Source organism: Manis pentadactyla, chromosome 15, assembly GCF_030020395.1.
Source record: "Manis pentadactyla isolate mManPen7 chromosome 15, mManPen7.hap1, whole genome shotgun sequence".
Taxonomy (NCBI): domain Eukaryota; kingdom Metazoa; phylum Chordata; class Mammalia; order Pholidota; family Manidae; genus Manis; species Manis pentadactyla.
Genome location: NC_080033.1, coordinates 6,443,143 through 6,563,671, shown reverse-complemented (window position 1 = coordinate 6,563,671; position 120,529 = coordinate 6,443,143). Strand labels below are relative to the sequence as shown.

Genomic DNA, 120,529 nt, shown 5'->3' with positions numbered 1-120,529 from the left:
CTAATCCAATCCACTCAGAGCGAGTCTGCATGCAACAAACCAGTCTCTGCCTCTCGGCCCCTCGGCCCGCACAGTCGTCCTCTGGGACTCTGTCCTCGGCGCTGCCACCACTCCAGCCTCTCTTCTCTGCTCTCCTGCAGCCTTGCAGTCGTGCCATGATGTCCTGCACACACCACTGGGCGGAGCTCTTTAATACAGAGTCAATAGCAACACATTGCCCACACGTGTGTAGTGAGCTAGCCAATCAGGGCCACGTGAGAATCCTGGCCACAGGACCTTTCATTTTATGCACATAGGGAAAGCAAAAGGTAGGCTAAAAACGGGAAACATCAAAGTGCTTAGGCTGAGCTGCCTAATGCAGAATTCAATGAACAGTGGATCTCAGATGTGTTTCAAACGCCAGCTTCCCAAATATCACCAGTAGGAACTGTTGACAAGACAAAAGCAGAATTTATCGCGGTAAGGGAGAACACCGCCTCCCAGACCTCTGGCACCTTGATAGGGCCTGGAAGCTGGAATTTACTGAGAATTGAAAGCTTGGTTTAAGACCCGTCTTTCACTGCCAGGAATTGATTAGGACTGCGTAACTATCTTACATACTATTGTTCAGGATTGATTGGACCAGCAAGGGTTTTTATAAGAATATAGTAATTTATTCTCTCTCTCTCTCTCTCTCTCTCTCTCTCTCTCTCCCGTCCCCTTTCCATATACGGCACGGACTTTGGGGTCTGGTCTGTTCTCCCCCTATGGCATCTCTCTGTTCTGTTTGCATGTCCTTGTTTTTCCTTTCTCCAGCAACAAGGGGAAAATTTCATAGCTTTTTATTATGAAAGTATTAGAACATATACAAGAGTAGAATAGTAAAATGGACTCCATACACTCATATCCCAAACTCAAGTTAGGACTGTTTAACCATTTTTTTCTTTAAGTTACAGTAGAGTTTTAAAACAAATCCATCATGTTTTTCACCCATAAATCCTTTGCTACTTTTAAAAATATTTTCTTTCAAAACATGACACCATTATCACACCAAATTACCAATAATTCCTTAATATTTCCTAATACCTGTGCTATTAAACTAAAGTTTAATTCAACTAAAGTTTATGTCAAGGACAAAATGGAAACAGTCAACAAAGGTGCATAAATGAAACTTAACCTTACAGAAATTTACCACTCCTCTCAGATACTAGCAGAGGATACCAGCCAATTCCCAAATGCCGAGACTGCTCATGGCCATCTTTGGACTTCCTTGTTTCCCTGACTCAGCTACACTGATCCAAATAAGAAGACCGCTAGGCAACCAATCAGCTAAAAAGGCCAAATCACTTTCATAGTTATTCCATAAAAATTCCTCGGCTTGTGGGCAACTTGGAACTCATTGCTCCTGTAGCTTTGAGTTTCCTAGTTTGCAGTTTGAAAGCTGTGCAATAAACTCATCCTTCTGTTTTTTATTCAATAGGCAGTTTGGTTTTTAAAATACCCACTGACATAGGCAGTGTAGTTCAGGAAGAGCCAGGCCCTGGGTGAATCAAGAAAAGCCTGAGGCCAGTTCATGTGGCCAGCTGGCAAAACAGGTTAAGTGAAAACAAACCAACTACGTTCTAGGAAAATAACTGATGGCAAAACAGAATGTGGTTTCTCCCTTGTTCAAACCAACTAGATTCAGGGTGGGGAACAAAGGCAACCTAGAGTTACCACAAAGCTCATTATACATTCGTTAGATACTAAACATCAAACCCCTTGGTGCCATGACATTTCCATATCAGGACAAAAAAAGGATATGGCCCTGTGGGTAAAATTGCAACACTTCCAGAATTTCTCACCTGGCCTTAGTTCATCTCCATATCAATAGTTGTTTCCAAAGGGTGGAGAGAAGCCTATCTCCATATTAATAGGTAATTACATGGGGGAGGGAGGGCATGTCTGGAATGGAGAGATTGCATGGGGTCCCTTTTTGCAGCCCAGTCGCAAGAGACATGGAAGAGCAGAAGTGGATGATTGCTTGTAAGAAATAAATGGGTTTCTCCCACTTTATTTCTCCCTTTGACTGATTTTCCCCCCAAGAGTTACATCTGGTGGTAGCCGGCAGGATCTCTGAACCTGAAATCTGCATTCATGGGTGTCACCCTTGGGTGGGCCATCCCTAGAGATGGTGGGGAGATGCCCAGGACCCCCCTGTGGATGGTGGGGAGGCCCTATTGGCTGCAGCGGTGGAGGGGGCAGCTTCACCTGGAAGCCCCCTACCTGTGGGGCTTCCAATCGGGGAGCCCCTAGTGGGGAATTGGTCTGTAGTAAGGCACCTCTAGAGGGGTGGGGCCTCCCCAGAATTAGGGAAGGGTGGAGACACCAGAAGTTGTGGAATTAGCCTTCTGTGAGATAGAAGACTGCTTAGAGGCCCTGAGTGGCAGCGTAGCAGCCAGGATTGTGGGATGTCTGTTACTTGAGATAGTGGAAAGGGTTATCGAGGAGAGAGAGTGCTTATCCTGCGCTTGGCACGAATTCTGAAGCCTTTATACTGGTTGGTAGGAAAGGGCATCAGGTGGGACTGAAACATGTGCAGCTGCTTTTACTGCTGCCAAGGGAGCAGTCAAGGCTGTACAGGCCTCAAGTGTAACATCAAGGCCCTGTGAGCTGGATGTTCATGTAACTGAGGATGGTTTTGGGTGGAGCCTTTGGCAGCAGCTTGAATGGACATGACAACCCACTGGATTCTGGTCACAACTATGGAAAGGAGCTGAGGTCTCGTACACCCTGATAGAGAGGCAACTGGCTGCTGTGTACCATGCCTTGCTGGCTATGGAGCCCATCACCAGGACAGCTCCAGTGAAGGTAATAACCACCTATCCCATTGTGGGGTGGGTGCAAGACTGGACTCAAGGGCCATGGAGTAGTGTAGCACAGAGGCCTACACTGGCCAAACAGGGTGCATATTTACAGCAGTGTAGTGCCCTTTCTACTAGTCCCTTAAGTGGAGAACTCCAATGGTTACTGATGCCAGTGACATATACCAGTGTAAAGCAGGAAGTACTTGCTTTTGAGCCACTGGTAGCTGAGAATCCTTATCAGGAGGAAAAAGCACCTATACCTGAAGATTCTTGTTATACAGACAGCTCCAGTCATGGGCAGCCCCCACAGTGGAGGCTGTGGCTTTCCATCCTAAGACTGAGACAATATGGATGGAGGATGGAGAGGGGAAGAGCAGGCAATGGGCCGTGTTGCAAGCAGTATGGCTCGTGATCAGCCAGGAGCCCTGAGCCCTGTGGACATGCTAACACACCTTGCTGCCTCTCCTATACAACTGTATGTGCAAACCAAAGAGGAGTTATTGAAGTCAGGATATGGAGGGCAAAGCAACATCCTGCTGCCAGCCCTACTGCATTAAGCCCTGGAGACTCTGTTGAATGGACATGGCCCTGGACATTTCAACACGTGGACCAGTGATGGCTGGCCCCTCTGGCATCTTGGAGAAAAGGCCTGGAAGCTGACCTCATGTGTATTCCTGGAGAAACAGCAGAGTGGCTCCCAAAGATCACGGTAGTGTACCCACACATCCAGGAGGTAAGAGCATCTTATGGAGAAGTTTTCTCTTTATGGCCAGTGTATGTACCTTTTGTAGCCCTATATACTGACCCATCTATAACTCCCACAGGGAGGGAGGTGAAAGTCTGGTGTACTAGACCAGGATGAGATCCCACTCCTGCCACTGTCCTATCATAGGACCACTCTCTTGCATGTATCCTACCTGACAGACAAAATTTGCTTATGCTGGTGTCATTAAAACATGTATCTTATCACCCTTATTTTCTTCTACAGTCCCTGTGTCCTGGGTGGGCCCCTGGCTGCAGCTGCCATGTGACGATTGCTCTGAACTCCCTATCTGTTCAGCTATTAACTGCCTGTGGAAAGGGAAAGCTATGAAGTTAATCTGCCTGGGACTTTAAACCTAGCTGAAGCCTCCCACTTGAGGATTATCATGATTACTTCTGTTGCTATTTTATATTAGCCTGGTTACAATGATCCAGTTTTCTCACACAGGGGCCATTGCAGGAGGTGGGGTATGTGTAGATTGTGAGGCAAGATTTCCGGAGGGGTGGGCTGTGGGTAAAACTGCAATATTTACAGAACCTCTTGCCTGGCTTTAGTGCATCTGCATATCAATAGGTGTTTCCAGGGGGTGGAGATGATTAGTCATCTACATATCAGTAGGTAATTACAAGGGCATGTGAGGGTTTATCTGGACCAGAAAGGTTGGGTGGAGTTCTCTTTCTCTTCTGCTGCAGCAGAGTCAGGAGATAGTCAGGGACAACTGCTTGTAAGAAATAAAGGGTTTCTTAACTTTATTTCTCCCTCTGACTGATTTTGGTTTTAGAGGTATTTTGCCCTGGGATTTTACCCCCGTTATACTCCTCCCTATCCAAGAAGACCCCACCCACCCAACGGGTATTCCACCCTCGCTTAAACTCCAGCTGTAAGACCACCCAACCCAAACCTTGCCATGCCACTCACCTCTCAAGCATGCCTGCATTCCCTTTCTGAGTGTGTGCTTTTCACTTTCATTGAACCACTCCTTGGTTACACCTGCTCAAACTGATCATGAATTCTTTCTCAGTTGGAGTAAAGAATCCTCTCCTGGGCTGAGTTCTCATCTAGTGCTTAGGGAGAACTCCCCAAACTGGACTTCCTTACAACAAATCCTTATTCAAATTTTTCTGATTACCTCAAAAATTTCTCATAACTGATTCGCTCAATTCAATAACCAAACAGTCCATTCATTTTCTTTGTTTATCTACTCAAGTGCATTTATTCTTGACTTCTACACCTTAATTCCTTTTTCCAGACCTTTGACCTGTTGAGGAATCAGGTCAGTTGTTGCAATATAATGAATTATAAGAAACACATATTTGGTCATTCATATGGCAAAATATATATTTCTCAGGTATATTTTGTCTTCATCCACAGTTCCTAAAAACACTTCAGTCTTAAAGGTGAAATGGGTGTTTTTGTCTCGCTAATGACAGACTTTTGGAGCCCCACCCACTTGTGCGGGCTGGAGGTTAAATCAGCCTACAGCCAATAATTTAGTCAATTATGACTATGCAATGAAGCCCTCACAAAAAAACCCGAGAAGAGCTACTGTGTTCGGCTCAGTTGGCTCCTGCTTCTCAGGCAGGATTTCTATGCCTGGGGAACCGGAACACCTCCGTGTGCCGCTGAGCCAGGCCCCAAGCTCTGTGAGGAGAGAAGCTCCTTTACTCGGGATCTTGCCCTATGTCTCCTTTCAGCTGGCTGTGAATTTTTATCCCTTACAGTATCCTTTATTAAACTGGTTAATGTGTTTTCCTGAGTTCTGTGAGCCGCTCTAGCAAATTAACTGAACCTAAGGGGGAGGCCATTGGAACCTCCAATCTGTAGCCAGTAGGTCAGAAGCACAGGTTAACTGACTGGGGCTTGTGACCAGCCCCTGGGGTGGGGGGTGGAGGGCTGTCTTCTAAGACAGAGCCCTTAACCTGGGAATCTGGTGCTTCCTCCAGGAAGACAGCATCAGAATTTCTTTCTCAATGCCCTGCTGGTATTCACGAACTACTTGGTGTTACGTTTGGGAAGAGCCCCTCCCACATACCTACAGACATTGGAATCAGATCTGGGAACCTGACACTACCATTACTGCTGTGTATAACATATATACATATTAAGAAAACACCAGTTGTCATGATGTCTTATACTCTGGATCTCTGATTACTTTTTGTATCATAATAATTTCTTTTTCTATGTGTTTCCTATAAAGAAAAATTAAATCTAAACGTCTGATTAAACTTCATCTCTTTTGACAAAAACACCATAAGTGGTATTGGAACTATATTAACAAAGGCCAACTGAAACCAATTCAAATACTAAGTAGGAAAAAAAAAAAACAGTAAGAATGTGAAAAATTATGGTTTGAATGAAAATAACCATTTTAAGGTATCAAAGGATTCTCCCCAGAAGTAAAAGCTTTCAGTAATATTTTAGTTTCATATAATAAAATAGGATTAATCTGATAATAAGAAAGATAATTTTCAGGTATAAATGACTGCCAAATTAAAAATATATATATAATGGATGCCTCTACTTTGAGTAATATCAAAATAGTTAATTCCCATTAACTAGACACACACATACACAAAGTATACAGCTGACCCTTAAACAACTCAGGGGTTAGAGGCACTGACCCTCCCATGTGGTGGAAAATCCACATATAACTTTTGACTCCCCAAAAACTTAACTAGTAATAACCTACTGTTGAGTGGAAGTCTTGTCAATAACAGTAAATTAACCCATATTTTGTTATATGTATCATGTACTGTATTCTTATAATAAAGTAAGCTGGAGAAAAGAGTATGTTTTCAAATTGTTTTAAATTTCAAAATATTTTTTCACTATATTGGAAAAAAATCCATGTATAAGTGAACCTGCACAGTTCAAAACCTTGTTGTTCAAGAGCCAACTGTACACACACACACGTGTAAAGTCTGTGGGTGAGCATCAGTACGATAGCGATGACAGAGGTTTAGAGAATGAATAAGCAGTCCAAAATTCAGAATAGGGAGCCCCAGAGAGGGGAGTCAATTACTTGGAGCTACTTTACCCCTGAGGGGCATAGACCAATTCTAGAAACTTTAAGGCTGGGAAGAAAGGCACTTACTGACACCATCATGATTCTAGGGTTATAAACGTTAGAGCCCAGCGTCTACTTGCCAAGAGTAGGTAACTGATAAAACTCCTATGTTTTGTGTTGGACACCAGCAACCACTGCACTCGAGAGGTAATGGAGAATTAGACATAGGGCTGCCCTGACAGGGCCTGAGGCCCAAATGCACATCAGATGCTTCCTTGAAACTGGGTAAAAGTGACCCTGAATTGCTGATGCCCTCAGGCATATGGCAAAGTCAAATGAAAGTCCTCTTTGGAAAAAAAGATAGTATCACCTTAAGCTTATTATTTTGACATATTTGCAAATGTACTAATAATCAGACAAAATATATTTTAAGGCAAGAAGCATTGCTAAACCATACAAAAACTTGCACATGAATGTTCACAGTCCATTATGTATAATAGCCCCAAAGTGGAAACTACCCAAGGGTCCGTCAGCTGATGAATGGGGAAGCAAAATGAGGCATATCCACAATGGGATTCGGTTTGGCCATAAAAAGGAAATGAAATACGGGACTATAGATGAACCTTGAAAATATGTTAAGTAAGAGCAGCCAGCCCAAAGGCCACAGTGTATTCCACCTATATGAATCCCATTTATGTGAAATGTCCAGAATAAGCAAACCCAGATGGGAGAGTGACTGTGAATGGGTGCAGGGTTTCATTTTGGGGGGATGAAAGTGTTCTCGGATTAGATCATGGTGATGGTTGCACAACTCTGTGAATATAATAAAATCCTTCATATGTTTAAAAGGATAAATTTTATTATATGTGAATTATATGTCAGTAAAACTGTTTTGAAAGCATTGCTAGAGATACCTTTCATAAAATTCATCGAGAATATGTAACAATTCTAAATTTGTATGTAGCTGTGTAACAAATCTGGCTGGAGTTTGTGCCCCGTTCCTGAAGGTAGCCTCTAAACCCTTACAACCTGCTGAGTGATAGGAGTCTTCGTTCTTCATGGTGGGCTCCTCAGACTACATCTGCTGGTTTATTCTAGAGAGATGATTTATTAGGCCCCTAGATAGTTTCTACCAATGAGATGACTCAGGACAGGGTCTGCTCACACTACAAAGACCAACCATATGATTCAAGAATTGGGACTTTGAAGCAGGTGATGGAGGCTATAGATTGAGTCACATGACCACTCAGTCATGCCTACATAATAAAGCCCCAGTAAAGTCTACAGACACTGAAGATTGGGTGAGCTTCCCTAGTTAGCAGTACTGTGTGTAGTCACACATCTGTGCACTGGGAAGGTAACACGTCCTGACTCCAGTGAGAGAAAAGGACAATGGGAGCTTTTTATTTAGAATCCTCCCAGGCCTCAACCTGTGCTTATTCCTCTGGCTGGTTCTGATTTATATCCTTTTGCTACAATAAAACTGAAATCATAAATATAGTGCTTTCTGAGTTCTATGAGTTGTTATAGTGAATTACTGAACCTGAGGGTTTAGTAGTCAGCAGTGACAAGCTGGTCAGAAGTGAGGGTGGCAGTGGAAATCAAGAACTTGCAGCTTAGTCTTTATACTTTAAGAATTTGCATAAAGTCTTATAAGGATTGTGCCCTTGTACTGTTAAATTTGACCTAACTTTGGGGAATTGGAATCACAAGTCATTGGACCACCTGATAATACGGGAGAGTACTTTATGATCTCAGGGTAGTTTTCTTAATAAGTACTTAAAATCCACTAATCATAAAGGGAGATTATATATTAAGCCCTATTAAGAATACATCTGTTTGCATCATTATGAGATCTCATTTTAATAGTGAACAAAAATATTTTTAAAATCTCATTTCTAAGACAGTTGGAAAAACATGAATCCTAACTGGATATCTGATGATGTTAAGGAATATTTTGTGTGTTGGGGTAAGGGAAAGGGAGAAGGGGAAGGAGAGGAGGAGGGTGGAGAATGTATTGTGGTTATTTAAATTTTTTAATTCATCTCTTAGGGATATATACAGATGAAATGTTTGGAAGTTGCTTCAAAATAAAATAGGCTGGGAAAACAGGAGACACAGACAAAAAAAGACTGACCACGAGTAAATTGTTGGAACACACTGGTAAGCATATGACGGTTCATCATATTATTCTGTCTACTTTTACATGGGTTTGAAATTTTATTTAAAAAACAAGTCAAAAGACCATGAACAGGTAAGTCAGCATGGGAGAAGATATTTACAATATATATATATATATATACACTTGACAGGGGGCTTATATTCAATTACAAAAAGAAGTCTTACAAATCAATATGAGAAAGAGGCACAAGCCAACAGAGAAACTATCAAAATGCTTGGAAGGCAGATGGCAGGAACAGGACGACCTGAACGAGCCTCCCTTCTTCTCCACTCCTGGTCCCCGGTCACCTGTGCCTTTTGAGGCAGCCCACAGTTGCTGGCACCTGTGGGTGAATAAAACCCTGGGCTCCCATGTGGCCCAGGCAAGGGAACCAGAATGGGGCTTTCATCCTCTTCGTGGATACAGTCCTCGGAGCTGGAGTCTAAAGAGGAGAAAGGGAGGACGGCGGTTTCTAATCTGATTTCAAGGAGAGGAGTTTTGCGGTACCGAAGAGGTATGCACACCCCAGTTATAACTGTGGTCATTCAGTAATTAAATTTGAATCAATTGTTTGAAAGGAAGACATTTTTTAGAAATCAAACAAACATCTGGAATGATTAACTCTGGTGAGAAGAATTACAAACTCAAGGCACTAAGATACTTTACTTTTTCCCATTCATTCCTTCATTCAAGTGTTTTTCAATCTCTGCCCTCGTGGAGCTTGTATCTTAGTGGAAACGGATATTGGTATTTCCATCATTGTGCTTTTGTTAAAGAGCTGATCATGGTCTTACCCTTTTAAGGCCTCTGTCCTGAATAAGGTCTGATAAATGTCAGGTGCGACTTCTGTCCTTGGTGCCCCACTCACGAGGGTTCTCTGCTGTCGGGCTCTGGACCACTGGGATACTGAGCTGTGCCTGCAGCACCGACTGGGATGGAAATACTTTATCTCCTACTTGACCAAGTGATTAGATGAATTTAGATCTCATTTAAATCTTTTTTAAAAACATTGGTTTACAGAACCGTTTGCCTATGTGAATCCTCTGGTCCAGTTCCTACCACTCCCTTCACGTCTTCAAAATTTACCTTGGATAAATGTGACGACTTACAAAATTTGATCTCAAACTGAAGCTCTTACTACCTTTCTCATGATTTTAAGGTTTCTCTCCTGCATGAAACTTCTGGTGATACTGAAGTCAAGAAGACCATCCGAAAACCATTCTACACATACTGTAATGTTTGTATCTCTCTAGAATGGACATTATGGTGCAGCTGAGGCACTTAGCACGCTCCACCATGTATACATACTGTTTCTCTTCCACATGGACACTCCAATTAATGAAGACTTTTCCACTCCTCACAAAAAAACTCCTTTTATGTATTTTTTTCCTCAGTGTGGGCTCTCTGGTATGCTTGAAGCTGTGAATTCCGACAAAAACGATATCCACACTTCTCCTACTTGAACGGTTTCTCCTCATTGTGGTCTTTCTCATGGGCCAGAATGGCTTCAAGCCCTTTCCACACTCTTTAGTTTTATTGTTTCTCACCAGGAAGGAAGTGGTGAATCTCTAATTGTGAACTCTTGCCTGTAATTCCACCTACTTATAAAGTTTCCCTCAATTGTGGGCCTTCTGATGAATACTAAAATATGAATTTTTGATAGAAGTTTTTCCCACACACCTCACATTTATAGGGATTCTCTCATTTGGACCAAATATGGACTTGATAATGGGAGCGTCTCCTGAAGTTCTTCCCACACTCTCACATTTATCTTATTTCTCCCCAGTGTGGACACCTTGATAGACCTCAAGACTTGAAGACTGAACCCCTTACCACGCACTTTGCATATGCATGGTTACTCTCCAGTGTGGACTTCATGACGGGCCTGAAAGTGTGAAAGCTGAATGAAGCCCTTACCGTATTCCACAGATCTGCAGGGTTTCTATCCCATGTGGGTCATCTGATAGAATTTAAAGATTTAAGCTTTCAATCTTGTCACATTCCTCATATGTGTACTGTTTCTCGGAAGTTACAGTTAAGCCTTTTGTGCTGCTGTACAATGGACACTCTTATCACATGCATCACAGTTGAATGCTTTCCCCTCACTATGGATTCTCTAATGGTCCTGAAGGTCTAAGATATGAAAAAATGCCCTTCCACACAACCTAAAATTATAAGGTTTCTTTCCTATGTAGACTTCTCAATGAATATTAAGTGCTAATTCATAACTGAATCCTTTTCCATGTTCCTCACATTTATATGGTTTTTCTACAGTGTGGATTTTCTCATGAATCTGCAGATGTAAACACTGAATGAAGCCACTATCACACTTACAGCATTTTTCTCCCATAATAAATATGAAGAACTGAGTTATAACAGAAACCTTTTCCACATTCACTACAGGTACAGGCCTTCTTTCTGACGTGAAATTGCTGATGAAGCTCAAAGTCAGAGACATTCCTGAAGGTCTTAACATACACTAGTAGTTGTTTTGTGTTTTTTTTGGTATCATTAATCTACAATTACATGAGGAACATTATGTTTACTAGACTCCCCCCATCACGAAGTCCCCTCCACAAATCCCATTAAAGTCACTGTCCATCAGCATAGTAAGATGCTATAGAATCACTACTTGTCTTCTCTGTGTTGTACAGCCCTCCCCATGCACCCCCTACATTATATCTGCTAATAGTAATATCTCCTTTATTTTTCCCCCTTATCCCTCCCTTCCCTCCCACCCTTCTCAGTCCCTTTCCCTTTGGTAACTGTTAGTCCATTCTTGGAGTCTGTGATTCTGCTGCTGTTTTGTTCCTTCAGTTTTTCTCTTTGTACTTATACCCCACAGATGAGTGAAATCATTTGATACTTGTCTTTTCCCACGTGGCTTATGTCACTGAGCATAATACCCTCTAGCTCCATCCATGTTGTTGCAAATGGTAGGATTTGTTTTCTTCTTATAGCTGAATAATATTCCATTGTGTATATGTACCACATCTTCTTTATCCATTTATCTACTGATGAACACTTAGGTTGCTTCCATTTCTTGGCTATTGTAAATAGTGCTGCAATCAACATAGGGGTGCATCTGTCTTTTTCAAACTGGGCTCCTGCATTCTTAGGGTAAATTCCTACACTAGCAGCTTTTTATCCTGTGTGAATTATTCTATGTTGGTCATAGGTTAACGCTTTATTCTGTCTTTTCCAGTCATTGTGGTTATAAAAATTTTCTCTTTTGTGAACTCTATGAATAACACACCAATCATACTTTATTGTCCATTTTTCATGGGGATTTGCTGACATCTTCTCTGATTATTCTGTGGTTCATTCACGTTTTCCTCCAAGAATCCTAGGCTTACAAGGTGGAAAATTCTGAATCTGTTGTACTATTGGAACCATCCCTTTGATGGTTCAAGATATAATCTTCATCTTTAAAATTTTGTGTCCCCGTCCATACTTAGCAAGAGGGATCACCCCATTTATGCAAATGAGAACAATTTATCAGAGGTTCTTGGCTCCTGGTTAAATAACTTGCAATTTGTTGCCAGATTTGCTAGCAGGGAAAGCTCTTAGGTTCCATTTCACTTTCTTCATTGCTTCTTATGAAGAACAGAGAATTCAGAAATGGAGACAGGGGAACACATTGTTCAGAGATTTTAAGGTCTGACACTTGGAACATAGCATGAAACTTTAATAAACTTCAGGAAGCTTCAGCTTACATTTTCATCATGATCTACAGGTTTTCCAGAAGCCAATAGGTGGTCCACTAGGTCCCAATCCACCAAGCATTCGTGAGACCCATTTATAACCAAGTCTCATATGTGAGCTAAAAATTGGAAATCAGTTGTCTGCAAAGCGATAAAAAGATAAAATAACTACTAAAAATAAGAACAAAACACAAATTGTGGGAGGAGTTGGGGTGTGTGTGTGGGGAGGTTGAGGGGGATAAAGGAGCACAAAAACTCAGTCATAATGGAAGTTGGTCATGGGGACAGTAGGACATGGAGAATATAATCAATGATTCTGTAACATCTTCCTATGTTGACAGATGACAACTGTACCAGTGGGGGTGAGGATTTAATATGGTAACTGTTGAACCACTATGTTGCATACTTGAAACTAATATAAGATTGTGTATCAATGATACTTCAATTTCACAAAAAGAACAAAACATGAAAAACCAAAAACCTCTACTTCAATTAAAATTGAAATGTCACAAGTCTAGGAATAGAACTCACTCCAGATGGTAATGGAATGATAATGAGAAAGTAAATGGAAATGCCATGTGTTTAGAGGTTGTGCTCCTTCATGGAGCACATTTTGAGAGAATTTAGAATGATTTCTGGCACAGACAAATCAAGCACAAGAGGAAATTAAGTGTTTCATGCATCAACTTTAGACTAAGAGAAGTTTTTGGGTATGACACAAACCTATTGTTTTTTTCTATTGAATAAAATCAGTGTCGAATCACATAATAAATTATGTTGTTATATGAAGTGGAAACGTTAAGGAAAACCAATAACGTAATCAACAGTTTAGCACATTTGGGTTTATTTTACATATCTTAAATATTAAATATTAAAAACTATAAGTGCTTAACCCAGATATTCAAAATATGTCTGGAAATTTCTGCACAACATATATACCTAATCTTATTTTTCTAGACTGACACCAACTATAAGTTAACAACTACTGTGAACTCTTGCTAAGCTCCAAAATAATTTTAGGCTTAGAAATTTATTTTCTAAAATATTTATCTTTACTATTATTCCAAACTTTCTAAATTTATATAGACATCTAAATGTTTGAGGTTTTTCTCAGCAAACTTGTCAACTCAGTGTTAAATGACCTGGAGCAAATGTAAGAATAGTCAATTAAAAGTCATCTCTTCTATTGCCATGGCAGGTGCCTGATAAACAGCCTCTCAATAACTGCCAGATTTGCTAGCAGGGAAAGCAAACCTGAAGGTTTCAGTCAGGGCCACACTACACAACCTGTTCATCTGGACATCAGGGTCCTGCTCAAAATGTTTAGTAAAATGTTTACAGATGGATTATCAGAGATGTTTTCAGACAGATTTTAATGTCTTTAATATCATATTGGAAAGTTATGCCAGTGTCTAGATGACTGTCAGGCCCGGAAATGGCTGCAATGACTGGCAAGTCCAGGAGAAAATACCTCATCACCCGGTGCCAGAAATGCAGTATGCCAGAAGAGTGGCCCTTCAGCTCCCGCTGGGATGTCTTTTCCATGAGGATGAAAGTGGTGTAACTCCGGGGCGGGGGGAATCTTTCTCCCAGCCTGGAGCAAATCACCTTTGAAACCAAAATCAGTCGGAGGGAGAAATAAAGTGGGAGAAACCCATTTACTGCTTATAAGCAGTCATCCACTTCCGCTCGCAATTCTTATCACCGACCAACCCCAAGGGAATTTCTCAATTCAAATGATCAAGAAATCATATAAAATGGATATTTAAAAAGTAGTCTTCTGAACTTCATACAGAATGTTTATGTGTATTCAAAGGTAAGGTAGCATTCCTCAAAAAACTAAAAGTAGAAATACCATACAGCCCAGCAATTCCACTTCTGGGAATTTACCTAAAGAGGGCAAAATCACTAATTCAAAAAGATATATGTACACCTATGTTTACTGCAGCTTTATATTTATAACAGCCAAGATATGGAAGCAACCCAAGTGTCCACTGATAGATGAGTGGATAAAGATGCGGTGCATGTACACAAAGGAGTGACTCCACCATATAAAAGGGAATCTTGCAGAGTGTGACAATGTGATTGGATCTCAAGGGTCCACGCTAAGTGAAGTAAGTCACAGAAAGACAAATACCATATGATTTCCCTTATATGTGGTATCTAAAAACAAAACAAAGAAACAGACTCATAATATTGATAACAAGCTGTGGGTTACCATAGGGGAAGGGACTTAGTTGGGGAATGAGGGAAATTAAGTGAAGGGGATAAAGAGGTACAAACTTAGAATTATAAAATAAATTAGTCATAGGAATGGAAATACAGCATGAAGAATATAACCAATATTACTGCAGTATTCTGGTATGGTAGGTGGTAACTACACTTACCATGGTGAGCATTTAGTAATGATTATAATTATCAAATAACTATGTTATATATCTGAAACCAATATAAGAATGTATATCAACTATATTCCAATAAAAAAAAGGTAAGGGAGCACTGACGTTTCAGATTATAAGCAAAGGAGGTGAGAGAGAAGTGAATACTTTAAAATATCTATATGTGCTCCATATATTCCTATAGCTTCTTGCTTTTTTCATGGGCTACACTACAGTAGAAGGTCTGCTTCATTATGGCCACACACTAGGATTTAAGTACAATCCAATCACTTGTATATAGCCTCTATTAACCCATATAATATAGTACTTATTTCACATCTTTGAACCTAAGGCATAGAGATACTAAATAACTGGCTCAAGGTTACTTAGTGTTAGAGCTCAAGTTCAAAGCTAGCAGGTCTGGATCCAGAGCAGGAGCTGTAACTGCTCAGAATATTTATCCCTGAGCAGTTAACTTCCCTTCCTGTTCTAACTGTTCTACCTAAGATGGAAATGTGGTTATGTTCCTGCGTGACGTATGTCCAGGGCTCCCTGTGCCTTTAGAATAAACACACAATCAACTTTTCAGGTCAGAACCTTTTCCCACCTTTTCTAAACCATCTCACTGCAATAAAATTCCAGTCTTAGTGCATCACTTGCCTTCCCACAAAAGCCTCCAGGCCTTTGCTCGTGCTGTTCTTTCTCTTTGATCATGCCCCCCTTCCCTGCTCATCTAGCATTTCGACTTTAATTATTCTCAGTTTCAATGTCCTCTGCTTCAAGATGCTTTCTCCTGGGTTTGGCCTTGTTCTCATAAACTTCCAAGTCTTTTCTACGTGAGAGCAGAGTGTAGCAGCCAAAAGCACATGGAACTGAACCAGGCCACTGAGGTTTATCCCTGGCTGTGCCACTTACTGGCTGTGTGACCATCAACATAAGTCATTGTTAACGTCATCTGTGCCTCTGTTCTCTCAACAGCAAAATAAGAACAGGTTCACACAAGGAATACACGAATAAATACATGCAAAACATTAGAGTATCTGTTAAGATGCTAATAATCATCATAATTATTAACATCACTCAATAGATGCTAATAATTATCATGATTATTAAAGTCATCATGTGGTACATATGGAACCACACATTAGTGATTTTTTTCTAAAGAAATGTGTTTTCGATCATGAAAGTATTATTAATAATTATAGGTCAACTTTCGAAGATTCTGCAGAAGTTGGCAGATTCTCCAAGAAATAAAGCAACAGTCCTCAAGGTATAGCCTGTGTACTCCTGGGGGTCTCTGAGAGCTTCAGAGAATCTATAAGGTCAAAACTTTGTCTATAATAACACTAAGGCACTGGGTTTTCCCCCCCGACTATGTTTACAATTGCAGCAATGGTGCAAAAGAATGTTGGTTAGAATTGCTGGCGCCTTGACAGAAATCAAAGCAGTGATAACAAACATGCAAATAGTCACTGTACTCTTTATTGCCAGGTGCTCACAGTAAAACTAGTGAGAGTTTCACTTTCAACTGTACTTGGTGAAACAGTAGAAATTATTATTTTTTGCATCTTAACCCTTGAGTGTAAGTCCCTGTGACATTCTGTGATAAAATTTGTTTTGTTTACTAGTCAAATAAGCATAAACCACTGCTGCATACAATCATGGCCATAAAATAGCAGTTGTCCATTCTTTGAGTTATGGGGTGAACTAGGCTTTTTTTTTTCTCATAGGAAACCCCTTTCTTGAAAGAACAGCTGACAAATTACAGATGCTTAGACCTAGGTATTTGGCAGAACCTTTAGAAATGAGAAAAATACGCCTATAACTTCAAAGAAATTACTGGCAGCATTTGTTGTCAATGATAAAATAAATGCCTTCAAGCAGATAATCAGGATTTTGGAAAATCTGTATCACTGAGAACTTGACAGGTTCCCAGTAGTTAAAGACTTAAGGTCCTTACAGAATCAACTTTTCTGATGAGATGGATGATACTGATGAAAACAATTTTTTAAAATATTCTAAAATCAAATGTGTCAGTGTTTGAAAGATCTGCAAAACTCAGTTATTTCATATTTTCCAAATGAACAACACGTCACAAAACCATGATGGGTAAAAAAACTCAAAAGTACAAGATAGACTGAGGATTTGAATTAACAGAGTGCAAAAAGTACTCTGATTCAGTTTTAGATTCTACATTGCAATAACCTTTGCCAACTACCACTTGTTGAACTTTGGTGCAGTATTAAAGGAGAATATTATCTGTAAAGTCTATTAAAGTTGTCCTTTTCCAACTTCTGTGGGAGGTTAGATTTTCTTAAGTACTTCAACCAAAACAATATACCAGAACACAGAGAATCCAGAAGGTATGAAAATTTAGCTGCTTTTCTTAGAAAAAGTCAAGAATTAAAGATTTGCAAAAAACTAAAACATAGCCCTTTTCTTGGTAAATTTATTTTTGGAAATATAGCTTTCTCATGAAAGCTGTTATTTATATTACCATGTTACAGGTTTATTCCAAAAATAAACCATTAGAGATGGTTACTACACTTAGCCTGGTGAGCATTTAGTAATGTATATGATTGTCAAATCACTACGTTGTACAGCTGAAAACACTGTAATATTGTATATCAACTATAGGTCAATACAAAAATTCTTAAGTATTGTGGGTAAAATTCTAACATTTCCAGAATATTTCGTCTGGCTTTAGTATATCTGCATATCAATAGGCATTCAGAGGTGGAAAGAAGTATGGCTTTAGTGTATTTGCATTTTTCCTCAGGGGCAAAGTTCATCTCTATATCAATGTGTAACTACCTGGGCAACGGAGGGCTTATCTGTACCTAACAGGTGAGCAGGAGGGCTGGTTTTGCTGTTGCTTGAGCAGGAGAGATGGGCCGGACTGCAGTTTTTTAAGCAAAAAACGGATCTTAAACTTTATTTCTCCCTTTGACTGATTTCTGTTTTTAGAGGTATTTTGCCCCGGGATTTCCTCTTCCCGGACTTACAAATATTAATTCCTAAATAGGAAATATATTCTTTCATAGAGCCACTCTAATTTGTATAAATCTATTAGATTGGAACTTAAAAAAAAAGAATGTTTAATTACTGGCATTACGAACACGTACACGTCCCACATGTTCTCCGTTTATGAAAATAACCTTTGTAGGAAAAGAATGCCAAGTCCTCACGAGGGGCCCTGCTGCTAAGAGCCGAGGGATCTCTCATCCGTCCACCTCTGTGAGGTCTTTCTTGATAAGTGAGACCTGGGGAAGGAAAGCAGGCTATGAAGTATCACCCACTGCCCGAAAAACAGTGGGCAGTCCAACGCTATTAGATACTACTATCAACCTACTTTACGTATGAGCAAATAAACACAAAGAGAGAAGTGGCTGCTGGAGGGCGGGATATGCTGGGGGAGCCAAGCGCCCAAGAGGCTGGAACCCGGGCCCGCACCCAACCCGGGACGCGATAATCTCCCCAAACACGAGCGGACTCTGCCTCAATGAACTAAACCTGCCGTCTCACACCTCAAACATCCACTGTTTTCCCCTCAGATGGGTTACTGTCGACTCAAAGAGCAGGTGGAAGGAGTCCCGAAAGGTTGCGAGACACGTACCTGCCAGCCACCAGCAAGGTAAATGCGGGAATAATCTCGAGCCCTGGGCCGGAAGTCCCGGCTACTACCTGGAGCTCCAGATCAACATTTCCCAGAATTCCCCAGCACAGCTCTTTGGAAACGGAAGTGCCTGGGACTACTAGGAGTTCCTGAACTACACTTCCCAGAATGCCTGAGGTCCACAATGCACAGCCCCGCTCCTCAGGATAGACGCGCCCGCCACTTCTCAGAGATCCGGAACTGGGTTTCCCAGAATGCTCCAGGGGAACAACGCCCGGGATCCTGCCTCCCTGGGCTAAAGTGCCTATGTGGCCTGGGGGGCTCCCTGCCTACCTTTGCTGCAAATTCCTAGGGCGAGAGTGACAATGGGCAGCAATGTGAATTACTACACTGAGAACTGGATTAAATTTCCCAGAATACTGGAGGGGAAAATACTACATAGGCACGTTGTTCTGGAACTGCCTACAAAAAAACAGGTCCAGTGGATTGAATGCCACTGACATACTTGCCTGGTGCTCAAGTTTCTTCCACTACACGATCTTCTCGACTATTTGTCAGAGTACGCTGCCTGGTAGCACTTCCTGCCAGTCAGCGGTCCTTTGGTGTTTTGACTACAGTTACTCCTGTTTTCCGAAAGCTCGAATTAGGTCACTAGGCTTTTAAGAAAGACGTGCAATAGTACCTGTTTTGGTAACTGGAAAAAATCCGTACAGGATTTTCACTTTTACTAAATAAGCCATTATCATACTAATTAATGTAGGTCTTTCCTAAAAGTGAAGTGGCCTCATTCAAGTGTTCAGAAAGCAGGCATACTGTTCTGCTTTATGCCATTTTTGCTTCAGAAAGACGTCATAGGAAGGCTCTACTTTCGGACAGAGGGGGATATCTGTAATGGGGTTCATTTTGGATGAATGCTGTTGGTCAAGCCCAGTCTTCCCTCCCCTTTTTTTTCTTACACATGTAACTGTTGCAGGCGTTGAGTTTGTTTTCCTCAGTTCTTGTCCCCACCACAGCAAAGAGTTGAAGGGCAGAGACACAGTAGTGTTAAAGGTTTTATTCGAATGCACTCCAAGAGAGGAGTGGGCTGGAATCAAGGTAGATAAAGGCATCTTTGTTTGATTATATTCCAAGGGAAGGTGGGACCAGAGTCAAGAAAGACAAAGGCAGGTTTACTTGAATAAAACAAAGAAAGGAGGAAAGGGAAGCTCACTGAACTGCTGTTTCACATAGGGCACATCCCTTCCAACTCCTTAAGCCAGTGTCACCTGGTGTCTCCAGTGCCTGCTTGGATCTGCATGGCATGGGAACTAAGTCCCTACCACCCCAGGATTTGGGGGAGCTGCAGAGCACTGGATGCAGTGAGATTGTGTTCTGAGAAATTCCCAAGGGCAAAGGAAGGAGACTTTCAGGCAGGCTACTAAGGAACATGACTGTACAGCTGCAGTCCTGTCCAGGTCACCCAGGTGACAGGAATTTGCAAGCCCAAATCAGAGCTCTCAGTGGCCCCTCCCTCCTTATCTGAAATAGGACCTTGTGACACACTTGAAGAAAGGGGAGTATAGGCAACCTCAGAGAGGAAGCGTGCTTAAGGGTTTGGGGCCTGGGGTTTTATGGGCTTTTTTTGGGTAAAGGTCAGCATAAGGCATGATGTATATAGGTGATTCATAATTCCTTTGAAGTTTTATTTTAAGAATAGGATTATTTAGGTGACTGTGTTGGTTTGGAACGTCAGCATTCTTTGTCCGCATAGATTGATTTACACTTTTGAGGTCTGTTTCCCGCCCTGGTTACAAAGTTACTTGATTATGGTCTGGAGGAAGAGGGAAAAAACAGCATATAGGTTAAGTTGAAGAATAAGCTGGGCCTTTTAGCAGGCAAGGAGATTTTACAGTGGCATGATCTAATTGATACAATAAAGACATGGGCTGTGCTTGAACACTTTTCTTTATCTGGGGAATATCTGGACATTCCAAGTTGCTCCTGTCCTTTGGAACTTCAACTAATTAACTCATTAACTGTAAGTTGTTTTCTGGCTCTCTAGTTTTATCTGGTTAACTCTTTTGAGTCCCTTTTAGTGGGTTTTACTGGCCTTATTCTCCCTCCACCCATTCATATCTATTTTTCTGCCTAACATAACTATACTATACTAATAAGCAATTGTCAAGAAAATATCTGGTGTAAGAGAGAAAAGTGAAGCTTGAAATACAGAAAGAAAATAAAAACTATCAAAGAATGGAAGGGATGAGTAGGTCAAAAATGAATCTTGAAAGAGGATTGGCCTGAACTGCATTAAACAAATTTAAGGAACAGAAGATCTCAATCTCACCTTGGCTGGATCACCTTCTTTGTGTCATGTGTACCTGAATGCATCTAGAACTCTAACACTTGTAGCTGGCATGTGCCATTGATTCCAAGGTACCAAGAAATCACAAAAAGGCAAGTGTTGTGACAACCTGATGGTCTTAATGCAGAGGCAGCGATAATGTACTCCATTTCCTTGGCTGTAATTGCTATTGTAAAAGAAATGTAGTCTAAGAACAAAAACTGCAATGGCAGTGATGCTGGGGTTCTTTTTCACGAAGCCGAAGAATGAGCTTCACAGTCAAGGTAGGAGAGGAAGGTACAGGCTTTTATTTAGAGATAAAGTGAAAGAAGAGAGCTCCTGGCTTATGCCAGGAGGGGACAAGAGAGTCCGTGGTGGTGCGTTGTCTAGGGGGTTTATAGGCAGTTGAGAGACCAAGAGTTAGGGAGGTGGATCCACCAGATGGTCTCTAAGTGTTTATTTTTAAAGAGATATTAAGTTTCTTACCAGTTTTCTAGACTATTTTGTGGAGTTAACATAAGAAATTTACTGTTTTGATCCTTTCTCAGAGTAGCAGTTTCTTGGTTTGGGAGCATATCAGTCAAGGCCGTTTGTTCTGCTTTCAAGGTGAGCTGAGTTACTGACTTGATTAGGGCTGGAGGAGGAAAAGCAGCATCTGGGTAAAGTTAAAGATAAACTGGGCCTCTTGGCAGGCTAAAGTAAATTTTACAATAGCTTCATTTAATTGGCACAAACAAGACATGGGCCATGCTGAGGTATTTTCTTATTTGGGGAATGTTCAAACATTCCAGGCCAGGTTATTCCTGGCTTTTTAGTTTTAACTAATCTTCACTGAAGAATGCTTATATTCCTAGTTTGATATTTTATTTTAGAGAATTAATGTGACTCTGTCTTGGTTTAATTGTTTAATATGGAGGTTTGGTAGGGGTCTTTTTCCAGAGGCCGTCACCCTACTCTGACTACACCCACCGTCCCTGTCTCAGCAGGAAACTGGAGAAAACATTGCAGTATTGAAAAGGGCCAATTGTATAAAATCTTGAAACTGTTTCTTGAGTTCATCTTCAGATAGCACATCACCAACTTTCAAATTGCTTTTGATAGTAAATCCAATTAATCAATAGCCTTACTATTCCATAAACTAGGTTAAATCAGAGGCCATAATGTACTCTGTGAGACAGGACCTCAAGTCCAGAAAACCTGTAGAACCACTGATGCCGGGGTTCTTGTTCACGGAGTCGCTAAGAATGAACCTCACAAACACTCAAGGTAGGAGAGCAAGTGAGAGGCTTTTATTTACAGGTAAAATGAGAGGACAGAGCTCCTGGCTCACACCAGGAGATGACAAGAGAGTTCCTGCGTGGTGCATTGTCCAGGGGATTTATAGGTGGTTGAGAGACAAAGGGCTAGGGATGCAGACCTGCTAAGTGGTCCAAAAATGTTTATCTTTGAAGAGACAGTAAGTTTCTTATTGGTCTTCTGGGTTATTTACAAGAAATTTACTGCTCTGATTTCCTCCTAGGATAGCAGCTTCCTGGTCTGGGGGCATATCACTCAAGACTGCCTGCTTTGCTCCCAAGGTGGGCTGAGTTACTATCTGTTAAACAGTATGTTAAGAAACTTACTTTTTAACTAATTGGGTTTTAAAATGCAATCTTATCTTGAAGATGGAATCCTTCCTGTTTTTACTACTTTGTTTTGGGCTTGCTTATTAAATTGCCCAGGTAGCAAATCACTTGATTAGGGCTAGAGGAGGAAAAGCAGCACCTGGATAAAGTAAGAAAAAAAAAAAGCTGCCCCCCGCCCCGCACCCCCCAGCAGGCCAAAGCAAATCCCATAATGCATTATCCTGCCTTGTTTTTTCCTCAGGCCCTCACCCTACTCCATCTAAGCCCACAGTCCCTGTCTCACCACCACCACTGTCACCAAAAAACCAAAACCAAACAAAACCCCATAAAACCCAGAAAGGTTGTCCTATCTACTTTCCTCTTGGGCAAGAATGAAATATTCTTCTATTATGAAAGCTTTAAAAAAAACACACGCACTAGAGAAAAGAGTTAAATTTTCATAAAAACATCTTCCAGATTCAATGATTATCAACATGTTGCCCCACTTGTTTCATTTAACTTTATTTTCTTCCTTTCTTATTACTGAAATAAATTAAATACAAATCCATGGCATCTTGTCCTTTCTCCCCCAAAATATTTTCATACAGATCTCAAAACACAGGGACATCTACTGGTATAATATCGTTATCACACTGAACAGAATTAACAATACCTCCTTAATATTAATTTACTCTATCCTTCTTTGAAGTTCCAAATTCTCTCAAAAGTCTTTATACTTGGTTTGTTTGAATCAATATCAAAACACGTCCACTTGCGTGAGTCTGTTGTAATCCAGAGCTGACCTTTTCCCTGTGTGTTGTCATCCCCTTGATCTGCTGAAGGAAACTATACCAGTTGTCGTGTAGGACTCCCACACACTAGATTCATCTGACAGATCTGTCATTTCACTTTTTCCTCAATTGTTTTATGTAGAGGACTCCAAAGCAATGTACACTGAGAGTAAGAGTGGACAGGGAAGTTGACCTTCGGCCCAGCTCCAAGTCCCTTTTATCCCTGAGGGTGTGTTAAGGTGATTCTGGACTGCTGATGTCCTCACAGCTAACTGGCAGAAGGAAAGAAAATTTTCTGTGGAAGAAAGATATTATCCTTTTGGCTCCAAAGTATTATTACATTTAAAAGTACAACATAAATAATTGGTAAGCTTTAAGGCAAAAAAAAAAAAAAAAAACTACGCTGGGATACAGCGCAATGATAAAAACATTAAGTTCTCCAAGAACATAACATAAATATATACTTCTACTTCTATGTGTGTAATATTTATCCTCAAATATATTCTTAAAAAATTGGCAGAACAACAAGGGAAAATACCGATTACCTAGCAGAATACCTACACACAGTAAAAGTAGTACAAGAAAGATTTTACACTATCAGTAAATTTTATCTAATAATTATATGGATAAAACACATCTATTTGAGTACATGAAGCATGTTTACAAAATTTACTGTATGCTGGACCATAAAGCAGTAACAGCAAATTCCAAAACACTTTAATAAAACACTTGAATAATATCAAATATATTCTCTGGCCAAAATGCAATAAAGCTAGAAATCAATCATGAAATCCTGATGACAAATGCAGTGTCTCCAAGTCAGGAAACTCAGTCTTAACCATGGATTCTTGGATCCGTGAGAGCTCAATGGATGGGCTCCGAAGAATCTTGAACATATTTTAAAATGAATGGTCATAAAAATAATACGTATCAACATTTATGAATTGAACCCGTTGCCAAAATAAGAGAAATAGAAATCATTCAATACATATATTGGAAAAGAATAAATGCTGAAGGCCAATAAGAGACCTACTCATCTCAAGTTTAAAAAGGAGAGCAATGGACTTTTAGTTCCAAACGAGATGGACTAAACACATTCCACTCTTTTCCTCCTGCACCCCCTACAAACAAAAACATAGGGAAGTTAACATAACTCTGAAAAGTGGAAAGACGATAGCAGTCCGGGTAGAGACATCAGAATGGGAGGAATAGTGTGTGCGTGTGTGTGTGTGTGCGCGCAGCTCGCAGAGAATCCTCCTTCAGGTAATAACAGAAAAAAGCCACACTCCTTTCCCTCCTCACTCAGCCCTGCTGTCCTGGAGACTGTGGGCTGAGCCTGTTGTCCATTCCTGCCCTGCACTAATGAGGAGCCACGCGCCCCCACCAGGGGCTTTGAAAATTATGAGGCGGAGCCCTGCTGACCATCCGGGCACGGCCCTTGCACTGAATGAATCTCAACAAAGGGGCAGCAGCCCACCCCATCCCGACAGAAGCGTTGGAGAAGGATTTCAGAGACGAGGGAGCTGAAAACGGGGACTTCTCCGCAAAAATAAAAAAATTAAAAGCTTACGGGATAAGTTAAGCAAATGTGGCAAAATATTGTGGGATCCAATGGGAACAGGAATCCATTTTACTACTCGTTTTGAGTGTTCGCAAAACTTACAGCAAAAATCCAAAGCAACCACAGTCCAATCAGTTCGAATTCTATTTTTGTGAAACAAAGTAGTCATCTTAACCTCCTGAGCCTGTTTTGTCAATAATTTGCAATCAGACTGTCTACGAGAGTAGAAACACTAATTTTAGGGAAATTAAAGAAATCTCAAATAACCTGGAACTTGGTAACATATCCTATTTTTGAAGAAAAGTGGTGTAATAAGAAGGTATAGCCGAGGGAGAAGGAAAAACCCGTAACATTATTGTTTGACCCACCCAGTTAGGCGTGGCTTCCTTGGGTAGGAAGAGCACATTGACCTAACTGAGACTCTTGGGTCTCTCTCACCTGTATGATTTCTCACCTTCCCAAGTTACTCTTTCCTCTTTTCTCACCTTCCAACCACCTCATGCCCCTATCCTGCACTCTTTCATAATTCCCACTTGCTTCCCAGGACTTTGAGTCTGTTCTTTCCCTATTCTCAATTTCCTGAAAGCAATGGCATCACTTAGGTCCTAAATAGCTTGAATAGAAGGCTACGAAATTGCTTCTTTGGCAATATCACAGGGGAAAATTCTTGTTAAGGAAAGGGGTTATTTCCTGTTTTCATTTCCTAGAGCTCTACTCGTGTTCTGGTAGTCCTAGAGCCTGAGGAGAAGCTTTAAGTTAGCTGAAATCTTAACTTTGGATTTTAAAGCTTTTCTCCACCAAAAATTCAATAGGTTGTCCATTTGTTCTGAAAACACTGACTACACAGATACTGCATTTGAGGCACATTCTCTATGCTGGAGAAGCAACTCAATCTACTGAGCTAATATCTAAAATGTGAATCGCAGAGACCAGAGAGTGTAAACTGTATTTAATCTGATATTAAGTGAACCTACTTTCCTTTTTAAAAAAAAAGCCAGGTGTAGCAGAGATTGACTAGCTGCTCTATAAAACCACTTCTTTTGGGGCCGCACCACATCTCCCAGCTTCCCTTATAGTTAGGGGTGGCCACAGGACTGGAGTCAAGCCTGTGGGATGTGAAAGGAAGCCTTAGGCACTATTTGCAAGCCTGGGCCAAGAAAACCTCCAATGTTTGATCCTCCTTGCTCTTCCCTATTTGGCAACGGAATGGAAAGGCCACTGAGGCCAGAACCACAAAGACAGAGAGTCTGGGTCCCTGATCATATGGAAGCTGCCCATTAACCCAAGATCCCCATTGGGCAATGAGTCAGAAATGAAGTTCTATTGTGTTAAGCTGAAATGTGGAGGATGAAACAGCTGTTGGCTTATCCTAATACAGTGGGCAAAAAAGGCAGATGGCTTTTTGTTTTTTTATTTTCAGAAGATGGCCAGAAGTAGGAACAGGCTAGATCCTGAATGTGGCAGATGCCATGGTAAGAAAGCAAGGACTTCCAGTGATTGTTAACCTTTTGAGGAATTTGCAGTTGAGACCCTTTTCTATCAGCTGACGAAAGTTATAAACCTCCCCCCAAACTGACACTCAAACTAACTTTACAGATACTTTCAGAAAATTCTCTCTCTGAAGCCCATACATGAAGTCCTAGATGGCCCATGGGCTCCAGATTAAGAAATGCTTCAGGTGATGAGGAGCCACTTTAATAAAAAGTTGAGGTGTAATATACATACAACATATTAGTTTCAGGTTATACGACATAATGATTTGGCATTTGCAAAATGATCACAGTAAGTCTAGTTAACATTTGTTAATTTTACTTGCACTTTTTGGTTCTAGGGTATCTGTATGAATCCAAATTCTCTAGTGAAAATTCCCATCTTTTCATCTATTTTCTTGAATGTTTCAATTAATATTATTCTAAAGTCTGTCAGATAATGCTTGTATCTAAATCATCCAAGTTGTTTTTGTTCATTTGGTCCTGATTCCTAGCAAACCTGATTTTTTGAATGTCAGGTATTATGTATGAAAAATTGTGAAGGTTCTGGGGGATTTTATCATGTTCTATAAAGGATTTAACTTTCTGGGGGCAGGCAGGTGAAGTAAGGCAGATCACCTTTTTTTGATGGAGGACAGACATCCATTGTTGGGGCTGTGAATGTTCATGTAGTTTTTCAGAAGGAAGGCGTTTAGTAAATGTCAAATTTAAAATATCTTTACATGTAACAATCTTTATTTGAAAAATTTCTCCTGGAAATGGGAAGAAAATAATTAGTATCAGCCCTGTAACTCACCCACCTCCCTCCCTGGAGATATTTAAGGAATGCTGACATCAATCGGACCACCACATACACATGCTAATAGTTTGCTGGTATGAAGACAACCAAGAAATTCTAATTCCAAAATTAGCTTCTAACTGGGTATATCTGCTCTGTCCAAACTGCCTACTGCAAATAAACTTAGGTTTTATGTATACATGGAATATGGTTTGCTAGAGAAACTCATGCAATCTCTTGATCCTTACATGAATGACTAACCAAATATAAAATCTAAGAGTTCCCAACCAACCAGTTTCCTCAGAGCTGACATGCACCACACATACTATATTGATGTTTTCTCTCTTACATCAAAGCCAAAATGCTTCCCGTTACATAATTACAAAGCTGTGCTTCATTGTTTCAGGCTTCTCAAAAAAGGGATGTGACAGCTAGCCCTGGTTTGGATAGTGACACACATTTTTAATGTTCTTCTGTTATTCCCCAAAATGTATTCCAGCGCAGAAGATAAGACAGTGAGGAAGATGTATTTTTAATGGTTTTGAGGCCCTCCTGAAAGGAAAGCTACATCTGTGGATGACTTTTACTTATAACCTTTGAATCATTAATATTTGTTGTGTAAGAACTATGATTCATGTGAGTCTGCTATGCAACTGATTACTCTTGTGTAACCATAGGAGTTATAACAGAACTGAAAGAATGTAAACTTTGTGGTTCTCAATTTTTCATTGACTTTTTAGGAGTGTAAAACAGTAGGAAGTAAATAACACATAAACATAGAATACTGTGCAGTCATTAAAAGGATGTAGTACTTGAATTTGTTGATAGGTAAATGTTTTCAATGTACTGATGAGTAAAAAAACCAACCAGGTTAGAAAAAGTATGCATAGTATAATCCTAGTTCTGAAAAATATTAGTTATCTGACTCTGTAATATGAAGTATGGTAGACTGAAGTATTCACAGTATGTATCTAAGTGGTAAGTTCGAATTTTCAAATATTTTTCACTTACACATTGGGTTTTCTGTATAATTTTATTTTCAATGTTCAGGCATTAATTTGAAGTCAGTCTGTTGAAATGTAATATACATATGATATTTATTTTTTATTGTACAGGTCTATGAACTTTGACTAACATATATACCACCAAAATAAAGACATGAAATACATGAAATATTTCCATCACTCCAAAAAGTTACCTCGTGACTTTTGTGACCACCTCCTCCCCTATCCCCAGGCAAATATCGATTTACCTGTCCCTGTAATTTTGCCTTTTCCAGAATGTCATATAAATGGAATCACACAGTCTTCTGAGTCTGGATTCTTAACATAATGCATTTGAGATTCATCCATGTGGTTGGATTAGTAGTTTGTTCTTTTTATTGATGGGTTTGTTTTTCCATTCTCCAGTTACAGGACACGTGGGTTGCTCTGACGTTTTGCAGCTATAATAATGCTGCTTGTTATAACTTATATATACATAGCATGCATACAGGTCTTTACTGAACCTGTTTCACGGGATTGCTGTAATGCATGCTATGTGTATGTTCCTCATACGAAACTTCTGCTTCTAAGTGGCTGTACCATTTTGCATTTCTACAGCAATGTCTAAGAGCTCAGTTGCTCTGCATCCTTTTCTGCACTTGGTATTGTCTACTTTTTTTCATTTGGCCACTCCAATAGGATCTGTAGTTCTACCTCACTACGGTTTTAACTTGAATTTTCCTAATGACTAGTGATGTTGATAATATGCACTTATCTGACATCCATATATGTTCTTTGGCGAAGTGACTGTTCAAAACTTCTATCTTTTTAGAAATTGGGTTGTTTTCCTGGTATTCAAAGTTCTTTATATATTTTGAATGCAAGTCCTTTTTAACATGTTTTGCAAATATTTTCTTCCCCCAATCTGTGGCTTCTTTCTTTTTTCAAAAGTGTCTTTTGAAAAGCAGAGGTTTTCATTTTGATGAAGTCCAATAATTTATCCAATTTTCTTATATGGATCATACTAAGAACTCCTTGAGTAACTCAAGGTGACAAAAAAAAAACCACCTCTCCCATGTTTTCTTCTAGACCTTTGTTAAGGATTTACATTTAGGTCTAAGATCCATTTTAAGTTAATTATTATATGGTGTGATGTATAGGTTGAGATTCATTCTTTTGCACATGAATGTTTAATTACTCTTTTGCACATTTTGTTGAAGGATTATTTCTTTCATTGAATTGTTATGGCACCTTTGCCAAAAATCAATTGACCACATATATATGGGTCCTTTCTGTACTCTGTTCTACTGTATGTTCAGTGTGTCTATCCTTTCACCAATACCACACTGTCTTGATTACAGTAGGTTTATAGTAAGTTTTGAGTCAGATAGTGTTATTTTTGTTATTTTTAGATCATTCTTGCTTTATGCATAGATTTTAGAATTAGCTTAACTTCTGCAAAAAAATTCTGGGCTATTGAGTAGGAGTATGTGCATTTATAGTCAATTTAGGATAAATGCTTAACAGTAAGTCTTCCATTCCATGAATAGGTCATCTCCCTATTGGCATGAGTGGTCTTTTAAATCTCTCATCAACATTTTCTAGTTTGCAGCATAGAGATCACACACTCACCCCCTCTCACACACATATTATATATTTGGTGCTCTTGTAAAAAGTACCACTTTTTTCTTTCTTCATGTCAATTTCCAAACTGTTCAGAACTAGTATAATGATTCTAGGATATTGACTTTGTATCCTGTGACTTTGCTAAACTCACTTATTAGTTCTACTAGCTTTCTTTGTTGATTCTTTGGGCTTCTCTACACAATTTGTCTTCTGCAATTAGAGTTTATTTCTTCTTTCCTATCTCTATGTATTTTACCACATTAATGCACTGGCTCGTACCTCCCATGTGACATTGATATGAGGTGGTGAGAGCAGAAGTCCCTGCCTTGTTTCCAAACTTTAGGTGAAAGCATCCAATCTTTCATCATTAAAAGTATTGGCCTTTTGTTAACATCCTTTATCAGACTGAGGAAGGGTCCCTTTAATTCTTAGGTTTTGGATTTTTTTAGTCATGAATTGAGGTTCACTTTTTGTCAAGTGCTTTTTCTGCATTCATTTTTTTTTCTGTAGATACAATGAATAGGACAGTTTGACTTTTGTACATTGAAATAATCTGCATTTCCAGAAACTAGACCCCATTATAATGCTGCGATATCCTTTTTTTTCCTGATTTCACCATTAAGTTTATTGAGCATGAATTTTCTTTTTTGAGGAACATTATGTTTACTAGACTCCCCCCATTACCAAGTCCCCCCCCACATACCCCATAAGTCACTGTCCATCAGCGTAAGATGTTGTAGAATCACTACGTGTCTTCTCTGTGTTGTACAGCCCTCCCTGCGCACACACCCCCATCATACATGCTAATCGTAATGCCCTCTTTCTTCCCCACCCCCCTTATCCCTCCCTTCCATCCCATCCTCCCCAGTCCCTTTCCCTTTGGTAACAGTCCATTCTTGGGTTCTGTGATTCTGCTGTTTTGTTCCTTCAGTTTTTGCTTTGTTCTTATACTCCACAGATGAGTGAAATCATTTGATACTTGTCTTTCTCTGCCTGACTTATTTCACTGAGCATAATACCCTCTAGCTCCATCCATGTTGTTGCAAATGGTAGGATGTTTACTTCTTATGGCTGAATAATACTCCATTGTGTATATGTACCACATCTTCTTTATCCATTCATCTATTGATGGACACTTAGGTTGCTTCCATTTCTTGGCTATTGTAAACAGTGCTGCGATAAACATAGGGGTGCATCTGTCTTTTTCAAACTGGGCTGCTGCACTCTTGGGTAAATTCCTAGGAGTGGAATTCCTGGGTCAAATGGTATTTCTATTTTGAGCTTTTTGAGGAACCTCCATAATGCTTTCCACAATGGTTTAACTAATTTACATTCCAACCAGCAGTGTAGGAGGGTTCCCCTTTCTCCACATCCTTGCCAACATTTGTTGTTGTCTGTCTTTTGGATGGTGGCCATCCTTACTGGTTTGAGGTGGTATCTCATTGTGGTTTTAATTTGCATTTCTCTGATGACTAGTGATGTGGAGCATCTTTTCATGTGTCTGTTGGCCATCTGGATTTCTTCTTTGGAGAACTGTCTGTTCAGCTCCTCTGACCATGTTTTGATCGGATTATTTGCTTGTTTGTGGAGATGTGTGAACTCTTTATTTTGGATGTCAACCCTTTATCGGATGTCATTTATGAATATATTCTCCCATACTGTAGGATGCCTTTTTGTTCTACTGGTGGTGTCCTTTGCTGTACAGAAGCTTTTCAGTTTGATGTAGTCCCACTTATTCATTTTTGCTTTTGTTTCCCTTGCCCGGGGAGATATGTTCATGAAGAAGTCGCTCATGTTTATGTCTAAGAGATTTTTGCCTATGTTTTTTTATAAGTTTTATGGTTTCATGACTTACATTCAGGTCTTTGATCCATTTCGAATTTACTTTTGTGTATGGTGTTAGCCAATCATCCAGTTTCATTCTCTTACAGGTAGCTGTTCAGTTTTGCCAACAGCAGCTGCATTATCCTTTTTAAAATATGCTGAATATATTTTAATGAGGATTTTGTCTGTTCATGAAGCGTATTAGTCAATAGTTTCTTTTAATGTCACTGTTGGATTTTGTTATTAGGGTAATGCTAGTTTCACAAAATGACTCAGAAAGGTTTCCCTTCTACTTAAGTTTGTGTGTAGCATTAGATATTATTCTCCTTAAAGGTTTGGCTAGAATTTGCCAGTAAAGCCATTAGGAGGTTTTTATCTATGAAATCAACTTCTTTAGGAGATAATAGGACTTTTCAGGTTGTCTACTTCTTGTGTGTGCTTTGGTAATTTGTCTTTCAAGGAATTTATGCATTTTGTTTAAGTTGTCAAGTTTATCAGCATAAAGTGTTTCTTACATTTATAGGAACCTCAACACCTGCAAACCATGCAGTGGGTTGGTATTCTGGGATCGCTGGTCCTGGCGGTAGGCAACAGGTACCACTTCCTTGACACAGAGAACATATGCTTCATGACCTTTGTCTTTTAAACTTGCTATGGTTTGTCTTACAGCCCAGACAATTTATCTTGGTGAATGTTCCCAGTACACTTGAAAGTCACTGTTGGATGAGGTATTCTCTAAGGGGCATACAGTCAGATTGGGTCACAGTGTTGCTCATGTCTCTATATCCTTACTGATTTTCTGTCATCTCATTTTATGAATTACTAAGAGAACCATAGAGTTCTCTAAATACACTTGTGGATTTCTATCAGTTTTTCATGAATCCCAAAGCTCTGTTAGCTGCACATTTAGAATTACATGTCTTTCTGTTGGGCCCCTGATAATATTCCTTTTATGAGTTGTTTATTAATATAGCTAGCCCAGCTTTCTTTTGACTAGTTTTACCATGGCATACTTTTTTCCATTCTTAGTCTTTTAACTTTCTCTAATTTAAAAAGGGTTTCTTGTAGAAAATGTATAGCATATGTTTTAAGGGATCTGCTCAGAACATTTATACTTAATGTAATTGCTGACATCACTGGATTTGAACCTCTTACCATGCTGTTTCCTATTTGTACTATTTGTGATTTGTTCAATTTTCCTATCTGCTTTTGGATTTTTATGATCCCATTTTATCTCCACTACTGGTTTATTAGTTATATACCACCTAAAAAATTTTTTTTTAATCATTGCTCTAGGGTTTATAATAGATCTGTAAATTTTCCGTCTACCTTCTAATATTATGCCAACTCAGTATGACAGCTTACTTCCAATTTCTCTGTTTTGTGGTATTGTTACATTTTACTTGTAAATATGTGGTAAACTACTTTTGCTTTAGTGAATTTTATTTTTAAATGACTAAAAACAAGGAAAATTAATTTATATTAACCTCAATTTTAGCCACTTTCAAAATTCTTTACTTCGGTAGATCCGGTCTATTTCTGGTATGATGTTTTTCCTGCCTGAGGAAATTCCTTTAAAAATTTTGTAGTACAGATCTGCTGGTAGTAAATTCGATTTGCTTTTGTTCAAAAAAGTCTTTATTTTGCCTATTTTTTGAAACTTTTTTTTCATTTGACTTGAAATGTTTTAACAATATTTTGTTTCAAAATGTTAAAGATGTAAATCCATTACCTTCTGGCTTGCATTGTTTTTGATGTCTGTTTTTAAAAAAATCTCTGCTCCTTGTATATAGTGTGTCCTTTTCTTAAATGTCTGCCATCAATATTTCCTCTGCACTATTAATTTTCAGCTGTTGGCAGTAATGTGCCTGGCTTATTTTTGTTTTGTTTTTAATCCTGCTTGGGTGTTCTGAGGTTCTTGCATCTGGATGACGTCTTTTCTTATTTTTTGGAAAATTGTCAGCCATTATCACTTCAAATATTTTTCTTCTCATTCTCAAATCTTCCTGGATTTCCAATTTTACATATATTAGACCATAGAAAGTTTTCCCACACTTCTTGGGTACACCTTTTTTTAAAAATTTGGTTGATTTCAATTGACATGTCAGCTGACATTTTTGTCTGTTCTGTTGAGCCTGCTCAAAAGCAACCTTTGTGATGTTTTCTAGCATTTCCTGTTTGATTCTTTAATTTCCACTGAAACCCCACTTGTTTATATATATTGTCTGCCCTTTTTATGAGAGCATTTCACACATCAACCAGTTATATAAAATTCTTTGTCTGACATTTCCAAAATATGGTTATCTCTAAGTGTGATTTTAATGATTAGTCTGCTGTCTTTGGCAGAGTTTTTTTTTTTTTTTTTTTTGGCATTTTTGAATACCAGTTAACTTGTATCAAACAGGAGAGACTTAAGTAAATAGTATATATTTTTTTTGCCTGGAATAAGGTGCACCTAGTCTGCTAGGATGGGATGCTAAACAGATTTGGTCAGGAATTAAGCTGGAGTTGGATTTTGCTGTTCCAACAGTTATCTTCACTACACCACTCCAAAATTTTCTAATGTTACCTTGTGTTTGGGGAGGGGGGCTGATGTGTGGACAATTTTACCCTGTGTTCCTGCTCTACCCTCAGCTTTTGGTTATCCTTATGCTCCTGTGCCACAGAAGAGTTCTCTGTCCATGTTCTTGCCATTTCCCAATGTAGCCTGCTATTGCTTGTCACTAGAAACAAGCTAACCTACTTATGAGGACCAGGGATATTCTTTAATGTCCTCAGTATCAGTCTTGAGTAGAGATTAGAGAGGTCAGACATCTTACACATTTTGGGGAGCTAGGACTACATAACATGAAAAATGAGACAGAAGCTTTCTTTCCTCAGCTGTGAACAAAAAGGTGGATGATAATACCATCTTGTGAGCAATCTGAAGAGCTCACACAAAAAGTCAAAGTAAGAGAATTAAAGAAAAGCAGCACAAAGCCTCCTTAACTGACCAGACCAAGTCTTACCCTAACTTTATATTTTCATTTATATGCATTTGGAAATATTTTTGATTAAGCAACTCTGAGTTGTTTTCTGTTACTTGCAACTAAAAGCCTCTCGATAAAACTATGAGCTCTCATGATTTTCCCTTGTAAGTGATGACAGTAAAGAAATACCTTAGAAGCCCTAGATTTATGGTGACACTGTGCAACTTGATTCAGCACCTTGGAGACTGAGTTAAGTCAGTGTGTTGGTCTCCCCATTCATCCAATGGAGGGAAATCTGACAGAAAACTGTGATGTATCACTTTATAATAATACTGAATTGCACTGGGACATTCTAGGCTGCATGGCTTCTGAGACTTAAAGTTTTTTCACAGAAAGATAAAGTTGCTGACACCTAATTTATCTGTATCCTCAAAAAATCTAGAGAAGTTTGAAAAATAACTTCCAGGTTTTCATTCTTTAGTTTTGGCACTAATGCCATAATTAAATAGTACAATCACATCGTGAGTTCTTAATTATAACATCTCAGTAGTTAAATTGGTAAATGTTGATTAAAAATGTTTTTTTAATGAAGTACAAATAAAAAGACTAAGCCAAAATTTTGCTTGCCAGAGAAAAACCACTGTATACATGATGGTGGATAATCTTTCATACATTACCTACTCAGCATGCATTTGAACATATATGTTTATAGACTTAAATTAATTAGACATTACAAAGGTAAAATTTGTATTTTCACTAAACAATATACATGATCCTTCCTATCATTTTAGATCAATTCCATACTTTCTGTAGCTCCATATTATAGGAACATAGAGAAATCTAAACTATTTATTTCTAGTTTTAAAAAGTACCCTTATTGTACACATTCTCTCACTGCTAAAACTGCTTTAGAAATTTTTCTGATTTCCACATAGGCGTGTATATTTAACATTTTGATATATGTTGTGTGACTTCTTTAATAAGCTTGTACTTTTCACTCCCACCAACAAAATGCATTGTTCTTGAATATGGAGACTAGCAAATAAAAGGCAATCTTATCTTATGATCAACTTGTTTGATAAAATGTTAACAAAAATTCAAGATTTTTCCTTTCCTTGCATGAGTAGGAGGAGGGGGATGGAGAACCTGACAAAATTAAAATCCTCTAAATTCATCACAGAACCTGCCTAAGGAGGTTTGAACTGGACAAAGGCTGTAATTCTTAGAAATTGATCATATCAAAAGGACTTTGATGGAAATATGGAGACTAAGACCCAAATATTGTAGTTTTGACATTTATTAAGAAAGCATTTTGTATTGGTAACCATTTCTGACACTTTCCAAATATTATAGTAAAACTCTGTCTTAAACACGCAAGGCAGGAATAAAAATTCAATTATGTAAAATGCAGTATTTCCATTTTTGGAAAGTTAACCAGAAACCTTATTCATCAGTTTGTGCCATTTAAAGTGCATACACGTACACACACACACACATACACACACACAAAGCTAAACTTAAGCTGATGGTATATTATATGAAGGAGACCAAATGGTAAGAAATTCAGCTCATCTCTGCGATAAAGGTGGGAGAAAAGATGGGAGCAAATCCCAACAGGGTTAAAACCAAATTCATGTAATTTCAGGCTGCAATATTGCTTGATGTTCTTTCTATATTTCAAATGACATTTCTCTATCTGAAGTGATTATATTAAGGATATTTTCGGGATTCCTCTTCCAAATACATTTCTAAATGATTTATTTTGGGAAATAAGCTGAAGAAAAATTTGAAATATACCTTTACACACTTTAAGTCATTTAGTAAAAGGTGCTGAGGCAGGTGCCTGGGATATGCAATATCACGGTCTTGTAGACTTAGCAATGAGTGAAACCCCTTCTCCTTAGCAGACTGGGTCTAGACATGCTCTTCATTGTACAGTTGTTAAATTCCTGACCATACTCTTATCTTTTATAAGCCCTAGTGCAATGACCAAAAAAAGTCATGTGCAATGACTGCTGTTAAGACTTCTGACAAAATCCCTTAGGGAATCCCTTAGTAGGTATTCCCTCTGCATGGTCTCTTGCCTATTGTGAATGTTGAGGTTGGGCAGAGAGATTGTATTTTCATTAAAAAAACTTTTTTCTGCTATAAGAATTTCAGTGAACGGAAAATTTCAGCTCCCATTTGAGGACTTCAAAACAAAATAGAACACCATTTCACACAAGCTCATTTCTGTATGGATTCTCTGATGAAGGGTAATCCTTACCATACTCTTCACTTTTATAGAATTTATCACCACTATGGACTCTCTGATGAATCAGAAGACCGGAGCTCCAACGGAAACCCTTACCACATGCATCACATTTGTATGGTTTCTCTCCTGTGTGGACTCTCTGATGAGCCTGAAGGTTTGATCTCTGACTGAAGCCCTTCCCACACACCTCACATTTGTATGGTTTTTCCCCAGTGTGGACTCTGTGATGGGCTTGAAGACTGGAAAACCCACTGAACCCCTTACCACACTGTTCACATTTATAGGGCCTCCCTTCTGTGTGGACCCTCTGATGTGCTTGAAGGCGTGAACTCTCACTGAAGCCCTTCGTGCACACCTCGCATTTGTATGGTTTCCCTCCTATGTGGGCCCTCCGATGTGCTTCAAGGCGTGAGCCTTGACTAAAGCCCTTCCCACACATCTCACATTTATATGGTTTCACTCTAGTGTGGACTCTCTGGTGACCTTGAAGGTAGGCTCTCTGACTGAAGCCCTTCCCACACACCTCACATATATATGGTCTCTCTCCAGTGTGAACACTCTGATGGCTTTGAAGGTATGATCTCTGACTGAAGCTCTTACCGCACTCATCACACTGGTATGGCTTCTCTCCTGTGTGGACTCGTTGATGGGCCAGAAGAGTTGAGGCCTTACTGAAGCCCTTACTACATTCTCCACATTTATAGGGTTTCTCTCCTGTGTGAACCCTTTGGTGAATTTGAAGATTAAAGCTCCAACTGAAGCCCTTCCCACACTCCTCACATTTGAATGGTTTTTCTCCAGTGTGGACTCTCTGATGACCTTGAAGGTGCGAACTCCGACTGAATCTCTTACCACACTCTTCACACTTGTATGGTTTTTCTCCAGTGTGAACTCTTTGATGGCCTTGAAGGTATGAATTGCGACTGAAGCCTTTCCCACACTCCTCACATTTGTATGGTTTTTCTCCAGTGTGGACTCTCTGATGGGCTTGAAGGTATGAACTCCGACTGAAGCCCTTATCACACTCTTCACATTTATAAGGCTTCTCTCCTGTGTGGACTCTCTGATGAACGTTGAGAACTGATCTATGACTGAAGCCTTTACCACATGCATTGCATTTGTATGGCTTCTCTCCAGTGTGGACTCTCGGATGATCTTTAAGTTTTGAACTCCAACTGAAGCCATTCCCACACTCCTTATAAGGTTTCTCTCCAATGTGAATTTTCTGATGGCTTTGAAGATGTGAATTTTGGCTGAAGCTGCTACCACATGCATAGTGTTTACATGGTTGTTCCCTAGTGTGGACTATCTGAGGGTCCTGAATATGTGAGGCCAGACTAAAGCCATTACCACATTCCTCAGAATTACAGGGAATCTCTTCCATGTGAACCCCATGCCGAATGTTAAGATTTGAGCTACAGATGAAACCCTTCTCACACTCCACATCTGTGTACAGTTTCTCTTCAGTGTGGATTTTCTGATGGACTTCAAGATAAGACCTCTGATTAAAGACATTCCCATTCTTCTCATATTCATGGGGTTCCTTGCCAGTATGGACCCTAAAAATACCATTAAGGTCTAAGCTATGACCAAATGCTTTCTCATAAATGCTGTTTTTATAGGACATCCCTTCTGCATGAATAAGTTCATAAGTATTAAGAGAAGAGCACTGACTAAAGTTCTCACCGTATCTCCACCTACATGGCTTCTTCTCAGTACGCACTTTCTGATGGGACTGCAGATGTGAACGTTCAAAAACACAATCATCTCCCCTATGATGAACACTTTGATTAATATGGAGAACTGAGGTATAACTGCAGCCCTTTCCACATGGACTGTATGCATGGGGCTTTCCTGCTAAGTTTAACTGCTGATGAACTTCAGAGCTAGAGTCATCACTGAAAGTTTTTCTGTATTTAGCATAGAGGTAGGGCTTTTGCCCCAGTTGAATTAAGTTTTGATTATGCAATGCAACCTTCACAATGTCTTCTCCACAGTCATGGCAGCTGGAGTTTTTTTCTCCTCTGTGTACTCCCAGATTATCATTGTGATGTGAGATCCAACTAAAGCTGTCACACTTAGAGAAATTATTTTTCATGGAAATTTGCTGACATCTACACTGATAATTATGTAATTTGGTCAGATAAGTTTTCCTCCAAGAATGCTGGGCTCTCCAAGACGGATATTCTTGATTGTTCAGGGAATTGGAACCATCTCCTATATGAGTCAATATATAGTGCTCATCTTCAGAAATCTGAATTGGTATTCCTGTCCAAACCTGGCAGGTGGAACCACCTTGCTTTTGCAACCGAGAAATAGTCCCTTGGTAACTTTTCATGGAATCTTGACACCTTGTTAAACCGCCTGCACCTTGTTGCCAGGTCTGCCAGGAAGAAAGCTCTTTGGGGAAAAGATAGTTTAATCCCACTTCTTGGGTATTCTCCATATTATATTGACTCTTGGTTCCTATAAGGATAAAGAAAATTTAGACATGTACACAAGTGAATGCTTTTATTTAGGGATTTCAAGATTTTGCACTTAGGTCATGACATGAAACTTCAATGAACTAGAGGAAGATTCATGTTACTACTTCTAAGAATACTTAGAAAACGGCTCTTCTCTGATGACACCAGGAATGTAAGTAGGATCCACATAATTCAGGCTATATATATGCCTCAAAATCAGGGCTTTCCAATACAACCCAGACATCGAACATGGTGGCTCTGCTCAGAAGGCTAGCAAAACCACACACATATTATCATTATCACAGGTTTATCATGGGTTGCCTGGAGATCCCAAAGAGAAAAGAGAAGGGGATATTTTTCAAATTGGAAAGAATATAGTTTCAAGTAGATAAATGCATTCTGTCTTGATAACTTTTTGTTTCTGGCATATGGGTATGATAACGCTTTTGTTTGTTTGTAAGAAGACTGGGTATTAAATGCTGCGGAGATGAAGGTGATTAGAGACCTTTACTCTCTGCTTGAGGCTTCATATGGTCTACCTCTAATGAGCTATATTTATCATCATGAGAATAAAACGCTCTCCTAAATCACTGTAAGCCATAAACAATTTCCAACTCTTTCCAGAAGATATTTTATGATTACTAAGGGTGAGGGTACAGGTAGAACATGAAACCCTGTAACAGAATTCAACTCCGGAGAAGACATCGGAAAAAAATAGGGGCTGAGGGAGGTAAGCACGGCCAACTTTCTTGCCACCTGTAGGCGTCTTTTGTGGCAACTCATCAAACAGAACTCAGTGAACACTGGGTTTGGCTTGTGTCATTTTACTGGAAAATTAATGTTTACAGAATGAGGCACCAGAAGAGCTGAAGAAAGGCACATTTGGGTGGAAATGTCTGTCACTTTGTTATTAAAGCTCAGAGTATAAGCAGACGGCGACTTTCACATCCCAGTAAGGAATATCCTCCCTGAGGATAACTGGTTCAATAGGGTTGAAGAAATAACGTGTACTCTTCTAACACCTGGCAGTATGCTAATTCTCTATAGCATCCAGGAAAGAAAAAAACAGTTGAAAGAGGGTGTTTTTCTTGTTAACCTGAACACTGTCCTCAAACATAATCACTCCTTATCTAATCGGGTCTGTCCCTCCACACTCAAATATATTACCCACAAGGACAACCCTTTGTTTTGCGCACGGCACTGCCCTCACTGCCTACAACGCTCCCAGTAAATAGTTGCTTAATTAGCATATCAGGTACAGATCAGTTTGAGTCATCTGTACTTACAGAACAAAAAGGGCATGTATATGTAAGTTTATTTTTCATGGGAAAGGAGCTAGTGGTGGCAACTTTGCTGCAAAGCTGAAAGGCTGTATGAGAGGTACGACTGACTACATGCGGGGAATCAACGCTGAAGTGAGAAGCAAAGGCCAGAGGAATCTCTTATGACTGAATCTTTAACTTTTGAAGTAATCTTTTAAATGGCATGTTTCTTCTTGTACAAAATCATACCTGTAGCCCCACCTCATCCTTAACTTTAAAAAAGAAGGAAAATAAAGTGCCACACTGTTGACTGCAGGGCATGAAGCTCTAGGGCAGCATGCTGACTGCAGGCTAACATTTTATGGCATATCCGTATGTATACATCCTAGTGCTCTAAAAACAAATGCTTACTGATGTCTCCGGCTTCTCAGAATCAAAGCTTTCCTTTATTACATTAATATTTTATCACTTAAAAGGTGAAATGAAGGGACATATATGGGAGACTTGTCAGATAAAGCAAATAGTTTATACCTGAGAAATTGTGTTCACCCAAATTTATAAATGAACTTGACGAGAAGACATGCACTGCAAAAGAGCATAAAAGCACTTCATTGGAAGTTAGAAATCTGGGAATTATTTCATCTTCTAATGCATAATCCTGCATTAGAGTTCGAGAAAGTCAGTCACTCCAGAATTCCCTATCAATCAATTCAGTAACAAAGATGTTATATGTATTATAAATACCAAATAATTCCTTTAAATTTGCTAGCCATAATAAAGATAAAGAAACCTGTTTATATTTTCTCTTCTCTTCTCTACCAGAAGCTACTCAGTATCAACTCAGACAACCCAGGTTGACATTACCCTGCATTTTTACTTTGTTTTTAGACAGTAAGAGAAACTAAGGCACTCTGTGGGCAGTAGAATTACAGTAACAATAATGTTTTAATTGCAGACTAATGCTTAAACTGCTGACCCAGATATTCTCTTAACCCCCCCTGAGGCTTAGCTCTCTTTAAGAGAGTAATTTAACTGTTAGAGGATTTCCTGTCTCCACTTCTTTTCCTTATAATCGAATGAACTATCTTTTTGTTTTGGAAGGTTGTTAATTACTGATTAAATTTCTTCAAAAGATGTGGGCTTATTGAGATTGTCTACTTCTTACTGTATGAGTTTTGGTAAAGTGTGTCTTTCAGAGAGTTGGTCCATTTCACCTAGGTCATCAAATTTGTGAGCAAAGAACTTGTTCATAGTATTCCTTTATTATTCTTTAAATGCCCATTGCATCTATGGTGATGTCCCCTTTCATTTCTGATATTCGTAATTAGTGTCCTCTTTCTTCTTAAACCTGGCTAGCAGCTTATCTATTTTATTCATCTTTTCAAAGAACAAGCTTTTGTTTTCATGTATTTTCTCCATTGGTTTCCTATTTTCAAAATAGAAAATTTCAGTGAAATTACTTATTTCTGTTCTAATTCTTACTACTCCTTTTCTTCTGCTTGCTTTGGGTTTAATTTGCTCTTCTTTTAAGATGGAAGCTTACGTAACTGACTTTAGATCTTCTCTTCTAATCTAATGTATGTCATCAATACTACAAATTTCCCTCTTTGCTGCATCCCACAAATTTTGTTGTGTTTTCATTTTCATTTAGTTTGAAATATTTTTAAATTTCTCTTGAGATTCTTCTTTGACTCATGTTATTTAGAAATGTGTTGTTGAATCTCCACATATCTTGAGATTTCGCAGTTACTTAATTTATTGATTTCTGCTTTAATTCCATTATGGTCTGAGAACAGGTAGATGATTTTTATTTTAAATTTGTTAAGGTATGAACGAAGCAAAACTGAAGGAACAAAACAGCAGCAGACTCACAGACTCCAAGAAGGGACTAGTGGTTACCAAAAAAGAGGGGTGGGGGAGGGCAGGTGGGGAGTGAGTGAGAAGGGGATTGAGGGGTATTATGTTTAGTACACATGGTGTGGGGGTCACGGGGTAGACAGTGTAGCACAGAGAAGGCAAATAGTGAATCTGTGGCATCTTGCTGCACTGACGGACAGTGACTGCACTGGGGTATGGGGGGGGACTTGATAATATGGGTAAATGTAGTAACCACATTGTTTTTTCATGTGAAACCTTCATAAGAGTGTATATCAATATCTTAATAAAAAATTTTTTTGTTAAAGTATGTCTTATGGCCCAAAATGTGGTCTATCTTAGTGAATGTTCCATTTGAGCTTGAGAAGTATTCTATCTTTCTAATCATCTACATTAACAATGGTTCTGACATACAACTCTGTGCCACAAAACTGTCATTTTGGAATCATGGTTTTGAGTTAGTCCACAGGGAGAAACACGTAACATATGAAAACAAGAACAGGTTATGTGGAGTAGGGGCAGAGGGAGTAAAATGCAGAAAACAAAGATGCCCCTTATAGCATAAAGCTGGCCAGTCTATCACAGCCTGAGATCAGATATCAGAACCACTATTAATGATCAAAAAAAGCTACCTAAAAATTAATAAAAAGTGAGTAAACATATGCATAATTTTAAAAAGATTTCTCATATTAACAACATGGCATATATCCTTATCTTCTTTATGTCTGAAGTTAGTTACAGCAAATGTAGTAACTTTTCTATTAACAAATTTTGGCACGGAATAGTAATGCTAGATCAACATCTGACTGGCACATGTATGACAACAGAAAACACTTATGAAAGGTTGCACTAAAACTTCAGGTTCGGTTAACATACATTAAAGTTGTTATAATTTTAGCAATTATTAACCCAGTGACGTTTGATATTCTAATTAAGCCATAAAGAAATTAAAGTTATCAAAGGAAACAGCTGAGAACAGCTATCTGAGACCTCCTGATGGGAATGGGAAGTTTCTTTGTTCAGTGCCAGGTAATTATACCCTGAAGAAGAAGAATTAAAGATGAGGAATTTTTATGGACTGGCTCAGAAAAACGCCTACTTCTCAGCTGCTCCTTTTTTTTCACTACGGGGAGAGACATTCAACTTGGGACAGAGAAGGAGATCAGAGTGCAAGAAAATATCTGTGAGAGATTATTTAAAGATAATGCTGGAGAAATGTGGCCTACCAGTAGACTTGCGGCATTTCTAAAAAAATGGATTAGTGCTATGAAGCCAAGGAAGCTTCAATACTGAAAGGGCTTAATACATGTTCTGGAAATACTGGTCTTAACTGAAGGGAAAATTCCTCTTCTGGGTTTCCTAAAGGTGCCCAAATGGTGGTACCAGGCAGGGTCCCTCAGGACACCAGGCTAGTCATAATCAGATGAGCTGTGCCACTCTGGGGGTGGTGTGTGTGTGTGTGTGTGTGTGTGTGTGTGTGTCTGTGTGTGTGTCTGTGTGTGTGTGTGTGTGTCTGTGTGTGTGTGTCTGTGTACGTGCTCATGCCCGCATGTGCACGCACACTCGTGTCCAAGGTGCTCCTACTGATGATGAGTTTATACTTTCTCAGTTTGTATTTTCTCTTTCTCTTCTCCTCTACCGCAAGCTACTCAGTATCAACTCAGACAACCCAGGTAGACAACCTAGGTGTGGAAGTAGTTCTCTCTAGTAGCTGAGGGGTGTAAAAATCTCACAACACTCCTCCTGGTGGAGTTGAAGTCTCAGGTCATGACCTTGCCATCTGCTTTGGAGTCTGTCTTTCTGGCCCCAGATTTTCTAAGAGCCTGGGACAGAACAGAGGAGTATAAACTGGGAAGGACTGAGACATGCTGAGCGCCTCTTCAGAAAGAAGAAAACTTGGGCCATAACGATTTGCTAACAAACATGAAAACCTTTCCCTGATGAGAGGCAGCACTCCCTCTCTGTGGATTTGGTGTGGCATCTTGCCAAATATTGTACTCACTGAGGCTGCTTTCTACTCTTTTCCTGGAGAAAATAAAAATTGCCAGATACTTTCCTGAAAGGTACAGTGGAATCAGATCTATCTGGAACCAGCAAATTACCAAAAGGAGATAGAAGAGCAAGATAACTTGCAGGGAGCACCTTATTCCCTGGAAGATGGACATTACTAAAAGGATCTCCTGAAGAATAAAGCAGATGATTTTATTATAATTAGAGATGACACTGGAAATGAAAAACAGAAACAATGGGAAAAAAGGAAAAGCCCAGAAGCCCTTGGTTTGTAGAGCAATGATACCTGCATGACGCTACAGACCAGTAGCTTCCCTTTCCGTCCCTGTTGGCGGTTTCAGATCGCATCAGTAGCAACCAGCAGTGTTACGGCATAGTGCCGGTGAGGGATCATCTTTCAGAGCCACCGGGGACCATGCTACCTTATGTCAGTAGCAGCTGGTGGTGACTCTAATAGCTGGCTGACTCTGTACCTCTGATAAAGAATTAACCAGGCAATTCCATGAAAGAAAAACTAACTCAAAATAAATTAAAGAGTTAAACAAGACCTGAAGCCATAAAACTCTCATAAGTAAACATAAGCAATAAGCTCCTTGGCATAGGTTTTGGTGATGATTTTTTTAATCTGAGACACCAAAAGCAAAAATAAATAAATGGGACTACATTGAACTAAAAAGCTTCTGCACAGCAAAGGAAACCATCAACAGAATAAAAGGCAATCTATTGAATGGGAGAAAATAATTGTAAATCATGTATCTGATAAGAGGCTAATATCCCAAACATATAAATAACTCATACAGCTCAACAGCAAAAAAAAAAATAGGGTAGACGATGTCAGTAGACATTTTTCCAAACACACACAGATGGCCAACGGGTACGTGATACCATTAAGTATCAGGGGAATGCAAACTAAAACCACAATGAGGTATCACCTCACACCTGTTACAATGGCTCAAGACAAGAAATAACAAGTGTTGGTGCAGATGTGGAGAGAAGGGAACAATTATACACTAGGAATGTAAACTGGTGCAGCCACTATGGAAAATAGTATGGAGGCTTCTCAATATATTAAAAAGAGAACTACCATATGGTCCAGCAATTCCATCTCGAGGTATATATTCAAAGAAAGTGAAAAGACTAATTCAAAAAGATACATGCACCCCCATGTTCACTGCAGCATTATTTATTAATAGCTATGATATGAAAACAACCTAAATATCCATCAATGGGGGAATGGATAAGAAACTGTGGTGTGTGTACTTATTTATATATATAGTGGAATATGATTCAGCCATAAAAAGGAATGAAATCTTGTTATTTACGAAAAACATGGATTGGCCTTAAGGGCATTATGCTAAGTGAAGTAAGTCAGACAGAGACAAATGCCATATGATCTCTCTTATATATGGAATCTAAAACCAACAAAAAAAACAAGTTCCCAGATAAGATGAACAGATTGGTAGGGGCAAGAGGTGGGGACGTGGAGTGGGAGAAACGGGTGAACTGGTTTGTTTTTTTTTTTAGTTTAAATAAACTGAATAGAATTAAAAAAAATAAAAACTATAGCTAGATCAAGGGACAGTTTAGCTGTTAGAGGATGGAAGAGTGAAAACAGAGGACAAAATGGGAAGACACAGAGCTGGACCCTGAATGAGGAAGTTAATGCAAGAGCGTCTTAGTTGAAACTGCTGCATGGGAAGGGTCAGTTATAACGCTGGAACTGATCATTTTTGATACTTACTTTAGCTGACTGGCTATCCTTCATATTTTAAGAGTAATGGCTATCTATGAATACTCAAGGACCCCTCAACAGTTAGAAATTAGGACAGGCGACATTCTGGAGCATCCTTCAATTACACCAATTTATTCTATTTTTATTTTCTGGCTTGAGGACTGAAGATAGTGAAGGCCATGTACCTATTAACCAATTCATTCATTCATGGGAAAGGGAAAAGCAAGTCAGCCAAGCATCCTGAAGCAGAAGCATAATTTGACGGGTGTACTGGGCAGCAATGGGACAGTGAGGCCAGAACAGAATGAGCACAAATAAACAACAGTAAGTGAATATGGAAAAAGCTGAAGGGGGTTAAGGGGACAACACCTTAGGGCCTGTCATGTTCTGACTCGTGTCCTAGGAGGGGCTTTCTGGTCACTGGATCACTGCTGGGCAGTTCTCACCTGAACACTCATCTCTCTGGGCTTCTGTCTCCAGCATTAAAAGCTTTTCTTCTCTCTCCAGCTGGAATATAAGCTCTGGTTTGAAGGGCTGATTCCCTGTAAAAGGAGAGCAAAAGTTTTAAATTTTGACTAAGTCCAACTTACTTTTTTTCCTTTTCTGAATCATGCTTTTGGTGTTACGTCTAAGAACTCTTTGCGTAAGCCAAGATCATGAAGATTTTCCCATGTTTCCTTCTAGAAGTTTCATACTTAGACGTTTTACATTAGGTCTCTTACCCATTTGAGTTCATTTTTTTGTGAGGTGCGAGGCATGCGTATGGAAGTCCAAATGTTTCAGCATCACCTGTTGAAAAGACTGTAATTCCTCCACTGAATTGCCCCGGCACTTACATCTATAATAGTTTTAGAATTGCTTCTTCCGTGTCACAATGAACAACCCGCTAAAAAGTGTTTAGTCTTGCAATTCATTCTGATTCCCCTCCCACTGTACCTAAAACTACGGGTTTATAGTTACATATTGTATTTCTTAACTACTTCCAAGAATGGTTTTCTCTCTTCAATGTGGTTATGGTATTAATTTCAAATAACAACTGAGTTCATTTGTTTTATTATTTTTTTCAGTTTTAGATTACTATTCCTTCGCACTCATATTTAATTTTTATAATGTGTTGAACTAATGTATTTTCAAAAGTCCAAACTTGACAAAGAAGGTATACTCAGATGAGTGTGACTGTCACACGTCCCTTGCACACTATTACCTCCTAACTACTATAAGGAACTAACTTCATGCTTTCCGATTGATTCTTGTGTTCCTTCTTATAAAGATAAGCAGATATACTTATATTTCCTTATTTCCCCTTCTTTCTTACACATAATGTATATACAATTAATGCTCCTTTGCACTTTGCTATATTTTGGGAAAATGCTTAGAAGTGAATTGCTGGGAAAGGGTAAATCTACAGTTTTGCTTGTCAAATTGCTCTCCTCAGGGGTTTTATCATTTTATATTTCTATTTTTAGTGCATGAAGGTGCTTTAGTCCCCACAGCTTTGCCCCCCCAAAAAAGGAGTGTTAAGTCTTTAATTTTTGCTAATCTCATGGGTGAGAAATAGTATTTCAGAGTAATTTTAATTAACATCTCTTATTTTTAATGAAACTGCACATCTACTCATATGTATATATATTTATATGTGTATGTGTGTATATACATATATGTAATAATACACATGTACAAACGCACACACCCCTACCTCCTAGCTCTAGCCCCTGAGACCAAGACACAAAGATACCACAATAACAATGACGACACCGAGTCGGTGTTAATGGGACCTTGGTGTTAAGTACCATTCCCCAATAAAAGAAATGGATGTTTCCAGAACTGGGGCAAAGTAAAAGATGAACACACAAATGCATACAATGCTACAGGGTAAGAGAGCACTCCAAAAAATGGTGGGGGGCATATTACAAGGGCACAGGATTCAGATTATAGGGGCCAAATTTGGGAAACTTTAGCATCAAAATAATTATAGTGTTAAATTATAAAATATTTTTTAAAAGACAATTCACAAGTCCCTACAAATAAAAAATAAATAAATGATTAAGTGGGGGAGGGGCTCTTGCTTACTATAGAATGGTAAGTGCTGACCGCTTAGTTAAAGAAAGTACTGAGTCAGAAAATCATCGTTTTGGAACCATAATGGTAAAGACTGGATATGGCAAAAATCATTATTGAATGCTAAATCTAAAGGGAAATATCTGTGTGGTCTTAAAAAGTGTTGTCCTGTCACACAGAAAACAAAGCTGTACTGGTATAGTGGAGAAACTGGACATTTTGACTGGTGATTAAAATGAGGGACAGATGGTGCGCCTCGAGATGCGATGTCCTCAAAAGCCTGACTGACGCAGAGTGCCAGCCAAAATACATCATCTGAATCTAATTATGAGGAAATTGGGAGGAATGTTATATCAAAAATGGGTGCAGAGAGTAACAGCATTCTTCAAAAATGTCACTGTCATAAAAGATAAAGAAATGCTGTGGAAATATTCCAAATCAAAGGAGGCGAAAGGGACGTGACAGCTCGACTAGACTCGACTCCAGCCTACTCTTGCTCTGGAAGAAGACAGGTATGCTTCTAGGAATATAATTGGCTTTATCAATAAAATCAGAACATAAATGAAAGACGGATCAAAGTTATCTTATCTTTTATACATGAGGCCTTGAGCTACACCAGGTAGTTTAACAATGTGATTTATCTTCAGTGGGGATATGTAACAGAATGTTCCTATTTCTGCAAAATACCCTGTTCAGTGAAGAACTGGCCTTGCCCACTGAGAGGTCTGGCCCTTGCCCTCAGCTCTTGGGAGGTGATTCTCTAAGGCCTTGGGATGTCCTGCCTGGTAAGAGTGCCTTTTATACATGAGGCCTTGACCTACACCAGGTAGTTTAACAATGTGGTTGATGGTGGGGCCTTCGGGCCATGTGCTATTAGCTTGATTTCCAGAGGGGCTGAAAACTAGGGTCCGCCACCCACATGTCCAACCACATCTACAAGACCAAGCTGCAATAAGAACTCTGGACACCAAGGCCTGTGTGAGCCTCTGGTTGGCAGTACACTGTGCGTAGAGTCCATCACTGCCACGAAGAGTTAGCGCTGTTTATGACCCCACTGGGAGAAGAAACCGGAAGTCTGTGCGGGAAATTCCCTCCCCTGGACTCTGTCCCAGGTGCCTCCTCTGTTGGATGATTTTAATCTGTTTCCTTTCCATGTTATAAAGTGTAACCACAAGTATAACAGCTCTAGTGAGTTCTGAGAGTCCTTCTAGCAAATTATCAAGGCTGAGGTTCATCTTGGGGACCCCCAAGCTTACAACTGGTGTCAGAGTGAGGATGGTCCTGGGGACTCCTGAACTCTGCATATACATTGATGTACTTAGAGATAAAGGACCATGGTGTATGTAAATTACCCTCAGATGGTTCAGAAAAATATTATGAATATACATACATCTTCATATACACACATATATATATATACACACACACACATAAATATACATGGAGAGAGAAAGAACATGCACATACATGATAAAATAAATGGGGTAAAATGTTATTATAAGTAAATTTAGGTAAAAGCTATATGGGGAGGGGGCGGAAGATGGCGGCGTGAGTAGAGCAGCGGAAATCTCCTCCCAAAACAACATATATCTATGAAAATATAACAAAGACAACCCTTCCTAGAATAAAGACCAGAGGACACAGGACAATATCCAGACCACATCCACACCTGAGAGAACCCAGCGCCTCGCGAAGGGGGTAAGATACAAGCCCCGGCCCCGCGGGAGCCGAGCGCCCCTCCCCCCAGCCCCCGGCAGGAGAAGAGCAGGCAGAGCGGGAGGGAGACGGAGCCCAGGGCTGCCGAACACCCAGCCCCAGCCATCCGGGCCAGAGTGCAGGGCCCTCGATACTGGGAAAACAGGGCAGCAAGAACAGTGAGCAGGCACTGGAGGCTGGGCGACAGAGGACATAAGAAAAGCGCGCGACCATTTTTTTTTTTTGCTTTTTTGCTGCTTTGTTTTGGCGAGCGCTTTTTGGAAGTCTTAAAGGGACAGGGACCCCAATATTAGGGAAACAGGGCAGAAAGACCGGTGAGCAGAGGCCTGAGGCTGGCACCGGAGAATAAAGAAAAACGAACGACCACCTTTTTTTTTTAATTAAAATTTTTTTTTTTTTTAATTAAAAAAATTTTTTTTCTTGTTTTTTTTTGTGGTCGTTGTTTTGTTTTGGCGGGTGCTTTTTGGAAGTCTTAAAGGGGCAGGGCGGGCCACTTAATCCAGAGGTAGGGAATCCGGGATCTCTGGGCACCCTAACCACTGGGCTGCAGGGAGCAGGGAGGCCCCTTACGGAGATAAATAGCCTCCCAGCAGCTCCTGCTCCAACGCGACTCCACCATTTTGGAGTAGCTGCCCGAGCCAGGCCACGCCCACAGCAACAGCGGAGATTAACTCCATAGCAGCCGGGCAGGAAGCAGAAACCCTGTCTGCGCGCAGCTGCGCAGCACAAGCCACTAGAGGCCGCTGTTCTCCCAGGAGAGGAGGGCCACAAACCAACAAGAAAGGAAGTCCTTCCAGCCGTCACTCGTCCCAGTTCTGCAAACTATTCCTATCACCATGAAAAGGCAAAGCTACAGGCAGACAAAGATCACAGAGACAACACCAGAGAAGGAGACAGACCTAACCAGTCTTCCTGACAAAGAATTCAAAATAAGAATCATAAACATGCTGACAGAGATGCAGAGAAACACGCAAGAAAAATGGGATGAAGTCCGGAAAGAGATCACAGATGCCAGAAAGGAGATCGCAGAAATGAAACAAACTCTGGAAGGGTTTATAAGCAGAATGGATAGAATGCAAGAGGCCATTGATGGAATTGAAATCAGAGAACAGGAACGCATAGAAGCTGACATAGAGAGAGACAAAAGGATCTCCAGGAATGAAACAATATTAAGAGAACTGTGTGACCAATCTAAAAGGAGCAATATCCGTATTATAGGGGTCCCAGAAGAAGAAGAGAGAGGCAAAGAGATGGAAAGTATCTTAGAAGAAATAATTGCTGAAAACTTCCCCACACTGGGGGAGGAAGTAATCAAACAGACCACAGAAATACACAGAACCCCCAACAGAAAGGATCCAAGAAGGGCAACACCAAGACACATAATAATTAAAATGGCAAAGATCAAGGACAAGGAAAGAGTGTTAAAGGCAGCTAGAGAGAAAAAGGTCACCTATAAAGGGAAACCCATCAGGCTAACGTCAGATTTCTCAACAGAAACCCTACAGGCCAGAAGAGAATGGCATGATATATTTAATACAATGAAACAGAAGGGCCTTGAACCAAGGATACTGTATCCAGCACGACTATCATTCAAATATGATGGTGGGATTAAACAATTCCCAGACAAACAAAAGCTGAGGGAATTTGCTTTCCACAAACCACCTCTACAGAACATCTTACAGGGACTGCTCTAGATGGGAGCACTCCTAGAAAGAGCACAGCACAAAACACCCAACATATGAAGAATCGAGGAGGAGGAACAAGAAGGGAGAGAAGAAAAGAATCTCCAGACAGTGTATATAACAGCTCAATAAGCGAGCTAAGTTAGGCAGTAAGATACTAAAGAGGCTAACCTTGAACCTTTGGTAACCACGAATTTAAAGCCTGCAATGGCAATAAGTACATATCTTTCAATAGTCACCCTAAATGTTAATGGGTTGAATGCACCAATGAAAAGACACAGAGTAACAGAATGGATAAAAAAGCAAGACCCATCTATATGCTGCTTACAAGAAACTCACCTCAAACCCAAAGACATGTACAGACTAAAAGTCAAGGGATGGAAAAACATATTTCAAGCAAACAACAGTGAGAAGAAAGCAGGGGTTGCAGTACTAATATCAGACAAAATAGACTTCAAAACAAAGAAAGTAACAAGAGATAAAGAAGGACACTACATAATGATAAAGGGCTCAGTCAAACAAGAGGATATAACCATTCTAAATATATATGCACCCAACACAGGAGCACCAGCATATGTGAAACAAATACTAACAGAACTAAAGGGGGATATAGACTGCAATGCATTCATTCTAGGAGACTTCAACACACCACTCACCCCAAAGGATAGATCCACTGGGCAGAAAATAAGTAAGGACACGGAAGCACTGAACAACACAGTAGAGCAGATGGACCTAATAGACATCTATAGAACTCTACATCCAAAAGCAGCGGGATATACATTCTTCTCAAGTGCACATGGAACATTCTCCAGAATAGACCACATACTAGGCCACAAAAAGAGCCTCAGAAAATTCCAAAAGATTGAAATCCTACCAACCAACTTTTCAGACCACAAAGGCATAAAACTAGAAATAAACTGTACAAAGAAAGCAAAGAGGCTCACGAACACATGGAGGCTTAACAACACGCTCCTAAATAATCAATGGATCAATGACCAAATCAAAATGGAGATCCAGCAATATATGGAAACAAATGACAACAACAACACTAAGCCCCAACTTCTGTGGGACACAGCAAAAGCAGTCTTAAGAGGAAAGTATATAGCAATCCAAGCATATTTAAAAAAGGAAGAGCAATCCCAAATGAATGGTCTAATGTCACAATTATCGAAATTGGAAAAAGAAGAACAGATGAGGCCTAAGGTCAGCAGAAGGAGGGACATAATAAAGATCAGAGAAGAAATAAATAAAATTGAGAAGAATAAAACAATAGCAAAAATCAATGAAACCAAGAGCTGGTTCTTCGAGAAAATAAACAAAATAGATAAGCCTCTAGCCAGACTTATTAAGAAGAAAAGAGAGTCAACACAAATCAACAGTATCAGAAACGAGAAAGGAAAAATCACGACGGACCCCACGGAAATGCAAAGAATTATTGGAGAATACTATGAAAACCTATATGCTAACAAGCTGGGAAACCTAGGAGAAATGGACAACTTCCTAGAAAAATATAACCTTCCAAGATTGACCCAGGAAGAAACAGAAAATCTAAACAGACCAATTACCAGCAACGAAATTGAAGAGGTAATCAAAAAACTACCAAAGAACAAAACCCCCGGGCCAGATGGATTTACCTCGGAATTTTATCAGACATACAGGGAAGACATAATACCCATTCTCCTTAAAGTTTTCCAAAAAATAGAGGAGGAGGGGATACTCCCAAACTCATTCTATGAAGCTAACATCACCCTAATACCAAAACCAGGCAAAGACCCCACCAAAAAAGAAAACTACAGACCAATATCCCTGATGAACGTAGATGCAAAAATACTCAACAAAATATTAGCAAACCGAATTCAAAAATACATCAAAAGGATCATACACCATGACCAAGTGGGATTCATCCCAGGGATGCAAGGATGGTACAACATTCGAAAGTCCATCAACATCATCCACCACATCAACAAAAAGAAAGACAAAAACCACATGATCATCTCCATAGATGCTGAAAAAGCATTTGACAAAGTTCAACATCCATTCATGTTAAAAACTCTCAGCAAAATGGGAATAGAGGGCAAGTACCTCAACATAATAAAGGCCATCTATGATAAACCCACAGCCAACATTATATTGAACAGCGAGAAGCTGAAAGCATTTCCTCTGAGATCGGGAACTAGACAGGGATGCCCACTCTCTCCACTGTTATTTAACATAGTACTGGAGGTCCTAGCCACGGCAATCAGACAAAATAAAGAAATACAAGGAATCCAGATTGGTAAAGAAGAAGTTAAACTGTCACTATTTGCAGATGACATGATACTGTACATAAAAAACCCTAAAGACTCCACCCCAAAACTACTAGAACTGATATCGGAATACGGCAAAGTTGCAGGATACAAAATCAACACACAGAAATCTGTGGCTTTCCTATATACTAACAATGAACCAACAGAGAGAGAAATCAGGAAAACAACTCCATTCACAATTGCATCAAAAAAAATAAAATACCTAGGAATAAACCTAACCAAAGAAGTGAAAGACTTATACTCTGAAAACTACAAGTCACTCTTAAGAGAAATTAAAGGGGACACTAACAGATGGAAACTCATCCCATGCTCGTGGCTAGGAAGAATTAATATCGTTAAAATGGCCATCCTGCCCAAAGCAATATACAGATTTGATGCAATCCCTATGAAACTACCAGCAACATTCTTCAATGAACTGGAACAAATAATTCAAAAATTCATATGGAAACACCAAAGACCCCGAATAGCCAAAGCAATCCTGAGAAAGAAGAATAAAGTAGGGGGGATCTCACTCCCCAACTTCAAGCTCTACTATAAAGCCATAGTAATCAAGACAATTTGGTACTGGCACAAGAGCAGAGCCACAGACCAATGGAACAGACTAGAGAATCCAGACATTAACCCAGACATATATGGTCAATTAATATTTGATAAAGGAGCCATGGACATACAATGGCGAAATGACAGTCTCTTCAACAGGTGGTGCTGGCAAAACTGGACAGCTACATGTAGGAGAATGAAACTGGACCATTGTCTAACCCCATATACAAAAGTAAACTCAAAATGGATCAAAGACCTGAATGTAAGCCATGAAACCATTAAACTCTTGGAAGAAAACATAGGCGAAAACCTCTTAGACATAAACATGAGTGACCTCTTCTTGAACATATCTCCCCGGGCAAGGAAAACAACAGCAAAAATGAGTAAGTGGGACTATATTAAGCTGAAAAGCTTCTGTACAGCAAAAGACACCATCAATAGAACAAGAAGGATCCCTACAGTATGGGAGAATATATTTGAAAATGACACATCCGATAAAGGCTTGACGTCCAGAATATATAAGGAGCTCTCACGCCTCAACAAACAAAAAACAAATAACCCAATTAAAAAATGGGCAGAGGAACTGAACAGACAGTTCTCCAAAAAAGAAATACAGATGGCCAACAGACACATGAAAAGATGCTCCACATCGCTAATTATCAGAGAAATGCAAATTAAAACTACAATGAGGTATCACCTCACACCAGTAAGGATGGCTGCCATCCAAAAGACAAACAACAACAAATGTTGGCGAGGCTGTGGAGAAAGGGGAACCCTCCTACACTGCTGGTGGGAATGTAAGTTAGTTCAACCATTGTGGAAAGCAGTATGGAGGTACATCAAAATGCTCAAAACAGACTTACCATTTGACCCAGGAATTCCACTCCTAGGAATTTACCCTAAGAATGCAGCAATCAAGTATGAGAAAGATCAGTGCACCCCTATGTTTATCGCAGCACTATTTACAATAGCCAAGAATTGGAAGCAACCTAAATGTCCATCGATAGATGAATGGATAAAGAAGATGTGGTACATATACACAATGGAATACTACTCAGCCATAAGAAAAGGGCAAATCCTACCATTTGCAGCAACATGGATGGAGCTGGAGGGTATTATGCTCAGTGAAACAAGCCAAGTGGAGAAAGAGAAATACCAAATGATTTCACTTATCTGTGGAATATAAGAACAAAGGAAAAACTGAAGGAACAAAACAGCACCAGAATCACAGAACTCAAGAATGGACTAACAGGTACCAAAGGGAAAGGGACTGGGGAGGATGGGTGGGTAGGGAGGAATAACGGGGGGGAGAAGTAAGGGGGTATTAAGATTAACATGCATGGGGGGGTAGGAGAAAAGGGAGGGCTGTACAACACAGAGAAGGCAAGTAGTGATTCTACAACATTTTGCTATGCTGATGGACAGTGACTGTAAAGGGGTTTATAGGGGAGACCTGGTATAGGGGAGAGCCTAGTAAACATAATATTCGTCATGTAAGTGTAGATTAGTGATAGCAAAAAAAAAAAAAAAAAAAAAAGGTCAGTTCCTGTGTGGTAACCTCCAACGAGTTCTACACAAGGGTATAAAGGGCATATAAAAGTGTAGGCAAAGGGTCTGTTTGTGTTTATACAGAGGATCAAAGCCTAATTGGGCTACCCCGAAAATGAACTAAGATACGATATGAAAAAGAACTTCCAACATCTGCACCCTCTGGAAGACTCATGCCAGAAGATGATCATCAAAAAACCCCAACAAAGATCCACGCACTGCTACAGCTGTAGATGCACTCATCCCACCAGTTCCTGGACCTGCCATGGGAATGAGGAAGGAGATATCTAAGCTGGCCTGTGCATACAGTAAAACAACAAAATTGGACTGGATCTATACTGTTGGAACTCAACCAAGAATTTGGAGAAGTGCAAATTGTAGCGCTCCAAAGTCTTACAACTACAGACTATTTACTGTTAAAAGAACATATGGCATGTGAACAGTCCCCAGGAATGGGTTGTTTTAATTTGTCTGATTTCTCTCAGACTGTTCAAGTTCATTTGGACAATATCCACCATATCATAGATAAGTTTTCACAAATGCCTAAGGTGCCTAACTGGTTTTCTTGGTTTCACTGCAGATGGCTGGTAATTACAGATATGCTTTGGTTATGTAACTATACTCCTATTATGTTAATGTGTGTGTGCAATTTAAGTAGTAGCTTAAAACCTATACATGCTGAAGTTACTCTACAAGAAGATATATCAAAGAAATAATCAATCTTCCCATGTTTTCTTCCGCCTGCTACTTCTATAGCTTTTGTTCTTCCTTCCTAATTACAACCCTTAAATAGAATTCGTGCCTCATATCAAATTTACCGAGTATCATAATTCTTCCAAGTGGTAAAGATACCTCAAGACAAATGCTGGGCATAGAAGCCACAGGGCATAAATATGCAAAGAAGTAAAAAGCTAACTTTTTCAAACAATAAGGCTTCTCTCTCACTTATCAACTTCACATTTCCCTGTATGGCCCCGGAAGATGACTGGTTAGCCAGAGACAGGTAAGATTCCTCAAGGGAGGAACAACCTAAGACAGGCACAGTCGCAGGGGGACCATCAGGTGAGAAATTGGGGATCAACAGAGGTGAGGCTTAGAACCTCACCCCCCCGTTCTGAGAGAAATCTTCTGCATACGTGGATGTTTTATTGCCCTTGTCTAGCTTGGATTAACACATAGTCTACAGGCACACACCTGATCATCTACATGTGCTCTCTTACAACACTAAACTATGTTTTCTACCTTTATCTTGTATCTACCTACCACTTCAGCATTTTATTAAAAATAATAATAATAAAGAGAGAAATGTGGTATCCACATATAAATCAAGTATAAAAACCAAATGAGTATTCATATTTGAACTGACTGTTTATAGTTCATAATGCATGAGCAAAACCGAAAGTTTCTGTGATGACTGCCCTTGTACTGTTCACTATGTAACTTATTCATTATGTAAGAATTTGTTCTACATGTAAAAACTTGTTTGTTATGCCTCAGAAGATTGGAGACTGACAAAATTTAGGCTTGGGGTGGAATAATGATTGTGCATTGAGCATTGACTCCCCTATACAGAATTTTATTGTCATTAACAACCATTTGATCAATAAATATGAGAGATGCCCTCACAAAAAAAAAAAAAAAAAAAAAGGACAGACTTCCAATGGTAAAATAAATTAGTAACCGGGATGTAAGGTATAGCATAAGGAATATAGTCAAGATATTGTAACAGCCTGGTAGGGTGATAGCTGGAACCTAGAATTATGTATATAAATGTTCTACCACTGTGTTGTACACTTGAAACTCATGTAATGTAATACTGTGTGTCAACTACCCTTCAATAAAAAATAATTATTAAAAAAAAAAAAAAAAAAAAAAAGCTATATGGGTATGCTTGTTCTTTTATTTTTCCAGATTTTCTATAAGTTTGAAGTTATGTACAAATACACTGTTAAAGCAAAAAACAAAATACCTCCAAAAGATCAAGTTAACAAACAAAGCTCCTGAAACTGTGCAAACAAAAATGCTGAAGCAACTCACTCCACTGGTTTCATCACAAACCAATGGGATGGGGCTACAATTTGCCCAGTCTTAGTTCAGAGGACAGATTTTTGTCTTGACAAAAACATCAGAAACATTTTGTCTGTGTTGCACAGGGATTGTTAGGACTCTTACGTGACCAAACTCAGAGTATGATTCCAAGAGTCCCAGAGCTTCAAACACTTGAACACACAAGAGATGCCTAGGAGGCTGCCAATCGGTCAGGAAGGCGCCCGTCCTCACCCACTGACAGCAGGTTCCGGAAGTTCTCCAGCATCACGTCTCGGTAGAGCTGCCTCTGGGGGGCGTCCAGCAGCCGGAGCTCCTCCTCGCTGAAGACCACAGCCACGTCCGTGAACATCACTGGCTCCTAAACTCCAAACACACACAAACTATGTTTACAGAAGATGGACAGCACTGAGAAAGTGTCAAGGATGGGCAGCTGTTCTGGATTCTGAGGGACCCGAGGCAAATTTAGAAGCTGTCTTCTGTTTGCCTTCCACATCGCTAATTCCATCACCAAAAGGGCTGTAAGAAAAGAAATCCTTGTACTTAAAATTACCACCTTTTGTTAGCACTCATCTGGATGGGCCCCTGGAACTCTCCTGCATCATGAACTACAGATATTTTAAATTTTATTAATAATGCCATTTGCCCCCCAAAACCCTTTGTTCCGACAGTGTGTGATGGAGTCTGTTTTCCCTCTTTTACAAACACACCACTTACCTAATTTGCCCGACTCACAGACTATCGATCACACTTAGTGTTTAAGTATGTAGGTCATCCTCGGCGCCCCAAATAGAGTGTGCGGCATTTACAGCGTTTCGGTATGGGCTCCGGGGCCTGCCTGCCCATGTTCACACTGGAATGCTCTGCCCCAGCTAGCTGGGTGGCCTCGGACAAGTTGGTCATGTTCTCCACCTCTCCACATTTATGCCTGTACCACTGGGTACTGGCAATAAAATAAATGAGTGACTACAGGTAAAGCACATGGGAACAGCACTGGGTACACAGTAAGCACCCAGTAAGTGTTAGCTATTATTATGATCATTATCATCATCACCTCCGTCATCTTATTCCAGGGCTGCAGAGTAATTCAAGGAATTAATGATCTAGAGTACAAGAAACTCATTGAAACAATGCACACTTAGTTTTAAATTATCTACTATAAACAACGTTGCAAGAAAAAAAGAAATTCTTTCACATAGACCTTAGTCCCTGGAACTCTGTTGCTCATCTCCTTAAAATAAGTTCCAAAAAGTACAAGTGGTAATGTCGAAGAGTAACAGCCTTTGGGGTTTTGAAATCAGAATGATAGGGGTTTCCTCCAAAAAGATTATCTTATTCTTCTTTCAAGAAAGTATAAATCCCTAAGCCTTCATACACTGGCCAACACTGGACATGAATACTTTAAAAAAATCTTTGATAATCTCAGAAGTAAACTTGCCAAATAAAAACCAATTATTAAAAAAAATTTTTACAAAGCTGATTAGTAACAAAGATCACTCTTTTTATATATTTTTGCCAGTTATCTCTTGTTTTGTAATAATATTCATTTTGGGGACATTAAGGCCTTTCCCTCCATGTAAATATTTGTTTGTTGTAAATATTTTTCATTCTACTTTGCTATTTGGCTTGTAACTTTTTGCTGTAGGGAATTTTAAATTCGTTACATGAAGGTAAACACTGCATTTGTTCTGGCTGGAGTTCCAAACACCACACCGTGAGGTCTTGGTCTCTGCATGGGAACCCTGGTTTGGTTTGGGAGTCATTTTTAGCCTCTCTTTCTTTTCCACCCAAATGATGTGCCTAATAATCTTAATCCAGAAGGGACAGGCTTTGGAGCTGGCCCAACATTTGTCTTATGTAGGAACTTGAGTAGGACTTGAGTTGACACGAACCTCTTATCTTCATGTTAATAGTGCAGATGGTTCTAAGTCCCCCTCAGAGCAGTGAATAACGGCCCATGTGAAAAGTGCCTGTATGTCCAACAATATGACTAAAACTTTTAAATGAAGTGCTATATTGCTCTAGTAAAATAAATAAATGGTGAAACACACAAAGGTACCCAAACACACACACATACACACACACACACACAAAGAAAGAAAGACTCATGTCCTTGGAAAATTTGGCTCTTTGTATATGAAAACATCTAACACTATTTTTTTCTTGAGTTCAACTTCAGTATAATCAATCCAGTTTGACAAAACCTCATTTTAGGTATTCTTTTTATGAAGGTGCCTGAGACACCACTTAGGAAAATAATTTTTTTTTTTAGTTTTGAGTCCCTAGAATGTAAGGACAAATTATACTTTAGTTCTCTCAGAATTTCTTTTTGAGTAAAAATTACATGTAGGAAAACTGACACTGCTGTGTAAAACTGCAAGAATTCTCAAGAACTTAAAAGCTATTCAATGAATAGTGAAAAGGGGGGAGGTAAAACAGTTCACTAAAATAGTATTAGATGACAAAAATTAAGTGCTATAATATTATGTGGAAAAATTCAAAACTGTATCTCTTTTTGCAAGTCTATTTTTGAATGCATTTAAACAGGTGATTTGGAAGCAAGGGAATAAATGTGTGGGTTTTTTCATTTTAAAAAATTTTGTTCTCTTTAGACTATTATTTGTAAAATAAAATAAAAACTGAAAGGAAATTAGTTCTTAAAGACACAAAAGAACACAGCACATAAATGGTGTTAAATATCCTGTAACTGTTTACTCGTGGCAAGGAAGAGAAAAAAATGCATCCACATACTGAGCAATGAAATAACACATTAAGTGACAGAAATAAAAATCCAACTCACCTGGAACTTGATCATTTTCTCCTCCTTTTCCTAGGGAAAGGCAGAGACCTGAGAAGGCAGAACAGGTGATTAAGAAAGAAACCATGGAAGAAAAGGAAATATAACTGTGCAAATTAGAAGAAAGTGTCCCCTCCCCCAGGCGGATGCTGCCACACAGCCCTCAGCAGGCAGAGCACAGGCCGGACTCCTTCTACCTCTAGGCTATCCTGGCAGCTGCCCTCATGCATGTGACAGTCTGCACAGCTCTTCCTGGTCATCCTCACGCACCTCTCTGCTCCTAAGTCCTTGTTCTGATCCTGGCAAACATGGGAAAGACGAGGCAGTGCAATGTACTGGTTTAAAGTGGACTCTGGGACAACGTTTGTTTTCAAAACCTGGCCTTGCTATATATTTGCTGTACATCTGTGAAATACCGGCACTGCAACATATATATTTAACCATGACTAAATTCATTAACCTCTCTATACCTAATTTCTGCAACCTTGGACATGAGGATTATAGAACCAACATTATAAGATTGCTCTTAGGATTATGTGTGAACGGCAGAAAACGGTTGTAACTATATCACTGTTTTCTATCTTGTCACAGAAAAGCAGATAACTATTCCACATCATAAAACTCTCCTTGCAAATGTGTCTTATAAGACATCTGGGTGGCAAAGATAATGGCTTCTTAATAATTTGTTGCTTTCGTAATCATGTTGGTTGACACACTGAGATCACCCTTCTGAAAAGTTCAATTGCTGGCGAATATTCTTCCTGAAGGAGGCTCACATGGTACATCCCTCTTCCTACATGCATTTAATGAAAGATTTAAAGAAGGCTGTGATGTTACTGTATTTCTCCTATCTATGTAAGTGTTGGCTCAGTGCTTGACTGCTGGGAGGACTTGGAGACCAGGAGTTTAATTTCTGGGGTTCTCCTCCAAGGTTATTTATTTTATATTACTGTTCTCAAGGTTATTTACCTTAGTTACTGTTCTCAAGCAACTTCAAGATCATTTGTAGAAGAGAAAGAACTCAAAAAAGGGCTAATCATGGGCTGTGAATAAGGCAGCGCCTTTTAGCACCACCCTAGGGAGGTTTTCTGTTACTCCAGAATCCGTAGATAATTGAATCATTGCTGCACACATATAATTAGTCATTTTCTCTAAGTATATTAAAAAACTGTTATCTTTAATTTTCAAAACTCTGATTATGACATATCCAGAAGTCATCTTCTTTCAGTTTATTATATTTTGTATTCGGTGAGCTTCTCAAATAAGTCAATGTATGCATCTCACCAAACCTGGGAGTGTTCAGCCAGTTCTTCCACTCAAATGTTCCTCTCTTCTCCTTCTGAGACTCCAGTGACATGAACATTAGACTTTGCTAATTGTCCCACATGTCCCTAAGACTGCTCATATTTTCAATGTCCCATTTTTTTCTCTCTGCTGCTCACACTGAAATATTCATATCCATCTATGTCAGATTCATTCTTTGTCATCTCCAGTTTGCTACTTAGCCCATCAAATGAATATTTTATTTCCGATACTGCATTTTTCATAGCACAAACATTAATTCTGTAAGAATTTTAAGCCCCATAAAGCTTTTTCTCTAACTGTAATAGAATCAAACTAGAAATGAACAGCAAAAAGATACCTGGACCATCTCCAAACATTTGGAAGTTAACCAACATCTTCCAAGCCACCAATGGGCCAACGTCACAAAAGAAACTACAGCATATTTTGAATGGAATCAAAATGAAGACACAATGAATCAAAATGTATGAGATGCAGCTACAGGTATTACAGAGAAATGCATCCAATGACACATGTGCTAGAAAAGAAGAGTCTTAAATCAATTATTTAAGCTAAGAATCAGGAAAGAAAGGGTAAATAAATTAAACCTAAAGCAAATGGAAAAAAGGAAATAATATAAGACAGAAATTAATAAATCCAAAACAAACATAATACATTAATCAATGTGACTGAAAACACAAAAACACTAGACAAAACCAGGGACTGGCAACATACGGCCATTATACAGGCCCAGTTTTTTTGTTTAGGTTTGAACTCACAATAGTTTTTACCATTCTTAGTAATGGACTAACACTGATTTTTTAAACGGTTGGGGCGAAAAGTTTTTTAAGAGTATTATTTTATGATATGTGAAAATTACATGAAATCCACATTGCAGTGTCCAGAAGGTATTACTGGAATATATCCATGCTCATTTATTCAAGTACTGCTTACGGATGCTTTTATACTCCAGCCGCAGATTTCTGTAGCTGCAACCGAGACTGTAGGTGCCCCTCTCATTTCTCGGTACTGCTGCTGAGCACAGTTCCCACTTCTAACTCAACAGCGCTTCAAGTACCGCATGTACTGCTGCACCACAATATTTAAATTTTTAAATTACCAGTACTTACTCATCACGTCAAAACAAGAAGAGAAAAACAGACTTAAATGTCACACTTTTTAAAGGCACAATGGAAGTGAAATGTTTTGTTACTGAATTCGGTGGCAAAGCATTTCACTTATTATGCAGAAACAACGTGGTTATGCTAAAAGAATACAATATATGCCAACATTGTCAGACCGAGCACTCATCACAAATACCCGCAATTCACAGTAAAGCAGTGGCCAGAAAATTTAGAAAATTTAAAATAAGATGTCTCATCAGACATTATCCAAAGCAAGTTTTAGCTATTCAAACATTTAAAATGCTTCCATTTCTGACCCAAGCAAAGAAAGTAATTCACTAATGATGAGTTAACTAACTCGTGGCTGATGATAGCAGCCAAAGAAATGTGTCCAGAGAAAATAAATTTGTGTAAGATTATTAGACTTGGGGTAAGAATAACTGCTTGAAGGATTGAAGACAACGGGAACATTACAGCCAATTAAAACATATGGGAGATTATTCTAATAAATTTTATTTGGCTCCTGATAATTCATGTTACTGATGTTGCTCAGCAGATGTTTATTTAAGGAATGAATGCCAAGTTTGAAGTGACTAAATAATTAGCCTCAAGGAATATAGTCTGCATGGAACAAACGCAGGCGAAAATATTTTCAAAGTTGAAAAGATACAAATTCACTACAACCTTAAGTATAATCTGCTAGGATGTATTAAAACCGACTACAAATTTACAAAGCTTAAAAAAATGTGTTTAAAGCCTACGTTGTCTTATTCACAGCATGCACTCTGCAGAAAATACTTCCTCTATCATGTGCCGTTGAACCAGCACTGCTAACAATGAACTTCATTCACTCTCATGGACTTCACCATCAGCAGTTTCAAGAATTTTGTCAGAAATAGAAGCTGAATGTTCTGACTTGTCTTACCATACAGCAAATCAGTGGCGGAGCAGCTGTGAAGTTTTACTGTGATTTTTTTTTTCTTTTTAAATTTCACGACTGACACTGGAATAGTTCTGCACGAGAAAATTGACCTCAACCACACTGAAAGGCTTTGGTAATTAGCTTTAGCTGCAGATTTGATGATGTTTCTTAATGAATTCAACCTATAAGTAGAAGGCAGAACAGCACTTATACTGCAGAAAAGTTATTTCAGTGACAACTGATGTTGTTAAAATCACAAGTAATGCCAAAGTACTTTATCACTGTCAGTGCTGTCAACGTTAAAAACAAGCAAGATCTTCATTTCCACACAAATTTGTAGTGTCTGTATTTTCTGAGCTTAAACGACACAATTCCAGCAATGTTTTCAGACCTTGACACAAGTGCAGAGAAACTTCCACAGTTCAAAACTGATTTAATTATAATTGAGGGGCTTCCTTTTAACCTTCCCCTGGAAATAATTAAGCTGCAGTGTAATGACATACTAAAAGGCAAATATCAAAAGATCACAGACAATTCTATAAATGTATTCTGTATTAGTTTCCTTTTACTGCTACAAGAAATTATGACAAACTTGTTATGCTACAAACCTTTCACTACCTTTATGCTACCTTTTACTGCTACAAACAAATTACAACTTAAAATGGCACAATTTATTCCTTTTTTGTATGGAGGTCAGAAATGGGAGATTAGTTTTACTGGGCTAAGGTCAAGGTGTCAGCAGGGCTGGTCCGTGCTGAGGGCGAATCCATTCCCTTGCCTTTCCCAACTTCTAAAGCTACTAGCATCCCTTGGCTCATGGCTACATCACTCCAGTCTTTGCTTCTATCATCCCAGTGCCTCCTTCTAACCTTGAGCGTCCTGCCTTCCTCTTGTAAGGACCCATGCTATGATACTCTGCCCACCGGAATAATTTCCCCAGCTCAAGAGCCATAACATAATCACATCTTCAAGGTCTTTTTTACAATGTAAGAAGGTAACATCCACAGGTACTGGGAAGTAGGATGTGGACATCTTTGGGGAGCCACTATACAGCCTATTACATCCTCCAACTTATTAATATGCATAATTAAAATCACTGCCTGTGGACTGATAATATCTTGTAGTACCTATTTGTTTAAAGTAATTTTCTAAGAGAAAATACACAAAATCTCATTACAAAACAGCATGAACAGATGAACATTTGCAGTCCATTTTGACGATAGGGAATACCAATCTGGAAGGTTGATTAAGTGAAATGTTATTTTTATTAGTAATCCTGTATTACAAAAAACTGTATTCAATTATTATATTTTGGAATTTTTCAATAACAAATTTTGTGGATATTTGGTTTCTCTCTTGTTATATACATAACTAAATAAAATCTTTGATCTTCTTGCTTGACTGTAAAAGCTGAAAATGTTAACAATCTGGACCTTTAAAAAAAAGGTTTGCCAACCCCTGGACAAAAGCGATTGAACCCACAGGGAGTTTCTTTGAAAAAATGAAGAAATTAAACTTGTAGCCAGATTGATGAGGAACAAGAGAAAAGACACAAATTACCAAAATCAAGAATGAAAGAAGGAATATCATTATAGACTCAACAAACATGAGAAGAAGAATAAGGGAAAAGGGAATGTTACAAGAAACTTTCTTTACATTCATGAATTCAATATGGTAGATGAAATAATTTAATTCCTTGAAACACACAAAGTACAAAATATTGATGAGAGAAATCAAAATTAAAGACTTGTGCTCTCCATAAGTCACTGAAAAAACAAGCAACAGGCTAAAGAGAAGTATTTGCAAATCACACATCGAACAAAGGACTCATATCCAGACTACACGAATAACTCTAAAAGATCAACAATTAGGAAAACACAGCCCAATTACCCAATTTAAAACAGGACAAAACATATAAATGAACACTTCACCAGAGAAGATTTAAAGAGAGCAAATAAGGTGGAAAAAAGATTTACCTGCTGAACATCATTAGTCAATTAGGAAAATGTCAAATTAAAGTCACAATGAGATTCCAATACACACTTATTAGAATGGCTAAATTTAAAAAAACTACTAAATGCTGACAAGGATGGGGAGCAGCTAGAACTCTCACACACCATTTGCGGAAATGCAAAAAGGCAGATACTCTGGGAGTGCAGTTCGGCACTTTCTTACAATGTTAAACATACACTTTCCATATGACCCAACAATTCCATTCCTGTGTATGTACCCTAGAAAAAGAAGCACAAAAACCTGTACACACATTGGCAGCAGCTTTTTCGTAACTGCCAAGAACTGGAAGCAACACAAATAACCTACGACAGATGAATGGATAAACCACGGCATGTCCATAAATGTAATATTAACCAGAAATAAACACAAATGAAGTATTAATACATACAACTTGATGAATGTCAGAGGCATTATGCTGAGTGAAAGAACCTAGCCTCAAAAGGTTATATATGGTATGAGCTCATTTATATGATATTCTCAAAAAGATAAAACTATAGGGTTACAGTAGTTATAGATGTGGTGAGGGGTTCACATAGGGGAAACAAGAGGGGAGTTTTTTGGGGTGATGGGATTGCTCTGCACCTGATAATGGTTGTAATTATACAAATCTATACCTGTGCTAAAATAGAATTGTACCCCAAAAAGAAAAAAAGGGTGAATTTTACTATATAACTGTTAAAAAAAATTCCTCATCTGTAAAAGAAAGGTAAGAATAGGTTTGTTATGAGAAATGTTAGTATGTATAAACCATTGGAAACACTGCCTCCCAGTCATAAATATTAGCTATTATCATTTCTACCAAGTGTTTCTCAGGAAATTTGTTTTAGAACATCAAAATAATTGCTTGTCAACTTTTCAATACTATGAAATGGTGGATTCTATAGCTCACAAATATTAAGTGAGATTAAGGACTATCCCCCATGCGTTATTTCTATCCCATTTTGCAACCTAATCCCAATTTCAGGAACTCTGCACTGCAAACCCTTGATGTCAAGCTGTCTGTTAAATAGCTACTCTAACCACAGACTGTTGTCAACTTTATACTGCATGCTGGGCATAGAGAGAAAAATATGATAAGGTCACAGCAACACAAGAACTTCCAGTGATAAGGAACAAAGAACGACAAAACAGGTAAATCAGACTCTATATGGGAAAACAAAATTTATCACCATCTCTGTCCAAAGTGCAATGCTTTTGTGCCTCCTAGCTTTCTCAAGTACCACTCTACAAGCTGAAAAGCGTGTAAAACCTACAATACCCCTTTTCTTGGTCTTGGATATAAACAATATATGATAATCAAATTTTGGCAATTATGACAAGCAATCACTATTATACAGACTCAATATTAGGGACTTGCTTTAAAATACTGAAACCAACAAAATTGGAGAGGGGATTGATACCACCAAATGTTAACAAGGGTTAAGTTTGGGTAATGGTTCCACAGGGGTTAATTATTTTATTTCTGTTACATTTGGGTACATTTATGAATTTCCACAGCAAAAACTTAAGGGGAAAATAGAATCTATGGTACTTGTTTTGTAAAACTTAAGTAAAATATCCAAAAGTAAATCTATGGACCAGGAAAACATTACAATATCAATACTGTTATCTCTACAGCCTGTGGCTATAGGTAATTAAATATTTTTGCATTTTGTATATTATCATAATTCTCTTCAATATACAAGAACATGAACCATATACATTCAGTGATACATACAATATACATGCTGTATATATCCAATATACATACAAATATTACTTCAAATGAAACACAACCAAAATTGCCGATGACTAAAAATATCTCATCAAAAACTCAAAGCTCACTGATGTAGCTTTCATGGTCTTCTACAAAAATCCAGAACATGGCTTCTCAACCTGATACTAAACACATTAAGAATGAAGGCAACAGATTGTACTTAAATTCAAATCCCAGCTCAGCCTCTTACTAGCTGTGTGATCTAGGAAAACAACTATGCTCTTTGTCTCCGTTTTCACATCTTCAATATGAGAATAACAGTATCCCAGGGTCCAAGAGGGCTTTGTGAGGATTAAATGTGTTAGTTCATATACAACCCCTAGAATATTATTTAGCACTAAAAGTTAAACATCGTCTTTTTACTCATGCCCAATTACTCCCCCATCCCTTCCTGCATTTGTTCAACAAAAAACCGGGCATCTTCATAGACGACTCTGCGCATGAATGAAGAAAATATCCTTTTCCCCGAGAAGAGAGAACGTAAGTGGAAGAAGAATGCTAAGTCCTATTCCGGGGAGGTTCTGCTCCCAGGTACCAGAGCGTCATTCTCTCCTCCCAACAACCTTTTTCAAGAAACCGAGGCTGAGAGAAATCAGAACTTCATCGAAACTCCCACATAAATTACACAGGACATCCCAGACAGCTGCGAGGAATGACCCTTTCCAAAGATTTAAGTTAAAAACATAATCAGGAATCTGGATACAGACCCGCTGCCTTCAGGGATCAGAGAAAGGCCAGGGACACTGGAGCAGGACCTCTGATCTCATCCCGGGTTCACAGGGGCTTTCCGGGAACTGAGCGCTTCCCCGGAAATTAAAAAGTACTCGTAAGAAGAGACCTATTTTTTCCACAAGCCAGGCTCTGAGTCTTTTACTTCTACGTCTTCATTTAACTCTCAAAATAAATCTAGCAGATAGTAATACCAACTTAAAGGAGAGGAAACAGAGGCAGAGACATTAAGATACTCGCCGAATATTGCACTGCTAGGAGGTGGCAGCTCTGGCGGTGGTCAGGAAAAGGGCTGGGAAAGGACGGAACCCAGGAGAGCCTCAATCCCAGCGACGCAGGACCGCGGCCCTGGCCCCGCACCGGGGATGCACCAGCTGCCCCACACTCCGTAAAGCTCATTCAAAGTGAGCATAAACCGCACCCTTCCACGGTGGTCAGGCGGTGTGGCCGCGGAGAGGGGACCCGCGGAGGGACAGCTCACCTTTACGAGAGGAACGAAGGCCACGGCCTCGCGTGCCTGTAGCGGAAGTGACTCTACCTACGGGACCTCCTGGACTACGCTTCCCAGAATTCCCACCGGGAGCGGCGTCTCAGCCTCATCCTCCGCAGCGGAACTTATCCCACTATACCGTGGTTCCCAGACTACACTTCCCAAAATTCCCAGGTCATTTGGTCGCCTTTCTTGGGTGGAGTGCTGGCAGCTTGGATAGTATCTATTCGCAGTCTACAGGTCCGGACCAAGTGACGTAACTCCGCCTACCTGGAGCCAAACGCTTCCAAAAGTGGAGAGCTCTGTAAGATACCTGTTTTCTCCAGCGGACCTTTAATTAAATGCGCCTTTTTGAGAGCGTAATTGTCTCTTGACCTTGTGGGTGTTCTGGGCTACAATCCCGGAATCTCCCGCGGAGCAGCCCTTTCCTCAAGGCCGCCGTTTGACTTTTGGAGAATCAGTATTTGAATAGTCGGTATTCTTTGGATAGTCAGTTTGAACAACTGACTTGCATTTATTAAACAAAAAAAGATTATTCTTTCATAGAAGAATCTGCCCATGAATGATGAAATATCTTCTCTCCCGAGAAGAGATAACTTAACTGGAAGAAGGATACTAAGGAGGTCCTTGCCTGCCTTGTCCTCCGTCGTTTTCTTTAGTTTTTTCTTTCAAACATGACAAAAACTCAAAGCGAACTGTCGTTTATCTACCACCCTAAACAAAGAAACTACCTCATAGAGAACGCGGAAGAGAGACATAAAGACAAAAGGAAGGATGAAAGAAAAGGAAGAAGGAAAGGAAGCAAGACGGAGATAACAGAAAGGCGGCTATGTGTAGGCAAAAAAAAAAGATACTAAAATTGTAGCAGCCTGCACTTGAATTGAAAGAATGCAGGGTCTCAACCTTTCTTGAGATTACCGTTTTATTTTGTGTGTGTTACAAGTGCATCTAGAACTGACGGTGCCACCTACCTTAAGCTGTTTTTCCCAAAACCCACAAGAACGGACATGGATGCCAAGAATCCACAAGAAAGGGATGCGACTACTGATCAAGCCATAAAGCAGAAGCAGCAACTATTTTCCACGTTTCCTTGGCTTTAATTGCTGGTTACGAAACGTGGGTTATAAGGCAAATGAAAGGAGTTGTATTGATACAGACAAAACATTATAATATGGGAAGAGATAAATCCTTTTTAAAATCTTGAGATTTTTTCATCTTTGAGTTTCTAGTATCATCGCCTATTTCATTCTGCTCTTGGTATCATAAATAGTATAAGCTGTTTTAGAGAAGACATGGTGATTCAGGTAGGATGGGGGATGACGTAATTAATCCAGAAAACCAGCAGGAAGAAAAAGAGACGAAAGCAAAGAGAAAGCTTAACTGATTTTTTTTCCTGGGAAAGAAATATAGTGTTTTCCTTTTTGCTGATACATTAAACATATTTGATGTTATGTCACTTGAACCTCTTATAATCAAGAGCCACCCTAGTTCTCCTTTTTGTATGCCATTGACCTACTGAAGTAAGTAGCTCGGTTGTTGTGAAAGATTACTCACATTCTGGAATTGTCTCATGGCTTTCTTGATCTGGCATTTATTGTCCTAAAACTTCAATATTTTTTATAAACTAGAAGTTAAAGTCTAGATTTTTTGCAAGTATAAGGAAAATACAGTGCTGAAAATAGCTGAACAAGGTCCTGTGCAATGTCCAACTTGGAAACCATCTCAAATGCTGGGCAAGCACTCTCACTCTGATAATAGTAAAGTTTTTTGGGTAAAATGACAAGAAAACTTAGAAGTACAATAGACAAAGAATGTTGTATATATCCACTTCCAGTGATAATAAAAATGGGTAATTTGAAACAAACATCCGATGGATGAAAGGTGGACACATTTTTTAAAGGTGTTGGGAGGCACCAAAGGACAAGATAATGGAGAATTAGTGGACTAAAATTCAGGAAAAGTTGGGGATGCTGCACATTTGGGGCTTTCCTCCAGGAGTGATGGTCTAGTCACAGAGCTGAAAAGCCTAGAAGCTCTGCAGCATTTTTGACACCCATTTGAGAATGAATAAATTTGTGTATGTGTGTACTCTATAATGGAACAGAACACAGCAGGGATGCTGCACACACTTTAGTTGTATGTAACTCTCTGGATGACTTGCATATGATGGCAGAAGATGATAGGGAAGGAAGCACCACCACACTGTGGGTGAGTGTGGATACTTTACAATTTCAGTGTGCTTTTCTTGATGTGGGTGTTGGTTACATAGCTATTTTCTCTTTATACTTTGTTGACCTTAAAAATAAGTCAGTTATTTTAAAAAATGGGTTTATTCAGGAATAGCAGAGAATTGCAATCCAGGACAAACTAGCTATGGCAAAAACCAGGGACTAGTCCAACAAAGGAGAGGAATGTAGTTTTATGGAAAAGGAGGAAACTGGAAGGGGTTGTTTTGAACAAAAATCTATTGAAGAAAAGCAAGAGTTCAGGGTGATGATGGTTTCTCATTGGATGAGTCGCTAGAGGTAGTCAGTTTCTAGTAGGAGAGGTAATGTACAGTGATGATTCATGTTGAGGATTCTGTTGGGGTCTGTAATTGACAATTCTTCCTGTGATTGACTTGAGTGGTACCTTGTGAGAGCTCCTCTTTCTGGCCTCTGACTCCATTTTAGTGAGGTTTCCCTTTATTAATTTTTACAGTTTTCACATGTTTATGACTGGAGCATTATTCTGAATGAGTCATTTTTCACATCCATACAAATTAAGGATATATATATATGCTCAACAAACCGTACACCCATACAATGGAGCATATATAAAAGAAATGACAAAATTACCTCCCCCCAAATCACTATCAAATTATAAAAGATATGGAAGAACATTACATGCATATTGCTAAGTGAAAGAAACCAGTCTGAAAGAACTACATACCATACGATTGCAACTATGTGACATTCTGGAAGAGGCAAAACTATAGAGACAGTGAAAAGACTAGTAGTTGCCAAGGGTTTGGGGGGGCGGGGTGAAAAGGATTAAGTGGAACAGTGTATTTGTAGGGCAATGAAACTACTCTGTATGATACCATATGGTAGATACAGACATTATACATTTTTTTAAAGACCACAGAACTGTACAACATGAAGAGTTAACCCTAATTAAAACATGAACTTTAGTTAACAACAATGTATCAGTATTCATCAGTTGGAAGGAATATACCACACTAATGCCAGGTGTTAAAAATAGGTGAAACGTGATGGGGGCGGGAGGCATAATGGAAATCTTTGTACTTGCTCGTTTTTCTGTAACCTAAAACTGCTCTGAAAAATATTTTTTAAAAGCAATGATATGCTTCAAAGGAAACTGAATATATGCTATCAAGACATTTTATAACTTTTCAGAACTCAAAGTGGAAGGCTGAAGATAATGAGAAAATCTATAATGAGTATGAACACACCAAACAGGTATATCTTAGAAGCTAATTAGAAGAAACCTTTAGAGAAAGAAGCAGTTTGTAATAAATAATTAAGAATGAACAAAATTTCTCCATGTGAGCAATGTTAAATACTGGAGGAGAAATAGAAAGGGGAGGAGGGAAGGTGAAGTAGGAAGAGGATGAGCAGAGCAGAGAAGCCATTGCACACATTTGGGAAAAATTTTAAATATAACGGTAAGGATGAAAATTGAGTCATTTTCAAAGGGATAAAAAATAAGCTATGAATTTGAATTCTCTTCTGCAACATTAAAAGCTTTTAGAAAATGTAACAATATCTACAGAACTTTGGAATAAAAAGATTGTGCAATATTCTTGGCACACAAGACACAGGTGTGACTCACTTCCAAACTCTCCTTGGAAAAATTTCTCCAAGAAATACTACAGGCTTCTGTCAACAATGCAGACAGCTTTCACAGACCCTCTTCCTACTTTAACCACCCAGAGGGTAACGCAAATGCCTCTACCCCTTGTGCTTCTTCCTCACTGTTCCCCCTCAGGCAAAGGGTAGGGCCATAGTTGTTCCTCGCCTAGACTAAGGAACCGTGGAGTCAGTGCTGTAACTTAAGTCTCACCTCCGCAGGGGAAATGACAGCTGTTACCTGCCCTGAGCGGAAGTTCCTGCCACCTACCTCCCAGAATCCCAAGCCACACGAGGATCATCTCCCCACTCCGGAAGAGGAATTGTTTGCACGGAACTTCTGGACTACACTTCCTAGAATCCCAAAGAGTTATCGGACTAGAGACCCGCCCACCTGGGGGTGGAAGTGCTTCCCACTGCACCTCCCAGAATCCTCTGCGTGGTGGCGCTTCCCTCTTCCAAACGCTATTTCTCTTGGTTAATAAATTCAACCTGAACCATTTCTCCAGCGCAAATGTGAATAGTTAGGGGGGGAAACTGAAGCTTTTCCTATGAAAAGAAAACACATTTTAGCAGAAAGCGATGCATATGACAAAAAATAAAGCTAAAAAACGAACTTGGTTTATGCTGCACTGGACATCAACTTTAAGGAATGTGGGATCTCAGACTTGGTTTGACTCGATTTTCTCTTAGAATATATTATGTTCCTGTATTCCTCTACCTCTGACTCGGCAATCTGGCATGAACTATTTATTCCAAGATGCCAAGAATCCACAAGGAGTTCCAAGCACAGATCAGGACATAAAACAGGAACAGCAAGTTGTTCCTGACAAATGAAATCTGTTGCATTGCCAAGGAATTGGAGAAAATACTGTATTAAGAAAAAGGGCTCTTGAAATTTTTTTAGTTCAAACTCAGGCTTCCCTATGATACTCCTGTTTGCTCTTTGACATATATTTGCTATGACTGTTTCTTTTCTACACATCAGTTTAAACAAGGTGAGGGCATGGTTATTGGGGGGGGGTGTAGGTTGACGGGAAGATGGAGCCCAGTTGACTGTGACAAGTGCAACTACAGGAAGTATGTACTTACCATTTTCCTTCTGGGCAGAAAATAATTTTTAAAGTGAAACTTCTAAAAATAATACAAAAGTATTGAGAATACTAACATGAAACATCAAACACATATACCTTAAATTCAACACTTACCAACATTTTCCTACACTAATTCATCATTTTCAAATTTTGTTACTGAAGTATTTTAAAGTAACTCCTTAATATTGCCATTTCCTTCCAAATACTACACATATCACTTAAATATACTTTCTTACATAACCACAAAAATCATTACATCATAAAACAACATTAACAATTCTTAATTATTATCCAATCTATATCCCATTTGAATTCCTGTTTATTGAAAAAGTACTTTTTTTAGCTGGTTTATTCCAATCAATATCCAAACATCATTCATTTTGATTGTTATCTCACCTGAAGCTCATTTATTCTAGAACTATATCACACACACACACGCACACCACCACCACTTTTTTCCATATCTTTGAACTGCTGGAGAAACCAAGATGTCAAATTAGGTCAAATTCTGCATTTGTTTAATGGCCTCCTCACACTTTCTCTCCCAGTCTTCTGAATTTCCTACAAAATAGAGTTATGACTTATAAACTAGGTTAGATACAGGCTTCTCCCCCACCCCCCCAAGAATACTTCATAGGAGGGGTGGGAAATATTTGAACAAGAAACCATATTCCTTCAACTAAAGCCACTGAAAATTCTGGGCAAATTTCCCTCTGAAGAGAATAACAAAAAGAAATAATAGTAAATATGTAAAAAGAGACAGGGCTTATAACAAGGGAAATATAATAATAAATTTGTGATTCCACTATATAAGAGATTCCATCTCCAAGAAAGGACAAAGAATATTTGGTGACCAAAAGCAAAGAGTTTTCAGATGAAAAGAATGTTTAAATGCAGTGGAAGACAGTGAAGGGTCTATGGTAGCCATCCAGCCCAGAGTTCATGTAGTAAGTACAGACGGTCCCTGACTTACGATGGTTTGACTTTATGATGGTGCAAAAGTGATATGCATTCAGTAGAAACCATACTTCAAAATTTGAATTTTGATCTTTCCCAGGCTGGTGATATGCAACACAATACTCCCATGATGCTGGGCAGAGAGTGAGCCGCAGCTTCCAGTAAGCCACGTGATCACAAGGATAAACAGCTGATACACTTACAACCGTTCAGAACCCATACAACCATTTTGTTTTTCTGTTTCAGTACAGTACTCAATAAATTACACGGGATACTTCACATTTCTTTATAAAACATGCTGTGAGCCAATCCACAGGTGAGATGGAAGTTACCAGTGGCTTGTGGGCAGGCTTCCTGCTGGGGTCTGCAAAATGGTTAGTGGGATGAGCTGTAAGGTGGCTTGTAGCATTTTTTTGATGGGTTCTTAGCCTTGGTTGCTGTGCTCCCAGACTCTCCCAACCTCCTCTTCACATGGATCACCTCAGTGTCCTGGTGAGGAGAGAAAGAGGTGGGCCTCTTGGGCAGCGTCCCACACAGCTTGGGAAGCTCACTGATACCTCTCAATTTCCCCCATGGGAGAGTCACTGGCCAAGGGGATTTCTCTTGCCACTAAGCTGTGCTGCCTTGTGGGGAGGGGTGATATGAGTAAAGCAAAACTGTTCTTACCCTGTTCGATGTGTCTATGTTTTCTCCAAAGGTGCTGTAACTTTACTGGATTCCTGGACTTCCACAAAAGTACTCTTCTTTGTGGGTGATTGTCAAAATCAATGTTTTAAGAGGGATGATGGTAGAAAACTCCTGGGCCACCATCTTGCTGATGTCACTTTCTTTCAGAATGACACATTCTAAAGGTTAAATGTGCAAAGGGCAGAATTTTCCTTCCTTTTAAGGATGAGTAATATTCTATTGTATATTGTATATTTTCTTTATCCATGTATTTGTCAATGGATATTGGCTATTGGAAATAGTGCTGCAATGAACATAGGAGGGCAGATATTTCATCCTGATTTCAGATCTTTGGGGATATATACCCAGAAATGGGATCATATGGTACTTGCATTTTTTATTTTTTGAGGAACCTCCATACTGTTTCCATTGAGGCTGCACCATTTTACATTTCCACCAGCAGTGTAGCAGAGCCCAATTTCTCCACACCCTTTCCAATACTTGTGATCTTTTGTCTTTGTTTCATTTCTTTTTTGAAGAATAGCCATCCTAACTGGTGTGAGGTGTTATCTCATTGTGGTTTTGATTGTATTTGCCGACATTAGTGATGTTGAGCATCTTTTCATATACTTGTTGAGCATTTGTACATCTTTTTTGGTGAAGTGTCTGTTCAAGTCCTTTGCCCATTTAAAAATCAGGTTGTTGTGTTTGTTTTTGCTATTGAACTTCAGGGGTTCCTAATACATTTCATATATTAACCTCTCATCAGATATGTTTTGTATATGTTTTCTCTCAATCCATAGGTTGCTTTCATTCTGTTGACTGTTTCCTTTGCTGTGCAGAAGCTTTGTAGTTTGATGTGGTCCTACTTGCCTACTTTCACTTTTGTTGGTGATTTTGGTGCCATATCCAAGAAATCATAGCCAAGATGAAAGTAAAGTTTTTCCTCTATGTTTTCTTCTAGGAGTTTTACAGTTTCAGGCCTTAATATTTAGGTCTTCAATCCATTTTGAGTTTACTTTTGTTAAGTGGTATAAGATAGGGGTCAAATTTCATTCTTTTGCATATGGAAGATATTATGCTAAGTGAAATAAGCCAGTCACAGACAGATACTGCATGACCCTACTTAAGTGAGGTACCTAAAATTGTCAAATTCATAGGAGCAGAAAATAGAATGGTGGTAACCAGGGGCCAAGGGCAGGGGAAAATGGGGAGTTGTTCTTCAGCTGAAACAAAGTCTCAGTTATTCAAGGTAAATTATTTCTAGAGATCTGCTGTACAGGACAGTGTCTAAAGTCAACAATAGTGTATTATACACTTGAAAAATTGCTAAGAGGGTTGATCTCACATTAAGTGTTCTTACCACAAATAATAATAATAATAATAATAACAATAAAAACAAAGGGATGGAATGAAATGTTTGGAGGTCACTACCTTGATTGTTGTGATGGTTTCACAGCTGTATGCACATGTCCAAACTCATCCAACTGTATACATTCAATATGTGCATGTTTTTTAGATCAATTATACCTCAGTCAAACTAAAAAGAATGAAAATAAAAAGGAAAGGGAAAGAAAGCTAAATGTGATATGAAGGGCTTCTCCTGGCCAAATAGGAGTATTGTCACAAAAGTATCTGTGACACCCGCACCAAGGCTGAGGGCTGATCTCTGTCCTGAGAAAAGGGAGCCTCTTCCTAAAGCAAAACCTCACAATTTTCCACCATTACTTGCTTTCTCCAAACAACCTACCCTCTCTGCCATGAACTCTATTCATAACTCATTATGGAAAAATGTTATATAAGAGTTGGTGAATGTATGATGACAAAATTGTTACCTCAAGCACCTGAATATGGAGGAGGGAAAATGACTTTGGGAAATCATTTCCTACTTTATGCATACTCTCATCTGGGTTCAATACTCCAATCCATCCTTGAAACAACACTGAGAAGTAAAATGTAGATGGTGGTGGGGGATGGTTCCCAGGGCTACTCTGCCCTCTAAAAAGTCTAGCATATTGGTCAGGAACCATATTATAATGATCTTTTGCAACTTGATTTTTTTTTCTCCAAACAATGGTGTGGAAAATTTTATATATCCAGATCATTTTTAATGGTGCTATTTTATTCCATTATTAGGTACACCACAATTTACTCAATCTCTTACTCAAGGATCTTTAAGTTGTTTGCAATTTTTATTACTGTAAATTTTCTTGAAACATGTTCCCTTCTGAAACCATATTTTCACATTTGTGTGATTACACCCTAAATATAAATTCTGAGAAGTGGGATGACTGGTTCAAAGACAATGCACATAATACACTTTGATACATATAGACAAAATCCTCTCTAGAAATGTACTTTTTTCCCCACCAATTTATGTAAAAATGTTGATTTTTCCACTTCTTACTGACATTGAGTTTTGTTAATCTCTCATTGTTGCTCACCTGGATCAGTAAGAAAGTGACACATTAGGGATGGTTTTATTTGCATTTGAATGGCTGTTCCATATACAAGCCATAACTAGTAGAAAATTGTAAGAAAAACTAGGAATAAAAGGTGACCCAAATGAAGAAACCTATACATCAACTAAGATACAAAAAAAGACCATAATTGTTATTGAAGATGTAGAAAGATGTGAATATATCTCCTCCTCCTAAATCCACCTATAGTCCTAAACTAAATGACAGTTTTGGAAGGAACTTGATAAAATGTGCACCTTCTAAAAACCCATTATCAGACAAGACTGTTGAGAAGCAGTGGTGCTGCCTGCTTCACACTACGAACACTCTTGGCCTTCTCTAAGTTGTTCACTTCAGTAAATGTTAGTTCTATTTAATTTTATTGAGACTATTTGCAGAACACCTATTCTAGTTAATTTTTTAATGCATTTAAGGTGTGAGCTGACAACCTTTTTCTGCCATGACATATTAGAGTTTCTCTACTGCTTGGGCTTTCCCACATCTACAGACTGCACCCTTGGTAAAGCTTCACCACATGCACGTCATCTGGAGCATTTCTCTTTTACAGAAATGAATGAAGATTCTCACTGAAGAAGCCTAATCAATGCCCTGACTTGCCACATTGAGCCTTCAAGATTTAAGTTTCAAACTCTGGATTAGAAGGTTGTTTCCTTAGGTGGACTTCAATGACCATGAAATATGTTGCTGTTAAATCCCTCTACCAGTCAGGATAGCTAGGCAATGCTAGCAACAAATAAGCTGCCAAAATATTAGTCGTATAACACAACAGATGTTTATTTCTTGCTAAAAAAAAAAAAAGTGCAACACACGTCAGATAGCCGCCTTCCACCAGTCCAGTCTGGAACCGCGTCTAAGATCACCGTGACAGGAAAGAGAAGCCTGAAGGACATCACAAGATGTCTGTAAGGGCCAGGTCTGCAAGTAGCTTCTATCACTTTGGCTCTCGCTCCACTGGTTGGAACTCAATACAAGGGCCCCTTCTTAACTGCAAGGGTTGCTGGGAAATGGAGTTTCCCTGTGTGCCCAGGAAATGGAACGAGTGTGATGAACACATAGCACATTCCCATAAAATATCACTTCCATAGAGCTTCTCCCTGTGTAGAGAATCTAATGGATTTAAGAACCTGAGTGTGGACTAATATTCTTACTACACTAATAACAGGTTTCATTCCTGAGCACTCTCTTGAATGTTCTTTATACGGGGAGTACCTTTCCAGTGGGTACTCTTTAAAATAATCTAAAGATTTTGGCTGGACTGAAGTCCTTGTACTCACCTCGATTGTAATTTCCTCACACCATGAATGGAAATTTGACCTCTTAACTATTGTTATTGCCAGAAGGCATCCATTTGTCAGGAAGCACTTACTTTGCCACTGTAGTGACAGCTGATGGGGACTGTGCGGAAGTTCTTGAGACCCACAGCAGTGTCCTGGAATGCTCTTAAGAACCACCTGCTTCAGTGCTGCAGGCTGCCATCATGGGGGGCAGTGTCCTTGTCCTTTGCTGGCCCAGCCCTCCCAGTGGCTGAGTCAGCCTCTATCACCTGGAATACACAGATTGGCCTCTGTTTTCTTGCTGAACCCTGATTTACTACATTTATAATGTTTCTGTCCTCTTATACAGTCTTTGATGAGTAAGGTCTGAGCTATAACTGAAACCCTTGCCATGCTCATAACACGTATGTTGCATTTCATCTGTATGTGCTCTCTGATGAGAAGATACGAGTTACAACTGAAGCTCCAACCACATTCTCTACACTTACAGGGCCTCTCTCCTGGGTGGACTTTCAATGAAGATTCTCACTGAAGAAGCCCAATCCGCCCCCTGACTTGCCACACTAAGCCTTCAAAATTTAAGTTTCAAACTCTGGATTATAATGTTGTTTTCTTAGGAATATGAAGATCTGAATTCCGACTGAAGCCCTTACCACACTCGTCACACTTATATGGCTTCTCTCTGGTGTGATCTCTTTGATGTAAATGAAAATAGGAGCTGTAGCTGAAGCCCTTACCGCACACTTCGCATTTATAAGGTTTTTCTCCTGTGTGAACTCTCTGATAGGTGTGAAGACCTGAACTGTATGCAAAAGCCTTTCCACACACAGGGCACTTGTAGGGTTTCTCCCCTGTGTGGACTCGATGGTGAATATGAAGGTGTGTGCTCTGGCTCAAGCCCTTTCCACACTTAGCACACCTATAAGGCTTTTCCCCTGTGTGCAGCCTCCGGTGGACTTGAAGAACAGAGCTTGAACTGAAGCATTTGCCACACATTGCATTTGTAGGGTTTCCCTCCAATGTGGACTCTGATGGACAAGAAGACTGGAGCTCTGATCAAAGCGCTTCCCCGCACTCTTCACATTTATAGGGCTTTTCCCCCGTGTGTACTCCCTGACGAATACAAAGAAGTGAACTAAATCTGAACTCCTTCCCACACATGTTGCATTTGTAGGGCATTTCCCCTGTGTGGAAGCGATGGTGGTGGTGAAGAGAGGAGTTGCGCCTAAAGCCCTTGCTGCTCTCAGTACGTTTATAGGGTTTGTCTCCTGGGAGGCCTTTCTGGTATCTGGGAAGGCCCGAGCTCTGTTTGCAGCACTTAGCCCACTCTTGACATTCATGAGGTTTCTCACCTGAATGACTTTTACAATGAGCAGTAAGATCTGAGCTCTGACTAAAGTTCTTTCCACACTGGTCACGTGTATGAGATTTATCTCCTACATAAGCGCTGTGATGAACACGAGAATTCATGTCATCTATGAAGCCCATTCCATAGTTACTGCATTTGGAAGGTTGTGGTACTGAATGGACCACATTACGTTGTCTGACTATGAATTTCGGAACCAAGTTCTCCCCACAGTCAAAGTACCTGTAAGGTTCCTCTCCTTACCTTCTTGGGGGTCCTCACGATCACATGAGGTCTGACTGAGGCTGTCATTATACCAAGCACATCCATACAATTTCTCTTCCATATGAATACTCTTACATTTTCCTTGAGAATTTTGGGGTTTGGCCATTATGTCGACTTTCCTCCAAGATTCTCGGGTAAGGACATGTGTGAGGCTTTTCCAAGCTAAGCCATCTTGATTTTCTGAATTAATGGCATTTATTATATAGTTTTCATTTCCAGAAATCTGAAGAGACACACTGCCCACTCTCCACAGAGGGAAACATCTTCTAAATATTGGGAGTAATCTCCTTGAAGATTCAGGACATAATCCCGACTCACAGTTAATTCACTGATACTTTGTTTCCAAATCTGCCAAAGGTAGAGCACTTCCTGGGAGAGGTAACCCAATCCTTTTTCCTGAAGATTTGAAATGTTGTTTTTAATCCTGTCTCCTATGAGGAGAAAGAGAATTTGGCTAAGAGAATAAGTAAATCATCTATCCAGAGGTTTTGAGAAAACGAAGTAGAATGGGGTGGGAACTTGTCACCGGCTTCTATTCATATATGAAACAATCAGAATCATAGTAATTCTAATCTTGGAGCTGCCAATTAAAGATCAGGTGCTGCAGGAAAATCAAAAGAAATCTTGGGAACAATTTATAAGAGAAGAAACTCACCTCCCTGCTGTAAGAGTAGTTGATAAAAAGCCTTTAATCATTTTGCTATATAACACAATAATGGAGAGTGCTGGGCATAGTGGGAGACACAAAGGATCACAAAGACGTTCCAAGATACATACAAGATTGCAGAATCAAGCAACAGGTCCTTTCTCCTGAGTACTTCCCTCCCTTCACAGCTGTTATATGGCATAGGATTACCGTGTATATTTGTGTACAACCTGAACAACTGTACACAGTGGGCAATGGAGATTGAAATGGGGATAATAATGTAAAATATGGTCTTGGGGTTGGGACGGGGAAGAACATGTACACCTTTGAGACAGGTTTACAGAGACATCCTTTTTATCTTCCCTGAGGTTCTCTGGCTTCCATGAAGAGATAAAGTCCACTGAGATCCTGTTATCCATTTCCTCAACTGATCCTCTTTAGGTTATTGCAGAATCTCAAACAGCCATGACTGTGAGAATGAGTAATGTGGAACTGTCCAGCACCTGGCACCCTGGGAAGCAAGCACTAAATGGCAGGTACTAAGCAATAACCAGTAGGGGGTTGAGGCAGAAGAGGGTGGTCACACCCTTGGCACCTAAAATGGGCTTGAGTGCCATGGTCAAGATCATCTGGATACAACTTCTGGTTCAAGGTAGCTTCTGAGTGATTTTATTGAGACCTTAATTTGTAAGGTGGTGTCAGGGAAAGGGTGACTTTGAGCTGCCCCCAGCAGGCTCAAGCAGTGGTTTCCTATTGTTCTGACTATACCCACGGTATAAAAAGCATCTACACTGCCATCCAGTACACAAAAATAGACACACACTATTAACCAAAATAGTTTTACCAGTTGATACTTACCTTACTAGGTGCAATATACTCTGATAAATTCTTTTCTGTTCTAGTGCATTAGTCTATTTTGCCTCTTAAGAACCGCTGGCTATGACATAGTAACTTGACCTCACTACACAGCAATGGGGGGCGCATCCTGCTGATTAGCCCTATGTCTATAGTCTATAGGCAGAGTGGTACTTAGTTTCACATGGTTATTAAAAACACAGGGTCTAGAGCCAGATTGGCAGGGTTGAAATCCTAGTTCTTACACATTATGTGATCGCAGGCAAGTTACTTATACATTCTCTGTCTCGATTGTTTCCTTTGTGAAAAAGGGACACTAAGAGCAACTATCTCATAAACTGAGATAATATATATCTGTATATGGGCCTCTGAAAAATTGAAATTAGAGACATTTATCAACAAGTAAGCAAATATGCTGACACTTATATTACACTTACTACAGGCCAGATCCTGGTTTGCTTCCTAAACACTAGTTTGTCCAAAACATTGGTTTGTCTCCAGAAGCAACCGAGGGACCAAGGTCCGTGGGAGTGTAGGAATTTTATCAATCTCACTTAGAGAAATATGAGGAAATATGAGCGCCCAGACATGTGAGGAGGTCAGGGTGGGTTTGCTAACGCATCAGATGCCCGCAGGCCAGGAGGTGCAGGATTTGACGAGAGCCCCCTCACCGGCACTTCACAAGGAGCTGCCCACTCTCCTTTATCTGTTCAGACTCACTAGCTTCAGGGTTCTCATCTGCACATGCATTTCTAAGGTTTTCTCTCAAGTGACCTTTGTGGTCCAGCTGGAATATTCTATCTGGTTTGAAGCGGATCATTTGAAGAAACAGAACCAGTGGTTTGAGGAGGGTTGTCGTCCTCACCCACTGAGATAAGGTTCCTAACGTTCTCCAGCATCACGTCTCGGTACAGGTTTATCTGGGCCTTGTCCAGTAGTGCCAGCTCCTCCTTGGTGAAGGCCACAGCCACGTCCGTGAGGGTCACAGTTTCCTAAAACATCAAGCATGCCATCTCGATCATCCACCCAAATGGCCACTGGCAGAAGAGCACAGCTGGAAGCTGTTTCAGTCATTAAGTTGTGGCCTTCCTGCTCCAAACTCTCGCTTTTAGCCTACACTTTATAATTCTGGAGCTGGGACTCTGCAAATCACGCTTGGAATTTGACAACTGGCTCTATGTTAGGCTCTGACACGAGGGGGCGCTAGAGGGAGTCTGTAAGGCTCGGGCGGAAGAAGGGACTGGTGCCAGGCTGTTTGCTTCGTTCCTGCATCACGCCCCAAACACTGTTAGCCTGTGGCTGCAGCCCTTACGGTGGCTGTGGCCGAATCCACTTCGCAGCTTTCCTAACACTCACAGGACCAGATTCACTGTGCCCCACCTCACAGACGCCAGCCCCCAGCCGGCCAGTGTTTCCTCATCGGGAGTCCAGGTCCTCCACCAGAGCTTCGTCTCTGAGTTGAGACACCAGCCCAACCCCCTTCTCAGTTCTGAGTTTCAGCTCCACAAGGCCCTTCCTCTAATTTCTAATTTCCAATAATTCAGTCTCTCCCCTTTGTCCCTCAGCCAGGTTGGGAGTTACTTCCTGTAGTTGCTATTTCCATGTCTGCTCTCTTCAACCTTTCAGTTACCTGCTTAACAACTTGACACCTAGTTCACCATTCCATTAAATTCTCTCTGTTCGAACAGACATTGTTGTTTCCGACTCCTGAAAGGACCCTCACCAATATGAAAGAAATGAGAAGCACAGAGGAAATTCAAAGTTTTGAGCGGGCCAAGCTTCTCTTCTTTTCTCTGATTACCTGTATCACTTTGTTAACCATGTATGGTCATGTAAAGAATGTTACAATAAACCACAATCTAGGAACATCTGTCTTTGAGTGCTTAGAAGCGTTTCTACAAAATAAATTCCTAGGCCAGGGACTACTGAATTACTTGGGTATGTATGTTTTAGGCTTTGACTGATACTGTCCAAACTGTCCTCAAAGAGGCCTAACAGTATCTGGGTGTTCACTCCCCATCATATACCAAGACTTGGTATTTTACTTTCTCGTTCATGGTAGATTAATATAGCTCTTAATAGACTAAACAGACAAGGCAACTAAAAGCATTGGCTCCTGGATTTTTTTTAAAGGGGGGGAAGGGAAATCATTGGGACAGTTCGGGCATTTGGATATCAACTAACTTCAATGTGACATTTCTTGAGTATGATAACAGGAAAGTAGAAATCAAGAAAAATGCCCTTATTCTTAGGAGATACATGCCTATTTACAGATGAATACTGAAGCCTGCAATTTACTCTCAACTGGGTCAGCAAAATGAAATATAGGTATGTGTGTATATATGTATATTATGTGCATATTTGTGTGCAATTGTAAACAACTGTGAATTTAGGTGAAGATTATATATTATACTGTTCTTTCAATTGCCCATAAATTTAAAATTCTCAAAAAAGTTAAGGGGGAAGATAATTTAGTATTACTAGTCATCCCCTGACCAAGAAAACAATTTTGTAATGAAATACTACCAACTTCATTCATCACACTGTTCAGGTACATGCTCACAGATGCATTCTCTCAGGACACTGCACCTGCAGCATGGTTCCATGGCAAGTTGCGATGGTTATAATGTATTTCACAAGAACAGTTACTAGTAATTGTTATAATTACCAAAGCCTGACAGTAAAAATAGAAACTATAGGGGCTATATGGACTGCCTGCTTGTGTCCCAAAAAAATTCGTATGTTGAAATCTTAACCTCCAGGGTGATAGTTTTGGGAAGTGAAGCCATGATTAGGTCGTGCGGATGGAGCCTCGTGAATGGGATTGGCAGGTGCCCTTATAAAAGAGGCCCCAGAGAGCTCCCTCACCCCTTCCTGCATGCAGGACACAGCAAGAAGACAGAAGTAGGCCTCACCAAACACGTCTGCCAGCTCCTTAACCTTGGACTTCCCGGACTCCAGAACTGTGCACAATAAATTTCTGTTGTTCACAAGCCACCCAGTCCATGGTATTATTTATGGCAGCCCAAAGAGACTAAGATAGGAGTCAGTACTGTTCTTACAAGGGCACCATTCTCACTAGCACTGCTGTGCTTTCCGCTGTGAGGGGCAATGAAAAGGAGCTGGAGCTAGTGAGCCAGGAAATACAGACACCCAGCGACCAAGTGGGACAGACACTGTAGGAGGAGGGGTTAGAAATGGAGGCTCACCCCGCCTGCCCCCCTTTCTCCCTTCTGGCCTCAATTACAGAGTCTGGGAAGACAAAACATGCACATCCCCACCACCGTTGAACTGGGTGCATCCCTTCCCGGGATCCTATGCAGGTACCGGGATGTCTGTAGTCAAAGATCTTACCATCTTTTCCTCCACACACAGCACCACCTATGAAATAGTCTTGTAAAATCTTGAACTTGAGTTTATTCAAGTACTAAGTGCCTCCACTTACAGGAAGTATTGTGCATAGAGAAATACATTGAATGACACCAAAAGCATTTTCTAGGAAATCAGGGAAATTTGATTACTGCCCAGGAATTAGATGATAGATAATTTCAGTCATTTTTTTCCTCGAAATACATACTGAAATACATAGAGGTGTGTTGTAAACAAGATGACTCTTCAAAAAACAGTCTCTCATGCTCCCCAATTCCACTAAGGGACCAGAGTATACTTCCTTGCCCCCTGATCGGATCTGGCCACCTGGGCTGGTCCAGTTCTAAGTCTAGGCCTTAAGAAATCTTGCCTGTTTCTGCTTTCTTTCTTGCCCCTCTGCCATTGCCCAACACATTCAAGCTAACCATACAAAAACAGCCACCAAGCACAGTGTTACCAAAATACCTATGGCACTGGCTTTGGGACCAAACCGAGAGTTGAGGCAAGTGTTATGAGAGGCTGAAAAATGGTTAGGTTGGGTGATACAGTGGTGAAACAGTTGCTAGCAGTCATTTAGAAGATAGGAAATGTACCTAGTGGGAATTTGTGAATTCAGGAAGATGGTGTCCAGGCAGAAGGCTGAAACTGTGAGCTCATTTATTTGAGCTGCATCTAAGGTACTGCAAGAGAGTAATGAGCTCAGAAAAAACCCAACACTGCATGAAATAACACACTGTCCAGGACCTTCTTTGAAAATATTTGGCAAACAAAAAAAGAAAGCGAAAAAGAGATAGATTAAGCCAGGGTGGCTCTTCACAATGGGTACTGTACATAAGAGACCTGCAGTGCCATTTTCTCTTTTTTGTGTATTTTGATAATTAAAATGTTTTTCATGATTTAAAAAATCCTTGTTCTACCCGTAACGGTCCTTTTGATATATCAGCTTGGCTGGGATGTGGTTCCTTGTCATTGACGCAAACACTAATCCAGGTGTTGCTGTGAAGATATTTTGGAGATGTGATTAAAATCCAAACCAATTGCCTTTAAAGGGGGTTATTCTAGGTAATCGGAGTGGGCCTGATTCAATCAGTTGGAGGCCGTCAGAGGCTTGAAGCTTTCTTGGGGGTAGAAGAACCTTCACCTGTAGACAGCAGCTTCAGTCTGTGTCCAAGAGTTCCAGCCTGCCCCCCAGATTTCTGACTTGCCCAGTCCCCACAATCACCTAAGCCAAGTCCTTACAATAAATCTCCTACCATGTCTGCTCTGCTGCCTGACCCGTGATAACCATTCGCATCTTGCTTCTTACAAGGACTAGACCTCTGTGGCCCTTGTGTGGTCGTGGACATACTGACATTCACTGGGACCCTGTGGTGATGTGATACCAGATCATGATAAAAGCTTCTGAACTCTTACTCTTGATTTCTGTACTTCTCCCTCATGGGCCAGTGACAGGCAGTTCTCTGCAAACCACACTTGGAGTAGCACGGCACTAGACATCTTCACATCTCTGAGCCTGTTTCTCCCTCTCTACGAAGCACGGACTACTGCCCATCTCACACAACTGCTATAGGCAAGGAAGGGTGCCTGACGCACAGCTGTGACTCAAGAATGGCTGATGTCCTTTCAGGAAGTGCAGATGTCCAGCTCCTCAGAACGGACATGGCACTTAAGCAAAAGAAAAGAGACCCTAGCTTACCTCGAATTTGATCATACTGTCTTCTTGGAAAGAACTGGGTCCTGAGAAAGAACTGCAAAGAAGAAAGAATCCATGACGACATGGATTTAACAAGTTGTGAAAGAATATTGGTCCTTTCTTGTCTGTAAAATGTTCCAACACGTTCTTCTGTCCCGAGATCTCTTCTCACTCTCCTTAGACCGAACTCCCACATCCTCACCTTCCCTCCTGCCCCATCCCAGACCCTCGCATAGCCACCATCTCTCTCCTCGAGCTTTTGGGTCGAAGCGGCTACATTCTTTTCCTTTTCTCGGGCTTGTGAATGTACTGACATCACCCATATCCTAATACCTCTAGAAGAGAAGCCCCAGCATTCCTGGCCTGGCATGATCTCAGATGACAGGGAGCCTTCTTGTGCTTAAGGCTCTCATGGGTAAGACTTGCTCCTGTGTCCCAGGACCGTGATCTGAACACCTATCAGTTAGCTAAGATCTGGACTCTTGGCTTTCAAAATGATCTCCCTCCCACACTCACTTGACCCTCTGGAGCCCCAGGAAGCCCTCCTTGATAACCTCTCTTACATTGGGTACTGTCTAAGGTCTGTTTGGGCTGCTATAATAATATACCGCAGACTGGGCGGCTTAGTAACAGAAATTTGTTTCTCACAGTCCTGGAGGCTGGCAGTCTGCAGTCAGGGTGCCGGCATCATTAGGTGAGGACCCTCTTCCAGATCACAGACTTCTTGTTGTGTTCTTACCTGGTGGAAGGTGCAAGGGAGCTCTTAGGCCTGTTTTATAAGGGCATTAATCTCATTCGTGAGGGCTCTATCCTCATGACCATATCACCTTCCAAAACCCTACCTCTCAATACCATCATAATGGGCATTAGGATTTCAGTGAGTGAATTTTAAGGGGACACGAGTATTTGGCCCATAGCAGGTACCTAGTGTAGTTGGCACTGCTATGATAATACTACACTGTGGTCACTTAGTTATCTTCCGCCTTTGGTTATGAGCTCAGAGAGGACAGGAACTGCATTTCCGCTTTCATCATGTATTTATTTATTAAGTGCTTACTGTGTGCCAAATAGTGATCTGAGCACTGAAAATATCGCAGTGTAAGTGCCATGGAGAAAAAATGGGGGGAAATGGCATGGGGAGTGGAATAGGGTGGTAGGGGAAGGTCTCACTGAGCTGATAAGTGAGTAAAGACCTATCAGAGTGAGGGAGAGAGTATCTGTACAAAGAGTGTTCCAGACAGAGGGGACAGCAAGTGCAAAGACCCTGAGGTGGCAGCATGTGTGATGTGTGGCTAAAGTGGGGTGAGCAAGGGAATGAGCAATAGATGACTTACAGGCAAATGGGAGCCAGCTGGCAGAGTCTTCTGGTCCATTTAAAGGATTTTGGTTGTCACTCTCATTCGATGGGAGCACCAGGAGGATTCTGAACAGAGGGGTGACACGATCTAACTAAGGTATTGACAGGATTACTCTGTTTGCTGTTTAGTGGGAGTGTTAAGTGTTAAGAGGGGGAGCAGGAAGACCAGTTAGGAGGTTACCAGCAAGGGATGACAGTGTCTTGGAACAGGGTGGTAGAGATGGAGGTAGTGAGGAATCCTCAGGTTCTGCATTTATATCGAAGAGGGTCAACAGGATCTGCTGATCACTTGCATGTGGGGTGGGAAAGAAACAGAGGACTGGAGGCTTTGGTCTCAGTAACCGGAGGATGCAGTTGCCATTTCTGGAGATGGGGAAGGCCATAGGAAGGGCAGGTTTTGTAGGGGAGGATCAGGAGCTCAGTTTTGGAAATATTATGTTTGAGATGTTGAAACACGCACCTATATTCACAGAGATAGAAGGAAAAAAAAATTATCCCGTACACAAGAGACCAAAGACATAAAAGACTCCAATTTCATTAGGAAAGGAAGAAAACTAGAGAAATTTATTGAAAGGCCTGAAGCTTTGACTGTACCTCTGAGCTCAGAGTGACATCCAGGGTGTAGGAGGCTGGTCTGAGGGAGAATTCCCAAGGTCTGGCCCCCACATATTCTGTGCAACTAAGAGCAAAATCCAGCCTTTTTATGCCTCAAGCACTCCCTAGGTAGTCAACTTTAAATTATTTCAAAGATACACCATAAAAAATTCAAACACATACAGAAGTAGACAGAAGAGTATAATGAGCCCCCACTTACCAAACCTGCAGCTGAAACAATTATCAACACATGGTCACTCTTGCTTCAACTATTACCTCTGTGTGCACCCCACATACTCACAAATTACTTTGAAGCAAATCCCTGACATTATTTCGTCTGTAAAATCCTTATTTAGCTGTAAAAGCTATAAAAGTTTTAAAATGCTAATATCACACTTAACATAACATGAATTCTCTAATTTTATCAAATGTAGAGTCACTGTTCAAATTTCCAATTTGTTGATTGAAATTTAACAATTTATGATTTGCCGTGTGGCTTATAAGCCTCAAAGTTTGCATTCCCTGGCTCTCAAAGCAGGAAAGGTGAAGACGGAGTTAATAATTTGGGGCAGTTCTTTTCAGACTGTATTTAGAGACATATGCCAGACTTATTACTAGAGAGAGGGGATGTACAGTCTGGGGCCAGCCCCTCCACCCTAAAGTCAAGAAGGCCCCGCTGGAGTCAGAGCTGCCAAATCCCAAGCTCAGGGTTCAGTATCAAGCCTCAGGGGTGCTGAGCCAGAGTTGCTCAGGGGCCATATTGAGGAATAAGGGCCCAGGCCGTCCCCCACCCTCGGAGATGACCAAGGCGCGCCAATCCATCCACGCGGTCAGGGACGCTGAGCCCAAACCATTATCCTCCAAACCTGAGCCAATGCCCACTGTCCCCGCCTGGCTCTGGAGATGCACGTCCCAACACTGACACCACCCCCGACCGGGGATGCGCAGCCCCAGGCGTTATCCGATATCCGCAGAGGCACTACCAGAGTCAGCCCCTCCAAAGCGAGCCCCAGCTCTCCCCACCCCGTCCCAAGCAGGCCGGGCCGAAGCCCCTCACCTCTCCACGCGGCGGTGGAGGCCCTCTCATCGGTCACTGATCTCCGCTTCCAGCTCCCCCTTACTCCAGTTGCAGGGCTGAGTCACAGCTGCCCTCCTTCTACTCTTCATCCCCAACTACGGCTCCGAGGGGGCGCGGTCCAAGCCAGGCTCACCTCAGCGTCCCAATGTCAAAGCTCGCGCCCGGGACCAAGACGCATGCGCAAGGAAGTCCGTGGACTACGATCCCCAGAAGACCCTGCGCGGCAGCGGCGGCCAAGCGCGAAGTTGCCCAGGGTCCGCGGTGCAGCTGGTGCCGCCTAGACCCTATCCGGTCATCTAAAGTAAAAACAGCAGTCACAGCAGCGATAAAATAACAGTGAAATGTCAGTAATAATTAAATCCAATAACTGTCCACCCGTGATAAACATTAGGGAGGAGACTCAATATCTTACCACCTGGATGAGCAGTTGTCCCTTTAGTGAAAATCCTTGTAGGTTCTTACTCTGTAGACATATCCTTTAATCTTATAAACATGCAATTTTTCAATTAAAACTCACTTAAATACTTTTTTTCACAGTTTGTTTCTATTGAAAGGTCTCTGGAGAATGTTTTACATTTGAAGCCTCACATTGCCTTGTTCTGCTTGTCTGGAGCAGCAGAAATAACAGGGACTCCCGTCTTGAATTGGGGAATTCTGGCTGATGTTTCTCAAACCTGGTCACTGTTCCCCTCTGCTGGGATGTTCTTTGCCCAGATAGCCACAGTTTGCTCAGCTTCTTTATTATTTGCTCAAATGTCACCCTCAGTGAGGTCTGCCATTTGAAATCTGCTCTCCTGTTAAAAATTACAACAGTTTCTCGTGATACCGCGGTTCTTGTTCGTGGAGTCAAAGAATGAACTTCGCTAACACTCAAGGCGGGAGAGCCAGGAAGAGGCTTTTATTTAAAGTGAGGACAGAACTCCTGGCTCATTCCAGGAGGGGACAAGAGCCGGGTGCGTGTGTGCTTTGTCTAGGGGATTTATAGGTTGTTGAGAATTTTTAGGAATTCTGGTAAAGCAAACAAGCACAGACTTGTTAAGTGGTCCTAGAATGCTCATTTTTTATGAGTAACAGAAGAAATTTGCTGCTCTGATTCTGTTTCCCTCTGGGAGCATGACAAGACTGCCTGCCCTGCCCCTAAGGTGGGCTGGGTTGTCTGTTTGCTAAAGACTGTGTTAAGAATCTTACTTCTTAACTTTTTGGGCTGTTTATAGCTGGGCTTGCTTACAAAATTAATCTTTTGCCCAGGTTGCAGATTACTTGATCAGGGTTAGAGAAGGAAACACAGCATATAGGTACAGTTAAAAATAGCTGGGCCTTTTAGCAGGCTAAGGTGAAGTTTACAATATCATGATCTAATTGATACAATGAAGTGATGGGCTATGATTTTTCTTCATCAGAGGAACATTCAAACATTCCAGGCCAAGTTGCTCCTGGCCTTTTGAGCTTTAACTGATTTCACTGAAGAATGCCTCTATTATTAGTTTGGTATGTTTACCCTAGAGATTAGTGTGATACTGACTGCGCGATGCTTAACAGGGAGTGTCAACAGGAACTACTTTGCACACTGTTACATTGCTCTGACTGTAATTATCCTGCTTTGCGTTTTTCCAGAGACCTTCACCTTACTGTCACGGTCCCTGTCTCACTGGCACTTCGCCTTCTGCCTTATCCCACTTACACGCTTTTCCTCCCTTGTACTTAACACCTTCTAAAATACTTTATCATCTAATTAAATACTTTGTTAACTACCTCTCTCTGCTAGGACTCAGCTCCAGGAAGGCAGGAATTTTTGTCTGTTGTTAATTGTTATATATTTTTGAGCACCTACTATGTGCTAGGCACCCTTCTACGTATAGAGGACATAGTGAACAAAACAGACAAAAATTCCTGTCCTTTTGGAATTTGATTTGTTGAATGTTTAGGGATTTTTGTTGCTGCTATTATAAATAGCATCTCTTCCCATTTTGTTTCCTAACTCATTATTTCTGGCATAAGATAGTTTTTGATATTTTGTACAGGTCAGCTTACTAAACTCTTATACCATTCCTGCACTATACGTCTTTTGGGAAGTGCCCTCCTAGAGCAACATGACTGATACTGCCAGTTACTATGTTATCTGTAACCTCCCTTCGCATGCAGCCTGACCAGCTACTCTTCAGAGTCTCTAGCACTTCCATGGGGAGAAAATGTATTTGCCTCTCTGACAGGACTGCTGTCACATTGGTGTTGTCACTGTCTGGACCACGGTGGGTTTTCCCTGATCCTGGGCATCCTAGAATCAATGTAGAATCTATTGATCTTCTGGACTTAGGCTTTTAGAAAATCGGTCCCACAGGGTACCTTCAGTTTGCCAGCATCTGGGAAAACAATGTGTTTAAGATAGACTTCCTTTGGTTCAAGTTCTTTGGGAGGCCATTTGATTACCATCACATCCTGGCTTTTGGCGGTTGATGAACTTGGCACGCACCAGCTGGATGGACTCCTGAGGTACTTCCCTCACCTGACAATCCATGAGGTCATGATCCCAACAGACTCAGGTGCCTTTTGTAATAGTAGCTCAGTGTCAACCCCGAGGGCTGTGTACTTTTGGGCATGGAAAAATTTTTTAATAATATAAAAGGAGTCTTTTACCTGCTACAATATATTCTCAATTTCAAGTTACAAATGTGTGTGTATATACGATGTCTTTTCCTACACATAACGTTAGTATTGTACACGGCAGTGTTGTACACACCTCAGGGTGTCCGAGAACTCAACTCAATTCTGATGCTTTCTGCCCAGAGACAGCACCAGATTCCCCAGGTTAAGGGCTCCGTCCTACAAGACTGCCCTCCATGGCCCCCACTCCAGCTGCAGGTCACAAGCCCCACGCAGCTAACCTGTGCTTCTGACCTACCTGCTACAGATTGGAGATTCTCAGAACCTGCCCTCTTAGGTTCGATTACTTTGCTAGAGCTGCTCACACAACTCAGGAAAACACTTACTTTTACCAGTTTAATAAAGGACACCATAAAGGATACAAGTTAACAGCCAGATGAAGAGATACATCAGGCAAAGTCCCAACTAAAGGAACTTCTATCCTCCTGGAGCTTGGGACCTGGTTCCGTGGCACATGGAGGTGGTTCTGGTTCCTCAAGCATAGAAGCTCTTCCCAACTGAGAAGCAGGATCAAAGCATAGAGAACTTCTCAGGGGTTTTTGTGAGGGCTTCATTGCAAAGTCATGGCCAACTAAATTACTGGTTGACTCAACTTCCAGCCCCTGCCCTTGGGTAGGGGGTCCAAAAGTCTTTCACTAACATGACAAAACATCCATTTCATCTTTAAGACACTGCAGTGTTTTCAGGAACTGTGGATGAAGACCAAATACACCTGGGAAATATATATTTGGTCATATCAACTACCAAGTATGTATTTCTTATGACTGATCATATCACAGTATACAGTGGAAAATGTCTCTTTTCCCATCCCAAGTCCCCAGGTCTACTGTGTGCGTGTACACGCACATAACCATTCCTTTGCACAAATGAGACAATACTAAATTGTTGTGCCTCCTGCGTTTTTAAAGTTAACAGTCAAAGTTTGAATCATATCCTGGTCCCTCAAGAGTCTTTTGATGTGCATGAGATAGAGTTCAGGAGTTTGAAGCAGGGCATGGAGAGAGGAAGTCTCCCTTCTTCAGCCCCTCATCCCCTAACCAGCCTCAAAGATGTAGTGATTTCTGGGGTTCATAAGATACTGCCATCAGTTCATTCACTGCTTCAGAGCGAATGACTTCCCGGAGAATGGGGTCCGTCCAGTTAGCAGCCCTCTGCGGCAGTTGGTTCACCTTGCCTCAACATGCCACCACACATTTAAGACCTGAGACTCCTTCTGGCCAGTGAGTACCACGCCAAGGAGAACCTTACTGAAACTCCACCCTGCACCTTTTCTCAATGAAGCAGTCTGTAGTAGACAGCTAGCTACTTTCCTTTGAAATAGGGTTTATGTTTTTAGCCCTGGATGTCAGGTAGACTTCTGTAGAGTTAGCCAGCAGACAGTGTGTATTATCAGATGCTGAATGCCCGGATTATAACACCAAATGGCTGTGAAGAGAAAACATCCAAAGCTCTTCTATTGCTTTTATTTGCGAGTGACTAACTGCTAACTATAGGAGCAATCACTGAAGTGACTGGGAAAAGACAAGATCCCACAGAAAGTTCTGCTTTGGCTTCAAGTCTATCTCAAACTGATCCACTCCTCCCCACCTCCCCTGCTCCTATGGCCGTGGCCACTGCCATCTCTCCCCTGTAATGCCCTCCTAACCGTTCTCCATGTTTCTAGTTCTGTCCCTCCAAAAATCCATTCTCTACACACCAGCCAGTGACTTCTTCCCCTTCAAACTAGGAATCAGATTACTGCTTTGCTTAAGAACTCCCTACAGGACCTACAAACCCCTGCACGATCCTGTCCTCTACTGCTCTAGTTACCTATTGGTATTTGCCTAACAAACGACCACCAGACTTACCCTTCTTGAGCCCAGGCCCCTCCTCTCAGACTTAGTGAGTCCTAACAAATAAAATAAAGCATAATGGCAACTTCAGAGCCTGGCTCATAAAAGGCACTGTGGCTTCCCACCTGCTCTTTCTCTGACCACTTGCTTCGAGGGAAGTCCGTTGCCACATCCTTCAGGCCCTCAGATAGGCCTGTGGAGAAACCCACAGTGGTGAGGAGCTAGGATCTTTTTCAACAGCCTCTGAGAAACCGAGGCCTCCTGCTCAAAGCCATCCTGGAAGCAGATCCTTTAAGCCCTGGTCAGCAGGCAGATGACCGACTGCAGCCCTGGTCAGCACCTGACAGCCACCTTCAGTATGCTGGGGGAGATGCTGCCCAGACAGACAACTTTAAGAATCTGTTGTCCACCTTTGGAAATGCACTGAGTTGAACTTTTCAACCACAAACCCCGAAGGTCTGACGGGCAGGGAGGGTGTCTATGTTTGGCTAGAAAACCCACCCTATCATTGGAGCGGCTCTACTGCTGTTCCGTAAACTACTTTAATTTCCCCAAGCACCCTTCTGAAAGCTAACGATTTCCTGCTATCAACACGTTCCTTCTGACCCCTAGATATGTTAACTATTTATTTAGATACAAAGTGGTCTGTCCCCACCTCCCTGACACATCCAGTAGCCTGGGACAGCAAGGGAAGAGCTCAGTGCAGGCCACGCCCCAGGTCTTCTGAGTCGCCCGTGGAGAGGGAGAAGTCAGGAGAGAGGGGACTCATCTCGGTACGCGGCCAGTCCTGTGGGCGTGCTGGCCGCCAGCATGCAGAATGGGAGCACCAAGACGCCTCCCAACTCTCCTGACTGCCCAGTCTCCTACCAGCCAGCAAAAATCACGTATCTAAATCACAAATTTCAGTTTCACGTGCGTATATCTTTGGTACTGGGTGCTAAGTAAACAGTGGGAAAGGCAAAGAAAATCAGAGAGGTTAGCTATAGCATGGATCACTGACCACCAGGGATTGTTCTACCAGGCTAATTAAAAAAAAATAGCTTTACTATTGTTATAAAATTGATAAACACTCCGTTTAAAAGTAAAATACATAAAAGTACATGAATGTATTTATATACCCCATATCCCACCTGCTAGAGATAAGCAGTTACGATACTGACCTTTCTCATATCATCTTCTCTTTCTTTAAAAACATACACTCATGAACACGTATTAAGAAAATGGGTCATACTCGTAATTGTTGTTCCATAACTTTCCAGGTTCCCTAGTTTGTGGGCAATCTTCAAAGTCATTATAGGTACACTCAAATATTTTTAGTGGGTTTCCCATGTACGAAAGTGCCTTCATGCATTACACTTGGTGTATTAGTATTTTTTTTCTATCATAAGAACATGCTATGAAACTGGTTCATATGCATACATCTTTCTCCACACGTGCAAGTATATTCCACTAGCTCCCAAGTATAAATCACTATACACTTATTGCCACGTCAAAGGTTATACAAATTGAATTTCATACACTGACAAATTAAAAAAAAAAAGACTATTTTCATTCCCACCAAGAAGTCCGTAAGAATGCACATTAACACAGTTCTCCATTGATGGTGGCTGTGTGACTCTATTTTACTACTGCTATTCTGACAGGTTACAATGGTTATTTCTGATATTTAAAAATGTTCTAGTATTTATCTTAAATGCCAATGGCTTATGAAATGGGGTAAACATTTTATATTCATGAATAACAAATTCCAGAATGTTCAGAACCTATTTTTTTTAATCTCTAAAAGATATTACTGAGGAGTCTTTTAAAATACATTAAGTGGAAACAAAGAACACTTTCAAAATGGAAAACAAATCAGCATTTCAAAATGCAAGTTCTTTCTAAATTAACCTATACATTCAATGCCAATTAAAAGCCCAATCAGATTTTTAAAAAACATGTTTAAATGAAATACTCCTGCAGTTTAGCACAATCTCTGAGAGCAGTTTACCTCTATGAGATAAAACACAATCACAAAAACATGATGGAGACACATTACACAGACCTGCCAAGAAGACTCTCCCTTCAACTGCCAGGCCTTCTAAAAGCGACTTGCTTCAACCAGTGATGACATCACCTTCCAATTTTTATAAGCAGCATTTTCTGAAAGGTACATACAGCATTGCTTTTAGCAATGTGATAATTGTTTCCCTACGTGTCCCATTTGTATGTCTTTCCTGCAACAAAGAATATTTGCTCCTTTGATACATTCTACTTGTAAACGTTTGTAAAGCTCCCTCCTAGGCCTACTCTGATGAAAGTGACAACTGTCACTGAAGCCACTGCTACATCACTTCTTTAAGGACTAGTTGCTGTGCAAGAGTCTCTCGAAGACTGAAGTTTGTGATTCAACTGCTTTCGTATTTGCCAAACTTCCAGCTCCTTCCTTTCCTGTGCAGACTCGCTGCTAGGAAAACGTCTGCAGCCCCTGTTCGTACCATATTTGTCAAGTTCTCCTCCGGCATGGGCTCTCAAGTGAATAGAAAGTTCTGAGTTCAAACTGGAGGCTTCACCTCACACCTACTCATACGGTTTCTCATTTAAATGCACTCTCTGGTGATTTCGAAGACCTGAGCTGTAACTGAAGCCTTTCCCACACTCCTCACACTTGTATGGCTTCTCTCCGGTGTGGATTCTCTGATGCACGTGAAGGCAGGAGCTTCGACCAAAGCCCTTCCCACACTCGTCACATTTATAGGGTTTCTCACCAGTGTGGACCCTCTGATGACCTTGAAGATAGGACCTCTGACTGTAGCCCTTCCCACACACCTCACATCTGTAGGGTTTCTCTCCAGTGTGGACTCTCTTATGGCTGAGGAGACCTGAGCCGTACTTGAAGCCCTTCCCACACTCGTAACATGTGTAGGGTTTCTCTCCTGTGTGCAGTCTCTGGTGGGTGCGAAGATTTGAGCCATAATTGAATCCCTTGCCACACTGATCACATGTGTAGGGCTTCTTTCCCGTGTGGATTCGCTGGTGTTTGTAAAGACTAGAAGTGCACCTAAAACCTTTTCCACACTCTTTGCACTTGTAGGGTTTCTCACCAGTGTGGACCCTCTCGTGAATGCGAAGAACTGAGCTATAACAGAAGCCTTTGCCGCACTCGGCACATTTGTAGGGTTTCTCTCCCGTGTGGGTCCTCTGATGGATGAGGAGGTCGGAGCTGTAAATAAAGCCCTTTCCACACACATCACACACGAAGGGCCTCTCTCTTGTGTGGACACGCTGGTGGTTGTGAAGGTCTGAATTCCGCCGGAAGCCCTTCCCACACTCCATACATTTGAAGGGTCTCTCTCCCGTGTGGACTTTCTGGTGGATGTGGAGATCTGAGCTTCGGCCGAAGCTCTCCCCACACTCGTCACATTTATAGGGTTTCTCACCAGTGTGGACCCTCTGATGACCTTGAAGATAGGACCTCTGACTGTAGCCCTTCCCACACACCTCACATCTGTAGGGTTTCTCTCCAGTGTGGACTCTCTTATGGCTGAGGAGACCTGAGCTGTACTTGAAGCCCTTCCCACACTCGTAACATGTGTAGGGTTTCTCTCCTGTGTGCAGTCTCTGATGGGTGCGAAGATTTGAGCCATAATTGAATCCCTTGCCACACTGATCACATGTGTAGGGCTTCTTTCCTGTGTGGATTCGCTGGTGTTTGTAAAGACTAGAAGTGCACCTAAAACCTTTTCCACACTCTTTGCACTTGTAGGGTTTCTCACCAGTGTGGACCCTCTCGTGAATGCGAAGCCCTGAGCTGTAACGGAAGCCTTTGCCGCACTCGGCACATTTGTAGGGTTTCTCTCCTGTGTGGGTCCTCTGATGGATGAGGAGGTCGGAGCTGTAAATAAAGCCCTTTCCACACACATCACACACGAAGGGCCTCTCTCCCGTGTGGACGCGCTGGTGGCTGTGAAGGTCTGAATTCCGCCGGAAGCCCTTCCCACACTCCACACATTTGAAGGGTTTCTCTCCCGTGTGGACTCTCTGATGGATGTGGAGGTCTGAGCTTCGGCCGAAGCCCTTCCCACACTCGCATTTGTAGGGCTTCTCTCCCGTGTGCAGCCTCTGATGCCTGAGAAGCCCCGAGCTGTAAGTGAAACTCTTACCGCACACATCACACACATAGAGGCGCTGCCCTGTGTGAACCCTCTGGTGAGCTTGAAGGTACGAGTTGTAACTGAAACCTTTGTCACACTTGTCACACTGGTAGGGTTTCTCTTCTGTGTGTGTTTTCTGATGGCTGCTGAGATGGGAGCTACAGTTGAAGCCCTTCCCACACTCCACACAGCGATAGGGCTTCCCTCCTGGGTGGAGGTGCTGATGCTTATGTAGTGCGGACCTGGCATAGAACCCTTTGCCACACTCAGTGCACGTGTAGGGCTTCTCCCCTGTGTGCAGCCTCTGATGGACTTGGAGCACTGAGCTGTAGCTGAAGCCCTTTCCACACTCACAGCATTTATATGGTTTCTCCCCAGTGTGGACCCTCTGATGCACAAGCAGGTTTGAGCTTCGGCCAAAGGCCTTCCCACACTCCTCACATGTATAGGGTTTCTTCCCTGTGTGCACTCCTTGATGAATGAGAAAGACTGATTTAAACCTGAACGCCTTCCCACAGACATCACATCTGTAGGGCATGTCTCCTGCATGGACCCTGGGACGGGTGTGCCTACGTGTGTTCTGCCTGAAGCCCTGACTGTGCTCATTGCTTCTGGATTTCTCTCCACTGGGACTTCTTTGATGTCTCTCAAGATAGGCAGGTTGCCTCAAGCCCTTACCAAACTCGTGATATTTATAGGGTTTCTCCTTCAAGGGCACTCTTGGATGAGTGAGAAGGTTTGAATCTTCCTTAAATCCATTTCCACAACCATTTGTTTTAAAGCCATTCTCTTCGGGATTGGGGCAATGATGTATTTGCTTTGCAATGCAATCTTTTCTACATTTATCACAACTACATGGTCTCTCTCTTTCAGGTAATCTATGATCATCATGACAATGTGACACCCAGCTGAAGCCATAATCGTCCCTGTCACATTTATATATCATATCTTCCATGTTAAGTTTTTTACACCTTTCTCGAACATTCCAGGGCTCATTCACAAAAGCTTTCATCCAAGATTCTTGAATGGAGACTGGTCTCCAGGTTGGAAATTCTTGATTTTCTAAATTGACAGATCCATCCCCTTGATGACTGGCCACCAAAATTCCAATATGTGAACCCTGAGTAGATGTTCCTTCCAACCCCCGATAGACAAGAGCATCTTTGGAGAACTGGAAATCTTTCCCTTGAAGATTTACTCTGTGGTCAAGACTTCCAGCTAATTCACCAGTCACCTGTTCCCAGATTTTCAAGTAGGACAGTTCTCTGTATGAAAGGAACTTTAATGCTCTTTCTTGAATATACTCCATATTCTTTTCATTCTTGTCTCCTACAGGGTGAAAGACAATTCAGAGATGAGAATAAGTACAAGGCTGGTGCACAGATATTAGGCTTTCACTTTACGTGTCATAATATCAGGGTACTTATTTTTGTGTCTGAAAAAAAAAAGGCAGGGGCTCTGATTAATAAGCTCTGAAGTGAAATGTTAATATGCTCCTGAGCAAATAAACTTATGTTTCATCATACAGTTGCCAAGCAAAAAATCTAAACAAATTTTTGCAGAAAAAATTCACTTCTCAACTTAATAATGCTCCTGTTGCTAATAATAATAACATTATAACATTTCTGACATGCCAATGATATACACTCATTAACTCATTTAACTCTCAAAATAACAATAAGGTAGGAACGACTGTTATCTTCATTTTATAGATCAGGAAACCAAGGCACACGGAGAATAAGCAACCTAGTTAGTTACTGCACTATGGTGTGAGGAAGCGGTGGCTGGGATTCAAATGAGGAAATCTGGTTGTAAAGCAGGACTTAGTGCTGCCTCCCAGAATTAACTCATTTTGAGCATATGTGAGTTGAACTTGGGAAGACAGCAAAGAGCACCAGCTGTGTCCCTACCTTCTGTTAAGTGTATTAAATAGGATCCAGATGACAGTGATGAGGCATAGAGATGAAAACATTCAACTTCCCTCATTACTGATTGCCAGTCATCAAATTGTTATATTTACCACATAGTTCCAGATGATTTCAAAGTTGTCCAGGCTTTCTGATATTCTTTATTAGCTATTTTTACCTTTAGGAGCAAAGGTGACATGAATCTGTTTTTAACTGGGGCTTGACGATACTGGAGTTAAAGAACAGATCCATTGGAAGACTCTCAATCTCCTGGAATAGTTTGTCACTGGCTTGTCTTAGGCTACCTGGCTGTTTCTATCGTAGGGAGGGAAAGCCCAGAGACCCTCACTCACTCTGGGTATGTCATCTCCTGAAAAGCATGAAGGAACCACGGGAAGGTAGGACTGGGCAGTAGAAACGAGACTGCGGAACATCAGCCACGACAGGACTGGTGGCCTCCACCGGCAAGATGTGGGGGCAGAATGGGGCCTCTGTGAGGCAAGCTCACCTTGCACCAGCAGGGACTCTAGGTTCTCACCTGGATGTGAACCTCTTGGAGTTTTGCTCTCTGTCACCCAAGTCTCTTTGTCTTGTTGCAAATGGGTTATTCCATCAGCCCTGAAAGGTTGTTGCCCCCAAAATGCAAGGGTTAGCCTCCTTTTGAGGGGTAAAAAATAATCAGAAAATATAGCCCTCATCCCAAATGTTCACCTTTTAAGGACAGAGAGAGAAAAGATTTGGGACTGGCCAAATGAACCCACTTTGTAACAATAAGATTGAACCTGTGTACAAAGACCAAGGACATCGTCTCTCTAGGGAACAAGAACACGCCAGTAGCTAAGTGTCACTTCTCCAGAGGCTCTGCTTACCCAGAGAGACCAGGTTCCGGAAGTTCTCCAGCATCACGTCTCGGTACAGCTGCCTCTGGGCGGGGTCCAGCAGCTGGAGCTCCTCCTCGCTGAAGACCACAGCCACGTCCTCGAACATCAATGGCTCCTAAAATGTGAAGCACTTATGTGTGATCAGCTATATTGTCATCACCGCCTTCCTGTAGACTGTGATGCTCTTTCTTGAGAGGGAGACGGTGGTAGAGGAGAGCTTTCAGAATGCTTTTCCCCTCAGCCTGTCCATGGAATATCAGGGACAAAGTATTACAAGGTAAGAGTGAGTTGTGATCTCAGCTGTATTGCACTTAAAAAAAAAAAAACCTCATGGATATGTTTTTAATAGGAGGGAAGGAAAGGTGCCACAGAAAGGTTTAGCACATGAATGTCAACATATTACTCATTCCCCAAATATTCAGTACCTACAAAACAATACTGGGCAGCAGGAACTAGCACTAGAGAGAGAAGCCAGAAAGTCACGACCCGGCCTTCTTGGAGCTTGTGCCGGCAGACCCCAGGATCACCTCCAAGTGCTGTGACTCCCTAGAAGGAATCTCACAACTCACAGTCACACTTGTGGCTAAAACTTATGGTTGAAGGAAAAAAAAAACGAGCAAAGGGAAAAGGCAGGTGTGGTGAAGTCCAGAGGAAGCCAGGTGCGTTGCTGTACTAAATCTTAGGCATCAGTAAAGCTACACTGGGAGCCCTCTGAGTCCTGACAGATCGCCAAATACGGGGTTAGTCTTGAGGACCCCAGAACCAGGGAGTGAAGTAACTTGGCCAAGGCCACACAGCTAGTAACAGACAGAGCTACAACTTGAACGCAGAGTCTAGTTCCAGAGCCACTGCACTTTAAGAACTGTCTTATAAAAGCCACGTAATGTTTGTTACCAGGGGATCAGAAAATGTGAGGATATAAAGCAAATAATATATATTTATGGCAAATTTACTGTAAGGCAGGCTCTAGGCTAGCATTTTTATATGATTCATCTCATTTAATTCTCACAGAACTCACAGGAAGTGAAAACCATGGGAAATGCTCTATCGGTCTATTATTAGTAACTACTCACAAGGCAGCTACTGCTGCTATCCCTGTCACACTGCTAAGAAAAATGCAGTCTCAGCAAAGTTATTACTAGTAGTGGAAGAACTCAGCCAGCCTGACTGACATGCTGAGGCCACTCTGCTGTGTTGCCCAGGTGAGGCCAAGGGGCCAGAGACCGGCGGGACCTATGCGCCCGCCGTGGAGAACCGGAACCACCAGCAGACTCCTAGGTCAAACCCAACCAGAGGCGGCGTGGCGGGGCAGAAAGCTTGCGCTCGAGGCGGTCAATGTGGCAATTAATTTAACACAAGTGGACCAGCCATTAACTCCCAAATCTACTATCTACCCCACCTTCTCCACTGTGTGCTGCCATATCCAACGACCACATGGTTGTCTAAAAGGTATCATGACGCCAAATAAGCCCAATTATAATTGAGTCTTTCCTCCCAAATTGCTCTCTCCTACTCCACGGAGGCAAACAGTACCATCTACCCTAACGTCATCCTGATGTTTCCCTCTTCCTCATTCCTCTATCTAATTCATTTTTAAAAAGTCTGCCAGCTATTATTCCAAAATGCATTTCAAATCCATCCATTTCTCCCCACCTCTCCCTCCATCTCTCTGGTCTGACTCATCACCACCTTTGCTTGGATGACTGTGGTTCACCCTATGTCCCTCAAAATCTTTGAGAGCAATTGTCTTGTTTTTAGGTAATTTACTACCTGTCTCCCCCTTCTAGAATTTCAGCCCTACAGGGGTAGGGATGTTGTCTGTCTTGCTCTCTGATATATCGCCAGTGCTTAGAATAATGTTTGGCCCATAGCAGGTGCTCAACAACTACCGGCTGAATGAATAAATGCAAGGAAACATGAATAGACCGATGACCATGCAAATAACTGACAAAAGCTGTTCAAGATCTACCATGAAAAGGGGCACCCAGTTTGGAGAACATTACAACTAAGTTTTGGCTGACCTTTAATTGTAACATTATTCACTTTTTGTTTATAATTTTGAATTTCAAAAGTACATGTTCAATATAAGTAGTAAAACATTGCAGAGAGATGTGCAAGCAACTCAACGGAGCAGAGTACAGAATGTGGAACAGTCAGATCATAGGGAATATCAATCATTCTTTCTCTCTCCATTCATATAATATACATACATGTCATAAATACACACACACACACGCGCTCACAGACACATAATTATGTAAATATGTTAAGTTGTAGTATTACAGTTGACTTGCAAATGAATAATTTAATAAATGGCATGATCATAATTGGCTATCCACCCTGAAGAGATTTAAATGTCAAGCTTATGCCATTTACAAAATGAATTAGTCATATTAGAGGTTAAAAATTTTTAATGTAAATAATCATTTATGTGCCATTTTGATTAAGCCTAGGGTGGGTAAGGCCCTTTCTGGTCAGATAATGAAACCAGCTTTTCCAAAAGGAACTTACAAATCATTTAAGTATGTCAAAATTTTAAACTTCTTTCTAGGTAACTCACTATTCAGAAAGTGAAGATTGAGAGTCTTTGATATGTGAGGAAACAACACTAGTATTGAAAGAGCTCCTAAAAATGTGATAAGAAATTAATTTATGAAAAATAGGCATAAGCATCTCACCAGCAGTTCACAGATGAGAAAATATAAGCACAGCAAACAGCTATGTGAAAAGAGGCTTATATAAGCATCCCCTAGGCAGGAACTGCAAACTAAATGGGAGACCTTTGCCACACATCCTCCTCCAGCAGATCAACAAAAATGTTTAGTGCTGCTATATCCTTAAAGCTGAAGGTGTCGGAAAACAATGGACTGCTATGATTTTTGTCAAATACTACAGCAATAATATACTTCCTCTTTTAAGAACCACATTCCTTTTGGCCCAGCAATATTTAGAAATCTCTATAATAGAATTTTAAAGATAACTGCAACAGGATATAAGGAGACTTATTACTGTACTGTTTGTAATGCTGATAACTAATGTTATACATTATATATAATTATTACATTAACAATTGGCAATTGAATATATTATATATTATATAGTACTCATATATGGACTACATGTACAACATACATGTTTTCATTTGCTTATAAAAAGGGATTACCTATATATATTTTTTACATGACAAAGATGTTGATCAGTGTACATCTTCTTGTTAATGTTGAGCATATCAGGGAGGAGAGAATTGGAAGGGGACACCTAAGTGTTTTCTTTTAGACCTCAGTGTTGTCCGATTTGTATTAAAATTTTTTTATTTTGAAGGCTAGGATAAAAAATATATATATAGGCTAGTATTATTAACCTGGCCAAGCTGCAGAGACCTAAGACTATGAGATAGTAAGGTGGACAACCCAAAACCATCTCCATGGCAGTCCCACGGTATCCCTTTTATGTGGATAAAAGTTGGGTGAGGCAGGAGAACATCTCAAAGGGGTGAACCACAACCTTCTGAAGAAGTTAAGGAGAAAGTCTCAACACACAGTGTTCCACGGCTACATGCACTAGACTTTTGTGGAGGGGAAAAACATGCTAGAAAAAAAGTAACCAGAATCCTTATTAGTGTAAAAAAAAATTGCTACTGTAATTGCTAAAAACAATAAACCACCATCAGATGATCAGCTATGGAAGTACATTTTTCTGATAATATTTCTTTCTCTTAAAAAAAGCAGTTCCTGTGTGGTGATCTCCAATAGGTTCTTCACAATGGTATAAAGGTCATATCAAAGTGTGGGCAAAGGGTTTGTTTGTGTTTATACAGAGGATCAAAGCCTAATTTGGCTACCCAGAAAATGAACTAAGATAAGATAAGATATGAAGAAGAACTTCCAAAATCAACATCCTCTGGAAGAGTCATTCCAGAAGATGATCATCAAAAAACTTCAACAAAGATCCTGGCGCTGTTGCAGTTGTAGCTGCATCCATCCCACCGGTTCCTGGACTTGCCATTGGATTGAAGAAGGAGATATCTAAGCTGGCCTGTGCATACACTAAAACAACAAATTTGACTGGATCTATACTGTTGGAACTCAACCAAGAATTAGGAGAAGTGCAAGTTGCAGTACTCCAAAATCTAGTGACTACAGACTATCTACTGTTAAAAGAACATATGGGATGTGAACAGTTCCCAGGAATGTGTTGTTTTAATTTGTCTGATTTTTCTCAAACTATTCAAATTGTTAGACAATATCCATCATATCATTGATAAGTTTTCACAAATGCCTAGGGTACCTAACTGGTTTTCTTGGTTTCACTGGATATGGCTGATAATTGTAGGTCTGCTTTTGTTATGTATCTGTATTCCTATTCTGTTAATGTGTGTATGCAATTTAATTAGTAGTTTGTTAAAACCTATACATGCTGAAGTTACTCTACAAGAAGATATGTCAAAGAAATAATCAATCTTCCCATGTTTTCTTCCACCTGCTACTTCTATAGCTTTTCTTCTTCCTTCCTAATTACAACCCTTTAGTAGAATTCGTGCCTCATATAGAAAATTACCGAGTATCATAATTCTTCCAAGTGGTAAAGATACCTCAAGACAAATGCTGGGCATAGAAGCCACAGGGCATAAATCTGCAAAGAAATAAAAAGCTAACCATTTCAAACAATAAGGCTTCTCTCTCACTTACCAACTTTACATTTTCCTGTATGGCCCCGGAAGATGACTGGTTAGCCAGAGACGGGTAAGATTCCTCAAGGAAGGAACAACCTAAGACAGTCACAGTCGCAGAGGGGCCATCAGGTGAGAAATTGGGGATCATCAGAGGTGAGGCTTAGAACCTCACCCCCCGGTTTTGAGAGAAATCTTCTGCATCCATGGATGTTTTGTTGCCCTTGTCTAGCTTGGATTAATACTTAGTCTATAGGCACAGACCTGATCATCTACATTTGCCCTCTTACAGCACTAAATTATGTTTTCTACCTTTATCTTGCATCTACCTACCACTTCAGCATTTTATTAAAAAAAAAAAATAATGATAATAAAGGAGAAATGTGGGATTCACATATAAATCAAGTATAAAAATCAAACGAATAATCATATCTGACTTGATTGTTTATTGTTCATGATGCGTGATCAAAACCGAAAGTTTCTGTGATATGACTGCCCTTGTACTGCTCACCATGTAAGAACTTATTCACTATGTAAGAATTTGTTCACCATGTAAGAACTTGTTCGTTATGCTTCAGAAGATTGTAGACTGATGAGAATTAGACTTGGGGTGGATTAATGATTGTGCATTGAGCATTGACTCCCCTGTACAGAATTTTATTGTTGTTAACAACCATTTGATCAATAAATATGAGAGATGCCCTCTCAAAAAAAAAACAACAACAAACCACCACCTTAGGAGATGGACTTGTGCTGGTCTTTTTCTCCATTCTACCAAATGAATTAAATGGCAGAATGAACATCAGTAAAGAAGAAGCCAGTGAACTGGAAAACAGAGCAGCTTCCTGGAATACAATGGAAAATTTTAAAGAGGAGAACAAAAGTTTAAGAACAGGGAAGACAGATCCAGAAGTCAGACCATTTACAGTAGGAGTCCCAGCAGGACCAAATGAATAAAATGTTAGTAACAAGGCAGAAAATGAACTAATTAATGTCAGAAGATCACACAGGAAGGGCAGTAAAGTGTGACCCTTGAAAGTGACACTCAGCCAAGCTGTTGCCAAGTATCAACACAGCAGCTTTTTCTGGAAAAAATGAGCAGAATAAACTTTGCTCACCAGAAGATGAATGGAGAAGCCATGAGAAAAAGACCAGCACAAGACTTAATGCCAGCAAAACATGAAGCAACTTGTACAAAGTTCTTAAAGTGTGAAGAACTCTAAGTCCAGGCAATTTGTCATCTGACCATAACAACAACAGACAGTCTTAGGATAGAAAAACTCATTCACTAAAGCATCCACAAATGTTCTCTGGAAAAAAACAAAGTAAGTGTGAAATTAAGCCAATCAACAGATAAATCAAAATAAAGTCGGGCATGAAGAAACTGGTAAGAGGGCAGGTGGTGGACAATGACTTATATACACAGAACAGACAATTCAATGGTGAGAACTGATGATGACAGATCGGAAGGTACTGCTAATAACCACATAATACCAGGAGATGGTGGGAAGTAAAAAAGTGCTGATTTCTTCAGCCCTCACAGCAGGAAGTTCATCAAGAATATTTAAAATAAAAACATATGGGGAAAGTGATTCAAACCTTTAGTTTTTATCCCCATAATGTCTTTTCGTAAGAGAAAGCTTGATAAAATAATCTCTCACATGCTGTAAAAAAACATGTACTTAGAATTCTACAATTGCTTTTTTTTCAACTTAAAGGCAAATTAAGTTAACATACATGCATGTATACTGAGAGAGCATCCTTCCATGTCCTAGTGTTTTTATCTCCTTTATCTCATGTAATAGCAGCATAGAATCTACAAGAGAAGGAATGAAACCATAAGGATCCATCCATCTAAAATCAGTCCAATGGATGGGCGACTCCACTACTTTTTATTACTATTTTTTTTCTGTTGTGAACAGAGCTGCAGTGACCACTCTTTGAACTCGTGCTCTGGCTTAGAGGACACGCTTGGGAGTAGGAGTACCAGAGTGGAGGCACACAGAACCTTCAGAAAGGCCGCCTTGCCCTGCAGCCGTGTGGTTGTACCCATTTCTCCACACTCCGGCTAACCCTGGGTGCCAATCTTCCAAATTTGGGGCCGTCTGATAGAAAAAGAATCATACTTTGTTTCAGTCTGTATCACTTTGACTAACAGAGGCTGGTCATCTTTTCGTCTGACCACTGGCCATTTATGTTTCTTCCTTTCTCCCTTTTTGGACAAGAATGCTCAGGTCCCCACTTGAACCCTTCTTTTAAAAATAAGCATGTTGAAATTCTGTCATAGATGAAATGTTTTCCTGCCCAATATGCTGCCTTTTAACTGTGTTCGTGGTGTACTATGGCAGGGTATATTACATGGAAAATATGACATTATAAATGAATAAGAGAAATATCCACTGAGGAGAAAAACCCAGGCAGGGAAGGAGGGTTCGTCATTTGGAAAGTCACCCTCTCTGCAGAATCTGGGTTCAGGTCCTTCAACCACTATCAACAGGCAGCACGTAGAGCGGAGAGGCAAATTACAGTCACACTGACCCGGGTTCAAATCCAGGATTCACTACTCATTTCTTCCCTTCTAAGCTAGGGCCATGCCAGCTCTCTCACATAGCTATTCTGTGGATAAACGAAATGACTAATGTACTATATTCACCCAATGCATTTTCCCTCTATTTCCTTCTACCAACAAATGGAGACACATGTACTCGCTGATGCCCAAAGTATTTCTGGGAAGAAAAGAAAACTCAACCCACCTGCAACTTGGTCTTGTCTTCCTCATGCTGGGAAAGGGCTGAGGCGTGAGAATGAAGAGCTGCAGGGGGAGAGAGCAGCTGTGAGAAGAGGTGGCTCCGGCCTGTGCTCACGGGCTGTCTGCCCGGACCTCAGGAACGCCTGCTGCTTCACAGGCTGGTTTCCTCTCACCTGGGGCAGTTCCCCAGCCAACTGACTTCTTCTCTCCTGGCTTAGATTCTCCCCCACTCCACACCCTTCATCTCACCTCTTTCCCCAGGCCTTGGGCTCAAAGCCTCCATGGTCTCCTCCTTGGTTTTCCGAGAGCAGCAGCAATTTTATTTATTGTCTGATCTTCCTAAGCTGGAGAAGCAAAAGACCCAGTAGTTCTTCATTCTTGAGACTCTTCAAGTTCTGACAAGGGGTTGCAGATGGATACTTGGGGTCAGAAGTGCCTGCCGAGCCTGGCGGGTTCCCAGGCTCCAGGAACCTGTGGGCTCAAGAAGGAACTTGCCTTTTTCTGAGTCCTTTCTTTGGGGCCCCAAGCTCTGGGTCTCCAGTAGGTTCACACCCTCTGGATATCATGCCTCCGGTAGACCTTTCCTGAGTAGCTTGAGGCACAGGCCCTGCTCTGGAGGGACATGCAGTCCAGGGAGTCAAGAATGCTGCAGACGGCTGAGGACAGCCAAAGAAGTTTCTGCAGGGAGGGTCCAGAAGTCTATCAGAAAGACGCAGGGCCCCATAGCAGCACAGGGAGACCCCACAAACATGTGGGACCTGTCCCCGAGAGGGAAGACCTGGAGTATAAAAGCTTTACTAAGGCCATACTGTGGGAGTGGCAAAAAATTAAAACAAAAGAGAACAAAACAAAATCCCTGCCTTCAAGGATTCTAAAAATCAGGATACAGGCTAGTAAATGTCTTCTAAAGCCGAGTTTGGAACCTTTTCTCTTCCATGGCCTCCTTTGGCAGTTGGGTGATACTTATGGACTGTTATTCGGAATATTTTAAATGCATAAGATAAACCACTAAGGATTATTTAAAAGTTAATTATACAGAAATACAGCCTTTAAAACTGTAGGTTAAAATATCAAGTAGGTGCTTCTTTACTGACATATTAAATATGAAGAATGAATTAACTACTGACATTTCAAAATAATCATGAGCGTAAACAGTATTTTGAAATATCTACACTGCCTATAGGATAACAATACCTATCACTTACAGGGTAACAGTTACAGGTTCTGTTAGTACTACTGTGGTTTTCTTGTCTACATTCTTAATGGAAAGAAATGCTAATTTTCAGGTCAACTAGTGTATACTTTTTCCCATTCAGATTCATGCACTCACTGTAATATGCTCACAGACCCAAGTTCAAGAACTCCTTTTCCACATGAGCCTTCTCCTGCCAACACCAGACTGAATTTATCACCCTGGCACCCAGAAACACTTTTATTTAAATTGCCGGCTTACCACCTTTCACATAGCCTGCCCCGTTAAGACCTCTAGATCGACAAGGAAACCGAGTCTTCTTCCTTTATTTATCTGCCCATCTTGCATGGGTCCAGCACATTAGACACTGTCAGCAAACTCCATGCACAGGATGTGAGCAGGATGAACACAACTCTTGCAATCAGCTTAGAGCTCGTCAGTAGGTCATGTAAAGGCAGTGACCGTGAGCTCCCTCCTGTTTTCCCTTGAGACCCGAGTCACAGGGCAAGTTCAGACAGATACACACACTTGCGACGTCTGCTGTAAGATACTCCCTGCACTGGTCTGCCTCAGGAGCTCAAGTCTACGTCTTTCCTCTAACCATTTCCTCAGCCCTTTGCACAGCCCACTCTGACAAGCACCTCTCTGCCTCACTCTGTTTGGCACAGCCCTGCCCTAGGTCTGCTCTCTGAAGCATGTGTGCAAGACTGGGTAACCCACTAACCTCCTACACTGAGGACCACGGGGCTAAGCAGGGCAGAGGCCAAATCGGTAACAAGCTGCCACCCCAAAGCCATCGAAACGTAACTCTTCAGGGCCCTCCAGGACTAAGCTTTGCAATCCTCAGCATGCTTAAAAATCACCACAAGACACTGTTAAAACAGAGTGCCCCCACCTCCAAGATTCTGATTCAGTGGCTCTGCAGTGGAGCCCAGGAATCTGCATTTCTAACACGTTTCCAGGTGATGCTGACACGGCTACTCCAGGGACCACAGACTAAGGAGCATGTGGCAAGATATTGCAGCTTCCTCTGACTGGCTGATTTTCAGGGTTTCTAATTCGCACAAAATTTCCTGTAGCTCCTCTTCATATCCCTGACCTCTAAAAGGACTACCTCAAGACCTAGCCCATGAAATTCTATTCTATCTTTACCCATTCCCTCCCTCAGTGACACATACAGCCTCACAGCCTCAAACAGCACCTACATGCCAACAACTGACCGCCAACATCGCATGTCCACTTGGATGTTTAAAAGGCATCTCAAACTTAACAGACCCAAAACCAAACTAAAGATTTGCTTCGAGAGAGCCCTCTCTCCTTTCAAATGAGCAGCCCACACATTCCGGAGCAATCCTTGACCTCTCTCTTTTCATACTCCACATGCAATCATCAGCAAAAACCTTCAAAATTTAGCCAGAATTGGGCCGAACCACTCTCTCTTTCATGAATTACTGCAGCAGCCTCCTACCTGGTCTCTCTGCTTCTATCCCTGTCCTTGTAAAACCTACTTCCTACAACAGCAGCCAGAGTGATTTTTTTTAAGCATAAACGAAGTCATGTCACTCCATTGGCCGAAGCTTTCACCAAAGTCCTTTCACATGACAAAAGACCTTACACTATCAATTTCCTACCAATCCTTCTCTTTCTCATTCTGCTCAGCCTCTCTGGCCTCTTTACTGTTCTTCAAACAGACCAGTCAGGCACCCACCTCAGGGTCTTCACTGCTGTCCCCCTTCCTCAGTTGTCCACAGGCTCCTCTCTTCCTTCGGGTCCCTATTTAAGCACCACCCTTCTGGCAAAATCATCCCTGATTATCCTATGAAAAACTACAAGTCATTTTTCTCAGTGACATTTTTCAGCTAGCCTGCCATCTGTTTTCCCTGGTTACTGTCTTTCTGTGCCCACTAGAATGTGAGCTTTGTGAAGACTGGGATTTTAGTCTGCTCCTGGCACAATGCAGGTGCTTAATGTATGTTTAAATGGGAGAATGGGACTCAGCCTGTTGATACCTGCATCCTGAGTCCTCTGATACCAGCCAGAGCAGAATGAGCTTTGTTCCCCACTTCCTTCACTTAGTAAATTACATGCTAAGGACCGTGCAGGGAGCACTGAGACACAGTGGTGATCAGGGCAGACAAGGGCTCTGCACTCAAGCAGCTGACATTCTAGCTGGGAAGATAGCACACATTTACTGAATTCTGCTGTGTCAGGTGCTTAGGGGCTAAAGAAACAGTCTTTGAGTGTGTGGTGCTCACACTGGGAGTGGGGGAACATATGAAATATGCCAGAAATAATTGGCAACAAAGGCAGTGGGATAAAAAGGTAATGGGAACAAGAGACACTGCAAAGGTAAAAAATAACAGGTCTAGATGAATAAATTACATGTGGGGTTGAAAAGCAGAAATCAAATATGAGTCTGGGGTGGAAGTTTGAGGCAAATGGGTAAATTGTGATCTTCTAATCCAAGACAAAAAAGGAGGAGCAGGGTTTTGGAAGCTGCAGTCTTGTCTCTCAATATTGCAGCTGTCAAATGGCTTAGGTTTCAGTTCTGGCTCAGCTACTCTGTGGTTGGATCGACATCAGTAGAGTGTCAAACCTCTAAATGAGCCTGTTCTTTCTTCCGTTAAGTGAAGATAATACTTATTTGCAGAGCTGAAAGAATTAAGTCTCTCTCTCACACAGATACACACACATACCTACTTGAATAAGCTTACTGCCCAGTCCTCAGCTCACAGAAAATCCTTAACACACTATTATCATTACTGTTATTCGTTCATCCCAGCACTAACCTAGGAACAGGCACCTCTTCATTTAACAAATATGCATTTGGTATCTAACTACATCTCGGACACTGTTAACAAACACTGGGGCTCAATAAGTAAACGAGACAGGCAAGATACTTGTTCTCACAGTGCTTGCATCCTGGTGGGTAAACAAGTCTAACAATAAGGTGATCTTTGATTACAAAAAAGGACAATGAAGAAGGTAAAATGTATGTGAGAGACTCTTGTTTACTAACTAGAACCTAAGTTCTCTCAGATGGAACACAGGTAGCAGGTATGGGAGGGACAGCATCAAATCAGATTGTCATGGAAGGTCTCTAAGAATCTGCGTGAAAATAAATCAGCTGTGCAAAACTGTGGGCTGTGAAGAGTACAGGGGGCAATGGAAGTGCAAAGACCCTGATTCCTGGCCAAGTGGCACTCGGTAATTACCGAGTCTTAACGCTTCTAAGCCTCAGCATTCTTATCTGTGACATGGGACTAAGAATATCTACTTTGCAAAGTTGCTGAGCAAATTAAATATATTTACCCATTCCAGTATTTACTGACAGGCTACTCTATGCCAGGCACTGTTCCAAGTGCCAGGCTACAGCAGTGAAAGCCCTCAGCATGACAACTGGCATATAGTAAGCCCTTAATTAATGCATCCCATTACAGTTACTGTAATTATCTCTTCCTTGGACCTAGCACAGCCCTGAAGTAATGTAAGCCCGACTGATTTACTGACCAAATGAACCACTACTAGGAACCAGGGAGAGAATACACTCAATAAAGACACCAAGAAATTCCTCAACCTTAGAAGAAGCCCATTTCTTGGGGGAGGCAACTGTGGCTGAGGGACCCAAACAGGCATTTGTCAAAACCACACCCCGAATGAGATCAGGAAAGCAGGCCTCTGTTTGGGAAGACAGCTGCCATTGCCATAATACAACAATGACATGAAAACAATGTTCTACTCACTTGGCGTTCTAACGTCAAGAGACCAGGGTTATTCCTACCTCTTTTCAGGAAGAGTCACGAGGTCCATATCATTTAAATCTTTCTCGGGAGTTGTATTAACAATTTTACTCTGGACAAGGTTTCGTTGGCGTTTCATGTTTGTATATGGCGCCCTCTAGTGTCCAGAAGCTCTATTCTGGAGCTGCCGAGCCCCTGGAGCAATGTCGGGGGTCGCAGGGGAGCGGTACTGGTGCCTTGGGGGAGGAAAGAACTGTTCCCTGCCTCCTGGCTGCTGTGCCTGTCTCCACTGCCTGAGCCAGTGGGCCGGGCACACAGGTATAAGTTTTTGTCCCAGAGCAGCCAGATATGGATCCCTGCTTTCCACAAGCAGCCGGGGAATCCCAGTCTCCCCAGGAACTCTGCCTGTATTAACTTCCCAACCCGGTAGTCATGCGAGTCTCATGAAAGCACCATGAAATGTAGGTTTGTGCTCCCAGCGCAGATTTCCGGAGCTAGGTATTCAGCAGTCCCAAGCCTTCCACCCCCTCCCTGCTCTGTTTCTCTTCCTCTAGCTGGTGAGCTGGGGTTGGGGAGGGGCTCGGGTCCCGCGGAGCCACAGCTCCAGTACTTTACCCCGTTCGCTGAGGTCTGCTCTTTTCTCCAGGTGTGTGCAGTCTGAGCGTCCTCTTTCCTGTTGCTCTCTCAGGGTTAGTTGCGCCAATTAAATTTTCTAGTTGTATCCAGTTTTAGGAGGAAGCCTCTGTCTCTCCTCTCACGCCGCCATCTTTAATCCAAGTCACATTATTCCTGCCTCTTTTATAAGAAAGAAACAATCCCAAGAAGGCAAGGCTGTGAAAGAAAAATAAGCCATGAAATAGCATGACTTTATCACAATTACCAACACACCAGGGCGAGAAATCTCTGAGCACCAGTTGGACGCAATCTATCCTTCCTGTAATCTATTCCTGCTACTCACTTCAGAAGGTCAGGAAAGGGGCTCAGACAGAAGGGCCTCCGCCGTTCCTGCCATGGGCCCCGTCTACAAGCCTACGCTCGCTGTAGCTTCCAAGGAGGCAACAAGAATCAGGACACAGCCTCAGATATGAATTTAGCGCGGCGCCTCTCACACGCCGTGTGACACGGTGGGACCTGTGGGTGCCTCAGATGCTACAGAAACAGCCCGGAACAACACATAAGCAAAACCATTGCTTACAGCTGGTACAGTGCTTAACAATTATCGAAGGAATAGACACACACACACACACAGAACACGAAGCAACTTCTGCAGCTCTTTACAGAAATGACTTCACAGACAGAAGAAGACTCCGAAATTCGTACCCAAGTGGGTGGACGGCTAACGTGAAAGATTTCAAGATGTCATCAAAACACCACTGCCTGGACTAGAGACGTCCAAACCGAGAGATGCCCTTCTCAAAACCGGAGCTGCCGGCCTGGAACTGCTCCTTCCAAGACTGCGGGTGCCCATGGCTGCCGGCCTGAGCCTTGCACCCCCATCCCGAACGGGAACGTTGGGGGAATCGCCCCCTCAAGCCCTTCCTGCACCCGGCCGAGCTCTCGAAATCCCCGGGCTCTGACCCTCCGCCACACGCCGGCCCTTCCCCCAGATCTTAGAGATTCGACCCCTGTCCCTGCGGCCCCAAAGAAGACCTCCAAAAACAACCCCGGGCCTACTCACCACCGCGTGAGAAACAACGTTGGTGCTGCGCTGGACGGAAGCGGAAGTGGGTGACGAGGTCGGGGCAGGACTACACTTCCCAACACCTTCCGCGGCGCACCGTCTTATTTGGGTCCAGATAGTGACGTACAGCGCCCACTTCTAGCCCTGCCCAAGCCTAGGGGACGTCCAGCCGGTGCAGCCAGGGAGATGAGGGATGCACGACGTTAACGGCGCTCAGCTTTGGGGCACCGCTACACCCTCCTTTCGTTTCCTTAGAAAAGAGTTATCGCTCACTACCAACATTTTCATGTTGCAGACAACCTAGCAATATTCTCAAACAAATCCGTCCTCCCGTCACCAGGGAATGTAAAGTATTACTGATGTTTTAGTGTAAATTATATATATATATTATTCCAAAAGTAGCGCATGATCAGTGTTAAAAAAAAAAAGCATCATTAATATCTTGGCCTATGTATTCCCAGATGTCCTGTTTGAGCAAATATGTATTTAAAATACTTTTCTCCCCGCAAATTTGGCATCATAGTATTTTGGAGCTGTTTTTTTCTCCCACTAAATATGTCGTGGGTGGCTTTTCATGTCGCTAAATAGTGAAATCACTTCAAGTGGTTATTTAGGATTCTTTCGTTTTAGATATGTTTCCACCTTGTCTGCTAAAGCAGCTAGAGTTCTAATCTCAACGTGCCAAAACTAGGAATAATTATTTTCTTTATTTTTTCTCAATTTGGTTGATCAAACATGCTGTCTCATTATTAACTGTCTCATGGAGATGTTGAATAGATGTTGATATTACCAGTGGTTGGTGAATTGACTGTTTATATCCTTTGTCCATTTTCGCCTTTTGTTTATTTATTTGTAAGTTCTCTTTGTATACCAATGGTATTGACTCTGTCCTATATGATGCATTTTTTCCCAGTTTGGACTTTGTATATTAAGTAAATAAGTTAAAAGACAAAAACAAAAACCTTTACCTAATCAAATCGACCAGTCCTTTTATGTTGGATTCTGTATTTTTCTGTATGATTATGAAGACTTCCTTGCCCTTATCTCCTATAAACACACATTTATATTCACTTCTGTTGTAAAAATGTACGAGTGATTTGCTTTAATCAGGTATGGTAAGACACATAGACATGGAAATTATTGCCATGAAGGAAGAAGTTAATATCCCTAGAAGTAACAGATCCCTGGTAAACAGGTGTGGCATGGCACTCAGGGCCTCATGGAGAAGGACCAGGGTTGGTCAGGAGGCAGAAGAGAAGAGGGAATAAAGAGTCTTTATTGGGTTTTCATGGGAAAGAATGGGTGAATCAAGGTAGCTATAGACATACTTCTCTTGCAGCCTCTTAGGCACAGAATGCCAACAAGAACTGTTCTGTTTGTCAACAAGAGAGACAAAGACTGAAGTTGGCTATGGGGAAAATTCCCTGTGGGGAAGGCTCCGCACATAACTGGCAAGTGGATTACATTGGACCAATGCTAGTAGCCTCTGGGGGCTATAAATGGGTCATAACTGGAATAGACATTTATTCTGGATTGGGCTTTGCATACCCAGTAGTAGATGCAAATGCTCCAAATACCATTAAAGGATTGGAATAGATGCTGTACCGATTTGGACCACCAGGTTACATCTCTTCAGAAAAAGGGACACCCTTCACAGCCCATTGTGTCCACCAGTGGGCCAGGAGACATTACTTCAGACGAACGTACCATGTCGCATATCATCCTCAGAGCAATAGTTTAACAGAAAATTGGAGTGGGCAGTTGAAATATTTGCTGTATAAAATGGGAAGAGATAAAGGCATGAGGGGCTGGCTTGCATGCCTTCAAGAATGTGTACTAACACTTAACAGGAGAGGGGCTAAGAGAGGGTCCCCACTTGATAGATTCCTCTGCTTTTCCAGGGGATCTGGGGCAGAGGGGGTGGGGAAGGATGCTAGAGCAACTATACAGGTCTTCCTCATATCACCACAACTTCTTTTCTCCTACCTGATACAGTAGTTCCAGGACCAGGGTTGCAGCTGCAGGTGCCAGAAGCCGGGAATATTACTAAGCAAGGAACTGTAACCTTGCCCTTAAATCTTCAGAATTTCTAAGGGTCTGATGGGGTGGATTGTGCCTTCACCCCATCTGGCCAAGTTGGGGCTGACAGTGAGTGCAGCTGTGCTGCCTAGTGGCTAGGACAGCCCACTTGTTCTGCACCTGGGGAACCTACCTTACATGAGTGGAAGTGGGCTGTGGGAGAGGTGCTTACTAGAGTACTATTGCTGCCTGCAATCTGGACCAGCACAGTAGCCAAACCTAATATCCCTTCTACAGGGGGAAAAGTCTGGGTAAAGATAAATGACAAATGGAGACAGGGAGAAATTATAGCTGAGAGTAAAGGGATGAATAAGTGGCTTATGCAATGAGGGAAATCCAACATTTTATTAATACCTTGGTAGAGGTTCAGAGCAAGAATAATATTATCTCTTAGCAATAGAGTACTAGATGCCTGGAAGGATGAAGCTATATGTTTGCCAAAACCGTCTCTGCATTTGGAACCCGACAAGGCTGAATGACAGCCTGCAAACCGGAGTTACATCGCTCTGGGAAAAACTCGGATCATAAGATATGTTGATGAACTAGATCAATATAAAAATGTTTGTAATGACTTTATTACCAATTAGTTGTTTCTTCAAGTCTGTCCCCACCCCACACTGGCTTCTCCAAATGTTAGGCCTAATTGCATTGGTATTATTGTTAAGCTGTTGTATAAATGCTATACCAGATGTAAGTGTTATGACAGGAACCATCATTTTGCTGTAAGGAATCTGTGTTTGAAGACCAGTGAGTGGACTGTGATATAATGAATTATAAGAAATACATATTTCGTCACTCATGACCAAATATATATTTTCAGGTATATTTGGTCTCCATCCACAGTTCCTGAAACACTACAGGGCCTTAAAGGTGAAATGGGTGTCTTGTCGTGTTAATTAGAGACTTTTGAACCCAACCCAAGGGCGAGGCTGGAGGTTGCATCAGCCAATGGCTAATAGTCAATCATGACTATGCAATGAAGCCTTCACAAAAACCCATGAGAAGAGCATTCTCTCTCTTGGATCCTTCCCTGTTGGAGACAGCTTCCATGTTTGGAGAACCACACCTCCACATGCCACCCAGACAGGCTCCAAGCTCCACCATGATAGAAGCTCCTTTATTTGTGACCTTGCCCTATGTCTCTCTTCTTCTGGCTGTTAACTTGTATCCTTCATGATATCCTTTATTAAACTGGTAAATGTGTTTTCCTGAGATCTGTGAGCCACTCTAGCAAATCAACTGAAACTAAGGTCATGGGAACCTCCAATCTGTAGCCGTAGGTCAGAAGCACAGGGAACTGCCTGGGGCTTGCGATCGGCATCTGGAGTTGGGGGTGGAGGGCAGTCTTGTAGGACAGAGCCCTTTACCTGGAGAATCTGGTGATGTCTCTGGGCAGAGAGCATCAGAATTGAGTTCTCTGTTCCAGAACTGCTCGGTGTTGTGTGTGGGAAGACTCCCTCCCGCACACATGCATTGGAACCAGGTCTGGGAACCTGAAGGGAGTTGTGCTACTGTTGTGTAGGAAGAAAACTGCAATTTCCCATCTCACAGGCCACTATTATCTTAATACCAAACCAGAATACCTTAAAATCAGACAAAGACAACACAAAAATGAAAATTACAGACCAAATCTCTCATGAATTTAGACTTAAAAATCCTCAACAAACATTAGTAAATGAAATCCAACAATAAATAAAAATACTTATACATGCGGACCAAGTGGGATTTATTCCAGGTATGTAAGGTTGGTTCAACATTCAGAAATGAACCAAAGTAATCCACCATATCAACAGACTAAAGAAGAAAAGTATGATTTTACCAATAAATGCAGAGAAAACATTTGACAAAATCTATCCCATATGCATGATAAAGCTCTCCACAAGTAGTGAGTGGAATTACCTCAACTTGATAAAAAGCCAACCAAAAAACCTGTGGTTAATGTGATGTTTGATAATGAAAGACTGAATGCCTTCCTTCTAAGAATTGGAAAAAGACAGGGATGTCCACCATCAACTCTTTTATTTAATATGGAGCTGGAAGTTTTAGCCATTGAATAACACAATGGGAAAAAGGCATTGTTGTTAGAAAGGAAGAATGAACCTCTATTTGCATAAGACATGATTATCTATATAAAACTTTCAAGGATTCTGTAAAAGCAACAGAACTTCTAAACCTAATAAGTGAGTTCTATCAGGTTGAAGGACACAAACAACATCAGCATACAAAAATGAATCACATTTCTTTATACTAACAATGAACACATAAAACAAAAATAAAAAACACAATACTATTTATAACTGCTCCAAAGAAAATGAAATATTTAGTTATATACTTTACAAAAAATGTGTGAGATCTCTATCCTGAAAACTACAAAATTCTGATGAAAGAAATTAAAGAAGACCCAAATAAGTGAAAGACATACCACATTAATGGATTAGAAGACTCAACATGG

The 120,529-nt window shown here is 40.8% G+C and overlaps 3 protein-coding genes and 1 long non-coding RNA gene across 11 annotated transcripts; all 4 read right to left on the bottom strand.

Annotated features, from left to right (window-relative positions):
• Positions 1–8,740: 8,740 nt before the first annotated feature.
• Positions 8,741–18,566, bottom strand: LOC118928747 (uncharacterized). The gene is made up of 2 exons (XR_005031322.2): positions 18,455–18,566; positions 8,741–9,198 (listed from the first exon to the last, which is right to left on the bottom strand). It is a non-coding gene; the product is annotated as an uncharacterized LOC118928747 (long non-coding RNA).
• Positions 18,567–35,684: 17,118 nt separating this feature from the next.
• On the bottom strand, positions 35,685–73,342 carry ZNF112 (zinc finger protein 112). 4 transcript variants are annotated; one of them, XM_057493587.1, is made up of 5 exons: positions 73,132–73,342; positions 60,698–60,745; positions 58,132–58,258; positions 46,448–46,543; positions 35,685–39,123 (listed from the first exon to the last, which is right to left on the bottom strand). In XM_057493587.1, the coding sequence occupies exons 2-5, from the start codon at positions 60,710–60,712 to the stop codon at positions 36,620–36,622; spliced, it is 2,742 nt and encodes a 913-aa protein (XP_057349570.1). In that variant the 5' UTR covers positions 60,713–60,745; positions 73,132–73,342; the 3' UTR covers positions 35,685–36,619. The 4 variants fall into 4 exon arrangements, with proteins under 4 accessions (XP_057349570.1, XP_036774085.2, XP_036774086.2 ...); XM_036918190.2 differs by lacking the exon at positions 73,132–73,342 and adding an exon at positions 69,001–69,083; XM_036918191.2 differs by lacking the exon at positions 73,132–73,342 and adding an exon at positions 62,337–64,372.
• A 6,121-nt stretch (positions 73,343–79,463) lies between these two features.
• On the bottom strand, positions 79,464–87,542 carry ZNF285 (zinc finger protein 285). The gene is given in 10 exon segments (XM_036918250.2): positions 79,464–79,772; positions 79,775–79,851; positions 79,951–80,325; positions 80,327–80,362; positions 80,364–80,401; positions 80,403–80,938; positions 80,941–81,198; positions 81,201–81,392; positions 83,328–83,454; positions 87,528–87,542. Coding segments are annotated over 10 exon segments (1,773 nt in total). The 3' UTR covers positions 79,464–79,653.
• An 8,116-nt stretch (positions 87,543–95,658) lies between these two features.
• ZNF229 (zinc finger protein 229) lies at positions 95,659–116,084 on the bottom strand. Of its 5 annotated transcripts, none has more exons than XM_036918184.2 (6): positions 115,996–116,084; positions 114,933–115,148; positions 109,635–109,856; positions 109,390–109,448; positions 101,956–102,082; positions 95,659–100,508 (listed from the first exon to the last, which is right to left on the bottom strand). In XM_036918184.2, exons 3-6 carry the CDS (start codon positions 109,666–109,668, stop codon positions 97,606–97,608), a joined length of 3,123 nt encoding a protein of 1,040 aa, XP_036774079.1. In that variant the 5' UTR covers positions 109,669–109,856; positions 114,933–115,148; positions 115,996–116,084; the 3' UTR covers positions 95,659–97,605. The 5 variants fall into 5 exon arrangements, with proteins under 5 accessions (XP_036774079.1, XP_036774082.1, XP_036774083.1 ...); XM_036918187.2 differs by having other exon boundaries at positions 109,635–109,780; XM_036918188.2 differs by lacking the exons at positions 114,933–115,148; positions 115,996–116,084 and adding an exon at positions 114,321–114,608 and having other exon boundaries at positions 109,635–109,780.
• Between the last annotated feature and the right edge of the window lie 4,445 nt (positions 116,085–120,529).

Bases quoted from the DNA above. Each gene is read 5' to 3' on its own strand.
- ZNF112 (XM_057493587.1), bottom strand. The intron at 46,544-58,131 runs GTGAGGACGGGC...CTCCTTTTACAG, and splicing joins CCGGAACCTGCTGTCAGTGG to GGAATCAGCCCTTCAAACCA. The intron at 39,124-46,447 runs GTGAGAACTGCC...TTATCCTTATAG, and splicing joins CCAGAGAGATGAGTGTTCAG to GAACCAAGAGTCAATATAAT.
- ZNF229 (XM_036918184.2), bottom strand. From the start codon at position 109,668: ATGGAGGCTTTGAGCCCAAGGCCTGGGGAAAGAG. The intron at 109,449-109,634 runs GTGAGATGAAGG...CTCCCCCTGCAG, and splicing joins CCCAAGGCCTGGGGAAAGAG to CTCTTCATTCTCACGCCTCA. The intron at 100,509-101,955 runs GTAAGCAGAGCC...TTCACCCTGTAG, and splicing joins CCGGAACCTGGTCTCTCTGG to GAGACAAGAATGAAAAGAAT.